General features: G+C 45.3%; 7 protein-coding genes and 2 long non-coding RNA genes across 24 annotated transcripts in view; 3 read left to right on the forward strand and 6 right to left on the reverse strand.

Moving 5' to 3' along the window:
• Positions 1-27,759, reverse strand: part of LOC102959516 (NXPE family member 3-like) — a 47,554-nt gene extending 19,795 nt beyond the window's left edge. Inside the window, exons 1-5 of one of the 3 annotated variants that reach the window (XM_042972073.1) lie at positions 27,719-27,759; positions 23,057-23,247; positions 10,741-10,898; positions 10,233-10,437; positions 3,846-3,960 (exon numbers count right to left, since the gene is read on the reverse strand). In XM_042972073.1, the coding sequence (XP_042828007.1) occupies positions 3,846-3,960; positions 10,233-10,237 (120 nt within the window). In that variant the 5' untranslated portion in view covers positions 10,238-10,437; positions 10,741-10,898; positions 23,057-23,247; positions 27,719-27,759. Of the gene's footprint in view, positions 1-3,845; positions 3,961-4,065; positions 4,113-10,232; positions 10,438-10,740; positions 10,899-23,056; positions 23,248-27,718 lie in introns of those variants that run through there. The other 2 variants (XM_007073955.3, XM_042972074.1) reach the window with 2 other exon arrangements.
• A 14,984-nt stretch (positions 27,760-42,743) lies between these two features.
• LAMTOR4 (late endosomal/lysosomal adaptor, MAPK and MTOR activator 4) lies at positions 42,744-45,937 on the forward strand. 2 transcript variants are annotated; one of them, XM_007073954.3, is made up of 4 exons: positions 42,748-42,853; positions 43,327-43,407; positions 45,115-45,232; positions 45,594-45,937. In XM_007073954.3, the coding sequence occupies exons 1-4, from the start codon at positions 42,851-42,853 to the stop codon at positions 45,689-45,691; spliced, it is 300 nt and encodes a 99-aa protein (XP_007074016.1). In that variant the 5' UTR covers positions 42,748-42,850; the 3' UTR covers positions 45,692-45,937. The 2 variants fall into 2 exon arrangements, with proteins under 2 accessions (XP_015393838.1, XP_007074016.1); XM_015538352.2 differs by lacking the exon at positions 43,327-43,407 and having other exon boundaries at positions 42,744-42,853.
• A 234-nt stretch (positions 45,938-46,171) lies between these two features.
• On the reverse strand, positions 46,172-50,588 carry TRAPPC14 (trafficking protein particle complex subunit 14). The gene is made up of 11 exons (XM_007074025.3): positions 49,959-50,588; positions 49,663-49,758; positions 49,427-49,556; positions 49,195-49,281; positions 48,911-49,031; positions 48,662-48,809; positions 48,449-48,531; positions 48,197-48,360; positions 47,523-47,677; positions 47,101-47,294; positions 46,172-46,967 (listed from the first exon to the last, which is right to left on the reverse strand). Exons 1-11 carry the CDS (start codon positions 50,367-50,369, stop codon positions 46,814-46,816), a joined length of 1,743 nt encoding a protein of 580 aa, XP_007074087.2. The 5' UTR covers positions 50,370-50,588; the 3' UTR covers positions 46,172-46,813.
• A 234-nt stretch (positions 50,589-50,822) lies between these two features.
• GAL3ST4 (galactose-3-O-sulfotransferase 4) lies at positions 50,823-55,558 on the reverse strand. The gene is made up of 3 exons (XM_007073953.2): positions 55,434-55,558; positions 54,950-55,253; positions 50,823-52,261 (listed from the first exon to the last, which is right to left on the reverse strand). The coding sequence occupies exons 1-3, from the start codon at positions 55,556-55,558 to the stop codon at positions 51,227-51,229; spliced, it is 1,464 nt and encodes a 487-aa protein (XP_007074015.2). The 3' UTR covers positions 50,823-51,226.
• Positions 55,559-57,547: 1,989 nt separating this feature from the next.
• GPC2 (glypican 2) lies at positions 57,548-66,634 on the reverse strand. 2 transcript variants are annotated; one of them, XM_042970805.1, is made up of 11 exons: positions 66,558-66,634; positions 63,980-64,178; positions 63,155-63,313; positions 62,517-62,839; positions 61,620-61,700; positions 60,676-60,838; positions 60,327-60,457; positions 59,954-60,121; positions 59,710-59,849; positions 59,442-59,614; positions 57,548-58,451 (listed from the first exon to the last, which is right to left on the reverse strand). In XM_042970805.1, exons 2-11 carry the CDS (start codon positions 64,143-64,145, stop codon positions 58,192-58,194), a joined length of 1,764 nt encoding a protein of 587 aa, XP_042826739.1. In that variant the 5' UTR covers positions 64,146-64,178; positions 66,558-66,634; the 3' UTR covers positions 57,548-58,191. The 2 variants fall into 2 exon arrangements, with proteins under 2 accessions (XP_042826739.1, XP_042826738.1); XM_042970804.1 differs by lacking the exon at positions 66,558-66,634 and adding an exon at positions 64,264-64,430.
• On the forward strand, positions 64,304-92,811 carry STAG3 (stromal antigen 3). Of its 8 annotated transcripts, none has more exons than XM_042970797.1 (34): positions 64,304-64,376; positions 64,831-65,034; positions 65,719-65,880; positions 67,241-67,343; positions 67,732-67,848; positions 71,423-71,519; positions 72,487-72,563; positions 72,862-73,066; positions 73,578-73,729; positions 76,955-77,028; positions 78,017-78,140; positions 78,862-78,960; positions 79,170-79,249; positions 79,879-79,986; positions 80,254-80,368; positions 80,531-80,636; positions 80,778-80,881; positions 81,151-81,243; positions 81,369-81,458; positions 81,718-81,918; positions 82,039-82,109; positions 82,214-82,301; positions 82,781-82,861; positions 82,944-83,036; positions 83,185-83,353; positions 83,478-83,614; positions 84,217-84,318; positions 85,054-85,202; positions 85,450-85,578; positions 85,671-85,828; positions 90,288-90,459; positions 90,706-90,810; positions 91,119-91,191; positions 92,068-92,391. In XM_042970797.1, exons 3-34 carry the CDS (start codon positions 65,729-65,731, stop codon positions 92,227-92,229), a joined length of 3,786 nt encoding a protein of 1,261 aa, XP_042826731.1. In that variant the 5' UTR covers positions 64,304-64,376; positions 64,831-65,034; positions 65,719-65,728; the 3' UTR covers positions 92,230-92,391. The 8 variants fall into 8 exon arrangements, with proteins under 8 accessions (XP_042826731.1, XP_042826736.1, XP_042826732.1 ...); XM_042970802.1 differs by lacking the exon at positions 64,304-64,376 and adding an exon at positions 92,398-92,811 and having other exon boundaries at positions 64,653-65,034; positions 82,929-83,036; positions 85,054-85,139; positions 92,068-92,127; XM_042970798.1 differs by lacking the exon at positions 64,304-64,376 and adding an exon at positions 92,398-92,811 and having other exon boundaries at positions 64,654-65,034; positions 82,929-83,036; positions 92,068-92,127.
• On the reverse strand, positions 66,665-95,596 carry LOC122234488. Of its 3 annotated transcripts, XR_006212249.1 has the most exons (4): positions 95,439-95,596; positions 79,293-79,359; positions 76,934-77,079; positions 67,819-67,891 (listed from the first exon to the last, which is right to left on the reverse strand). It is a non-coding gene; the product is annotated as an uncharacterized LOC122234488 (long non-coding RNA). The 3 variants fall into 3 exon arrangements; XR_006212250.1 differs by lacking the exons at positions 67,819-67,891; positions 79,293-79,359 and adding an exon at positions 66,665-66,742; XR_006212248.1 differs by lacking the exon at positions 79,293-79,359 and having other exon boundaries at positions 67,800-67,891.
• Positions 95,597-99,096: 3,500 nt separating this feature from the next.
• On the forward strand, positions 99,097-100,956 carry PVRIG (PVR related immunoglobulin domain containing). Of its 3 annotated transcripts, none has more exons than XM_015538685.2 (5): positions 99,097-99,264; positions 99,348-99,701; positions 99,790-99,913; positions 100,004-100,061; positions 100,163-100,956. In XM_015538685.2, the coding sequence occupies exons 1-5, from the start codon at positions 99,204-99,206 to the stop codon at positions 100,490-100,492; spliced, it is 927 nt and encodes a 308-aa protein (XP_015394171.2). In that variant the 5' UTR covers positions 99,097-99,203; the 3' UTR covers positions 100,493-100,956. The 3 variants fall into 3 exon arrangements, with proteins under 3 accessions (XP_015394171.2, XP_007074011.2, XP_042827583.1); XM_007073949.3 differs by having other exon boundaries at positions 100,166-100,956; XM_042971649.1 differs by having other exon boundaries at positions 99,510-99,701.
• A 2,923-nt stretch (positions 100,957-103,879) lies between these two features.
• Positions 103,880-113,158, reverse strand: LOC122234597. Its single transcript, XR_006212436.1, has 3 exons — positions 112,964-113,158; positions 104,146-104,403; positions 103,880-103,971 (listed from the first exon to the last, which is right to left on the reverse strand). It is a non-coding gene; the product is annotated as an uncharacterized LOC122234597 (long non-coding RNA).
• Positions 113,159-114,050: the final 892 nt, after the last annotated feature.

Raw genomic sequence — 114,050 nt, forward strand, 5'->3', positions numbered from 1 at the left:
AAGATTAGTTGACCATATAGTTGTAGGTCCATTCTGGGTTTTCTATTTTGTTCTATTGATCCCTGTGTCTGTTTTTGTGCCAGTAGTCTTGATGACTTGCTTTGTAGTCCAGAATCATGATGCCTCCAGCTTTGCTTTTCTTTTTCAGGATTGCTTTGACTATTTGGGATCTTTTGTGGTTCCATAAAAATTTTAGGATTGTTTATTCTAGCTCTGTGAAAAATGCTGGCAGTATTTTGATTGGGTTGAATTAAATGTGTAGATTGCTTTGGGTAGTATAGACATTTCAACAATGTTTGTTCTTCCAATCCATGAGCATGGAATGTTTTTCCATTTTTTTGTGTCTTCTTCAATTTCTTTCATAAGTGTTCTATAGTTTTCAGAGTACAGATATTTTTACCTCTTTGGTTAGGTTTATTCCTTTTGACCTTATGGTTTTTGGTGCAGTTGTAAATGAGACTGATTCCTTGATTTCTTTTTCTGCTGCTTCATTATCGGTGAATAGAAATGCAACAGACTTTTGTACATTGATTTTATATCCTGAAACATTGCTTAATTTGTATATTAGTTCTAGCAATATTTTGGTGGAGTCTTTTAAGTTTTCTACATGGAGTATCATGTTGTCTGCAAAGAGCAAAAGTTTGATTTCTTCCTTGCTGATCTGGATGCCTTTTATTTCTTTTTGTTGTCTGATTGCAGAGTCAAAGCTCTCAGTTTTTCCCCATTGAGGATAATATTAGCTGTGGGTCTTTCATATACGGCCTTTATGATGTTGAGGTATGTATATCTATCCCTACTTTCTGGAGGGTTTTTATCAAGAATGGTTGCTGTATTTTGTCAAATGCTTTTTCTGCATCTATTGAGAGGATCATATGGTTCTTATCCTTCTTTTTTATTTATTTTTTTCAAATTTTATTTAAATCCAAGCTAGTTAACATATATATCTTTCCTTTTATTAATGCTGTGTATCACATTGATTGACTTGCGAATATTGAACCACCCCTGCAGCCCAGGAATAAATTCCCACTTGATCATGGTGAATAATTCTTTTAATGTACTCTTGGTTTGATTTGCTAGTTTCTTGTTGAGGATTTTTGCATCTAGGTCATCAGGATATTGACTTTTTAGTAATTTTCCTTTTAGTAGGGTCTTTGTCTGGTTTTGGAATCAAGGTAATGCTGGCCTCATAAAACGAGTTTGGAAGTTTTCCTTCCATTTCTATCTTTGGAACAGTTTGAGAAGAAGTATTAATTCTTCTTTAAATGTCTGGTAGAATTCCCTTGGGAAGCCATCTGGCCTTGGACTTTTGTTTGTTGGGAGTTTTTTTTTTTTTTTTTTTTAATGTTTATTCATTTTTGAGAGGGGGTCGGAGCAGAGACAGAGGGAGACAGAGGATTCAAAGCAGGCTCTGTGCTGACAGCAGACAGCCTGAGGCAGGGCTCCAACTCAAAAATCCTGAGATCAGGACCTCAGCTGAAGTTAGACGCTCAATCATCTGAGCCACAGGCACCCCTGTTGGGAGATTTTTGATTACTAATTCAATTTCTTTGCTGGTTATGGGTCTGTTCAGATGATCTATTTCTTCCTGTTTCAGTTTTGGTAGTTTGTGTATTTCTAAGAATTTGTCTGAGATCTTACTTCTTTTCTGACAAAGGCATTTAGTGCTATAAATTTCCCTGTGCGTATCCTACAAAAATTAATAGGTCTGTTTTCATTTTCCATTTGTTCAAAATACTTTACAATTTCCTTTAAGATTTTCCTTTGACCCATGAACTATTTAGATGTTGCCTAGTTTCCAAATATTTGGGAGTTTTCTCGAAATCTTTCCATTATTGATTTCTAATGTATTTTCAATGTGATCTGAGAACACAATTTTGTATGATTTGAAACATTTTAAATTTATTTAGAGTTGTTTTATGATTCAGAATATAATCTATTTTGGTAAACATTCCATAAGCACTTGAAAAGAATGTGTATTCTTCTGTGTTGTGTGGAGTGTTCTATAAATGACATAATTGGGTCAAGTCAGTTGGTACTGTTGTTCACATCTTCGGTATGTTAACCTATTTTCTGTCAATTTATACTGTCAATTATAGATGAAGGGATATTGAAATCTCTAATTGTGAATTTGTCTATTTTTTATTTGAAGTCCTGTAAGTTTTTGCTTCATATATTTTGAAACTCTGTTATTAGATGCATAAACAGGTCTGTTATGTCCTCTTGACGGATTGCTGAATCAATCCTTTTAACGTTATGAAATATTTCCCTTTATAGCTTCAATTCCAGTCCAACACCTCAGGGTCTATTCCAGTCTTCCCTTTCCATATTTGTAAGTCCTTCAATAATGGAAACTGGTTTCTCATTATCCTGAATGCATTTACTTACTTGCCTGATTTCCCTGTATGAAACCAATTTCCCAACATTTCCCTGCTCTTGTCTAGCTGCCACCTTTCTTGACTGCCTTCCTCCATAATTCCCAAGGGCTTATCACTCTATAGTGGTATCAGGAAATGCCATCTATTTTTTTTTTTAATTTTTTTTTTAACGTTTATTTATTTTTGAGACAGAGAGAGACAGAGCATGAATGGGGGAGGGGCAGAGAGAGAGGGAGACACAGAATCGGAAGTGTGCTCCAGGCTCTGAGCCATCAGGCCAGAGCCCGACGCAGGGCTCGAACCCACGGACTGTGAGGTCGTGACCTGAGCTGAAGTCGGACGCTCAACCGACTGAGCCACCCAGGCGCCCCCGAAATGCCATCTCTTGAAGTAATCTTTTCCTCTGCTAGGATCATATCCCTAAGATACATACTCTATCCTGAGATAGCACTTTTCTACTAAATTCTCATTTCCTGTTCTCAGATAAAGAACTCAAAACAAGAAAATATGTTCAAGAAAAGATTCTCAGTTTCACCAGAACTAGTCAGAGCAACAGCAAAAATAAACTTATCTCAGGCTAAATGGCAAAAAGTTTGAACTAACGCCCAGAAAACGGAGCTATAGAAGCAACTCAGTTTGAAGACAACTGCTATTTAGCTTAACATAAATGATTTGTCCTTTGTACATACATAGATTTCTATCTTTAAGGTTTCTTTTATTTTTTCCCTTAAATTTTTTAAATGTTTTCTTTTGTTAAATTTTTTTAATGTTTACTTATTTTTGAGAGAGAGAGACAGAACACAGCAGGGAGGGGCAGAGAGAGAAAGAGAAAGGGAGAGACATAGAATCCGAAGCAGGCTCCAGGCTCTGAGCTGTCAGCACAGAGCCCAACGTGGGGTTTGAACTCACAAACCATGAGATCATGACCTGAGCTGAGTTGGACGCTTAACCAACTGAGCTACCCAGGCGCCCCTGTATATTCCCCCTTGAATGATACAAATATTCCTGATAGAGCTTCTTTTTGCATAGTTCAACTTTTTTTTTTTTCTTAGTGGAACCAAGGGGAAAAGGAAACTCTTACATATATGCAGAGGTAGAGAGGGACAGCAGGGTATCCTTAGAGACAGGTATGGGGGCTATCTCAATTTTAAGATCTAGAAAGGAGCCAGGTGGGCTGGAGCAGAAATATAGCACCTTGGGGGAAAGAAAGCATGGAGAGCTCAGGTTTCCTTCTTCCCCTCAGTTTTTCAGGCTAGTGTTTTGGACTCCCTTACAGTTACCCCTACCTGCTATAATTTGCTCATTCTTTTTCTAAGAGCTTGTCCCTCTTGGACACTTCTATTTCTGGATTAGAAACAGGAAAATGGAATGATGAAATGGAGAGCTTCCTTCAGCCTCCTTCTCCTGGATGGAAGCAATTGGTTCAAGCTCTATGGATAGAGAGAGACAAGTGGAAAGAAATATACTTACACAAATTGCAATGACTGATCCCACAATCACAATCATGTGCCACCTGAACGGTCTGATGAATAGGTCTGTGGAAGCCTGGAGTTGTTTACTAGACATCTGGTGTGTGATCAAGACCCTAAATAGATAAAAGTGTCAAATCAGAAGCAGTGTCATTATAAACATGGTGCAATATGAGTTTTCTACTGTCTCCCCCATAAAGAAGATGGATAATGACAATCACCATGGATGAGATGACTTTTGTAGAAGTTCAAGTGTCCAGTGGAGAAGTTTCAACACACCCTTGGAGCAATTATGATCCAGCAATTCTATTCATGTACACAAAAAACTTATATGAGAATGTTTTATTCATAGTATTCCCAAATTGAAAAAGAAAACACAAACATCCACCAATGGAAGAATAGATAAGCAAGTTTTGGTATGTTCATACAATTGAATAACAACTAGCAATAAAAAGAAAACAACTACAAATAAATGCAATAACATGAATGACTTTCAAAAAATATCAGGTTGAGTGAAAAAAGCAAAACCCAAAAGGTATATATTACATGATTCTTTTAATAAGAAATTCTAGAAGAGGCAAACTAATCTATGGTGATAGAAATCAGAATAACAGTTGGCTCTGGTAGAAGGGGTTGACTAAAAGGGGGCATGAAGGAACCTTATGGGGTTCTGGAAATGTCCTTTATCTTGAATTGGGTGATGTTTTTTATATATTATGTACATTTGTCCAAATTAGTTATAGACAGATCTGTGCATTTGACTATATGAAAACTATATCTCAATAAAGAGAAGAAAAGATAAGCATGTATACTTATATAATTCATAACTAAATTTTACACACTATCAGCATGGTGGAGATGGTGCATGGGGTAAGATTAAGGGATATGAGAGTACACTAAGTATTTGTATCATTCAAGGGGGAATATACAGATGATGATATACTTCTTTTTGATACTATTATGAAAATGTATTTTTTTTAAGTTTATTTATTTTGAGAGAGACAGAGAGAGACAGAGACAGAGAGAAAGGGGGGGAGAGAGACCCAAGCAGGCTCCACACTGTCAGTGCAAAGCTCAGTGCAGGGCTTGAACTCAGGAACTGTGACAGCATGACCTGACCAAAATCAAGAGTCAGATGCTTAACCAACTGAGCCACTTAGGTACCCCAAATGAAATTTTTTTATTTTTGGATTGTTCACTCACAGTGTTTAGGAATATAATTTTTTTTTTGGCATATTAATCCTCACAACCTTGCTGAACTTGTTTGTTAGCTCTAAAAGTTTTCAGCACATTCCGTAGAATTTTATTTTTATTATTTTTTTATTATTATTTTTTTAACGTTTATTTATTTTTGAGACAGAGAGAGACAGAGCATGAACGGGGGAGGGGCAGAGAGAGAGGGAGACACAGAATCAGAAGCAGGCTCCAGGCTCTGAGCCATCAGCCCAGAGCCCGACGTGGGGCTCGAACTCACAGACCGTGAGATCGTGACCTGAGCTGAAGTCAGACGCTTAACCGACTGAGCCACCCAGGCGCCCCCGTAAAATTTTATTTATACAAGATCATGTCATCTGGAAAATAGAGGGAATTTCACTTCTTCCTTTCAAATCTATATGCTTTTTTTTTTAACACTTTTTTAATGTTTTTATTTATTTTTGAGACAGAGAGAGACAGAGCATGAACGGGGGAGGGGCAGAGAGAGAAGGAGACACAGAATCCAAAGCAGGCTCCAGGCTCTGAGCAGTCAGCACAGAGCCCAACGTGGGGCTCGAACTCACAGACTGTGAGATTATGACCTGAGCTGAAGTCAGATGCTTAACCCACTGAGCCACCCAGGTGCCCCCAAATCTATATGCTTTTTATTTCATTTTCGTACTTGGTTTCTCTCACTACCTCTGGTACAATATTAAAATCAATAAGGGGTAAGTAAAATAAGAAATCAATAGAGGTGGGGCGCCTGGGTGGCTCAGTTGCTTAAGTGTGGGGCTTTGGCTCAGGTTATGATCTTGCAGTTCATGAGTTCAAGTCCCACGTTGGGCTCTGTGCTGACAGCTCAGAGTCTGGAGCCTGTTTCAGATTCTGTGTGTCTCTCTCTCTCTGTGTGTCCCTACCCCACTCATATCTTGTCTCTCTCTGTCTCTCAAAAATAAATAAAAACATTAAAAATTTAAAAAATAAAAAAAGTAATCAATAGAGGTAAGTAAACATAAGCACAAGTAACAAATATAAGACTAAAAATAGAATGTAAAATGTTTTAACCATCAGGAAAAATATTTGATTCATCCATTGAAAAGCAGGGAAGGACAGCGGCACCTGGGTGGCTCAGTCAGTTTAGCGGCTGACTTCAGTTCATGTCATGATCTTGTGGTTTGTGAGTTTGAGCCCCGCATAGGGCTCTGTGCTGACAGTTCAGAGCCTGGAACCTGCTTTGGGTTCTGTGTCCCCCTCTCTCTCTGCCCCTCCCCACTCGTGCTCTCTTTCTCTCAAAAATAAATATTTTTTTAAAAGGCTATTTCTTTAAAAAAAAAAAAGGAAAGTAGGGAAGGAGAAAAAAAGAAAGTACAATAAATGGGAAATTTGAAATACATTAGAAGAAACAAGTCGTAATTTATACAGTCATTGAAATAAATGTAAATAGGTTAAACTCACCAATTAAAAGACAGTGGAGTGCAATCAAGAACATATGCTCTTAGTAGATCTCTCACCACAAGAAAACACACAAAAAAAGGATATAGGCTTAACTACATTCCAACCTCTCCTCCCAAACTCACCAGATTCAATCTCTCTACCACAGAAAGGAAGTGAATGAAGAGTTGAAGAGCTGACAGAAACATTACATTAATGGCTGCCCCTGCTAGATGGAAACATCAGAAGTGAGGGATAAGTGTTTTCTCTACCACGACCTCTGTAATATACAAAGAACTCTTACCAATTGATTAGAAAAAGATAGTATCATGGACAAATGGGCAAATGTCACAAATAGTTAAGTTTGTCAAATAGCCAGTCTTAGGAATAGGTGCTCAAATTCACTAAAAGCCAGAAAACTATAAATGAAAACAACGAGATATAATTCCCTATTTCTGCCTAAAACGTGGAAGAAAAGAAAGGAGGAAAATAAATTATGCTCGTGAAACTTTGAAGTGTTTAAAGCTTTTTGTTGTTGTTGTTGTTGTTGTTTTAAGTTTATTTATTTACTATGAGAGAGAAAGAGAGCTGGGGAAGGGCAGAGAGAGGGAGACAGAGAATCTCAAACAGGCTCCACATTCACAGCGTGGAACCCACTGCAGGGCTTGAACTCACGAACTGTGAGATCATGACCTAAGCCAAACTTCAGAGTCAATGCTTAACTGACTGAGTCGTCCAGGCATCCCTGTTCAAGCCTTTTTGGAAGGCAATCTGGCCACATATATTAATATTTAAAATGCAAATACTCTTTAAACCAGCAATTCTGGCTCTTAGATAGCTATTCTAGAGAAATAAAAGGACCTATTTGAAAGGAATGGGATATTTATTGCAGCACTGCTCACAGTGGTCCAGACTGGAAACCAAGCATATGTATATTAATAGGGGAATTCTACCATGTTATGCAATGAAATGTTGATATGGGATAGAGTTATACCAGGTAACTTGGAAGTGTGAACATAAGGTATTACCAAATAAGAAAAGCAAGGTGATAAAAGTATGGATTGAAGTATATCACATTTCAAAACCAAGAAAAAAATCTATCTATTTGCTTATAAAGTATATGTATATTATATAAGCATAGATACACAGACATACACATATCTCTGTATGACAGTAATTGAGTATGGAGAAAAATATAGAAGGGTACACAGCAGATAGTAACATATGTAGGACAGAAATAGGGAGATAAGTGTTCATTTAGGAAGAAGAGATAGGAAGAAAGAAAAAATTCACGATTTTAAAATACACACACATACACACAGTATGTGTAATATCATCCCATTCATGTAAAACTATACACATGTGTGTCTGAATGCATAAAGGGGTTCTTGAAAGGATGGTCACCAAACTGTTATCTCAAGGTAATGAGATTTCAGGTGTCTTCTATTTTTCTCTTTATATTTCCATGTGTTATTCAAATTCAAATAAAAAGCAAGTGTTATTTATATGATCACACTTTAATTACGGAAATAAAAAGTGTACTTTTATGGAGGAATTCTCTTCCTCCTCCACTGAGGCTGGATTCCAAGAAAGGACAGGATTAGGTGGGGCAAAGACGGGCATATCCCTAAGTACTACTGCCTTGGTGGCCGATGACATATTTAAGTAGGAGAGGACCATGTTTAAGTAGGAGTCCAAAGGACTACTTATAAAGGGCACATGGGCATGGGGCCTCTTCCAAGTTGTCTAGAGCCAGAGAGAGAGATGCATCCACTGGAAACTTGGCCTGGAGCTTGAAAACCAGGCCTTCCACTATCCAGCGTGAATCCTGGGGCTGGCAAAGAGCTAATGCTGCCAGACTCAGTGGCAACCTGGTTCTTGGGTAGGATGGGGGACCATCAAGCTGAGGATAAACTGAGACTCCTCTTGACCTTCTGCATTACTTTCTGCCTGTTCTCTAACCCAGAGCAGCAAAGAGCCCTGGGCCAAGTGAGTGGTATCACCAATGTCATTATAATTTTCTGTATTATCGTCTCCAACAGTGCCCATGTGGAGACTGAGTGAATATAAAATATCCAAATGCAATTAAAATTATGAGGCCCCATTAAAAACATGAAGCAATTAGCAGTAACACAGCCACCTGGGCAGATTTTTAGCTTCTGCCCAAATGAAGATGGAAGGCAGAAGTGTATGAAAGAGATTCAGTCCCCCAGTAGCTATTAGCAAACTCCAGAAACATTCCCCTTCCATCTCTTTTCTTGAAATGTGAGGACTTGGCCCCCAATTCCACTCACCTAGTCACTTTTTCACTCTATCAAGCACCTAGAAACTCCACCCCTGCTTCTTTGTACTTGTAATATTGGACAGACTTCCTTAAAATCTAAAAGCTACTGGCACTGCTCTAATAAATCCAGTCATCTTACACTGTCAGGCATCTGCTTCCAGATTATTACCACATCAGGTTTATTCAACATCTTATCAAATCTAAGGCAAATACTAATAAGAGAATTTCACTTGGGATAGAGCCAGGGATCTCTTCCCTGACTTCATAAAGCAGCTGCAACCTATTCTTTAATTCCTCTCCCTCCAGCTCCTCCTTTAAGAGGGAGGGCTTATGTCTTCCTCTGCACTTCTTGTGGCTGTTGGAAGACCTGGGAATCCAGACCATCCTTCTTTAGAAATTCCAGACATCCTACCACTCAATTGCTCCTTTTCACTCCTGAGACAAGGTTGCAGGCTCCATATTCTCCCCAACACAGCTCTGAGACCTAGGCAGACACATTCAGCTAGGGCAGACCAAGAAGAGGAACCAATCTACCTAATTAGAAGTGCCACCCAGGGCAGAGTCAAGTTGACATCATAACTCAAACACTAGAGGGATGACAGCAAAACCATGTCAGAGAGGCTTGTTCAGCTAATGGATAAATCACTACTGTATATACACTTGAACATACTGTTGCAATTTGGGTGGCAATCAGCAGGTTCCCCAGCCAGCACTGTATTCAGGATCACCTAGACGACTGCTATGCATCAGGCAATGGTCAATAGGAGCAAAAAGGGAAGTAGGAACGAAGGAGACCCCTTTGCCACCACCCAATGCCACCTCCCTTTTCCTTTTCCTCCAGTTCCTGAGTGAGAATGAGCATGCAGGGAAACCATGAGGTAGGCTACAGAACCACAGGGTCAGCTATGGGCTTACTTGTGTAGCACCACACTCTAAAATACCTTGGTCATCATCCTTGGCTCTGCACAGTTGGATGCTGGCTTCTGCCTTGCAGGGGTGGACACCTAATATTCTAACCTAGAGATACTCCACATCTCACCCTCCTCCCAATCACGAACCTGCTCCCAGTTCTGCACAAGGTTGCCAGTGCTAACAAGGTTGCCATCTCTGAGGTCTTTTTCTCCATTAGCTTTCTCAAGTTCCCAGCAATATTTGACACTGTTGACCACTTTCTCCACCCTGAAGCTTTACCCAAGTCTCCTGTTTTCTTAATCACTTGGGCACTGCCTCATACCCCCTTCTGTGGACATTACCCAATGTTCTGTTTGTACACACCACTTTCTGAAAACCAGGTGCCATATCCTGTGCCCTTCTTTGTATTCCACACAACAATAAGGATAGTAATTTGCCCAGATGATGATTTTAATTCATGCTGGTTGCTTGACAAGTAGACCAAATACCCTGTTCCCTCAACCTGAGTCTGCCCATGTGTCCACTTTCTCTGCTCACATTTCCTTTCTGAAGCCTCAGCCTGCTTACCTCATCTCAGGATACCTCTCAGCTCTTCTTGTTCTTTCTGTCTTTCCTCTGTAAAGTCCCCAAAGTCTTGTTTCCTCTTTTCATAGCAACTCACAGGGTAACATCCTGCCAATGGCTCAAATATTGCCAAGTAAGGCATCTCCAAATGTGAGGATGATGTGGCCAGTCACCACCCAGAATGAAGTCAAATGTGGAGAGAAGGCACCTGTAGTAGGAAAGAGAGCCACGCTTCTTAGCAGAATAAAGTTAGAGGCTGAAAACACAACAGCAAAGAAGAAATGTCTTCTTATTCCTTATTCCTTCTTATTCCCTGCAGGGGAATAAGTCTGCAGGCAAGAGGAGCTTAATCACTGTAGAACACTATGGTCCAAACCCCCAAAGAATAACGACTTCCTCTTCCCACTCACCAGAAAGCCTTTTCTACTCATGTCTGTTGAACAAAGCAAATACTGGCGAGAGGGCCATGTACATCTCCGTTCTAAAAAGAAACTAGACTTGAAGCTAATACCTAGGAAGATGCAGGGAATGTGCAGGATGATGTCCTTGCTTGAAGACTGAGTGCTTTTTTCCTGAGTCAGAATTTTCATTGTCTTCTGTGTAGCATTCAAGCACTAAGAAGTGAAAAGGGACCCAAGTTGGGGGCCGGGAGGATTCCCAGTGTCATGGCTGTAGGAAATGCATGAGAGGTTAGGGGAAAAAGACAAACTTTGAAATCCGAGTTTACACAGGAAAACATTATTTTGATTCTATTTCCAAAATAGATAATACAAATTATTTGATCAGACAAAATAAGAAAGACTGATTTACAAAAAGGAAAACTCAGAAAGCAGAGAGGGAAGTATTCTGGCCAGAGTCTGGTAAGGAGACAGAAATCCCACTAGATTGAGCAGAGAGAATTTAATATCAAGAATTGTTAACCAGGTATAAAGAGCTGTGCATAGGTAACTGGAAAAGCAGAACACTATGTTGTTGGGTAGGTTCCAACTGCCAGAAGCAGCCACTACCCTTGGGACTGAGGGAGTCTAGCCAAGTTGTTAGAACGGTAAACACTTAGAAACGTAGGAGTCCATGGAGATAGTACTCAGACCTCTGCAGAGTGGCGCTGCCCAATTGGTTCTGAAAGTGTTGAAAAAACCACAAACTTGATCAGCTTCTGCTCCTGGAAGCAATAGGTGCCACCAGTGTGAGGAGGGTATCTGACTCGCTGGAAGGACACAAGCAGCAATCCCATAAGAAGCAGACAGGAATAGCAAATCCTGTCTCTTTGCAAGTCCTCTCTCTCCTGCAGCCTTGCCCTCCACTTCTGGCATCCTCTATTGGAAGAGCCTAACAGGCAACCAGCAGGTAGAGCCGCAATGTTTGCGGAGTCCCAGCCCCAGACTCACAAAGTAGAGCATAGAAGGGTAAGTTTGGAACTGAGAGACAATAGCATATCTAACAGCAGAGGCAGACAAAACAGTAATTAAACTTGTTGCCTAGAAGTTGTTCCATGTGAGAGGTGCCTGGGTGGCTCAGTCAGTTGAGCCTCTGACTTGATTTTGGCTCAGGTCATGAGCCCAGGGTCATGGGATAGAGCCCCCCATCAGGGTCCGGGCTGACTGTGGAGCCTGCTTAACATTCCCCCTCTCTCCCTCTGCCCCTCTCCCCTGCTCATGCACGCTCTCTCTAAAACAGAGGTAGTAATAATTAAAAAAAAAATAAGTTGTTCCACGTAAGCAATCAGCTTAGCTATAGGTTTTCTAGCAATAAGGCCAACACTAAGGTTTATAAAATGTTTTCTTTCCTAGTAAAGCAAGATACAGCTTTGGAGAAAAGCACTCTGTTAACTAAATTGTAGAAGACACAGTGGACCTGAGCTGAAGTCGGACGCTCAACTCACTGAGCCACCCAGGCGCCCCATGCCAAGGCCCTTTTAAAGAACAAAAATGTAGGTCTTGTCTACCAGAAATGCAGAATTATTATGGAACTTTAGTAATGAAGACTGGGTGGTACTGGCGCAGATATAGACAAATCGACTCACTGTACAGAATAGACAGCCCCAAACAAATCGATACATTGACACCTGATTTGCGATGGAAGATGTACTGCAGAGCTATGGGGGATGGATGGACTTCTCAGTCAACGTGTCAGGTCAATCAGGTGTCCAAACATCCAAAACTTTTTTTCTTTTTATGTTTATTTTTGAGGGAGAGAGAGAGAGAGACAGAGTACGAGCAAGGGAGGGGCAGAAAGAGAGGGAGACACAGAAACTGAAGCAGGCTCCAGGGTCTGAGCTGTCGGCACAGAGCCTGATGTGGGGCTTGAACTCATGAACCGTGAGATCATGACCTGAGCCGAAGTGGGACACTTAACCGACTGAGCCACCAGGCACCCCCAAAACTTTTTTTTTAAATGCTGTTTCATAAGTAATCCAGAGAAATTCAAATTAAAACCACATGAGTCACTACTACACACCCACAAGTTTTGTCAAACAGTTTTAAATGATAATATCAAATGCTGGCAAGAATGTGGAACAAGAAATGCTTGTGAAAGAGTAAACAGGTAAAACCACTTTTTAAATACTGGCAGAACCCAGTAAGTTGAAAGATAATCTACTCTCTGATCAGCAAAACCACCACCAGGTGACACCCTGAAGAAATGCCTGTTTATGCAGGCTGTAGAGTTACATGCACAAGAACACAGCAGCATTTTTCGTAATAGCCCATCAACAGTAGAATGTAAAAATATAGGGTAATATAATCATACAATGAAATATAAGTGAAAATGGATGAACTGCAATTATATGAAAGGATATGGATGAATCTTAAATACTTCATTGAGCAAAAGAAGCTAGACAAAACAGAATTCATACTGTATGTTGTCATTTATATGAAGTTGAAAATCAGGTTAAAATGCACATATATTGTTTGGGAATGCCTCATAAGTTGGTAAAACCATAAAGAAAGACCAGGGCAAAAATATTATAAAAGTTAGAATAATGAGTACATCTAGAATAATAGGAGAAAGGGAGGGATATAACTTGGGAGGGACATGGTATCAGGGGCTTCTGGAGTAAAGGTCTTTTTCTCTTATTTAGGGTGGGAGTTATATGAGTGATCATTTTATAACAATTTGTTGAACTGTTTCACGCATTTTCTGTTTTGTTTTATAATAAAATTTTAAGTAAAATTACATACATCCATTATATATATGCATGAATACATATACATTTAATATAGTGACTCAACAATTCCTTACATCACCTAGTGCTCATCACAACATCCCTCTGCAAATGCTTAAGTTAAATCTATCCAGTCTTTAACTCTAAATTTGTTTTTATAGGGAATACAAGAAATAGAGGACGAACTAAATGTCACCATCAGGGAGCAATCAGAAATGTCCAGAAGGTGGGACATTTATTTGACAGGACAACTGGCCCTGACTTTTCCATTAAAAAGGATAAGGGAAAGGAAGGGCTAGCCTGGAGTTAAAGAAATCAAGGAAGAAACCACCAGGTCCTGGAATGCATCTTGGCTTTGAGAAAACAGTTGCATGGATTTTTGAAGGACAATGGAGGAAATCTGATTATGAACCGGATATGAGATTTAAGGAATTATTACTCATTTTGTTCATAATAATCTTTTTTGGTTTTCTATACAAATATTGTTTTTAAAATATTTATACTGAATTATTTGGGGGTAGAATGTCATGATTCTGTAATTGCCTCAAACACTTAAAGCATATGAAAATAAAGTAAAAAGGGACAGGTATATGCCACCAGAATGTAATGGAAATAACACTGTTATTTAAGTTGCGATGTCCTTGAATAGGCAAGAGGGGATGAGAACCAGAGCTGAGTAGAAGGACCAGTGACAGATAAGAGCACGGAGTTTCCTTTACAAAAACAGGTGAGAAGATAGAAAATTCTAGTACAGATGCCAGAAGGTGAGGAAATATGGTAGTGGGAGTCTGTGCGATTTCACTTCCGGTTGCTTTGTTTGTTCAAGAAGGTATGTTAGGTCATCCGCCGAGGGTGAGGTTGAGGAGGGCTTCAGGAAAGAGGAGATGCTGGGAAGCAGTCACCCAGGAGCACCCAGTGGGACTAGGGCAGTGGCTCTTTGGCTTTGTGCACATCAGCAGCACCTACAAGGCTTGTTGAAACAAACACCGGGCTCCTCCCCAGAGTTAATGACTGGGTGGACCTGGGGCTGGGACTGAGAAGCTACATTTCTAACAAGCCCCCAGGTGAGGCAGCCCATCTGGGGACCACATTTTGACAGCCACTGAGATTACTGTGCAGCATTAGGGCCCCCTTAAGGTGTGCGGGCCAGTGTTTCAAGTGAGAATTGTCAGCATGGTTGAACGTTCCTCTCCAGGTGTGTTCTGCAGCATAGGTGTACTTGCAAAAGAGGCAGAGGGTTGAATGTACCAGAGCCAGAGATTATCACCAAGATCATCAAACAGCTGGTTCCTTCTTGTCATTCTGGACTCGGCTGAAATGCAAATGCTCAAAAGCACCGTCATTGACCTTTTAATCCAACCATCTTTTTCCTCTTCACCATCTCAAAACTTTCACGTTGTTTTCTCTCACAGAACTTTCCACTGTCTGGAGCTTTACCTATATTTGTTTTGCTCCTTGTTTCTGAGCCTTTCCACTAGAGTTTATGCACAAGAAAACAGTAATCTTGATTTCTTGTTTTGTTCACTGCTATGTTCCTAGAACCTGAAGAGTGCTTGGACATCAGAGGGGTCCAGAGGTCGGCTCAATAAATATTTATTGATGAAAAATAGAAAGAAAGAAAGAAAGAAAGAAAGAAAGAAAGAAAGAAAGAAAGAAAGAAAGAAAGAAAGAAAGAAAAAGAAAGGAAGGGAAGGGGGAGAGTGAGACAAGGAAAAACAAATTACTACACAAGACACTAAACCATAGTATTAGTTTTGAATATGAAGAAGGAAAAACTTACCTAATTACAAAAATATAAACACAGTTCATTGATATATCTAAAACTAATGCCAATCCACTGGGCAAATGGGAATCTAGCTAGTTGCTCACTACCCTATTTTCTTTCCCGAAGACTTTGTTTCCCAAATTCCCTGTTTGGGCCATGAGTGGGTTGTGGATGTTGGAATTTGGGCAGCTAAGATGTATACCACTTCCATGCCTGGACATAAAACACCCCATAGAATCCTCTATTCTCTCAATCTCTCAATCAATGGGCCAGATGCAGAGGATCCAGTAGTGACCCTGGGGAGGCCCTGAGGGACACTGGGGACTTAGGATAAAAGGGACCTTGATTCTAGAGTCAGAGCTTAAAGGACAGCAGTATGAAGGCTGTTCCCAATCGCTGACTGGACTTCAGGGGAGTTCAGAATAAACTTTGGTGTCAAGTCATTGAAATTCCAGGGCTGTTTTTATTTTGCAAAAGAAAAAGATGAAAGTAAAAAAATTTAAAAAAATTTTTAACATTTATTTATTTTTGAGAGACAGAGTGTGAGCAGAGGAGGGGCAGAGAGAGAGGGAGACACAGAATCCGAAGCAGGCCCCAGGCTCTGAGCTGTCAGCACAGAGCCCAACGCGGGGCTCAAACTCACGAACCGCAAGATCATGACCTGAGCTGAAGTCAGACGCTTAACTGACTGAGCCATCCAGGAGCCCCAGCTGCTGAGTGTTTTTAAAGAATATTTCCATTTGTAAGATATCCACTTGGTTCTTTGTAGTATGTAAAGAATTCAAAGTAACATATACATAGATTAAGATAAAATTGATTTCCAGGAGGGATCTGAGCTTCCACTCCCACCTGGAAGCAACATGACAGAACAAGGTGGGATGAAGAATGCTAGTTTGCACTGTGTCCACTGCCCCTGGTGTCAGTAAGGCAAAGTGTGGACCTGAACTTCCACCTTTGTCCAGTGGAAATGAGACAATGAGAGTTGGTGCTCCATTGTCACCAGGCTGGCATCAGCAGGCTCCCAAGAGAGCTGAACACACATCCCATCTGGACCTGCTTGCTACACCTAAACAAGGTGACTGCCTTCTAAAAAGAAGAAAGGTCAAGTAAGATGCACAGTCTCATGACATAACACCCAGAGCGTCCAGTAAACAATAGAAAATCATTAATCAATACCAACAACCAGGATAATCACAACTGGAATGAGAAAAGATCATCATCAGGTGCCAATATCAAGAGAACTCAGATATTGGGGTGCATGGGTCTGACTTTGGCTCAGGTCATGATCTGTCAGTTTGTGAGTTCGAGTCCTGCATCAGGCTCTGCATTGGCAGTGTGGAGCCTGCTTCAGATTCTCTCTCTCTCTCCCTCTCTCTCTGTCCCTCCCCCCTTGTGCTTTCTCTCTCTTTCTCTCTCTCAAAATAAATAAATAAACTTAAAAAAAAGAGTACTCAGATGTTGGAATTATCTGATAAGGATTTTTAAAACAGCCATCATAAAAAATGCTTGAATGGGCCATATGAACACTACATATCTATTAGTATAGATACAATTTAAAAGATTGACACTTCCAAGTGTTGACAAGGATATAGAGCAACTGGAATTCCTAACCAATGATGGTAGGAATACAAAATGGTACAACTAGTTTGGAGAACATTTTGGCAGTTTCTTAAAAAGTTAAGTCGCTCAGTCAATTGAGCGCCAACTTTAGTTCAGGTCACAATCTCGCGGTTTATGGGTCTGAGCCCCAAATCGGGTTTGCTGTTGTCAGCCTGTCAACATGGAGCCCACTTCAGATCCTCTGTCCCTGTCCTATCTGCCTCTCTCCCGCTTTCTCCCTCTCTCTCAAAAATAAATAAAACATTAAAAAAAAAAAGTTAAGCATATACCTACTATATGATCTAGCCATTGCACTTTAAGGTATTTATTCAAGAAAAATGAAAGCATATCCCCATACAAAGACTTGTGTGCAAATATCCATAGCAGCTTTATTCGTGATAGCTAAAAATTGGAAAGAACCCAAACGTCCACTGACAGATGAATGGATAGTCAAGTAATGGTATATCCATACAGTGGAAAACTACACAGCAGTAAATGGGGAATGAGCTATTGTCACACGCAGAAATGTCGATGAATGTCAAAATAATTATGTTGAGTGAAAGAAGCCACACAGAAAAAAGAGTATGTATTGTATGGCCACATTTGTGTAAAGTTCTAGCAAATGCAAACTAAGATAAAAAGACGGAAAGAAGATGTGTGGTTTCCTGGGGAGGGAGTGGGAGGTGGGCGTGGGAAGGATTAGGAAGGGCCATGAGGAAACTTTCCTGGGTGTTGAGGATGTTAATTATCTTCTTTGTGAAGATTGTTTTCCAGGTGTACATATATGTTATAACTTATGAAACTGCATACTTTAAATATGTGTTTATGGTTTGTCAATTACACCTCAATAAACTGTTTAAAAATAAAGGGAGCCTCGGGGAACCTGGTGGCTCAGTGGGCTAAGTGTCTGACTCTTGATTTCAGCTCAGGTCATGCTCTCACAGTTGTGAGTCTAGCCCCCCGTCAAGCTCTGTGCTGGGAGCCTACTTAAGATTCTCTCTCCCTTTCCTGCTGCCCTTCCTCCCCTCAAAAAAAGAAAAAATTAAAATTAAAATAAAGGGGAACCTCAAATTAGTCTAGTGACTGAGGGTGACGATATGGCAAATTTCTAAACTTTGCAGGAAGATAGGAACGTATCTGAGCTTCCCATTTGAGATCAGAGAGGATATGCTTAGATGAACATTCCTCAAAAACATGGTAAGCAAGAGCTACAATTAGCTTGTTGCTAACTTTACAATTGAGTTCACAGTGAGTGTGATGCATTGAACATATGGCTAGCTTTTCTATTCTACTTTCCTCCTCCCCAGAAGTCTTTGAGATTTGTAATATCTTTGCACAAGGCACTGTTTCTTGGGACATACTTTTATTCTATATAACCACTAGAGATGTTAAATGTTTTTCTTTTCTAAATGGAAGGTAACTCACAGGTCCTGTGACAGTTTTCTGTTTTCCATTAATCTTGACTATTAGAAACTGTCACACACGGAAGATATGGGGTTTGGATTAATTTAACTTTGGAGGGGCTGAGGAAACTACATGCATTGAGCAAGAAGTCATTCAGGATTTAGGTTCTAAAAGGACCACAGCCTACTCGCTGTTCAATAAGGGAAAGAAAAAAAAAAGAAAAGAAAAGAAAAGAAAAGAAAAGAAAAGAAAAGAAAAGAAAGCAAAATAAATTGAGGTGGAATGTGGGACAAAAGTTTGAATTTTATGTCATTTACAAGTTAATTTTACTTAAGAGAATAAATGGGGATTTTATTTATTAACTAATTGGGGGGTGCTTTTGTATATCAGAAACTGTATTATTTGAAAGGTGTTTTTTTTTTAATTCTGTCATTTGACTCATTACATAACATCTGGTTACCTAAACTGGAAAGGCAGCTCAATGGTACTAATTACATTCACGTAGCTCTGACTCTTTCACGTACATGCCCTTGGAAAAGTCCCAGCATCCTGCCCTACCTCTCTACTGAAAACACAGGAGTCTTGTTTCTCAAAGCCCTCTCCTTGTTCACCTTTTCCTTCATGAAGCTCCAAGTGTCCTGCTCTCTCCCCGCATAGACACTCACAGCACATGTTGTCTCTCAGGTACTCCCACCAATGCAGAAGTGTGGAGTCCCCATCATGTGGATATGGCCAGCCAGCAACCCAGGATGCTGTCAACAGTGGAGGAGTGGCCAGAGCAGGACAGGGACTGTCACACATCTCAGTGGTAGAAGCCAGAGGGGTTTGGGCCTGGAATCCCAGGGCAGAATGGGGGCTATGGGGACAGCGCTATAAGGAAAATGAAACACAGTACAGGGCTAACAGTTATAACAGAAAACGCCAGGCACTCTTTTATGTGCTTTATATATATATTACTTCATTTACTTCTTACAAAATCTATGAAGTACTATTCTTATCTCCATTACAAAAGGGACACTGAGGTACTATACATATATAAACGTAATACAAAATGGATAAAAGACTTAAATGTAAGACCTTAAATCATGAAACTACTAGAAGAAAATTTAGGGAAATAACTTTTTAACGTTGGTCTTGGCAATTATTTTTTTGGATATGACACCAAAAGCACAGGCAAAACCACAAATGGACATGTGTGACTGCATCAAACTAAAAAGTTTCTGTACAGCAAAGGAAACAATCAACAGAGTGAAAAGGCAACCTACAGAATGTCTGCAAACCATATAATTGATATGGACTTAAGCTCCAAAATATATAAGTCCAACAATTCATTAACAAAAAAACCTAATACCCAGTTATAAAATGGGCTAAGGACTTGAGCAGGCCTTTCTTCAAAGAAGACACACAAATGGCCAACAGGTATATGAAAAGATGCTCAACATCACTAATCATCAGGAGGATGGAAATCACAGTATCACCTCACACTTGTCAGGATGACTATTATCAAACAACAACAACAATAGCAACAACAAAATTGTCAAGGATGTGGGGCAATTGGAACCCTTGCACACTGTTGGTGAGAATGTAAAATGGTGCAGCTGCTATGGAATACAGAATGTATGTTCCCCCCTCCAAATTAAAAACAGGATCTAGCAATCCTACTTCTGAGTATTTATCCAAAAGAATTGAAATCAAGATCTTGAAGAGATGTTAACATTCCCATGATCATTGTAGCACTAGTCACGATAGCCAAGATGTGGAAACATCCATCAGCAGATGAAAAGACAAAGCATGGTATGCACATACAATGGAATGGAAGGAAATTCTGTAACAAGAGACAGCATGGATGAGCCTTGAAGATATTATGCTAGGTGTGAGAAACCAGTCACAGAAAGACAAATATTGCAGGATTCTGCTTATATGAAGTATCAAAAATAGTCAAATTTATAGACTTGAAAAGTGGAAATGTGTTTGCTAAGAGCTAGGGATGGGGGAAATGGGAGAGTTACTAATCAATGCGCATAAAGTTTTAGTTAAGCAAGATAAATAAGTTCTAAACATCTGCTGTACAACATTTTACCTATAATACCGTGTTGTATATTTTAAAAATTGTTAAGCAGGTAGATCTCAAACTGTGTTCTTATCACAAAATTTTGAAATAAAAAAATTATTCATTTTTGTCAAAAGACACAATTAGTGTGAAAGACAGTCATAACACAGGGCTGGAGAAGATATTTGTAACACACACACAACAAATGAAGGGGCTGTATCCGAAACCTATAAAGAATTCCTCCCAATTCATAGGAAAAAGACAGATGACCCAATTAGAAATGGACAGAAGATACCTTAACAGGCATTTCGCAGTAGAGGAAATTCAAATGACCAATAAATATATGAACAGATGCTCAACAGAATAAGTAAGAAAAGAACGAAAATGAAAACCACAATACATCCACATATTCAAAGGAAGGCTAAAACTAAGAAACAATACCAATGCTCGTGAGGATGTGAAGCGATTGAATCCCTCATATTGTTTTGGTGAGGGTATAAATTGGGAAAGCCACTTTGGAAAACTGGCAGTAAGTACCAAAGTTGAACATACGTATACCTTGGGACCAAGCAATTTAGCTTGTTGGTATATACCCAACAGAAAGGCATGCATGTGCACACTAAGAGACACGGGCAAGAAGATTTATAGTAGCAATACTTAAAATAGTCAAAAACTGAAACCAACCCAATTGTCTACCAACCACTGCAACGATAAATAAAGTGTTGTATTTTCATATACTGGAGTACCGTGAGATGAACATGAATAATAGCTTTACGCTACAATGTAGATGAATCTCACCAAAAATATTGAATGAAGACACATCTTCTTAATAATAAAAAAAGAAGACACAAAAAAGTACACAGTGTATGATTACACTTCTATAAAATGTAAAATCAGGCAAAAATAAACTATAATGTTTACACCTGGAAAGAAGAAAGGGTGGTAGTGATGGGAATGAAGGCATGAGAGAAAGTTCCTAAGGATACTAGTAATGTCTACTTGACTTGAATGATGATTCCACAGGTGTGTTATCTTTTATTTCATTGAGCACTTATGATTTATATATTTTCATGTATGTTACGGTTCAGCTTTTTTAAAAGGTGGAAAGTTTTAGCTCCAAGAAGTCTCACTCTTTCTCACAGTGAAAGGTTACTCTGGAAATGAAATCAACACTTTCCTTGGAACAGATTATTAAGGAATTAGGGTTTTCCTGCCAAACTCTTTCATACTTTTAGAATAAAGACCAATCTTGCCAGATCAACCACTTAAGTGAAACCAGAAATCCGTATTTTCATTTGAAAGCCCCTACTGTTTAACTATCAACAACCCATTCAGCATTGTTTAAACAGTCCAAACAAAATGTATCTGTAGCTATATTAAGCCCCAGATCTCCACTTTTGACTTGCGGACAAACAGAGAAATGCCTTCTCTAGGAGATATTCTTAGCTTCTTACCATACTCATATTTCCAAAAGACACAGCAAAAGTCACTCCAGCCAATTACCCACTCTCTTTTCAGAAAGGGATTCCCACCCACCCCCTGCCCCCACTGAATTCCTGGCTTCCCCCCCCCCCCCCCGCCCTGCTAAAAAGCAGAGACAACACCATAGATTTCCATCTCTTTCTCTTACAGTGGGATAGAAAGTAAACACTTTTTTTTGAAAAAATTTTTAACATTTAGTTATTTTTTGAGAGACAGAGAGAGGCTTAGCACGAGTTGGGGAGGGGCAGAGAGAGGGAGAGGGAGACACAGAATCTGAAGCAAGCTCCAGTCTCTGAGCTGTCAGCACAAAGCCCGACACGAGGCTTGAACTCACCAACTGCAAGATCATGACCTGAGCAGAAGTCAGCCAGTTAACCGACTGAGCCACACAGGTGCCCCCAAGAAAGGAAACACTTTTGAAGGGTGAGGAGAGCTAATAACCATGGGGAATTGCTTATTTTTGTTCTCCACAGGAATTTCCCTGAAATGATCTCTTCTGAAGGTTTGTGTTTTGGATTCCCTAATAGACCCTAACACCTAACCATTCACCCTCCTCCTAAGGATGATGTTTCACCCTGTAATGGCTGCCCCTGGAGTCACAGGAGGCACAGGTAAGGAGATGGACAGCTTCCCTCAGTTACACAGGAAGAAAACACAGGAGCCAGTGATGAGAGGCAGTGGAGGCAAGAGAGGTACTCCCCAGAGCCAGAAACACCAACCTGACAGTCAGAATCTTGCACTCCATGAATGGATCCATGACAGCCTAGACGTTTCTCTTAAATACTCAGCATGAACCATGGACCCAGGTACAGCATAAAACAATAAAAGTTTAATAGGCCTTTGCAGCATTAAAGAATGAGTTCACTCTGGTAACTTCCCGAGAGAAGGCATGGAAATTGTTATATGGCATATATGCATGTTCTGTCTGATACTGCCAATTCTTCCAAGCCCTGTGTCTCTTTTTTCTACCTTTCTAAGTCCTAGTTCCTCATCCACTCCCACCCCCCATCCCCTGAATCCTGGAGTCTCACTTTCTGTCCTTTGAAACCAATCCAACTTCCTGTAAACAGGCAGATTTCATTCTGGTGTGCCAAAAACCAATCCCCCACTCCCACTCTGGGTCTTTGCACAAAGCTTGGCTTACCCATCTGGGGAATTACCTTTTTTGCCACAGCTTTAGATAACAATTCATCATATCCAAAACAATCTCACCATCTGTGAGAGAATTTACATTTCGTCATTCATTTGTAAATTTTCACAAAATGTATTTGGTGTTCGTTGTAGTTGTTTTATTGATATATTGTGACTCCATAATGGGAGGACTTTGGCATGACAAATTCCCACTATAGGAAGAGGGTATCTACCTGAGAGAGTCAGAGTGGATTCTTCCCAAGAACAACGATTCGTAAGAATAGCAGAGATAAGAGGCAGCTACTGCTCCTAGGGCTGAGATCCAGATCTTTTGGAGATGACTCAAGTCACGGCCCACTGAATGGCAGAGAAGTCACTGTGGAGTCACAGCAGCAGAACTTGCTGTAAATCTACCCTCTGGAACCTGTTGGAAATAAATCAGTACTTTAGGGTGCTACTGAGAGACCTTCAGGGGGAACCCCACGTGAATGCAAAAAACTGCACCCAGCTCTGTAGGAAACCCACAGAGCACTCATCTAAAGCATTTGCCAGTTACCTCAGCAACCTGGATGTGTTAGGAGCCACACCCACCCAGATCTAGTGTTACACCTTGGACCAATTTTAGATTTCCTCCTTGGCCACTTCAAAACATTCTCAAGCTGGAACTTTTCCAGTGCCCACTTCCACAAGCAAATTTCTGGTTTTTTTTCAATATATAGGGCCATGTTTATTGTAGTGTGCTATGGTTTTATTACGTTCACATCTTTTTTTAATGTGTCATTGACAAAGTTTTTGAAGATTATATCCCTAATCCCATTTTCCCCCTAAACCCTGTGGTTTTCACTGTGTGATTTTAGTAATTTTTAGGAATGCTTATGTTGTGTTATTGCAGAATTGACTGCTTATACAACTCTAGGCTAAAACATTTTAAAATATTGATGAAATGGGTGATTTTCTAGGAAATTTTCAAAATTGATATAAGAAGTTAAAATCCTGAACTTATCACAAATCACAAATGAGATTTTTTTAAGGTTTACAACAATATACTTCCAAGAAAGATGTCAGATCTAATTGGCTTTGAGGGTAAATTCTTTCAAATGTTCTAGAAATAAATCATTTCTATACTGTAAAAACTGCTGCAGAACATTGGGGAAAGTGGAGTATTTCCCAAGTCATTTTATGAAGCTAACAGAAACCTGGACACCAACTCCTGGCTACACACACAACATAGAAAAAAATACAAAACCTTACATTAATCTCATTTAAAAGTATAGATATAATGATTATAAAAAAAATAAGCAAATCAGATTCAACATTTTAATGATACTGCGACCAATTTGGATTTATTATAGCATAGGACTAGCTAAACATTAGAAAATCTATTAATATAGTTTATTGTATAAAAAGGAGAAAGGACAATTCAGATGGATGCAAATCAGTATTCTGTGAAATTAAACAGACAACATTTATCTTAACAAACAAAAGCTCTAGAAAAATAGAAGCAAATACTTCTATATCATGAAAAAATATTTTAAATCTATCTCAAACCAACAACTAATATCAAAGATAAAGGATAAAACACCAAACATTTTTTTTAAGGTTTTTAAGTAATCTCTACACCCAACATGGGGCTCGAATTCACAATCCCAAAATCAAGAGTCACATGCTCTATCAACTGATGAGCCAGCCAGGTACCATCCCCCCCCCCTCCAATTTTTCTGTTAGAGAATATGGTATCATTATTATAATACTAAGATTATAAAATGCTTACTGTGTACCAGGCAATATTGCAAGAATTTTACATTTGGTAGTTAAATACTATGATGGAACTATGCCCAAGATTACACGGTAAGGCATAAACAAAATTTCTATTATTCATGTATGATATCATTACCTAAAAACCAAAGGAAGCACCTGAAAATTGTTAGAGTCAATTATAACTCAGTAACATGGCTAGTTATAAAATATTTAAACAAAAACTAATAGCTTTCCCTTATATTTTCCTGCATACTACCAATGATCAGTCACCAAAGTTTCAACAGAAACAACTTAATTTTCTAGAAATGAAGTGATAAGAGTATAATATGTATATAAATTAAACTTCAAAACTTTACTAAATGACATGGAAGAAGAGTTAAATAAATAGACATATGTTCTTGGACAGGAATACACAGTATTGTAAATATGTTCAACTTAAATGCAATTACGATTAAAATTCCAAAGGGGTATTTTTTTTAAGATTTTATTTTTAAGTAATATCTACACCCAACATGGGGCTCGAACTCACAACCCCAAGATCAAGAGTCGCACACTCCACCAACTGAGCCAGCCAGGTGCCCCCAAAGGGGTAGTTTTAATCTAACAAAATAATCATTGGGTTCATCTGGGAGAAAAATGTTAAAAAATCACCAAGAAAATGCTTAAATAATGAGGTACTCTGATATTAAAATGTGTACTAAACTAGAATGTGCTCTAAACTACAATAGATAAAAAAACATACTGAAAACAGACTAGAGAGGCTAATAATACTGCAAAATCCAATCACATGCTGGAGAGAAAGCCTGGCCTCAGACCATATGATAAAGGCAGCATTTCAAACCAGTGCAGAATAAAGACATTATTCAATAAATGGTATTGTGATAATTTGGGTAAAAATTTTTAATTAAAGAGTTAAAATTTTGATAATAAAACAAAAAACCTATTATTTTTGGAAGTAAAAATTTACTTGATCTTGCATTGGAAAGGACTTTTTATTGTAGTACAAAATACATAACATGAAGTTCATCATTTTAACATTTTAAAGTGTACAATTCAGTGACATTAAGTACATTCATAATATTGTGCAACCATTCCCACTACTTCCAGATCTTTTAATCACCCCAAAGAAAACCCCATATCCATTAAGCATTCACTCCCCATTCCCCCCTCCTTCCCTCTGGCAACCACTAACTTTCTGTCTGTATGGATTTGCCCATTCTACACACTTCATATAAATAGAAACATATGATAAGTAGCCTTTTGTTTTTGGCTTCTTTCATTTCCAAACTCATTCATGTTTCAGTGTGAATCAGGACTTCATCACTTTTAACAGCTGAATGATATTCCATTGTATATAGATATATTAGTTTTTGTTTGTCATTCATCAGTTGATGGACATTTGAGTTGTTTCCACCTTTCAGCTATTGTGAATAGTAGTGCTACAACCATTTGTGTACGTTTTTCTGTGGTGGACATATGTTTTCAATTCTCTTGATTTATGGATTTTAGGAGTGATTTCCCTTTCTGCAAAAAGGCCATTGGGATTTTTATAAGGATTGCACTGAACCTGTAGATCACTTTGCAGTATGATAGACAGTATGGCCATCTTAACCATATTAAGTCTTTTAACAACCCATGAATATGGATGTCTTTCCATTTATTTAGATCTTCTTTAATTTCTTTCAGCAATTTTTTTTTTTTTGTAATTTTCCTTATACAAGTCTCACACCTCCTTGGTTAACTTTATTTCTAAGTATATTATTCTTTTTATGTATTATAAATGGTATTGTTATTTAAATGTCCCTTTTAGATTAATTGCTAATGAATATAAAATTTTTTTTTTAACGTTTATTTATTTTTGAGACAGAGAGAGACAGAGCATGAACGGGGGAGGGGCAGAGAGAGAGGGAGACACGGAATCGGAAGCAGGCTCCAGGCTCGGAGCCATCAGCCCAGAGCCCGATGCGGGGCTCGAACTCACGGACCGCGAGATCATGACCTGAGCCGAAGTCGGACGCTCAACCGACTGAGCCACCCAGGCGCCCTGGTATTCATACTTCTTTAAATGTTTGGTAGAATTTTTCACTGGATAATACCAGTAAAGCCCTCTGGTCCTGGACTTTTCCTTTTGTGAAAGTCTTTGATTACTGATTCAATCTCCTAACTTGTTATAGGTCTATTCAGATTTTTTATTTCCTCTTGAATCAGTTTTGGTACATTGTTTCTAGGAATTTGTCCATTTCATCTAGATTATTTAATTTGTTGGCAACTATTCAGAATATTCTTACAATCTTTTTCTTTTTCCTGTAAGGTCAATAGTAATGTTATCTGAAACTCATTTCTGATTTTATTTATTTGAGTCTTCTTTGTTTCATAGTCAGTTGGGCTAAAAATTTGTTGATTTTGTTGATGTTTTTAAGGAACCAACTTTTGGTTTAATGGATTTTCCCTATTATTTTGAATTCTCTACTACTTTATTTTGTATTCTCTATCTCCACTCTAATGTTTATTATATCCTTCCTTCTGTTCTCTTTAGGTTTAGTTTGCTCTTTTTCTAGTGTGTGTGTGGGGGGGTGGTTGGGGGGGTACTTTCTAAGCCTGACACTGAAGGGCAAAATCATAAAAAACTTGACAGCTTAATTACAAGAAAAAAAACTTAACTTGTACATCAAAAAACACAGGAATTGGGGCGCCTGGGTGGCTCAGTCGGTTAAGTGTCCGACTTCAGCTCAGGTCATGATCTCGTGGTTTGTGAGTTCGAGCCCCACATCAGGCTCTGTGCTGATAGCTTGGAACCTGGAACCTGCTTCGGATTCTGTGTCTCCCTCTCTCTCTGCCCCTCCCCTGCTCATGCTCTGTCTCACTCTGTCTCTCAAAAATAAATAAATGTTTAAAAAATTTAAAAAAAAACACAGGAATAAAAGACAAAAAGCAAACTGAAAAAAACATTTGAAACCCGAGTCAGACAAAGGTTAACATTCTAACAGCTCCTACAAACAGTAAAATGAACATCTTAGCAGAAAAGTGAGCAATAGACAGGCTTAAGAAAAAGAGTAAAAGAAAAATCACCCTAATGGTTACTAAACATATAATTAAACCCTCAATCATAATTGTAAAAGAAATTAAAATAGGGGCACCTGAATCTCAATCAGTTAAGCGTTCAACTCCTGGTTTTGGTTCAGGTCACGATCTCACAGTTCATGGGATGGAGGCCCACATCAGGCTCTTTGGTGACAGCATGGAGTCTGCTTGGGATTCTCTCTCCTCTCTCTCTCTCTGCTCCTACCCCTACTCTGTCTCTGTCTCTGAAAATAAATAAACATTTAAAAAAATTTTAAAAGATATTAAAAAAAGACATAATATTTTTCTGTTTTTTTATTGAAGTGAAATTCACATAACACAAAATTAATCATTTTAAAGTGAGCAATTCAGTGGCATTTAGTACTTTCACAGTGTTATGTAACTACCACATCCATCTAGTTCCAAAACATTTTCTTCACCCCAAAAGGAAAGCTAGTACCCATTAAGCAGTTACTCCTCACCCCCCTCCTCCCAGCTGCTAGCACCACCAATATATATATTTTTCCACCAAAGAGAAAATAAAACAGTGATAACTCACATATCGGTATATCAGAATCACCTGGGGAGCCTCAAAAATTCCAATGCTGAAGGTCACATCCCAGACCAATTAAATCAGAATCTTTGGGAGTGGGACCAGGGTATCAGTATTTTTTAAGGTTCCCCACATGATTCCTATGTATAGGCAAAGTTGAGAATCACTAATTTAAAAGGAGGATAATATCTAACATTAATTCAAGTGAGAGTATATCATAGTATAGGGTGCTGTGTAATTTGCGCAACTTTTTGAAAGAGCTGTCTGGCAGTAATAATAGCTCACGTTTATTGAGCTCTTATCATGTTCCAGACACTAGGCTAAGTGTGTTATTAGTTCTTTCAATCCTCACAGCTGCCCATGAAGCAGTATGCTATCACCTTCATTTTATAGATGCAGAAAACAGAGTTACAGAGGGACTAAATGATGTAACTAAATTACAGAGCATATAAGTGTTTTTAATACATGCTTTTGCCACTACTCTACACTGTGGACTGCCATCCTTTAAAATGCTCCTTCTAGAAAGTTATCCTATCTAGAAAGTGCATATCCTGGATATGCACAAGAAATTTCAGTCCATGCTGTTTAAAAATGAAAATTGAAAACAATTTAAATAACCAGGTGTACAATAGGAAATTATTAAATTACATAAATTAAATGACTGAATATTAGGTAGTTTTATTTTTTTATTCTATTCTATTCTACTCTATTTTATTATTGTAGTAAGCTTCATGCTCAGCATGGAGCCCAAACTCATGACCCTGAGATCAAGAGTCAGACAGCCAACCAACTAAGCCACCCAGGTACCCCCTAGGTAGCTCTTTTAAATGGGTAGTTGAATATATGTGTGTACATAGTTGAATTTTCGGTAGGCCAAAAAATCAAATAGTATGCACAATCTCTCTCTCTCTCCCTCTGCCTCCCTCTCTCTCTCTCCCTCTCTCTCTCTCTCTATATATATGTATACGTATATATACGTGGAGCCTGCTTTGGATTCTCTCTCTCCCTCTGCCCCTCTCCCTGACTTGTTCTCTTTCTCTCTAAGAAATAAAATAAGTTTAAAGGGGGGGTCTCATCCCAAGCACTTCCCAACCCTCAGCTAGTCGCCCTTTGCTTCTCTCTTCCTTTCACCTCCCCCCCCCCCCCAGCTCTCCTCCTCTCCATTCCTTCTCCTTTGATCTCCTTTCCCTTCTACCCTTTACCACTCTGGGCCCTCAGTGCATTTGGAGGCAGAAAGTTCAAAGACAGCAGCAGGAATTGTGCAGGAGTGCATGGCTGCCTGCCTGGTGGGGGCAAAAAGGGGCATGGGAGGTGGTGAACGGGGCCCCCACCAAGAACAACTCTTGGCTGTTTGCACCACGTACACACTTGGTTGGGAGGAAATGAAATAAAGCACAAGGAAACAAAAATGAAAGCAACAGGCACAGAATTTGTGGCAGGGTTTTCCAAATAAAGAGGCAAGAGGGAATCTGTGTCCATGTTTACAATTTTTTTTTAAGTTTATTTAGAGAGGGGGAGAGAGAGAGAGAGAGAGAGAGAGAGAGAGAGAGAGAGAGAGAGAGATTGAGCATGAGCAGGGAAGGGGCAGAGAGAGAGGGAAAGAGAGAGAATCCTAAGCCGGTTCTGACAGGGTCTGACGGGGGTTAGATCCCATGACCCTGCAATCGTGACCTGAGTTGAAATCAAGAGTTGGACGCTTAACTGACTGAGCCACGCAGGCACCCCTCATGTTTATAAATTTTTTTTTTTTACTTAAAAAAATCCTTATTACAATAAAGTGACATTAGACATTTTATGATTTTTAGAAATATAGCCACAAATCTGTAAATGTAAATCTGTCCTTAAACCATCCGTGTCACTTTTTTTTTATAATTTAACTTTATTTTTTATTTTTTAAAATTTACTTCCAAATTAGTATATAGTGAAGCAGTGATTTCATGTTTATAATTTTTTAACTCAAGGAAACAAAGTGGGTCTGAGATATGGATTGTGAGAAAGTGGAAGTCTCCCTCCCTCCTGCCAGAGTCTTGAGCAGCCTGTCAGAGTAATTCAGGGCTATGCCCCCAACCAGCCCCAGGACCTCTCCCAGTCGTGACTGGCAGGACCAACTACAACATGTGGGGGCCCTGTACAAAATGAAAATGTGGGGCCCTTTGTTCAAAAATTATTACAAATTTCAAGATGGGGACAGCACAGCATTAAACCCAGCACAGGCCCTTCTGAGCACGGGACCCTGTGTGACTGTACAGTTTGAGCACCCATGAAGTCAGCTCTGATGAAAAGCAATAGTAATATGGACAGGACTGACAACACACAGGAACTGACCCAGGCAGTAGAGTAAATGACAGTCACAAAGGAAATTAGGCAGTCGGGGTCCCACAGTGGGGTCTGTGAACTATCTGAAGTATTTAAAATACTTAGTAGAAGGGACTTGGGTGGCTCAGTCGGTTAAGCAACTGATTTTGGCTCAGGTCATGATCTCACGGTTTGTGAGTTTGAGCCCCACATCAGGCTCTGTGCTGACAGCTCAGAGCGTGGAGCCTGCTTCAGATTCTGTGTCTACCTCTCTCTCTGCCCTCCCCTTTTGCACTCCGTCTCTCTTCTCTCTCTCTCTCTCTCTCTCTCTCTCTCTCAAAATAAATAAACATTAAAAAATTTTTTTAAATAAAATACTTAGTAGAAATGGATGTTGAAGGTATCCAATGATACTGGAAACAGAAATGAAAAATTTTAATAAATTTGAAACAAAAATGGGGGAAAGGTTACATCATATTATAATGTTGTAAAAAGAGACTAAAAATAGGGTGTCTCAGTCCTGGCTGCTGTACCAAAGTACCATAGCCTGGGTGGCTCATATACAACAGAAATTTAGTTCTGGAGCCTGGAAGTCCAAGATCAGAGTGCCAGGATGGTCAGGTTCTGGTGAAAGCCCTCTTTTGAGTTGAGACTGCTGACTTCTAGTTTTATCCTCATGTGGTAGAGAAAAGAGACAAGAAGGAAGCTCTCCCCAGTCTCTTCTTATTGTGGCCCTAATCCCACTCACAGGGCTCCACCCTCAGGACCCCATCACCTCCCAAAGGCTCTACCTACTACCATCACATTTGGAGTTAGGATTGCAACATATAAAAGGGGGTGAGGGGAGACATTTAGTCCATAACAAAGGGGGTCATTGGTGATGAAAACGTTAAAGAATCATGAAATAATATTAACTCATATCTTCATTACAATCTAATCAACTTGGGAAGAGTTTTCAAGGGAAAAGTCAGAATCAGAAAGGACTCTCTCCCATGTCCAACCCAGGAAAGTTCTCCTTGATGGGTCCAACCCCCTCTGTCCCTGAGACGATTTAGAACTTGGTTGAACCCCATGATCTAGCATACACCCCTCTGGGTTCATATTACCATCCCACCTCCATCTTAGCCCCTTTCTGGTCTCCCACCCTTCCTCTCTTTGGAGTATCTGCCAAGACTTGCCGAGGCCTTTATTCTTTCTGCAGTGGCTACATTGTCATTTATTTGAGGAGAGAAAAGAAAGGGTCATCAAATTTGGCTTCCTTACCTCTCATGGGTGGTTTTATGGTAAGGGAGGTGGGGATGATGGAGAGGGAGGGGTAATTGGGAAAGAGATGATACTGGATTTGTGGACCTGAATTTTATTTGATTTTGTTTTGCCCAATTTTGAGAAAATAAAGCCCCAGTTTATGAACATAATCTTAGTTTGCAAGGCAAGGGGCTAAATTCTAATGACAGCCCTGAGCTGAGGTTTGAGGGACTGAATAGAGAATGAGGATGAGCTGATATTTTCAAATACAAGTAATACAGGGCTGTAACTCCACAAATGCAAGAAATTGTTGTTTAACAAGTCCACAGTGGTGCCAACTGGACTCCCATCCATTCAGGCCCTATAGGATCATGTGCACCAGGAGCTCTGGGAATTTACACATCTCCATCTTTCCATCAGGATCGTTTAAATACAGATGCTTGCCCCAATCACACTCACCCTCTAATGAAGGCAGGAGAGCCCTTCCTTACTCTAGCTCCCAGTCGGCTTGGTCACTTGCTGCTGACTGGCTGGCCCTGAGCCTTGGCTTTCCAGCTCACTGTGCCACGCCTCTGAGGCCACATTTGCCCACCCTCACCTGCCACATTCCCAGCTCCACTGCCTTGACCTGGAAGGGACTCAAGCTCATAACTGCTCAGGGCCTTTCAGATCCTACCACAAGTTGCTCCTGTTATCTGCCAACAACCCTCCTCCCTCATTTCTAAACAATGTCAGCTCCTGGCTCAGTGTCACTCTCTCCAATTCCCTACTTGTCCTAACACTCAGCAATTTCAAAATCCATGTGGGTGAATCTTTCAACACCACAGCCTTTCACTTCCGTGAGCTGCTCTCCACTGATGATGCTGTCATCCACCTTCCTTAGTCACTCTTTCTGGGATGACCATTTCACACCTAGGCCTGTGTCCTCAAACTCCAAATACATCATCTCCCCCTCTCTCCTAGGCAATGGCTGTAGTCCCCAATTCTTTTTTTTTTTTTTTAATTTTTTTTCAACGTTTTTTATTTATTTTTGGGACAGAGAGAGACAGAGCATGAACGGGGGAGGGGCAGAGAGAGAGGGAGACACAGAATTGGAAACAGGCTCCAGGCTCCGAGCCATCAGCCCAGAGCCTGACGCGGGGCTCGAACTCACGGACCGCGAGATCGTGACCTGGCTGAAGTCGGACGCTTAACCGACTGCGCCACCCAGGCGCCCCATGTAGTCCTCAATTCTGAAAATATTTCACAGACTCCCCCACCCGCATTTCTATCCAGCTACTATCAGCATCTAACCAGCCTGCCTATCAGTTGCCATGAATGAACCGTCCATATTCTTATCTAAAGACCATCCTTCACTAGACCCCATCCTCCCTCAATTTCACAAGGCTATTGCCCCAGAAATTTTCTTTGCTCTCTCCTACATCACCACCCGCCCCCACCCCCCACTGCTTCTGAGTTATTCCTAACAGCATAGAACTCTGCTTTTATTCTCTCAATTTGACAAAACCTTCCCTTGACCCCGTTGATCACCAAGGTCTGTTCTGATCACTGATTAATCCAGTGATTAATCCACTGATTAATCCTCCTACCAGCTACTGCCCCTTTTCTTTGATTCCTTTGCAGTACAACTCTTAAAAGTATATGACTTTACTCAATGTAATTGATTTCTCCACTCCCATTCTCTTAATCTTATATCAGACTCTGTTCTGACCATTCCACTGAAACTGTCCTTCTTGAAATTATCAATGACCTTCATAGCACATAATCCAACAATCAATCACCTACTGATGGTTCTCAGCACCTATCAGCAGTGTCTGCACCAGCTGATCACTCACTCCCCCCTGATATATACTCTTCACTTGTTTTCCAGGACACCTCACTTTCCTGGTTTCCTCTAACCTAACAATTGGTAAATTGTTCCTTCCCAGACTCCTTCACTGATTCCTCCTCTTCTCACAATCTCTTGATGTTGACATGCCCCAGGGATCAGACTTTGATTCTCTTCTCTATTTACATTCACTCCCTTGTTTAGCTTATCCAATATCATGGCCATCTATTAACCAATAGCTCCCAAATTTATATTTCTAGCACAGAACTCCTTCCTGATTTCCAGACTCTTCTATCTGCCTACTCAAAATCTCCACTTGGATACACACCAGATAGATATGGGCAAAAATGAACTGATTCCACCACCAACTGCCCTCTAAATTAACTACTCTATCCTTATCTTTTCCCACTAAGTTGATAATGCCATCCTTACAGTGGCTCAGGCCAAACACCTTAAAATCATTCTTATTGCTTTATTTTTTCTCACATCCTACACTCAATGCTTCAGGAAATCCTATTGGTTTCACCTTCAAGATATATTTATAATCTGACTACCTCTCAATACCTCCACTAGTACTACCCTGGTCAACGTCACCATAATCTCTTACTTAATTGGTCTTCTTGCTTCCGCACTTACTTTCCTATAGCCTTTTCTCAACAGAATATCCAGAATGATCCTTTTAATAGTAAGATCATGTCATTCCTCTGTTTAAACTCCCTGGTGAGTCCCTATTTCACTCAGCATGCATTCTCGACAGGAACAATATCATCTCCAAGGGGATGAAAGTTGTTTTTTGGGGAGCAGGGGGTGAAAAAATCTTGGATATTATAATGGTTTCTAGCCCTCCAAAGGGCCACAGTACATAGATAAATAGAAGCTATATCTATGGTATTAAAATTTCATGAGAGGGTAGCAATTAGGAAAATAAAAATCTAAAAAGTCTCCTACGGGGCATAATAATGGGGGGGGGGGAGTTGACAACAAATCAGAAGAAAAACCAAATTCCTATATAGCTATACATGTTCTGGCCTCCATTACCTCCCTGAACTTGTCTCCTACTACTCCTACTACTCTCCACTTGATCATTTAGTTTCAACCATATTGGCTTCTTTGCTAATTCTCAAGTATATCAGATAAACGCATTCATATGCACACACACTGAGCCTTTGTATTCATTACCTCTTCCATAGATACTCTTTCCCATTTCCTCCAGGCTGACTCCCTCACCTCCTTCCAGTCTTTGCCGGAGTCTTCTCAATGTCTCCTCAGTGAAACCTACCAGGACCACCCTATTTAATAGAGCAGCAGGTCCCCTCTTACCTCCACACTCTGGATCCCATTTACCCTGATGATTTTTTTCCTATACCACTTATCATCTTCTAACACGCTACTTAATTTTCCTTTTATATGTATTGCTTATTTTCTGTCTCCATCTACTAGAGTAGATGACAATACTCCATGACGATAGACAGCTTTGTTCTACCCACAACCTCTAGAACAATGTCTAGTAGTAGCTCTGTAATGAATGAATTAATCCTTTCTAGCCTTAGGGGAAAAACTTACGTCCTAAAAGTAATTATAAATTCAGTTGAGGGTAAATCTATAACTGGAAAAAAAGTATGAAGCCAGGGCTGAGGATGTGACTCATGACCACATTATTAATTCTGTCTGGGACCCCCTCCTTAAGGCCATAAAAATAACAAGAAATTGAGGCATGTTAAAGCTGTATCGGGAGCCTAGCCCAGGCTGAGAGGGACTTTTTGCCTGGGCTTCACATTCATGAAAGCCTCAAATGTAGGTTTTGAACATTCCTTCTAAAGGGTGTTGGTTATATATTCAGTCAGAGACATGCCCACAAGAAAGGAAGGAGACTTTCAGATTACAACTTAACTGGTGTCTTATAGCACTCTGCTTCTCAGATTAACTTTGTAAACCTGGCAATTATTGCATGACTGTCAAAATCATAAAGCTTTGTAATATCTCTGTGTTAAAAGCATTCATTTCTCAAGTGCAACCATTTCAATCATAGCACAATTTTGGAACCCTGCTTTTGCTTCTTTTTGTTTTTTCACATACTACTAAATTTGAGAAACGAAGTGGCTTGAGCCTGGGTATTATTAGATGGGCTTTGTTGTCTCTTGGCCACAGAAAGCCAAGGAAGTGGACTCTCCAACTTTATATGGGCTCCCAGCACTCATAGGCTGTAGTGCTCCAGACATTCAAGTGTTTCCTCCCCTTCTGGCTCACCAGTGCTTCCTCAAGATATGTACTTACAAAGCACATTCCTTCCCCTTTGCTCAGTTATCCCATAAGACTCCTGGATGGAGACAAGGGAAAGCCAGTGGGAAAGGATTACCCACAACTGCAGTCCCAGGTATGAATGCTGCCACAGAGACCATCACAGCAAAGGGGCACCCACCCTCTTTGGCTTTTGTGGATGTGATGGTTCACTTTATGTGTCAACTTGCCTAGGCTATGGTACCCATTGGTTTGGTCAAACATCAGTCTAGATGTTGCTGTTGAAGGAAATTATAGTATGTCACCCCAAAATATGTCTCTGTGACATAAAAAATTATTATGAGCTAAAGGTACTTAAACAGCAGTTACAGGAAAGGCACTCTGACTCTCCTCCTTTTCTTCTTGAAAACAGATGGTAAGACCCTTAGATGTCCTCCCTGTATCAGAGGGCAAGTAACATTCTTAATTATCAAGGACAGGAAATTGTGACTAGAGAATTCTGTAAAACAGACCTTATTAAAATAATTCTTCTTATCTTCCTTTACCACCCACACACAGTTTAGTTTTCCACAACTGTCTTCCTTTGTTCAACCTAGTATAAAAGGTTTTGTCACTTCTTTCAGTCTCTGTTTCCTTATGAAGGCTTCCTAGTCATGTAAAACTTGCATTAAATAAATGTGTATACTTTTCTCCTGTCTTATGTTAATTTAATCATCAGACCCAGCCAAAGACCCTAGGAGGGCAAAGGTAAAAATCTGCCTCCCCTACACTGTGAAAGCATTTTTAAAGATATGATGAATATTTAATTTTGAACAAAACAGATTAAATGCCACCATGCGGGTGGGCCTTAGCCAATCAATTGAAGACCTTATAAGAAAAGATCAAGATTTTTCAGAAAAGAAGGAATTCTCCAGAATTCCTGTAATAACATAAAACCCCCGAGTTCTAGCCTTGTGTCCTGCAGGTTTCAGACTCAAGGTGCAACATCAACTCTTCCTGCTGGCCCACCCTACAGATTTCCTACTTGCCAGTGTGATTTGCTTGAGATTCCTTAAAATAAATCTCTCTCTCTACAGAGAGAAGGGGAAGGGATTTTAAGAAATAAAATATTTTAAAATATGTTATGTATTATATATAACCATCAACAGACTTCCAAACCCCAACTCTATTCTTCCTGGATCTTAACCCTGGCACATCCATTCAACCAGCACTTTTTAAAGACTGCAGGGTAATAGTCACATGCTTTGGGAATAACATGTTGAAAACATCAAAGACCTGACCCCATGCTGCTCAGCTTGTAAGTGAGCTAGGCAGGTAAACAAAGAGTAGCAGTGAAGTGTAGTAAGCATTAGACTAGAAATAGGAGCCACTTAGATCCTGGTGGGACAAAGTATGTGTGTTGGGAGGGGTCAAGTTGGGGGTAAATAAAGGAACATGTGGTTTCCAGGCAGAGAGAGGAAGGTCTGAGATTATTTGGAAACAGCTGGGTATAAACATTTTACATCTCAGGATTTGTTCCCTCCTTTCCAAAAGAAGAAAGTACCATGGAAGGGTACAGAGCAGAATTAAGAGACCATGAGGCCAAAAAAAAAAAAAAAAAAAAAAAAAAAGTCTCTAAAACCAGAAGGAAGTGGGGCGCCTGGGTGGCTCATTCAGTTAAGCATCCAACTTCAGCTCAGGTCATGATCTCACAGTTCGTGAGTTCAAGCCCCACATCAGGTTCTGTGCTGACAGCTTGGAGCCTGGAGCCTGCTTCAGATTCTGTGTCTCCCTCTCTCTCTCTACCCCTCCCCCGCTCATGCTCTGTCTCTGTCTCAAAAATAAATAAACATTAAAAAAAATAAAAAAATAATAATAAAACTAGAAGGAAGTGCTAGAAGTGACTAGGACAATATACCAAAAACAAATTATTCAATTTGCAGGTTAGCAATGTGGTAGGTGCTGAGGTAAACACTGGAATTTCAAAGGTATACCAGGTGCTTATCTTCAAAGAACTCAGTCTAAGACAAGCTAGATGAGCACTCACCAGAATATTCTACCCCCAGGTATGTAGATACCCACATGGTTCACTCCCTTGGGTTTCTGCTCAGTTTTCTCCTCATGAGAGGCCAGTCCTGCCCACCTGGTGTAAAACAGCACACCCATCACCACCCTGACCTTCTCTATCTTCTCACTCAACTTTGTTTTGTAATATTCAAACATATATACATGAAAAGTTCACATATCACAAGTGTACAGCTCACCAATTTTTCACAAACTGAACACACACAGGACACTAACATCCAGACCAAGAAATACTATTACCAAGTACTGGAAGCATCCCTCTTGTCCAGTCTCAACCCTTCCCCCATGGATAACTACCATCCTGATTTCTACAACATAGATTGCTTTGCCTGTTTTGGTACTTTACGTAAATGAAATCACACAGAATTTACTCTTTTGTGATTCGTTTATTTCACTAGATATCAAGTTTGTGCAATTCATTTATGTTGTTGTGTATGGTTTAGTTCATTCCTTCTCATTGATCAATAGTGCTCCATTATGTGAATGTGACACAATCTACTTCTGTCTTTGGGCAGATATATGCACACATTTTCTGTTGGGTATATACCTTGGGGTAAAATTGTGGGGTCATAAGACCTATTTTATTTATTTTTTTTATTTTTTAAAGTTTGTATCTTTATTTTGAGAGAGAAGGAGACAACACAAACGGGGAGAGGCAGACAGAGCATCTCAAGCAGGCTCTGTGCTGTCAGCATGGAGCCTCACGTGGGGCACGATCTCATGAATGGTGATCGTGACCTGAGCCAAAACCAAGAGTTGGACACTTACTTGACTGAGGCAAATCAGGTCAGGCGCCGTGACCTACTTTATTTTTTTACGATTTTTAAGACTATCAAATCTTTCATGTATTAAAAAGTGTGTATGGGGGCACCTGGGTGACTCAGTTGGTTGAGCGGCCAACTTTGGCTCAGGTCATGATCTTTTTTTTTTTTAATTTTTTTTTTAACGTTTATTTTTTGAGACAGAGAGAGACAGAGCATGAACAGGGCACGGGCAGAGAGAGAGGGAGACACAGAATCAGAAGCAGGCTCCAGGCTCTGAGCCATCAGACCAGAGCCTGACGCGGGGCTCAAACTCACGGACCGCGAGATCGTGACCTGGGCTGAAGTTGGATGCTTAACTGACTGAGCCACCCAGGCGCCCCGGCTCAGGTCATGATCTTATGGTTTGCAGGTTTGGGGCCCGGCATCGGGCTCTGTGCTAACAGCTCAGAGCCTGGAGTCCACTTTGGATTCTGTGTCTTCCTCTCTCTCTGCCCGTCCCCAACTTGTGCTGTCTCTCAAAAATAAATAAACATCAAAATTTTTTAAAAAGTGTGTATATATGTACACACACACACACACACACACACACACACACAGAGGACACAGAAACAGAGACTTAGAACCTAAGAAATAGAATATTACCGCCATAGTCCATTCTGGTTGCTATAGAGCTGAATATACAGAACTGGGTGGTTTATAAGCAACAACGTTTATTTCTCACAGTTCTAGAGACTAGGAATCCAAGATCAAGGCACTAGCAGATCCTACAGTCTGGTGGAGGCCTGCTTCCTGCTTCATAGACTGCCATCTGTGCTGTGTGCTCACATAGCAAAAGGGGGGAGAGGTCTCTGGGGTATATCTTAAAAGGGCATTAATCCCATTCAAGAGGGTACCACTCTCATGACATAAGCACTTCCCAATATCCCTACATCCAAATATCATCAAAATGGAATCAGAGTCAATATATTAATTTGGGGATCAATATATGAATTTGAAACCTTTTGTGTCTCTTTCTATCCCATCCCCTTCTCTATTCCAGAAGTAACCATTATTCCAGTTTTAAAAATCATTCCCTTGAGGGGTGCCTGAGTGGCTCAGTCGATTAAGCATCCGACTTTGGCTCAGGTCATGATCTCATGGTTCATGGGTTCAAGCCCCACATCAAGCTCTGTGCTAACAGCTCAGAACCTGGAGCCTGCTTCGTGGATTCTGTCTCCCTCCCTCTCTCTATCTGCCCCTTCCCTGCTCATACTCTATCTCTCTCTCTCAAAAATAAATAAAACATTAAAAACATTTTTTTAAATAAAAATAAAAATAAAAATCATTCCCTTGATCGTTATCATTTTGAGATAGGTAGCTAGATAATAGATAAATCCCTAAATAATACATTATTTTGTTTTTCATGTTTTTTGAACTGAATGGAAATGGAAGCCTGCTTTATTTTTCCTCATAGCACTTCTTGATAACTTAACATCTTCTTACTCATTATCTGGCTCACCCTCTCCCTCACTTTTCTTGACAACAATACAAAATGTCTTTTTAATTTAATTTTTTAATGTTTATTTATTTTTGAGAGAAAGACAGAGTACGAGCATAGGAGGGGTAGAGAAAGAGGGAGACACAGAATTTGAAACAGGCTCCATCCAGGCTTGGAGCTGTCAGCACACAGCCCAAGGTGGGGCTTGAAGCCACAAACTGTGAGATCATGACCTGAGCCGAAGTTGGATGCCTGAGCCACCCAGGCGTCCCAAAAAAATCGTTTTTGAATTCACTGCCGTATCTCCAATTCCAAGAAGAGTGTCTAGTACACAGAAGGTGCTCAATAAACATTGGTTGAATGAAAGAACGAGAAACTTTGCTCTCTACATGGGCACTATGATTTGTGAAAATGAAACAATTCTGATGATGGCTGATGAACATTGTTTTGCGAGGGGCTTCTCTGCATCAAGAAAAAGGAAAATAGGGAATTTCTGTGGTAAAGTTAAATGTAGCTTTAAAAAATAACAATAAACATAGTTGGCCAATGGAGTAATAGAAAAGCATCAGACTCAGTGTCAGCAAACTTAGACTGGAATCTGGCTCTGCCACTTGCCCACTTGGGTGCCTGTGAGCAGGGCTCAACCTCTCTTAAATTTGCACTTCCTCATCTGCAAAATAGAGACACTATTACGGGGTGGTTAATGAGAGAGAAGTAAGCGTATGGATGAAAATGCCCTGAACAGTAAGTTAAAGAAAATGACGCTACAAAGTATTGTCAATATCTAAGGCCAAGGGAAGCCTTTGCAAATTAAGCATCTCCACACAACTTTGTCTCTCTACACCCTCCTCCCAATTTAAATTTTGTTATACATACCTTATTTTATTTTATTTTATTTTATTTTATTTTATTTTATTTTATTTTATTTTTATTTTATTTTATTTTAGTGAGAGTAGGGGAGAGGGGCAGAGGGAGAATCTTAAGCAGGCTCCACATTCAGCACAGGGCTCAATTCCACAACCTTGGGATCCTGACCTGAGCTGAAATCAAGGGTTGGAAATTCAACTGAGCCACCAAGGCTCCTCTAAACATACCTCGTTTGAAATAAAATGCATTCATCTTCTCTAATTAACCTTCTCCTCAAGTAACAGTACTTAGTTTTATTTTATTGAGATGCAATTCACATACTCTAATATTCACCATTTTAAAGTGTACAAATTAGGGGCACCCGATCCGGCTCAGATCATGATCTCACAGTTCATGAGTTTGATCCCCACATCAGGCTCCGTGCTGACAGCGTGGATCCTGCTTGGGATTCTCTCTCTCTCTCTCTCTCTCTCTGTCCCTCCCCCACTTGCTCACTCTCTCAAAATAAATAAATATTTTTAAAAATAAAGTGCACAATTCAGTGGTTTTATTACATTCAGACTGCGGAACCACCATCACTCTATCATTCCAGAACATTTCCATCACCAAGTAGCAGTCACCCCCCCCCCCCCCATTTCTCTCTCCCCTCTGCCCCTGGCAACCTCTAATCTGCTTCTACGGATTTGCCTCGTCTAGACATTTCGCATAAACAGCAAAATACTCTATGTGGCCTCGTGTATCTGATTGCTTTCACTCAGGGTTCATGTTTCCAAAGTTTATCCATGCTGTAGGATTTACCAATACGCCATTCCTTTTTATGGCTGCATGAGAGTCCACTGCATGGATACGCCACATTTTATTTCTCTGTTGTTCAGTTTATGGATATTTGCGTGGTTTCCATCCTTAGGTTATTAAGAGTATTTGTGTGCAAGTTTTTGCGTGGACACGTTTTCAAGTCTCCTAGGTATCCATCTAGGAGTGGAACTGCTCATGGAACTAACTCTGTATTTGGCTTTTCCAGGAACCGTTGATGGGTTTTCCATAGAAGTGGCATCATTTCACGGCCCCCTCAGCAACGCACCGAGGGCGCCAATCCCCCCATCTTATCACCAAAAAGTACTTATTTCTAGAATCATCCTTCATTTTACTTCACCAGCACTTTCTCGGTCACATTGGTATTGCGGGCCCAGAAACTATTTATATTAAAACAAAAACTTTCGATGTGACACTCATGTATTAAAAAGTGACTTCAAAGTACTGTTGCTAATGTTTCCTGGCACAGACTAGACAAGACAGCACCACGACTGCTTTCCCTGAGGGGAGGAGGCGGGGGACTCGACTCACCATCACACCGTTCCTCACAGAATCCCAGGAGGAAAAGCCGCTTTGGGAACAAACCCCTGTCTTAAACAGAGAGCTGCCTGGAGTAGGTATAAAAACGGCATTTGAATAGCTCTTCACTCTGCATTTCACTTTATTCTCTCACTCGCTGTCACACTCTCAAGTGCAACCCCAGCTCATAGAAAACGCCAAGCCCTCTGCACGCAGGCGCACACCCTCAGCCCGCCCTCCTCCCTCCGGCCCCGCCCCACCCCCCACCAACACGCCCCCCCGTCCTCTAAATCTGCGGCTGAGGGGCTGGAAGATGGGTATTTAGGGCGGACCTGCGACCAATCCGCTTGCGTCTCTGGGAAGCGGCGCTCCTCACTGGCAGATTAAGGCTGATGATGTAGTCATGTTCCAATCCGCGCTTTGGGGGCGGAGCTAAAGTCCGGAGGCGCAAGGCTGGAGGGGACCGCCTGGAGAAGGCACGTGACCTGGGTCTGGAGCCGGAAGCTACCTATCTGAAAGGGAGCGCCCCCAGCACCTAAGGCTGCGATGGTGAGTGAGAACGCATGCGCGGGAGTACGCGCCAGGGGTTCCGCATCCCTGTTCCCCAATCTCTTTGGTTGCCCCCTTTTGGGCCTGCACTCAGCCCTTACCTCCTGTCCACCCCGGGACGCAGAGAGAATGGAGATGGGAGGGGAGGCGACGTAGAGGGCTGAGGAGGGATCTGTGGGAGGGTGTGCGGACGCTGGCGAGTAGTCTGCGGGGGAGGGGTGGACCACTAGGAGAATTGGAGATGGGGCGGGCTGATGGGGCTGCTGAGGCCAAGGGAGCCCAGGGTCAGAGGGTGAGGAAGATGGGAACCTCAGGCTCTGTGTTGAAGGCTCTGTAGAGGGGAGAGGGTCTGGAAGGACCCTGGCTGGGGAAAGGTCTGGGGGGCACTGTTACGAGAGACATGGGTTTGCAAATGAAGGGCATCGAGGGCCATCCTTGGCATGCTTCTCACCAATCGCAACTTTACCCACTAGACTTCTGCACTGACCCAGGGGCTGGAGAGAATCCCAGACCAGCTCGGCTACCTGGTTTTGAGTGAAGGCGCAGTGCTGGCGGTGCGTTGTGGGCAAGGGCGGGGGTCCCCCAAGGACACAGGGCCCAGTGATCCCTTTTAACATCGCCCAGTTTAGCCTAATTTGTCTCCACTCTCGCTGTTAGCTATCATGCCTGGCACGTAGTAAGCTTTTGGTAACTAATCAAATAAAATCTCTGGAATCATAGTCTGGGAACTTCTGAAGTAGAAGTTTACTATCTTTTCAGACAACTAGTTATAGGTTTGTTGATAACTGATATTACCCACGTTATTCTCGAATATGTTTTTATTTGGTATTTACTCAAGATCCTTTGTATTTTGTTTGTTCCGTAGTACAATACAGTGTTAGCTTTCTAGAAGTTTTTAATCTAGCTGGAGAGACAAGGCTTAAGGTTAAAAGCTGTTATAACTTACATTATGACAAGGAGACTTTCTTGGAGGAGGTGAGAATTCAGCTGGTCTTAAAGGATGGATGGTTGTGAACAGGCAGAAAAGGAGAGTACTCAGGGTAGGCGTGGTAGGTTCGTGTTGAAGAGATTTGGAAAGGTTTGGAAGAAGAGAATATGGTAAGGAAAGATCTGACTGTGGAGGACTTTCAAGGCTGGATTAGCACATTTATGTTAATCTTGAGGGTGATAGGAACCTTGAACAGAAACGTGAGCTGATGAAATAGTTAAGCAAGATTGTTCTATTAGGTGTGAAGATAGACGGGAAAGGGCCAGATTCAGAAGTGGTGAGGGCTGCTTTGAAAATCTAGGTCTGAGATGGGTCTGGTGGCAGTGAAGAGCAAGGAGAGAAGAAATTTTAAAGGAAGAATCAATATATCTTGGCAATGACTAGAGACGGGTAATGGAGATACTTTTCTGTCTAGTAAGACAGTGAACCCAAGTCTAGAATGATGGCACCATGGCAGATAGGAAATTAAGAAAGGAAGTTGATTGGGGAGGGGGTGAACTAAGGGTAATTTTGGTGACTCGACTTTAGACATTGGTTAGAAACAGAGTAAGAGCAGTTAGTATATACTGCTAGGAGCTGTTCTAAGCATCTCACCAGTGATACCTCAACATAATCTTCACCATGAGCCCATAAATAGGAACTTGTCCCAATTTACAGATGAGGATACTGAGGTACAGAATGTCACAGAGAGCAAAGGGCACTGAACTTAATCTAATTGGGAGGCCCATGTTGAGGACGTTAGGAGAGGAAGTTGAGACAAGCACCGGAAAAGAGGAAGCCTGGGCCGCTGTCACATCATTACCCAAGGGCTAGGTAGTAGGGCAGGCCTCAGGGACAAAGAGGATGTGTATGTTTCAGATTCTACAGACAGGGCAACCAGAGGAAAGACTGAGGAAAAGACAGAGCCTTGAACCAGTCAGTACTGGGCGGTCACAGATGTTTGAGAACGTGGATTTATCTAATAAGTGGGGACACAGGGAGAAATCAAGTTTCAGGGATTAGGAAAAAATGGTCAGTAAAGAAATGAATGAGAGTCCGTGCTCACTGGGGGAAGGCCCATGTTGTAAGAATGAGAAACAGGATGGCATCAAGAGGAGCAGCAATATCAGAGGAAAATTTCAGGTTTGTTTTTTTCCAAAAATGGGGGTATCCTTAGGAGTACCGTAAAGTTGAGAGGGAGAATTACAAGTGCGAGAGCCAAAGTGACTGTTCTTAGAATTCTTTCCCGGTTCTGTTCCCTAATTTCTGCCCTCCTTCCTCCATCTGCATGCAGTCATCTGGGGATCTAGAGAATGACGAGCAGGCAGCCAGTGCTATCTCTGAGCTGGTCAGCACGGCCTGTGGCTTCCGGTTGCACCACAGCACGAACATACCCTTCAAGCGCCTATCGGGTGAGCCTCAGCCCCTGCCCCTAATGGTGGTGATGGGAGGGGGTGGGGGTTGCTCCCAGAGGCTTCTTTTCTCGGGGAAAAAAAAATGTGTCTCCTGCCAATCTCTCACCATCTCTCTTTGAGATCCCTGGTTCTGGCCACTTTCTTCCATTTGGGATTCACTCCTGCAATCAGGAGAAACCAAGAGAAGGAAGGGGATTTAATGGAGCCCTCCTATCTTCAAATCTCTGAGCCTTGAACTATCACATGCCTTTGGCTTTTGATCCCACCGGTTTGCGTGACCGTGTAGAGGCCATTGTACCCCACTAACTCTGTGCTCCCTTCCCTCCCCCGGGTGGGGGAAGGTGTGTCTCCTCTCCAGTGGTCTTTGGAGAACACACGCTGCTGGTGACCGTGTCAGGACAGAGGGTATTTGTGGTGAAGAGGCAGAACCGAGGCCGGGAGCCTGTTGACGTCTGAGCCTGCCAGAGGGCAAGGGGCAGAGGTGGATTGGGTCCATGAGCCTCTGTGATGAGGAAGACGCAAACCTCCTCCACCTCTTTCTTGGCTTGCTGCTAGAACTAAGGCTTTCTGCTCACCCACTGCCCCACCCCTACCTGGAAGGGCAGAGGCTTGGGGACTTTGCACTGTGTCAAGGAGAGTGAGGGCAAGGGGATCTCCCTCTTCCCTCCCTCCCTCCTAATAAACATGAGTTTGATGCTCCCAGGCCTAGGGATGTGTGTACGATGGGGGGTGAGGGAGGTTACACCGTGAGTCAGTCTTCCATCTTCTAGGGAGACAGTCGTGTGTTGACGGGGCGGGGGCCAGGCACCTGGGCATATAAAACTGGCAGTCGGAGAATAGTACGATAGGAAGGGAGCTATTTGTGTGCCTACTGAAGGGAACCGTTCTGAGCCCCTGGGATCTCTGCTCCTGCCACCAACACACAAATGCAGGTCATTCTTCTCCCTCCTGAACAGGCATTTAATAGTCTTATTTCAGTTGGAAGCAGTAGTTGGAGAATAAGTTACAGGAACAGAGAGATAAAAAAAAAAAAAAAGAAACAAAGAAAGAAAAAACCCCCACACAACTTAAAGTGCTTCAGGCCACAAACGTAAACATGAGGGGCAGGAGGAGGCCACCTGGCTATCCCCCCTCACCCCTGAGACAGGAGGGCCATTGTCAGGGTCCCTTTGCCATCACCACCCTCTAATCTCAGCCCTGCGGGTGGGTGGGAGGGAGGGTGTCAGAGTCAGGAGAGACAACTTAATAGGAACAAGGAATACACTTTGTAAACTTAGAACCAGGGTACTGGGCGGGAGGGGGGCAAGGGAGCTCTCGGAGCCCTTGCCCCTGGCCTTGGGGTGGGGCCAGCCCCCCCCAGGGAGCCGGGGAAATACTGTTGGCTTAGTGCTGCAGCCATACCCGCCCATTTCACAGCTTCTTCCCTGTCCCTCATCAGCAGACACAGACAGGCGGCCCTCTTGGGCCTCCTCATCCATGGTGGGAGGCATCCCAGGGGAGGCACAGTCTGGAGCAAGGGCCCCCTCCAGGGGGCTTTCGGTTTCTGGGAGCGTAAGAGGGAGGAGAGCCGGCAGGGTGCTACTTGACAGGCTCCACCACCAGGACCTTGCACTCGCGCTTGGCAATCTTGTCCAGAGAAAGCACAGCCTTGTCCGGAGGCAGGTAGAGGGGGCGGCCCACGGGGGAGGCCACAGGAGGTGTGATGGCCCTGCGCTCCATCACGCTGCCTGACCTGGGGGGGAAGGCAGAGGCTGTGGGCTCTGGTTGGGCCCCAGGACCCTTTCCTGTTCCCCCTCCAACTCTGGCCTCTCCACAGTCCGGTGCCCACCCCCCACCCCCCCACCCCTCCCCCACCGCTTCCATACCTCATGAGGTGGCTCCGGGAGGGCTGTTGGTGAGAAAAGGACTGAGAGCGGCCTAAGCTAGCCTGGTGTCTCTCTACCAGGTCCCGGACAGCAGGGCTGCTGGGGCTGCTCTTTCGAGACAGGGGCCGGGCCTCGGGCGGAGGGTGGGACACACTGGCGGTGAACTGCAGCTTCAGTTTCATGTGCTGGCTCAGCTGGGGCGGGGAGACACAGGTCAGCATTCCAGCTCAGCTTCCAGGCCCCGAACCTCCTTTCAAATCAAGTTCCCCACTTGCCCGGCCAACGTTGGATGGAAGTTCCCCCTTCCCTCTGCCCGGCTGTTCAGTGCCATCCATGGTGTTTCCTCCACAGAGGCTGGAGGCCTGGACTCCTCCCACCCTGACATTCCCATAACCCATAAGCCCAGCCCCTCCCCAGCCCACCTCAAAGAGCCCTGTCCTCAGAGCCTGGAAGGCCACACTGAAGGTGAGCGCACTGCCCTTCCGGGAAAAGCCTAGATTGTTGAGGGGCGTGTGGCAGACAATGGAGTCCAGGGCTGCCTGCATGGCCCGGCGCTCCTCCTCACACAGCTGCTTTCCTGGGAGAGTCGGGGTGGGGGGGGCAGAAACAGCCACCAGTAAACACATCTATACAGCACTTCTCAGTTCGCAAAGGGCTTTTCATGAGCACAGTCTTTATATATTCTCTTTTGTTGAACTTTATAAATAACAATAGCAAATCCTTACTGTGTGCTGAAGTCTATTCTGACCACTTCACTTATGCTACACTATTAGATCACCATTAACAATCCTAAGAGATATTATTTCCCCCACTTTAGAGAAGAGGAATCTAAGTGAGGCTCGGAGATTAAGTAACCTACCTAAGGTCACACAGCTAGTGAATGGGAGAGATAGAAATCAAATATACAAGGGAGCTCAGATCCAGGGTCAGTGTCCTTAAAATCACTGCCCCACTGCTTCTCTGATCTCTCCGTTTGTAACACTGTGGAGACCACCTAGGTATAGAGCCAAAGGAGCCTGCCACAAGCCCCCACCTCTATAACTTCCTTTCCCCTCCTCTTTTGGGACAAGTCCCCAGAGCCTGACAGCCCACCTACCAGCCTGTGCATGCTCCGGGGTCCACACAAGCCTCACAGCAAGGAAGTCTTGGAGATTGTTGAGCAGTGTGTAGGTGACAGTGAACCGCTCATAAGTTCGAACGGGGGACTCACAAGAAGCAGTCATCACAAAGCATGGGCGGTCCAGGCGGATGCTGGGCAGGCTAGAAGCAGTGAGAGAGGGAAGAAGGGTGTGTGTTGCCAAACAAAGGTGAACAGGATGGCGTCCAGCGGGGAGTCCCACAAACTCACCGGTAGTGGGTGTAGATGCTCTGGGTGAAGGGCAGCTTTGGGGTGGACCACTGAACCACAGCAATCAGGGGAACTTCTAGGCCCTGTGGGAGAGACAAAGGGAAACATTGTGTGTACCTGAGGCTCCCCTCTCATCTTCTGTGGCCCACTGGCCTTTCCCTCCTACTGCTTTTTCTTAACCTTTTCCTTGAGCATCCAGTCCCCTATACTCACCTCCTTGGCTCCTTGAGGGGGTTGCTCTCCCCCTCTCAGCTGAAACAGGAAGTTGTGTTCCTCCAGGGCACTAAGCGGGCAGGGGAAGCAGCCAGAGGTACCAGGGAGCCGGCAGAAGGAGCCCATGGAGACTTCCCCAGATTGGTGACTAGTTCAGAAGAAAGCGACACAGCTTGATCTTTTCCTGCCAGAGCTCTTGGCCCTGCCCCCATCCCCACTTTACATCCCTGCCCCTCCTCAGGATCTCACCAGACATTATCCACCAGCAGCACAGAGCCATCAGGCATGACAGGTAGATAACTAGCATTGAAGTTTGGGAGAATCCGGATATCCCAGATGGAAATTTCCTCCTGGGAGGAGCTGTTCAGCACTGTTGGAGGTAACCAGGTCAGCTCAGTTGAGAGTACCGGGACACCTCAAACCCCAACTTTACCCCTCCCAAATGGACCGATCCCCACCAGTGTGCCCAGAGTAACTGCCACCTAGTCAATGCCCCTGCTGCTACCCAAGACCCAAGCCACAGATCTGCTCACCCTTGAGCACGGTCAAGTGTTTTCCAGCCACAGTGAACTGGCGGCATTTCAGAACCGGAGGGGGCAGCAGAGTCAGCAGGGTGCTCACTGCAGGAGGGCCGAGGCAAGAACTGATGAGCTGGGCAGAGACCTCATCCCCAACACAGTTCTAATCCAGCGCTTGCCAGTGTCACCCCTCCACTCTATCCCCTAAATTTCAGACTCGAGCATTTCCCCTCTACATTCTCCCCACCTTGGGCCTTGAAAGCGCTCTGCTCGCCCCGGAACGTCTCCCCAGGAGATCGGGTCTGCAACAAGCGCAAGTAGCCTTGATCTCTGACCTCTGGTGCCTCAACCTCCCGTTTCCACACAGTCACTACAATCTGAGAACAAGGGACACGGGGCCACAGTTAAGAGGAGAGCCAGCCAGCCCTGCCTTAGAAAGGGAGTCTGAATTAGGACAACAGTTCCACCCCTTGTCAATCTTACCTTGGCCTTAGGTGTCCCGGGGGGCAGTCTATCCAGTGAAACGGTGAGTGGGAAGATGACCTCATCTGTGGACACAATTGGTTCCTCCACAGGCAGCTGGTGTTTGCGAAAGGGGTAAAAGGGCGGGAGAGTCAAAGAGGCAGCCTGAAGCGTCCCCTTTTAAGATGTGCTGTACGCGGTTCTTCTTGGCTTCCTTCATCTGCCTCCTTCATGCCCCCAGTGTCCACCCCCCTCCTGTCTCTGGAGCCCAGCAAACCGCCCCTCCGCCCTGTGCCGTGTCACCCCAAGCTCCTCACCGTGGTCGCTCCCCCTGAGGTAGCAGGACCCGGGCCGTGGGTGAGGAGAGGGCTGCAGCCTCGAAACAACGGCCCACCTCCGGGATCCCCGCCCCCTGGGGGTTCGGGATCCTGGTCTCCGGACCCACCGCCCCCGGGCGCCCCGCCCCCGGCGCTGACCGACGCCAGGGCGGCCAAGGCCGTTGCCAGTTCTGCCCAGGCCCCTCGAGAGCCCAAGCCCGCGCCACCCCCGGCGCCGGACCCTGCGCCTCCCCGGCAGCGCAGCACCAGCAGGAAGCGGACAGTCTCCCCCAAGTAGAGATGGTTGCGCCGGGGCAGCGCCCGGTACCGGCCCGGGTCCCCCGCCAGCTCCGCGCGCGGCGGCAGCGGCACGGCCGGGAAGTACATGGAGTAGTCACACTGGGACTCCATGGGGCGGCGAGGACGGCGCGGGCCGGGGGCGAGGTGGGCCGGGCCGGCGGAGGGCGAGGGGGCCGTTGGGGTGGGGCTGGGGAGTCCCGACACCCGACGGGTGCTGTGCGCGGCCGGGCCGGCCCGGGAGACCGGCCGGGGCCGGGAACCGGGGCAACGAACCCGGAACCGAGACCCCGCAGGGCCGGAACCGGGCTGCTGGGCCGATTGACTGGAGAGAAACCGGAAGCGGAAAGGAAGGGGCGTGGCCTCCGGGGCCCCGGAATTTGTGGGTGACCGGACCGCTGGGGAGAGAGGCGGGGTCCGGCTGGGGTTAGGCTGCAGTAAGAAGGCTTTAGGGGAGACAAGACAGGTTTCTTAGAGAAGAAATATTAAAAGGACCCCCTGCAACTCCGCTTCTCCCGGGAAGATGGAACATCCCGCCCCCTTTCCACCCTACATAATGCAAGTCAAAGGTTCAAATTATTTATTCATTCACAAACATTTCACAGTTAAATGAGCATAGTCTGGAACCAAATAATTCATAGAGAAATGGACGCATTATTCCAACCCACAAGTTCCAAGTTATTTCTGGCTTACTCCATGATTTGCTCCTCCAGGGGACTTTTGAGAGTGCAATGGGGACCTGCCAGGGGTTTGGAAAGGGGAAGGGGCAAAGTTGGGGGGAGGGGTACTGCTGGAATTCCTCCACACAGGCTGGAGGACTTGGTGCCCACATCTGTGCAAAGTTCCACTCATCGTCTAGGGCACAAACATGCTTTCAGAGGGAAACAGAAACGGCATCTGGCTGCCCCATACTCAACATGTTTGCCCTTGTGGCTTAGCTGCTTTTAAGCTAAAACTTAGTAGTCTAATGGCTACGGGGAGAGTAGCCCTGAAGTCTTAAGGGGCAGAGAGACTGTTGAGGGAAATTGCTTGGCATCTAGCTTGTCCTTGTACTGTAGCTCAGGGGTAGCCAGGCGCTCACACTCCTCCTGGTCTGGGAGGCTCAGTCCACTCCGAAGTACATAGCCCAAAACCTTACCGGACCCAAACTGGAAAGGGCGGAATCGACGGTCAGTGATATATTTGGGGTCTAAAGCCTCACCCCCCACTAGACAATGTTTAGCCAGGGCCTCTCGGCGAGCCCGGAGCTCGGCCACAGCACTCTCCAGCCGGCTCTGGCCGTATTGATTGATCCGTGCCCACAGACTGTGGTTGAAATGAACGTAGAGAGCCCAGTCCAGGTGGTTCCAGGCTCGGGCCCGTGCAGTCAGCTGCCTGTCCTCAGCAGTCAGTCCACCACTGCTGACCACGCTTCTGCCCTGCTCACCTCCAGCCTGGGCATTGTGCATGAAGCCCACCACATCATCTAGACCCCAGCACAGGGCATCTGCCAGTAGAACCAGTGACTCATCAAAGTACTCGGCCACCAAGACCAGATCAAAGACAGAGTCCAGCCAGGCCAGACTCCACTGGATGAAGGATGAAGACCCCAAATCCAAAGAGGCATGGCTGGATGTCTGGCTGTGACCACCAGCAACCGTAGGAGCAGGATGGAGGAGAGCACTGGGATCCAGGGTATAGTGGGCTCTCAGGCCAGCGCCAGAAGGCAAAACATTCAGCTGTGAGGATTTGGGGTCTCTAGGGGGATGAGGATTCCCTCTCTTGGTCTTCATCTCTGGGGGGAAGGGGAGGCCAAAGTCAAACCAGAGTAAGTTGCGTGCATAGTGGTCCCCACGGGCTCCAGGCCGGTAGAAGGCTCGAGGATTGGCCAGGAAGGCAGCCAATGATGGTGCCTTGCGGAAGGCTGATGAGGTGGATTTATAGTAGGAGAAAGCAGAGCGGGCCAGAGCTGCTGGGTCTCGGACAATGGAAAAGAAGAAGCTGTCAGAGGGCATGACCTGGAGTACCTGTGGAGGAGAGAAAACAGGCATAGGGAGAAAGAAGTGGACCAGGAAGAAACTAAGAGCATGCCCATTGCTGGCTGATTCCCTAGACTCCTCAAATCACCTTCTTAAAGCTCTGCTGGGAACCCCTATCTTCCTTCACTAACTGACAAATCTTGGGCAAGTTACTTAACATTTCTAAGACTCAATTTGCTCATCTGCAAAATGGGGATAATCATACCTTACCAAATGATTATGGAGGTACAGGAGATAAGGATATGAAGGAACCTGGAACGCGGGAAGCTCCTTGAGAACATTAATTTCCTTGGGATTTTTTGTGTGGCTTTGGTCAGAACCAAATCTCTAAGAATCAAACTTCGTGTTCACTTCTCCAACAAAAACCTATTAAGTGCCTACCCTGGGACTCTTGGTCACAGTTCCAAGAAAGGAACTGGCCTCAGGCCTCTTCCCAGAGTGCCAGTGGGTCACTGGCAGCAAAAAGGGAGGAAAGGGGCCAACCATAATGCTGTCTCAAGTATAGGCATCAGGTGGGCAGGCCAACCCCAGGATGGCCGAAAGACAGGGTATTTCTGGGGCTCCTAGGCATCTAGGAAAGTAAAGGACACCCCTGGACTGGGCACTGGGGAGCTATGGACACTTGGTAGGCTGCTACCCTGAAGCCTGGGACATGTGATTCAACTTCTCAGCAAGAAGGGAGGTGAGACTTGGGCTGAGCCACTCCCTAGCATGGTCCTACAGGCACATACACATCAGAACCCAGCTCCTGGGTTCCCTGAAGGGTTTCTGCCTCTGAATGCAGCTTATCACTGAATCTAACACCCCTCACAACAACCTCCAATCTGCTCTGCTAATGTGGGTATGCCCGCAGAGCACCACCTGTGAACTGAGTGTCTCTTTGAAGGCAGAGGAGAGCAGTGCAAAGAACAGTCTGTGGCATCAGGTGAACCTGGAATAAACCCCAATTCAGCCATTTACCAGTTGTGTAACTTTAGGCAGGTATTGAGCTTCTCAGAGCCATCATTCCTGCATCTCAAATCTGGGTTAACCCTTACCTTGAATGTGGGAGCGCATGGTACTCGATGAATGGTAATGACAATGAAGGTCAAAAACCAGAGAAGCCTGCCTGAAAGCTCATTGTCATCATGTCACTCCCAGCAGTGACCACCCCCTCCCCCCCCACTGCCTTTTAGGTCCCACACATACTCCTCAGCTGCTTTCTCCAGCTCTGGCTTCATGGGAGCATCTGGGGTTCTGCCACCTACACACATTTCCCCTGTTACACACGTGCCACCAACACCACCACAGCTTTGCTGGTGTTCTGCTTCCTCTAAAATACCTGATATTCAAGGGGCACCTGGGTGGCTCAGTCAGTTAAGCGTCCGACTTTGGCTCAGGTATGATTTCGCAGTTCATGAGTTTGAGCCCTGCGTCGGGTTCTGTTCTGAAAGCTCAGAGCCTGGAGCTTGCTTTGGGTTCTGTGTCTCCCTCTCTCTCTCTCCGCCCCTCCCCTGCTCACACTCTGTCTCTCTCTCTCTCAAAAATGAATAAACTTAAAAAAAATTTTTTTTTTTAAATACCCGATATTCTTACTACAAAGTTCTGTCAAACCTTTCCTTAAAACTCACTTCAACAGAAAGCTCCACCTCTTTTGCTGAACCTTCTCCCCATAGTTCCAAATACAAACACACATATGCATGCACACATGCCAGGGAAGGCGCTTTGACTTTGGAGCAGACGGGCCCAAGTTCAGATCCTAGCTCTGCTGCTTTCTATGAAGGAGGCCAGTCACTTAGGCTCTCTGAAACTTGCCCTCTTCATCTGTGTAATGGGGACACTTATAATGCCTTTCTGGCAAGGTGATGGTGAGGTAAGAACCCAGCACTCAGTAAGTATTCAGTAAAAGTTCCTTCCCTGGGGCGCCTGGGTGGCTCAGTCGGTTGGGCGTCCGACTTCGGCTCGCGTCATGATCTCGCGGTCCGTGAGTTCGAGCCCCACGTCGGGCTCTGTGCTAACAGCTCAGAGCCTGGAGCCTGTTTCAGATTCTGTGTCTCCCTCTCTCTCTGACCTTCCCCCATTCATGCTCTGTCTCTCTCTGTCTCAAAAATGAATAAACGTTAAAAAAAAAATTAAAAAAAAAAAAGTTCCTTCCCTGTATGTTGTCATTTGCACATTGATTTTCTGTGTCTGAGAGCTCTCGGGTTCCTGTGTATGTATGGATGAGCTCGTGAGTGCACGCACGTACCTTCCCCTTTAGAACTGGGGAGGAGGGGGTCAGGACCGGGCTAGGGCTTGGCATGGAGCTGATTCTCAATATCTGGCAGAGGAAGGTAGTCAGAAGGCAGTGGCTGAGCAGGGGCCCTGGTAGTGTTAATAGAAAGGGCCAAGAAGAGCAAGAAGCCCCTGGAGGGAGAGTCTGGGGAGTCAGAGTTGTCAGGGCACTGATACCAGTGGGGTAAACTGGCCAAGGAAAGAGACCAGAAAGCTCCAGATGTGAGAAAGCAGGACTTTGGCTACCAGAAACTATTAGGCAAGAGACAGCTGAGGAGAGGAGAATAGGAATCACTGTGACCCCCATGCCCAACTTTTGAGTGAGGACCAACTTTTGCCTGGGGCCTCCTCCCCTGGTGGTCTTGACCACAGGCCTGAGACCATCTCTCTCCAGTCCCACCCACCCCCTTCTATGCCCCTCACCTCTTTCAGGTTGAACCTCATGTGATGACAGAGGATGTGGAAGGGGGACTTGGTGCCTCCACCCTGAGGGCGGTAGCCTTTGACCCGAGAGGCCTGGAAAAGCCTTGGGTAGCCGAACTGGTAGCGGGCAGGGAGGGCAAAGCGCAGCCCGTGTCGGTCCCCGTAGCGATGAAGCAGGTTCAGCACAGAGCTGCTCCCAGATTTGTGCGTCTTCAGGAACACAAGTCGCTGCCGGGGTGGGCAGGATGAAACAGCTGATCCCAGGGATGGGGCCAAGGGCTGTCGGAGTTGCAGGCCTGGTAGCCTGGGGAGAGATGGGAGGGGAATTTTCCTGTCCCTCACCAGCAGGTGAGTGGGCATCTTGTGGAGCAAAGACAGAGGACATGGAACCTCCTCTGAGTCACCAAGAGTCACAGCCCTAGGTGGCATGGGGAGGAGCAAATAGGGGGCATCTATCAGGCATTGGGACAAGATGGGAACTCACCTCTTCTGGAAGGGGCCCCCCCAGAGCTGGAGGGCAAATCCGATGGTCATGAAGACTCCCAGAGCCAACCCCAGGCTCCGAGGCCCCCAGAGGCGCATGGTCCTGGTAGGAGACAGAGGGCCCATGTGGCAGGTAAGGGTGATGCTATCGAGGGACAGGGCAAGGGCCAGGCACAGAGGCAGAGACAGCTTGAGACAGCCGTGCAGCCGTGGAAGGCGCTGGTTGGAGATCGGGGGGTCATTCCCCAGGCCTGCTCGCAGCCCTGGTTGAGTCTGCCCCCTGAGTTAGCAGATTTTTGCCTCTGTCAGCGTCTAGAAGGGAAATGAGGGGGAAAGGAGGGGAGTCTAAGGAGAGGGTAAAGCCTTCTCTCCTGCTGCTACAGCTCATACCAGGGGTGGGAGCCTGCGGGGAGGGGCATGTGCTCTCTACACCCAGATCTTCCAGGTGGCCCACAAGTACTCCTCTGACATCAGTCTCCAGTTTCCCCAGACCCCCACCTGCAGTTCTCCCTGAGCCTCAGGGATTCAGAGAGGAGGGGAGAAAGACCAATCTGCTCATGTGACAGTGAGATGGACATCAGCCGGACGCCCGGCTTCCTCGTGAGTTCCTCTGCCTGTGACAGATGGGGATGAAGAACCCCATTCTGAGGCCAAGAAGGCAGCCATAAGGAGGGAATGAGGGTCAGACAGGCACAGGGTGCTGAACCCAGGGAGGTCAAACTATAGGAGCAACTTTGTCACGAGTAGGAGTTAAAACTCGGGCATTTCTTTTCTCTTCTGAAACGTTCTCAGCATAAGGCAGACCCCAGTGTATGAAAAGCTGGGGGAGACGGGTGACTTATGAAGCTCAGATCCCCGGACCCCCCCCAACACCCCTGTGCCCGCTTTCCAATCCCCTCTGCACCTAGAGAAGATGGAGAGGGTGGAGCTGGAAAGAGAGAGAAAAAAACTCTGCGACATAAGGATACTGAAAGATACAAACATCGAGCTTCTGAGTTCCTCCCCGAAGGCCCCAGCTTCCTAATCAACTGGGAGTCTGGACCCACCCCTTCAGATTACAGCCACAACCAAGGGCCACAGCCCTTCCCGACAACCCCTTTCTGGGACAAGCTAGGAGTGACCCCAGGTAAGGAGAACCCACACTTGCTGCCTAGAGACCCGCCCCCTCTGGCATCACCCCCTAATTCCCTCCCCTAACACAGCCCCCAGGATCCAGCACCGCACCGGACTCCCTCCAGTGTCCTGATTTCTTCTATTCCTTCCATCCATCTCTGTCTCCTTCCATTACTCCCATTTCAGCCGTGTCCCCTCCAGCTTTGGTGACCGCTCAGTCAGTCGCCAGCCCTTTGTTGGCCCCCTCCGAGGTTCTCTCTGTGACCACCCCCCCCAGGTCTCCCCCCCATAAATTCGAGAGTCCCTCCACTGGCTGCGGCCTCGGCTTCACTTGCCCACTCACCAGGCCACCTGAAGAGCAGCAGGGAGATCGGGGTCTGGCCCTCCCGCACGCCCCAGCCACCGCCCGGCTCCGCGCTGTGCTCAACTTTCCCCACAAACTTGCTCCGCGCCCAGGCTCCTCCTCCTCCCTCCCTTTGTCCCGCCAGTCCCTGCAGCTGCTCGGTCTTTAATTGTGTCTCTGGCTCTCTCTCTCACGGCATCTTTCCTTCTCCGTCAGGGCACCCAGCCCGCCCTTGGAAGACAGCACTTCTACCCTCCTTTCACGCTTAGGAATCAATTCTACCTTTTCCTTTTTGCTTTCTTCAGAACAAAAGACTCATTCAGGCAACAGAAAGAAAGAAAGAAAAAGAAAATAACAGACGAGTTGAAAGCAGACATTGTCAAGGACATGACAAGGTAGCCCCAGGCTGACACAGAGAATAGGGGCCCCCACCCTGAAGGCAAGGGGCAGTCTTGTGATATTAATGATGCCTCAGGTTCAGAAAGAATTTTGCCAGTCCCTACAATTCTCCCCATTTTACAGATGAAGGTGCTCAGACCCAGAGGGCAGACAACTTGCCCAAAGTGAACGACAGGGGGCAGGTTCCAAGAGAGGCCAGAAGCCTCTGCCAGGAGCCTGGGCTCAGGGAGGGATGTTAGAAGTACAAGGCAAACACAGGGTCCAATAAATTAGCTGTTTATTTGCAGAATAAACACTGAATCAAACACTGAAACATGAAATGGTGAAGCTTGTGAAGGATGTGGATGGCAGAGGTCATGAGAACAGCCCTTTTTCAAAAAATTTTTGGTATTGTAGTTTAAGAAATTGATAACTGAGAAAACTCCATAGAAACCAGGCCCACAGATCCTGACATCCTATTCACACACCCCAGTCCCCTGCCCTGCACCCCACCAGCACCCAGCTTGGTCCCTTTGAGACAGAGTGCCCCACCCCTCCCCACTTCCAACTTCCTTCAAACCCCACCCCCAGCTGCAACTCTAAAACTCCTCCCCTTTTCTTTGTTGGGGCTGACAACTTGCCCAACATAGAGGTGTGCTTGGAAAGCACACACCTTCTTCCTAAATAAATACCCCCAGCCCCTCCTCCCCAGATTGTAAATGAAAAAATAAATATTATGAACACCCACCCACCCCCAACCCACCAATGGTAATCTCCTGGATTTGGGGCCCCAGCCATTCACCCAAAAAGTCCCTTTCTCTACCTCTCTGCATCCCCCTTCGACTCCTTCCCAGACCCAGCTGAGGGAGAGGGGGAGGAGGGGAAGGGCCATGAACCCTTCTGATGCTAGGGCACCCTTCCCCTGTTATCTTGGTCCAAGCAGGGCCAGGGCTGAGAGGAAGAGAATGAGGATGGGTTGGGTGTGAAAACCAACAGATGTCCCCCCAGTCCTGCTCCTGCCCTGGTTGTGGCGGACAAGGACACCTCCTCCTTTGCCCCCAGAAGTGTCCCTTCGAGGAGGGCGAGGCAGCCGGGCTGGGGGGGCCACAGCTGCTGCCCCAGCCATCCAGTCATCTGCATAGTGCTGTCCCTCTCCAGAACCGCTGGCGTCCTCCTCCTCCTCATCTGCAGGAGGGAGAGGATCAGAAACAGGGTTGGAAAAGACATAATGGGAGACAGAGGAGAGAGAGAGAGACGTGTAAATGGGGAGGAAGAGAATTTGAGATTAAAAAAAAGAAAAGGGGTGCCTGGGTGGCTTAGTCAGTTAGGCATCTGACTTTGGTTCAGGTCATGATCTTGCAGTTCATGAGTTCAAGCCCTGCATGGGGCTCTGCACTGACAGCTTAGAGCCTGGACCCTCCTTCAGATTCTGTGTCTCCCTCTCTCTTTGCCCCTCCCCTGCTCATGCTCTGTCTGTCTTTCAAAAACCAATAAACATTACCAACCCCCCCCCCCCCCCCCACACACACACAGAAAGGAGAGACAAGGAAGAGAGAGACACAGATAGATGGAAGTTGGGAGGTGAGAGAAAGTTAGTGACAGGAAGGCAAGGAGAGAGATCAGACAGACTTGGGAATGAGAGACAATGAGACAGACACAGAACAGAGAGATGGAGAGAAGATAAACAGAAAAGACAAAATAGACACGCACAGAAGCAGGTGGCAGACAGAAAGACGGGTGTTGGAAGAGAGAAAATGAAAGACAGAGACAAACAGTAGTAGAGAAAAAAATGAACGTCTGTCCGTGCGTTGCTTCTCTGGCAAACTCTACCTTGGGAGTCTGCTCAGTGGCTCCCCACCTGGCTTCCCTGCCCTCCCCAACAATCCACAGCCTTTTGCTTACTCTAAGAGGTTTCCCGCTATTCTGTAGGAATGCTTTGGTGTCTCCCCACTGGACCGTGAACTTAAGGATGGAGAGCCTGTCATCAGTCTTCTAACCCCTCACCTTTGAGGTAAGCGTTCAGTACACGCGTGTTCAAAGGAGTGAGAGAATGAGTAACTGAGTAGAGACTCGGTGGGGGCGGGGGGGGAGGGGTTCAGAAAGCAGTGGGCGGGGCCAGACCCGAGCGCTGAAAGCCTGGAGCTTCGAGGCTCTCGGGGAACCCGGGGCTCTCACCCCAGTCCTCCAGTTCCATGTCACGTCCCAGGGCGGCCGCCCTCATCCTGGTCGTGGCTAACCGGAGCTGCAGCCGCCGCCTGCGTGTCTGGACGTCAGATCTCAAGGATTCACGGTCCAGCTCTGGGTTTTCGAGCTGCTCCAGGGAACTTGCGACCACAGGCGACAAATACCTGCCGGCAGAGCAGCCCCGAAGGCTCCCAGGCTCCCGCCAAGCCCGCCCCGCCCCGGAGTCGCGTCCCACCCGCCAGCTGCCGCCCGGTCTCACCGGCCCCGCCCAGCTCCTGTCCAGCAGGGCGCCGCCTCCTGCGAGATGTCCGCCGCCATGCGGGGGTTCGCGCACACCGTCAGGGCCAGCCCGGCCCAGAAGCCCCTCACCCGGCCCAGCCGATCGCGGAGCTCCCACACCTGGGCCAGCAGAGAGAGCGGCTGGGCTGGAGCGCACGCCCCCCACTACCCACCCAGCCTGGCTGCCCCGTCCCTCCCCCGCCCCTCCTCCGCGCCCCACTCACCAGGCGGTTCAGGCTGGTGCCTGCGGCCGTCGTGGGCCTCTCCTCCTCCGTCCCCGCCGCCCCCGCCGCCGCCGCCGGGGTCCAGAGGCGGCTCACCTCCTCCCGGGGGGCTGGGGCTCGGCGGGCGCGGGACGGTGCCCTTTGGGGATTCCCGCATTCCCGAAACACCTACCGCCCAGGGAAAAGACCCCCTCCCAGTCATCCTGCGGTGAAAGCCATACAGTGTCCCCACTCCCAACACCCGCAGTATCCCTGATACCCCACACTGTCCCCCCACTCCAGGCCCTCACCTCCTGTATTCTAGCTGACACACCCACACTGTCTTCCCCCTGTCCTCAGGTTGACACTCCCACCTTTCTCACGGCCCCTGTACCTGGGCTGACACCACTGCACTGTTTTCCTGCAGATACACCAAACCCTCTGAGATCTTCACCCCAATGGACTGGGCTGCCAGTTCAAAAGAAAAAGGGCCCTGGAGCTTCTCGGCCAGGAACAGGAGACCATCTTGAAGGAGGGGAAGACAGAGAAAGGGTGCTATGAGGGACTAGATGTCCCTACAAATCCTCCCGACCTGGGTCTTGGAGGGAAGCAGCAAGGTGTTGGAGAGGGCAAACTTACATGAAAGTTTCTTCACTCAATAGGGTTTAAAACTCCCTCCCCAGTCCACCCGGAAAGCATCCAGAATACAAACAGCCCTCCCAGACCCTCCTGAATCCCCTCACCCAGATAGGCCCCCCAGTCAGGATCCAGTCCCTGGCTGCTGAGACAGCCATGGGCCACGTTGAGGCAGAAGCCCCGGCAGGGTGGCAGCGAGGGGACACCCCGACAAAGAGGACAGCCGGTCAGACGCATCACAGCCTGCCTACAGCCTTCGGACAACGGCATCTGAGGGCAGACAGCAGGACTATGTCATTCACAAACACAGTAGCTGTACTTACACAAGTTTGGTGTTGGACAGAGCGAAATCAAATACATACTCCACCCCACCTTCCCTAGGCTCTCTGTGGAGAGCTGGATGTGAATGTCTAGGGTTGCTGACCCCAGGTGGCAGCAGGTAAGACCTCAAAACTGCCAAAGATCTGATGAGAGAGGTTCCTAGGGGCCCAGGCCGTAGATACCGCTTCTTGAAGGGTATGGAATTAGAGAGACAGTGGGAAGAGGGGTCTGAGAAAAGGTTCAAAGAGAAGAGTGAGCCCATTGTGGCTGGGAAGAGGGGAGACTGGGGATGCAGGAGGTAAGGCTGGGAGGTCAGGGAGAGAATGGGTGGTGAAGAGAGGGCTTTAAAGGCCAAGGCAGGAATCTGGCCTTCAGTAGCAGGGGAATGGGGAGACACGGGGGGGGGGGGGGGGGTGGGGAGGGGAGTGGTAGAGGCACTACTTCAATCTCAGGCTGCTATGGAGATAAACAGACCACCAGAAGCTGACAGGGGTGGGATGGGGGGAGTCATCAGAGAGCAGAAGAGAGTCAGAGGAGATCATGGATCATGACACAAGGGAGACTTCACTCTGGCCTCCCCCCTCCTGATTTACCCTGGATCCCAGGGCCTTGGGGCTGATATGGGAAGGCCCCATACCTCTCCAGGTGTCACTTGACTCTTTCTCATAGGGCCTCTCTTACTTCTGCCTCTCCCTCTCTAGGCCCTGCCCACACTCAGGTCCCCTCTAACCTTAAGTGTTTCGCTGACCACATCTCTTCCGGTTTCCAGGCCCTGGATAAAGGCCCGGGCAGCCACCAGGGCCCGGGTTATCTGGGGTAGGGGAAAGAAGGTGAGAGAAACCACAGGGTCAGTCATGATTCAGGCAAGACAGGGACCAAGAGACTGAACCAAGGGCACAAGCACTGGGGGGCCAGGTTTGTGGAGTTACATTGGGGTAGTTAGGAGTGTCAGGTGGTACAGGGAAGCAGGTTCAAAGGAATTGCAGTCTAGAAGGATAAAGGGGAACTGGGCTTAGGAAAAGACAGAGAGATTGTGTTTTACAGGGCTTGGAAATAGAGAAACGATGTATCAGAGCAAACGATAAACTGAAAGCCAGAAGACCTGGGTATGAGACACAGCTCTACCACTGGCTCTGAGACCTTAACTTCTGGGAGGCTCAGTTTTCTTACCCATAAAATAGGGATAATACTTTCTACCTCCAAGGGTTATGACAATTAAATGAGATACTACAGATGAAAGTCTGTCTCAACTATTAAGTGCCTAATTCATGTTTAGTTGAACCAGAGAAAGTCAAGATATTAGGACTGGGGAGCAGTTGGCAGAAAGGTGGCTAGGGGCCAAGAGCAGGTGAAAGGGTCAGGGATTTGTGTGAAATTAGGGCACCGGATGAGAGTGAGGGAGTACCCAGTTAAAGGAGACCAGAGAGCATTGGGTCAGGCAGAGGGGACTGGGGCTCAAGCTAGGGGTCACCAGGTCAGAGACATCTGCCATGCAGGATGAGGAGATCACCAGGTCAGGGGTGACTGGAGCATGAGGGGGGTGGTCACTGGGCCGGAGGTGAGTGGTGCACAGCTCAGAGGTCACCAGGTCAGAGGTGGCTGAAGCTCAAGCCTCGGGGCCTCTCACCTGCAGGCGGAGGCGGCGGGGTGCCTCCCCAAAAGGCTTCAGAGAGTCATCAGGAGAGGAGGCGAGGCGAGTGAGGCAAAACAGGTAGTCGGGGGAGAAGATGTAGTGTGGATGCAGCAGGGGGAACATTTTCTCCAGGAGCTGTGCCCAGAAATCCACCAAAGCGTCCTCTAACCCCTCACCGGACCTCTCATAGTAGTCCCGCAGCCGAGAGAACAAGCCAGTGAATACAGGGGCGTGCTGGGAATACAGGTGGCCGTAGGAGCGGTGGAAGAGCAGGGCCAGAGAGTGCTCAGATGACGAGAGCATCTCCCGAAAAACCTCTGTGGCAAATGCAGAGAAAGGGATGTGAGTTGGGGTGAGGCCAGAGAAGGATGGAAAATTGGAAGGGCAGAGGCAGGAAGAGATGGGGATTGGAAGAAAAAAGACGAGTGAGTTAGAGCCTCAGGAACTCTCAAGAGACCTGGGCAGGCTGGGAAAGGGGTGGGGGACAGACCCTGGAGAGGAGGCTGAAGAGAGGCTAAGCCAGGGTTCGGATGCCTTAGGGATGAATTAGGGAGTGAAGACATGACGTTTGCTGGGGTCATGAGCACAGAGAGGAGGGGTGAGGCCAGGTGTGGGGACCACCAATTCCTCACCATCAAATTTTCTGTGCCGGGCAGCCAGTGTGTGAACCAGGAATGAGCCGCTCTCCTCCACCAGGCCTCTGAAGGTGGCCTCAGTCTCCCAAGTCAGCCTCTGCTCTATCTCACTGGAACAGCAGGTGTACTCCTGGGGACAGATCCGAAGGTGCTCACCTGGACAGAGAAGACATAGAAGAATGGGGTGGGGGAGAGTGCTAGCAAGAAATTCCTTCCTTCTTCCTCTGTCTGGGAGATTTTCCTTTCTCTTCTACCTGTCTGGTCTCTTTTCTATTGTCTATCCCCCAATCCCACCTATCCCCTCCTTATTGTCCCATCACCCATCCCAAGTCCACTGCCATTAGTCATGGGATCAAATAGTGATGGGCGAAATGAATGATCAGAGTGTCCTCAGGTGACCCTCCCCAACACTGCACACTTCAGGCCTCTAAGGACCTACAGAGACAGCATCGATGGAAGAATGGGATTTGGAGGGGTGGGGTTACTAGGTAAGCAAGAAAGTATTATCATAGAAGGGGCTCTTAGAAACACCGAAGGGAACAAATTGAGATGTGAAGAAAGAAACACGGGGGGGGGGGGGGTGCCAATTATTAGAAAGGTATTCCTAGTGTGAGGGTGGAGTAAGAAAGCTATTATGTGAACGAGAGGATAACTGTGATCCTAGTAAGTAAGTTCAGGAGAAGAGACATTATTGGCATGACAATGGCATGAAAAGATTATTATAACGGTCATTCTGAAAAGGAAGAGTTATTGTGAAGAGGGGGGAGCCGCCCCCGCCCCCTCCCTCGCCCCCAATTCTCTAGTCTTCCTCATTCTCCTCACCTGAGATCACTGCGGGAGGGAGTAGGCTTAAGCTATATCCCCGAGCCCCCAGCACCTGCCGGGTCTCAGTGCAACTCCGGGTGACCTTTGCCTCACTCCCGGGTCCAGGACCAGGACCGGGGCACAGAGACAGCAGCAAAAGCAGAAGAGATGGCAGAGCGAACATAGCTGCTGCAGCCCTGGTTCTGCAAAGTGTGTCCTAAGAAGGAAAGAAGAACAGCCCGAACTCGGGAATCCGGTTCTCTGCCGCGCGACCGCTCCCCCGGCCAGAAAAAGAGCGCGACCTCAGAAAACTGAACACCGAGCACGATAGCAGGACCAAGCGGCATCTGCGGAGACAATGGGAGCTGGGAGCCGGGCAGGGGGCGGGGTCCGAGGCGGGGTCCCGCCAATGATGGTAAGGAGCGGGCCTCAGGGGCGGGGTAGAGGGAGAAATTAAGCCAATGTAGTGGGGAAGCTCGTCGGGGGGGGGGGGGGGGGGGGGGGGGGGCGGGACTCGGCGGAACTAAGGAGGCTGGTGGGGGAGGGGCGTGGCCTTTCTTGGGGCGTGGCTACCCTATTCGAAAGGCGGGGCCTGGGTGGAACCCAGCCTATGGCAGTTGAGAAGCCAGAGTGAAGGGGCTACAAGTCTAGTGCGAAGCCCGACCAATGGAGGGGGAAATTGGGGGCAGCGGGGGCGGGACCGAGGTGGAGCAGGGCTAAAGCCAGGGATCAGCGCGCCTGAGTCCACGTGACGGGGCGGCACGCCAAAGAGCTCGAAGAGCTCGGGCCGCACGAGGCTGCTGGAGCAGCGTGACTGTAACGTGGTGAACACGAGCTCGCAGACGCCCAAGCCTCGCGACAATTTCCAGTCCTGGGACGTGCCGTTGAGCTCGCGCCTGCGCACAACGTGTCTCGCGCCTTCCCGCGTTTTTCTGGATTCTTCCACCACCGGAAGAGAAGCAGCCGGCCCCTGTTCTGGTGGCGGGGTGAAGAACGCAGAACCCCGAGGGAGCCAAGGCTGTGATCTTTCCTCATCCCTGACCAGCCAGACGTCGCTATTCCAGGCTCAGACAGTGAGGCTCCTCTTTGACCCAAGAATACGCCCTCTCTCCGCACTCCCGGCCCTGAGAGAGGAACCACCCTCCTCCAAGCCTCAATGGCTTCCTCCACAGAAGCTAGGAACCCCAAGCCCCAGGCCCCAAGAGACTGACAGTCACTCCCGTCAGCGATTAGGAAGCTCCTCAGTCCACTTGCCCCAGGGTCAGTCAGAGATACCATCTGCTGGAAAAGTGGAGAACGAGAGTTTTCCTTTACTCCCTCAGTGTTTCTGCTCCAGTTCTAATGGTGACTGCGCCCGTAAATCGTTAAGTGCTTCCCATTCCATTCTATGTGGAATCAGGTTCTAGCCTGAAAATGAAAGGCTGGGGTCTTTTTTTTTTCTTTTTTCTTTTTTCAATTTGTACCGCTTGAGCTGGTCTCCTTTGCACCAGGCAATCTACGTCTCCGACGCGTGCAGAGAGGGGTCTGCTTTAAGCGGCTCTGGTGTGCGCATCGTGGCGGCCTTGGAGAGGATTCCAAACGCGCGGCCGTGATGTCTCTAATCCCCAGATGCCTTAGGTCAAGACGGTCATTTTTTGTGCGCACCCACACCCCACCCCTGAGTTGCAGAGCACTTCCCTTAGAAAGGAAGGGGATGGTCAGAGCTGAGGCTGGAGACGCGGTGGGCTAGAGGCCCTTTCCTCTCCTTACTTCCGCAGCTCGACCATCATGCCTACGCTGCGGTCCTCCTCCTCCCCAAGCAGTGTGTCCTCCCCACTGCGGAGAGCGTCGGGAGGCAGACAAAGGGTCTTGTCTGCATCTTCTAGTTCGTCTGTCAATATGCCCTGTGGTGACAGGGACTCGGACCAGACTGCAGAGGGGTGAGTGGAGTCGATGAGAGCTTGTTGCATTGCCTGGCCTTCTCCCACAGTGGGGGCAGCTTTCAGCTCTGTCTGCCCCTCTGTGTAAACATTAAGAGATGCACTCTCAAAGCAGTGACTCTCTCCTGCTTTGCTAGCTAATTGGGTTTTTCTACCCCCCCTGCCGTACATGTTGTAGACATCAAAAATAATATATCCACTTCCAAACCTATCATCCATTTGTACAAACTTTTCTTGCATATATTTGTATGTTCAGCATGTACATCCTCTATTGGGAGTGGGGAGGTGGGGGAGGGAGAAGAGTTCTTTGTTTGCTCCTGACAAATAGTATATACTTGTTGGTTGGTGTGTGATCCTTTATTTGGGGATTTTATAAACAGGTTTGTCTATCCTCCTCTATTATTTACCAGCTTGTTTTGTGAAGGTTATAATAATATATCTTTTTTATCTTTCCAGGAATAAAATAACCTCATACAAGATCTGATTTATCTCCTGGTTATTTTTTTAATTGGCTTCCTCTGACTCATTTCTATCAGTGCCACTGTTGGAGAGAAGATTATATTATTGTTATAAACTTAACTCTAGTCAATACAACTTACAAGCTTTTTTCAAGGGATGAAATTTAACTCTAGGCACATATTAACATCCAAGTTATATATGAGTAATATGCGACTTACCAGGCCATGCTGATTTTTCGCCACAGCAGTGATCCCTCTGCCTGTTTAAGTGAATATCACTTGATTTTCTTATTCAGAGAGAATATTAGGAAAAGGTTGTCCTTCACCCATCTCAGTTTCTCATTTTTCATCTTCACTGCTCTCTTCAAGTGAAAGCTTTCTTTTAAGATTTTTGTCTCTACTCCCTGTAACAGTAAACACATCTCTTATTTAAAAAAAAAAAAAGACTTTATTTCACTTTGAGAGAAAGTACACATGTGCATGAGCAGAGGAGGGGCAGAGGGAGAGGGAGAGAGAGAATCTTAGCAGGCTCCACACCCAGCATGGAGCCTGATGCAGGGCTCGATCTCACAACTGTGAGATCATGACCTGAGCTGAAATGAAGAGTCAGTCACTTAACCGACTGAGCTACCCAGATGCCCGCTAAAGATTTTATTTTTAAGTAATCTCTACACCCAACAGGGCTTGAACCCACAACCTCAAGATCCAGAGCCACACATTCCACTGACTGTGGACACCCAGACACCCCAACAGCCAGACACCCCAACACATCTTAAGAAAATGTGAATATATTTTTCTCACAGAGAAAGGGCTACAGTCAGAGACAAAGAAATTCTAATTCATTTACCCTTGTATATAAAGACTGGGGTGTTGTATCTAAGGAGAACCACATTCCCTCATAGGGATAGTGATTCTTTGTCAGCTGATGAAGGCAGTGACTTTGAAGACAGCCTGAGACACAGTGTGAAGAAGAGAGCAGCAAAACGACCACTCAGGACAACCCCAGTGAGTCAGTCCGTTTTGTTTTGCTTTTGAATTTGGTCTGGGAAGCAGCAAAAGAAAACCTAGAAAAAGCCTCAGATGATATGTTTGATGAAAGGATAAAATTTAAAGAGCATTAAGGGACAAAAATAAGAATAGGGAAAATTTTGAAGAAAGATAAGAGAAAAGGGTAGTAAGGGCATAAAGAAATAGGAATGGGCCTAAGGGACTTTTTTAAAAGAGAAGAAAATAATAAAGTTCACAATATAAGAATTAGTTATTTCAGATCTCAGTAACTCAAACTCTGCTGTGAAATTGGCAGCTTAAGCCTACTTGTGTGACAATGATGAGACTAAGTGTTAATATCACTTCTACTTTTTAAGGATATTCATGATCTCTTTATACTTACTAGGTGGCCAAACATCCAAAGAAGGGGTCCCGAATGGTACGTGGTCATGGCCAGAAAGACTCAGAACCACCAACCAGTGATCTTTTTGATGCTGTGAAAGCTGCCAAAAGTGACATGCAGGTAAAACGGTGTCTCACCCTCTGTTTCTTGATACTATCTCACTCTTTGTAGGATAAAAAGAGAAGGACAAATGTTTACAAAATTGATTTAATGTGGACATGTTAGGGAATATAACCTATATCAGGAAAGAGAGATAAGACCATGGAGTGAATCCTTGGAATGATGTAAGGGAGACCTTGGATGAGAGAGAATGCTCCTTTCCTAAAAGTGTCACAGAACAAGGTGGATTTTGCTTTTATTGACTGATGGAGGAGGCAGGCAGAGGCATTGGATTGTCTAGAGAGGAAATGTTATGGGTGGCAACTTGTTCACCCTTGTGACTTTTTAGCTCCATTTTAACAGTTACACCTAATCCTTTTTTCTCTCTCCACATTTCTTTTTCCATAATTTTATTGTAATTCTATTATCATCTAAAAGTGTAGAAGGCTCATGTATAATTTAAAAATTTTGAATAATCACCCAGATCTCTAGTCCCACCTCAAGAAATGAAACATTAATAGGGCCACAGTAGATCTTCTCTCCACCTGGCTGGCCCCCACAGTCCCCTCACCACCCAGAGATAACCACTAGAGTAAATTTTATGTTAATCATTCCCTTGCCTTTCATTATACTTTTGTCACCAGAGAATGTGTTTTTTTTAAATAAGTGAGCAGTTCTTTATATGTATAGTCTTCTGTGACTTACTTCGATTGTTTGAGATTTAGTCATATTGATGTGTAGTATAGGTTTTTAGTTTCTAGAACAGTTTTAGATTTTCAAATATAGGAAGTTTTTCTATTTATATTTTTGTTACTGATTTCTAACTTTATTGCATTATAGTCAGAAAATGTGGTCTTTGAAACTTATGGAGACTAGCTTTATTACTTAGCATTTAACCCATTTCCAAAACTATTTCACCTGTGCTCACAGAAGATGTGTATTCTCCAGTTGTTGGGTAGAGCGTTCTCTAGGGTGAGATCAAAACTCCCAAATGGTACAAATGTGATACTGTTTTGATCTTTCTACTAGGTGTTAGGGTTTCCTTGTTTTTGGTCTGGTATGTCAATTACAGAGAGATGTATTAAAACCCACAAAGATGTTCTCTTTAGTTACTACTTTTGTGTTCATGCCTATCTTTGCCTTAAGCATTTTGAGCATTTGTTGCCTAGTAAATTGAACCTTTTATTGTTATTTACTGTCACTTTTTATATTTTAAGATAAACAGTTCTGTTTTTTTATTAACATAATCTATACTAGCTTTATTTTTAGTTACTATTTGTCTGATACCTTTTTTATCCTTTTACCTTCAATCTATGTATGTTTGGAGTGTGTCTCCTGCATATAGCGTATACCTAGATTATGTTATTCAATCCATTCTGCCAATCTTTCCTTTAACAAGAGAGTTTGATTCATTTATATTTATTGGCACTATTGATACATTTGAATTTGTTTCTCCCATTTTATGTGCTTCCATTTTGTCTTAGCTTTTCTGTTTCTTTTTCTCCTTTACTTCCTTGCTTTTGGATTCTGTCTTCTATAAGGACTTATGCACACTTTAATTCTAATTGCCCCTTCCAATTTACATGCTGTCTTGTAGTGTTTTATTTGTATCTATTTCCCTTGCCAACAAATTAGACATTGCTGTTTTATAAAGTGTTTGTTTGTATTTACCTGCATTTGTATCATTTTATTTATCATTCCTTCTCAAATCTTCTGTAAAAATTCATTCTCTTGCTGTTCAGAGTTTCTCCTTTAAAATTTGTTAGGTAGAGTTTATTAACTCTTTGTTGTTGTTGTTGCTTGTATGAAATGTCTTTTACCCTTGTTCTTGAAAGGTTATTTTCTGGGTGTAGAAGTCTAAGAGGACATTTTTCTGCTTCAGCACATTAGAAAGATTATTCCACTGCCTTCTAACTTCACTTATTGCTGGTGAAAGTCAGCTGTCAGTTTAAGTTAGCACTATCTACTACAATAATTTGTAATGATGGAAATGTTGCATATCATCATTTAGTATAGTATTCACTAGCCACATGTGGCTGTTGAGTACTTGAAATGTGACTGGTGTGACTGTGGAACCGGATTTTAATTTTCATTTGATTTAATTTTAATAGCCACATATGGCTAGGGGCTTATGGATTAGTTCAAATCTAATTTGTAAGTGGTTTTGTTTGTAAGTGTTATATGCAGATCCTTTGTAAGTGATCTCTTTTTGCCCTGTTTTTGAGATTTATTTTGCTTTTGTGTTCTGATGTTTTGTATAATGTTTATAGGTGTACATTTTCTTTTCCTCTGTTATGTTTGAAATCTATTGGCTTCCAGGCTCTAAAGATTGGGGTCTTTCAACAACTATGGAAAATTCTTTTCAAATACTGCCTCTTCGTCATTCCATTATCTTGTTCTGAAATTCAATTAGACATTAATTAGAACTTCTCACTCTATTCTCCATGTCTCTTAATAGCTCTGTCACTGTTTCTGTTAGTCTGTCCAGGCTGCATTTTGGATACTTTCTTTGATTTAATCTTCTAGTTCACTCAGCTTTTGTTTTTCTGTGTCCAATCTGCCTTTAAACCATTCATTAAAATGGGTTTTACTTTTTTTTTTTCATTTTTATAGATTTTTTGGGGGTCTTTTTTCAAAATTGATTGTTCTTTGCTTCTGGTTTAAAGCTTCACTTTTATTTTTTTATTCATAGCATAATTTATAATCTGTGATAACTTTAATGTTTGAAATCTATGAATATGATTCTGCTGTTTTTTCTGCTAATTCTTACTTTCAGTGCCTTATTTCTTTACTAAGTTTCACACTTTGAGCTGCTCATTGTCTCTTGGAGTTCTATACTTTGGACCCTATATTTTGGAGTTCTATATTTTGGAATTCTTTGGGGCCTGAATTAAAGGTGTGGTTTGTTGGTTTGTTTGTTTGTTTGTTTGTTTGTTTGTTTTTAAAGGTGTGTTTTTAAGAGAGGAACCTGCTTGGCTTGGCTGTAGTTGACTGGGGACCCTCCAGAATCACTTTGAATTAAATTCTCTAATTGAGAGTATTCTGATCGTATAGGGAGTGTGGATCTAGACTGCAAATCTAGACCTGAGAGCTGACTTACGGTTATGAATTTTCAAGGGCGAGTTCTTTTTTTTCCTTCCACCCCACGTTAACGTCCTAACAAGCTGGTGTTCATGCTGTCCCCTTCTGACCTGTGGGTTTATTTTTCATTCCTGTTTTCATGCTAACATGACTTTTTGCAGCACCTCGCTTTATCGCAGGAGCCTCCTTTTGGACCTCTCTTCTTGGAAAGCCCAAAAGCTCGATCTCCTATGCTCTGCATTCCATGCAGCTATCTGGACAGAAAGTCATGGTTCCTGGGGTTCCATAGAACCCTCAGGGCAAGAATCAGCTTCCTTATCTCCCAGGATTGCTACCCTCACTTCATTTTGGGCCTATACGGAATTCTACCTTTCATTCCAGTTCAGCAATACGTTTTAAAAGATGTTTTTAACATTTTAATCAGAAGTTTAGCTGTTTCAGTTGGTACAATCATACAGGATTTCCATTCTGTCATATTGCCAGAAATAGAAATCATCCACCTTTTTTTTCCTAGTCTTTGGTGGATGAGTGGCTGGATACCTACAAGCAAGACCAGGATGCAGGATTCCTGGAACTCGTTAACTTTTTCATCCGATCTTGTGGATGTAAAGGTAAGGAAACTCCTACCCCTTTCTAATCCCTAGCCCTTTGCTCCTATGTTATAGAACTTTTGCTACATTTAGATGAGTAGGACTAGGAATCGCCTAAATAAAGAGAGAAGGTTAAGCATATGAAAAGTTTCACTGATTTGACCACATTGTAGATTGGTAAGTAGGAAAGTGGTCCAGTTAGGGAACTATGTTGGTTTGGTTTGGAGATAAGACCCTTTGGGGAAAAGTAACTAATCACACTAATGTGAGGCCAATGATACTCACAAATTTGAAAATAGACCATTAGACATCTTTTAGTCTTCCTATCTTTAGATGAAATCATCCTTCATTATTCCCTATTTCTCAGATACTTCCTTCCATATTTCTCCACTGAAGCTGTGGATTCCCCAGATCCCCACAGGTCATGACCTAACTTATTGGGGTAAGATAATCTCAGGCAGGTTGTGTTATAAGAATCCAGAATTTGTGTGGTTTTTTTGCTTTATTTATTTTTTATTTGGGTTTAAAGAAAAAAATTGTAATGTTTATTTGTTTTTGAGAGAGAGAGAGAGAAACAGAGTGTGAGCAGGGGAGAGGCAAAGAGAGCCAGAGACACAGAATCCCAAGCAGGCTCCAGGCTCTGAGTTGTGAGCACAGAGCCCGACATGGGGCCCAAACTCATGAGCCATGAGATCATGACCTGAACCAAAGTTGGACACCCAACTGACTGAGCCACCCAGGTGCCCCAGGATTTTTTTTTTAAACTATTCTTTTCCATTGCTTGATTCCTTTGGGTTTTCTAGAAAGGTTGCTTTAACAGCAGATACACAGTTTGATGGCAGCAGGTTTAGGACTGGGATTTAGGTTTTCTGATTCCCCACCTATGCTCTTTTCAGTATATTTCCTAGCTCATCTTCAGGTGTATGTGCAAATGGTCACAGTGTCCTGTTATTTTTCTTGTAACTACTTCACCTCCTCCATTCCTCAGGCAATGTAACCTCCGAGATGTTCAAGAAGATGTCCAACTCAGAGATCATCCGGCACCTAACAGAACAGTTTAATGAGGTGGAGGAAGACCATCAGAATTCTCTTGCCACACTTATTTCAAAACACAAGGCCCATTATCCCCTTCTTTCTAACTGTGGGAAATAGGATAGCTTTTGGAAGAAGGAATTCAATCTCTTGGGGGCAAAAGGGACCCATAGATGTTATCTGAATATGCCTCTGAAGTTGAGAATAGCAGGAAATGAGGTATAACAGAGAAAGATTTTTACTATACTATTGGGTTTTGACATCCAAAGTCCCTATGGTTTCATAGACTTGGTAGTACTTTTTCTCATTCAGTTCATAAACCCTTCTATAGGATTCAGGAGAGTATCCCCTGACAGCACCGGGTCCATCCTGGAAGAAGTTCCAGGGCAGTTTCTGTGAATTTGTGAAAACATTGGTCTATCAGTGCCAGTATAGCCTCCTCTATGACGGCTTCCCTATGGACAACCTCATCTCCCTGCTCACTGGCCTCTCAGACTCCCAAGTCCGTGCCTTCCGTCACACTAGCACCCTGGCTGGTGAGCATTCATTTTTAGTCTATAAATGTTCTTTTGGGGATTTCCTGTGTTCTCTGGTCTCTGAATTCTTCTTAGCCTTTCAAGCCCTGGCTTCTTTTACCCTGAACTTCAACCAAGTTTCTCACTAGTAGTATTGCAAAAAAGGATAGATTACAGTGACAGTTTCCAGTCTTAACTTGTTTCTTATAGCTCAACAGCTGGGAACATGCTGAGGATTAAAAGAAGCCCAAAAGGGGGAGAAAAAAATGTCCAGAACAGTCTTAGGATTTTAGGGTCACCCGCTCTAGCTTTTCATTTTGAGTCCCCTTCCTTTTTCTTTCCTTCTTTTCTTTCTTTCTGTGGCAGAGGTGGCAGCAGCCATGGTGGGTTACCCCCAAGTGCCCCACTCCCTGCTTCCTCCTCTTCTTCCCACTGGAACCACAAGATGCTTTTTTTTCTTCCTTTTTAAAATCTGTCCTCCCTCCTCTGACCTAAGTAAAAATTCCCTTTTCTTGTTTTTCCTGGCTCAAAGCCATGAAGCTAATGACCTCCCTGGTAAGAGTTGCCCTCCAACTGAGTCTGCACAAAGACAATAATCAGCGGCAGTATGAGGCTGAACGAAATAAGGGACCAGGACAGAGAGCTCCTGAGCGACTGGAGAGCCTGTTGGAGAAACGCAAAGAGGTAAAAAGTGTTCCCTGCCTCTTCCCTCCCCCTCTCTCTCTCTCCCTCTCTCCCTCTCTCTCTCTCTCCCTCTCTCCCTCTCTCCCTCTCTCCCTCCCTCCCTCCCTCCCTCCCTCCCTCCCTCTCTCTCTCTCTCTCTCTCTCTCTCTCTCTCTCTCTCTCTCTCTCAGCTTCATCCACTGTTGCTGAAGCCCGTTTTACCCCTGCCCACACACTTCTCTCTTGTAAGGCACAGGCCCCTAAGCAACCTTTTGGGTCATGAACAGTGGAGTCTGACAGTAGTCTAATAGACCCATCCTGTCAGAGGTCATTGCATGCTTATCTTGTTTCTGGGATGTGATCTCAATGAATTAGTTCTAACTCAGAGTAAATTTTAGAGTTCTTTATAATCCCACTTTTGCTTAGTTTCCATTATCTACATTCATTACCAGGAATGTTTTTAAGTGCTGTGCTTGCATCTCATGCAAGGAGTTAATTTTTGACTTTCTGGTCAACTATATAGTCTGGAGATCACCAGAGTATTAAAGGCCAACCACTGATGAGGGAGGCCAACTGTTTGAGGACTGGAAAGTGACTGGCTTTTCAATCACTCCTGGACTGTTCCAATTAGCTACCAGTTCCATGGCCTTATATAACTTCCAAGCTTCCATTTCCTTTTCTTTAAAAAAGGGGATAATTCTACCTTTTTATGAAGATTAAATAGATGGTGAGTGAATAGTCTGGCACATAGTGGACACTTGGTTTATTTCCTTTTATACTTAAAGACAACTGGAGGACATAAGCCCTAACAAAATCTTTTACACTGATTAAACCCTCAAACAGCTGTGCCTGTCATGAGACACTGATTTTCCCCCTACTCTCTCTTAGTAATATCTCTTAGTATCTGAGACTCCTCCAGCATGAGGTTGGCAGGACTCCCCATGCCTAACCACAACAATTGACTGTCTTCTCACCCCTCACCAAGATTTCTTCCATGGTAAACCTTCTTTCCTTACTCTCTCTTACTATTTTCAATGTCAGTATGATCTTAAACCTTATGTGTATTAGGTCTGTCTCATATCCTATGTATAATACCGTGAATCTTTTTTTTTTTACTTGTCTAGGCTCTTGCTTTATCAGTCATTATTTCTCTTTTTGTTTTTAATCCCTCTCTCCCCACTGTTCTCTTCACTTAGAAATGTCTGTAGGCCTTTGAATCTTCCCTTTACTCTTCCTCTCTATGAACTACTCCATTTCTATCCTTTTTAGTATTTTCTTACTTCCTTAATATCCAACTGAATCCATTTTTTACTACCTAGCTTGTCTCCCCATTTTTCTTTGAAATTATTCTTTCCAAAACAGTGACTTTTTTTTTACTTTTTTTTTTAACGTTTATTTATTTTTGAGACAGAGAGAGACAGAGCATGAATGGGGGAGGGACAGAGAGAGAGGGAGACACAGAATCAGAAGCAGGCTCCAGGCTCTGAGTCATCAGCCCAGAGCCCGACACAGGGCTCAAACTCACGTGCCGCGAGATCGTGACCTGAGCTGAAGTCAGACGCTTAACCAACTGAGCCACCCAGGCGCCCCAAACACTGACTTTTTAATCCCTATAGTCAGTGGTCTTTTCTTAATTTCCTTTTTCCAAACTTCTGTAGAAATTGGTACTGATGACAACTTTTCCTCCTTCTGTCCCTCTCTCTCTTTTCTTTTCAATATGAAATTTCCCAAACATTCTGACAGAGAGAAACACTGGCAGAGTGAACATCATATACGAATTATCTAGATTTAACAACTAATATTTCATTATATTTGTTTCTTCTAATTTTTTGTTATTTAAATTTTTTTAAATGTTTATTTTTGAGAGAGAGAGCGAGCGAGAATGAGTGGGGGAGGAGCAGAGAGAGAGCGAGACACAGAATCCGAAGCAGGTTCCAGGCTCTGAGCTGTCAGCACACAGCCTGAAGCAGAGCTCAAACCCATGAACCGCAAGTTCATGACCTGAGCTGAAGTCAGACACTTAACTGACTGAGCCACCCAGGTGCCCCAATTATTTTTTTATTTTATAGTAAATTATATATATACTGGTATTTCCACCTAAAGACTTAAATATGTTCTCTGAAAATTATTTTAAAACTTATCATCCAAAAAAATTATTCCTGCATTAACTCAATACCATTTTCACATTCAAAAATATTAATTATTCCTTAATATTTTCTAATTCCAATTCATATTTAAATTTCCCTGTGTATCCCCAAAATGGCTTTTATATCTGATTAATTCCAACCAGGATCTAATTAAGGATTATGATGCATTGCATTTGTTGTATTTCTTAAGCCTCTTTTAACCTCTGCCTCTCCCATCCCCCCCCCCATATATTGATTTATTGAAGAGGTAGGGTCAGTTGTGTTCCTTTATAATTCTGCTTCCTTGATATCTATTCATCTAATCCAGGGTTTCTCAACAATGGCACTGTTGACCTGGGGCCTGTCTTGACATTGCAGAATGTTTAACAGCATCCCTGGACTCTATCCACTAGATGGCAGTAGTACGCCCTCCCATTAGTGACCACCAAAAATGTTTTCAGAAGTTGCTAAATGTGCCTTGAGGGGCCCTAGTTGAGGACCATTGGTCTAATCTCTTCCTTTTCTTCTTCTGCTAGGTTTTCTATTTCTATCAAATAAACTGCATTTATTTAAAAATTCATGTTCTCTGGGGCGCCTGGGTGGCGCAGTCGGTTAAGCGGCCGACTTCAGCCAGGTCACGATCTCGCGGTCCGTGAGTTCGAGCCCCGCGTCAGGCTCTGGGCTGATGGCTCGGAGCCTGGAGCCTGTTTCCGATTCTGTGTCTCCCTCTCTCTCTGCCCCTCCCCCGTTCATGCTCTGTCTCTCTCTGTCCCAAAAATAAATAAAAAACGTTAAAAAAAAAATTAAAAAAAAAAAAATAAATAAAATAAAAATTCATGTTCTCAATTGTAAGTCAAAAAATCTGTGTAACTACCAGCTAGTGCCTCTGAATAGCCAAAAATAACCAGACCCAGAGGTGATATTTTTTCCAAACACAAAGAATCCTCTGAGTCGGTGGTTGACTCTACAGCTTCTTCCAGAATTTAGAAGGTTGAAAAGAAACCTAGGATATCAGGGGTTCAGATTATGTCCTGTAATAAAAGGAAGTAAGTGGAAGTCATACTTTTCTATATACTTTTGGGGCACAAGAAAGATTGACCTGTTACTCCCTGTCTTCCAGCTCCAAGAACATCAAGAGGAGATTGAGGGGATGATGAATGCGCTCTTCAGGGGGGTCTTTGTGCATCGGTACAGGTGAGTGAATGCGCTCCTCTCGTTGAAACAGCTGGTCCTTGGTTATGGAATCTGTAAACGTAGCAAGGTGTCCCTCCATTATAACCCTGGTAATTTGGTTAGTCCTAGTGCAAATGCAGCTGGAGCAAAAACTTTGACAACAGATGTTTTAAATTAGTAAGGTTTAGTTCACCCCCAACTCCAGAGGCTCTTGTAAGCTCTTTTGGGAGAGAAAATAAGAGAATAAGGCACTGTTGAGTATTATTCTGCTCCAGCTTTGCCTAAGATCTTCCCTTCCCCATCTTCCTGGAGCTGGAGACCTGAGAAGACCACAGCAGAGAGACAAAAGGCAGGGCTTTTCTGAGCATTTGCAACTTGGCAGGCCTTTTCCTAGCGCAGCCTGCTGTTTCACTGGGCTAAAGGCAGGGGAGTTTTACACTGTTTAAAAGAACTGGTGGAATTAAGTTAAAAATAGCATCCATATTTTTTTTCTCACTGTTACCTAGATTTCAACCTCTGCCTTTCCAGAACTCTTCAGCTGATTTAATATTTTCTTCAAGTGGAAATTTGGCCAACAGTTAAACTGACTTCCAAAGTCAGTTTTAAAAGGGGCATGGAAAATAAGCTCAATTATTTTATGCAGTATTACAAAAAAAATGTTAATTTTTTATTTTTAAATATTTATTTGAGAGAGAGAGAGAGAGAGAGAATCCCAAGCAGGCTCTGTGCTGTCAGCACAGAGCCCATCATGGTGCTCAAACTCACGAATTATGAGATCATAATCTGAGCCAAAATCAAGAGTCAGATGCTCAACCAAGCAAGCCACCCAGGTGCCCCTAGAAAATATTTATTGTTTATATATTTACATTGGGAGGGAAAAATGAAAGGCTTGGAGCATGTTGTTCAGTCAAGAAAGTAGATTCTTCTATGGCAGGGAGATGTCTGGGTGGATGGAAAGTGAATTTAGAGAAAGATGGTGATAGGGGTCAGTTTATCTCTCTGTGCCTAGGGACATCCTTCCTGAGATCCGTGCTATCTGCATTGAAGAGATTGGGTCTTGGATGCAAAGCTACAGCACATCTTTCCTCACTGACAGCTATTTGAAATATATTGGCTGGACCTTGCATGATAAGGTCAGTGTTGAGTCAGCTTCTTTTCCTCTGTTACCCTCACCATCTTCCCTGTCTCAAGACACCACAGCTTTTCCTGGCCCTGCTGCTTAGGAGCTTCACTAGTGATCAGCCCATCAAGACAGTGAACCTCAAAACTCCGCAGTATTGGGGAGGGTAGGATGAGGTAGAAGAGAGAAAGATATATCCAGGAGATGAACACCTTAAAACCAGAGTAGAGAAAAACTTTCCCTAGAAAAAAGCAAGAAAGCTATTAATGGATTGGTGATACAGGTGCTAGGGTGATAGCCAAAAGATCCTTTTCTTTTTTTTAATGTTTATTTATTTTTGAGAGAGAGACAGAGGGTGTGAGTGGGGGAGGGGCAGAGAAGGAGGAGAGAAAGAGAATCCCAAGCAGGCTCCACAATGCCAGTGCACAGCTCAACGCAGGTCTCGATCCCATGAACCATGAGATTATGACCTTAGCTGAAATCAAGAGTTGGACACTGAACCAACTCAGCCACCCGGGTGCCCCAAAGATCCTTTTCATTATGATTGCTAAATTCTGCTGTGATCTTTTCATTTTTTTATATAAGAAGACAGCTGTCTGTTGTCTCTGAGTCACCCCAAAGTCCTCAGCATAGAGGACACCAAAGCCCAGAAAGAGTAATCTGAGAGAGGGGCATGGAAGCCCAGTGGGGGTTGAGTAGAGGAATAGTTAGTCATATTCCATTTTCCTCAATAGCATCGCGAAGTCCGTCTGAAGTGTCTCAAGGCTCTAAAAGGGCTGTATGGCAGCCGGGATTTGACTGCCCGTCTGGAGCTCTTTACCAGCCGCTTTAAGGTAAAATTGGGACAGTATTCCTGTGCTTGGCTCTTTCTTTGGTTCCTGTTTCCCTCACCCCATCTTTCCATTCCTATTGCTCTTATGTGTCTACAGCTATCCCAGCCTCTGCCTACTCATTCTCTTTAGGAATCTCTCAAATTCTAAGAGAGCGTAATGATTTGGGATGGATACAATGAAGTACTGAGCAACGTTCTCTCTCCTTATAGGACCGGATGGTTTCCATGGTCATGGACCGAGAGTATGATGTGGCGGTGGAAGCTGTCAAGTTACTAACACTCATCCTTAAGTGAGTCCTGGGGAATGGGGAGGCACGCATCTCAGACTTCTACCTTTCCAGCATTAGGCAGGCCCTTCCAGAGTCCTGTCCCTCCGCTTGTCACAGGTTGACTCTTCTTTCTGTAACAGGTTGAAAGACAGGTCATTCCTGAGTTGCAGGATCTCCAGGGGGGATATTTCTTATCTTCTCTAACTCTCCATACTTTTCTGTTTTCCACTCTTCATTTAAAAGTTCTTGGGCGCCTGGGTGGCTCTTTCGGTTAAGCGTCCGACTTCGGCTCAGGTCATGATCTCGCGGTTTGTGAGTTCGAGCCCCGCATCGGGCTCTGTGCTGACAGCTCAGAGCCTGGAGCCTGCTTTGGATTCTGTGTCTCCCCGTCTCTCAGCCCCTCCCCTGCTCATGCTCTGTCTCTCTCTGTCTCTCAGTAATAAATAAGTGTTAAAAAAATTAAATATTAAAAAAAAATAATAAAAATAATAATAAAAGTTCTTTGTCAGCTAATCCTCATTGATTTTTGTTGTTGTTGTTCCTCTTTTGGATTGTTCCAAATCCTTATTTGCCTCTCTGTGTTTCTAGCCCTAGTTGTGCTAGGGGACATCCTTCATATCCACCTGCTTTTTCTCCTTTTCTCTTGGCAGGAACATGGAAGGGGTGCTGACAGATGCAGACTGTGAGGGCATCTACCCAGTTGTATATGCCTCTAACCGAGCCCTGGCCTCTGCTGCAGGGGAGTTTCTCTACTGGAAGTGAGTAGGGTCCTCTCATTTGTTCCTTTAACACCCTCCTGTGTTGTTTTTTCTCCTGTGTCTGCTGCTGCTCTTCCCAATGACCACCCCACATACCTGTTAAAGTCTCTCTTTTGTTGCTTTCCCCCTCTTAACTCCTTGAGGCTTTCCTTGGCTCTGCACCTCTTTTCCTCACACGTCTCCTTGGACTCTTTCTTTCTTTCATGGAGATTATTCCACTCCTCATTTGCTCCCGGGTGTGCCCTTTCCCTGTGTTTGTTCTACCAGGCTCTTCTACCCTGAGTGTGAGACTAAAATGGTCAGTGGGAGAGAGCGACGCAGAAGTCCACGTGCCCAGAGAACTTTCTTCCACCTTCTGCTGTCCTTCTTTGTGGAAAGTGAGGTGACGTATGGGAAGGAACTATTTGGCTGTTGTGCATAAAGACCTGTGAGTAGAAAAGGATGGGACTGGCACTACAGGAAGGAGAGACATGGTTTGTCAGTAGCCACTTCCCAGAATTTTCTAACATAGCTTCAGTAACTTAACATGTACCTTCTTCCACAGCTCCATAACCATGCTGCTTATTTAGTAGACAGCCTGTGGGACTGTGCAGGGTCTCAGCTGAAGGACTGGGAGAGTCTGACAAGCCTGTTGCTGGAGAAGGACCAGAGTGCGTGCCACCTGGTAGCTGGAGGAGGGGTCATTTCCCCCATGAGGCATAGGTGTCCTGGGCAGTGGGGGAGTTGGGGTGACTTGGGAGATGGAGGGGGGCTAATTTGTTATTCTGGTTTTCATCCTCCTGCCAACCCAGACTTGGACGATGTGCAGGAGAGCACATTGATTGAGATCTTGGTGTCCAGTGTTCGGCAAGCTTCTGAAGGTCACCCACCTGTGGGGCGGATCACTGGGAGGAAGGTATGGTGTGAAGGGTGGGTGGGTTGGTTAGCAATAAAAGTCCAGACAGGTATGGTCTATCTTCACCCTCAAGCCTTGGGTTAGGGTGCCTCTTCTCTGCCCCTCAAAGAATTCTGTTTCTAGAAAAATAAATTTGAAGGAGGTGCCAAATGAATTATCTTTTCCTTCCTGGGCAGATGAGATTGTGGGGAGGAGGGATACACACGCACTCCCTATGGACCTAGTGTTTTTCCATATCTTTCCCTATACCCCCAAATGACTAATTCCAGGGCTTAACCCCGAAAGAACGTAAGATCCAAGCCGATGACAAGGTGAAGCTGACAGAGCACCTCATCCCCCTGCTACCCCAGCTCCTGGCCAAGGTAGAGCTGCCCTACCATTCAGTACCTGGGAATGAGAGGTGAAAGGAAATGGCCCCCAGTGAGGACTGGGAGTAAGACTTAGCATACATTAGCTAGTGATTAGGTCTCCCTCTCAACCCCTACAGTTCTCAGCTGATGCGGAGAAGGTTGCTCCCTTGCTCCAGCTTCTTAACTACTTTGACCTCAACATCTACTGCACGAGGCGCTTGGAGAAGGTGAGTAGAGAGGAAGGTAAAGTTCCTACACCTTGCTGCTTTCTTGGTAGGACCAAAGGTTCCACTGCCAGTATCTGGTTCTCAGGAACCCAGGTTCCAGAAAAATCAATAAGCCTTCCCTTCCATAGGCATCTTCCCCTTGAAAGTTAATGCTTTCAATCGTATTTCTCCTCTCCCCCAACCCCACTCCCCTCCAGAAGACTTGCCCCCTCTTTTCCTTGCCCAGAGCACTGTGTTCTCCCATCTCTTTTTCTGTCAGCACCTGGAGCTGTTCTTGCAGCAGCTCCAGGAGGTGGTGGTGAAGCACGCGGAACCCACGGTGCTTGAGGCAGGTGCTCATGCCCTCTATCTGCTCTGTAATCCTGAGTTCACGTTCTTCGGCCGGGTAGACTTTGCCCGCAGCCAGCTGGTGGATCTGCTGAGCGACCGCTTCCAGCAAGAACTTGAAGAGCTGCTGCAGGTAGGAACTGGGGCTGAAATATGGGAAGCCCCAAACTTGGGTCCGAGGGGCCGCTAGATGGGGAATGTGGATCTATGCGTTCTTGGGAAAATCCTGTTGTGGACCTTTTCTCTCCCTCAGTCGTCCTTCCTAGATGAGGATGAGGTGTACAGCCTGGCGGCCACTCTGAAGCGCCTGTCTGCCTTCTACAAGTGAGCAGCTCACCTCCCATTCCCTCTTCCTATTTCTACTGGTGTCTGTGGTGGTGATTCCTCTCATTCTGTTCCTGCATCATGTTTCCATCTCTTCCCCAAAGTGCTCACGACCTGACTCGCTGGGAGCTCTATGAGCCATGCTTCCGACTCCTCCGGAAGGCTGTGGACACAGGAGAAGTTCCTCACCAGGCAAGTAGATGAGTCGGAGATGTGGAGGCAGAGGGGAGTTTTTAAGGGCCCTGTGTCCCAGGTGGCCGACTATCCCAGGCAGTTCCAGTCCCAGGGGTGCAGAGGAGACACAAGAGGAAGAGCATGTGCATATCTTTCCTTCAGTTCCACTTTAGAAGGTGAACTGTACTTTCCAGTGCCTGAAAACAGCCATCCTCTCTGGTTCCCGGGGAGTCAAGGATAATGTTGAGGGATTCTAGGAGACATCAGATAAATAAAGAAGAGGTGGCATTCCTGTCCAAGACAGAATGCTCTGAAGATTGTACAGAATCAGATCTTTTTCCCCCAGAGAAGGAATCAGGTCTCTTCTAATCTCATTTTCTCTCTTCACTCCTTTGTGTGTGTTGCTTGTCTGTCTTTTCCTTTCTCTCTTCCTCCCTCTTTCCCTTTCTGCCCTTCACTCCTGACTCCCCCATTTTTGTAACATTTGGTTGTTACAGGTGATGCTGCCAGCCTTGACTCTTGTCTATTTTTCCATTCTGTGGACACTAACCCACCTTTCTGGATCAGGTGCTTCCCAGGTGAATATGGGTCTGAGTAGGGAGAGTGGGAATGGAGGAGCCTGTGTCTCCATTCCTCCTCCTCAAGCCACTGTCTCCACAGAAGCAGCTGTTGAGTTTGAAGGACAGGATGGTGGCATTCTGCGAACTCTGCCAGAGCTGCCTCTCAGATGTGGCTTCTGAGATCCAGGAGCAGGTTAGCATTTCCTCAAGTGGGACAAAGGAGGCATGTCACTTCTCATGGTCTGAGGAAGCCTTGTTCTAAGGAGAAATTAGCTGTGTAATTTCTGTCTTGTGAATATCCTGTCCTCTTCAAGCATTCTTTTTTCTCCCCCCCCCAACAGGCTTTTGTCTTATTAAGTGATCTACTTCTCATCTTCAGCCCTCAGATGATTGTAGGGGGTCGCGATTTTCTTAGACCCCTTGTCTTTTTTCCTGAAGCCACGCTCCAGTCTGAACTAGCCAGCTTCCTCATGGACCATGTCTTCATCCAGCCTGGAGAACTGGGCAGTGGTACAAGGACTCTATACCTGGGGCTCAGGAAGGGTCTGGGGCTTGGGCCTGCCTCAGGCATATAAGGGCAGGAGTCCTAGATCTGTGGTTCTGATCTTTCCATTCTGCTTTTGATGTGAGCCAGGTCATTCCCAGGAGGATCATTTACAGATAGAGCAGCTGCACCAGCGGCGCCGCCTCCTGGCTGGGTTCTGCAAGCTGCTGCTTTATGGGGTGCTGGAGATGGATGCAGCCTCAGATGTTTTCAAACACTACAACAAGGTACAGTGAGGCGTCAGGCTGAGCGAGCACAGCCACGACTTCAGATGCTGGAACACTGCAGGAAAGAACGTGGCAAGGATGACAGTACCAGGCTTGAAGAAAAGCAGGAGGAAAAAGGCAACAGGAGTTTAGAACAAGGGGACAAAGAGGAATTGGTAGTAAACAATTACAGAAAAAAAGCTGTTAGGAAATTAATTGGAGAGAAAGTAAGCTTATTCATCCTGTCCAGAATCTTTGTTTTTTTCTGTGAACCCAGTCTCCGTAAACTGGGGTAATATAAGAAGAAAAAAAAAAAAAAAAGAATGGAAGACGTGTACCTCAGTTGCCTTAACTCACCATTGTATTGATTTCTGTTTACTGTGAGCACTTCTTCCCAAGAAATGGGCTCTGAGCAGAATTTCTTCCCATATTTATTTGCCTAAACTCTGAGGTCTTCGGGCTTTGACCTATTGGTCTAGTCTGAGTTGTTTTATACTTAGATTCATGTTTCCTGACTTAACTCACTTTAGGAAGGAGACATGATGAGAAATGTAAAGGAAGAAACAACAGAACCGGTCTTGCCCTGTGGCCAAACGATATCTTCTTCATTTCCTGTCCCTCAGTTCTACGGTGACTATGGTGACATTATCAAGGAAACATTAACTAGAGCAAGGCAGATTGACCGAAGTCATTGTTCCCGAATCCTGCTGCTGAGCCTCAAGCAGGTACTCCCTTCTGCCTGGAATACCTCTGACCTGTGATATGCCTTCCCTGTAGCCCACAAACTCTCTGCTCACCCTCAGCCATTTAGAATGTGAGATCCTTAAGGAACTTTCTAGTTTATTTTGACTCTTAACTTTACTTGACTGTCTTCTTCATAACTAGTAAGTCTGTAGAAACTATTAGGTGATGGGCAGTTTCCCCAACTTCATAGAAATTGAACTATCGGGACATAGGAGCACCAACAATAAAGCGATAGGAAATACCTAATTTTTTTCTGCCCTGTTCTCTGTCAGTCTCTTCAGTTACTAGGGACATTTTTTTTTTAACATTTATTTATTTTTGAGACAGAGAGAGACAGAGCATGAACGGGGGAGGGGCAGAGAGAGAGGGAGACACAGAATCGGAAGCAGGCTCCAGGCTCTGAGCCATCAGCCCAGAGCCTGACGCGGGGCTCGAACTCACGGACCGCGAGATCGTGACCTGAGCCGAAGTCGGACGCTCAACCGACTGAGCCACCCAGGCGCCCCGGGACATTTTTATTGTTACAGAGCAAGGGTGAAGTTTCTTTCTGTAGGGGTTCAGGAATAGGAACAGTGTCCTGGGAGGAAAGAAAGAGTAAAGGTAGCAGGTGGCATCCCAAGTCCTTTAGAATTTCTACGCGGAGAAAGGAATGCTGTACTTCTCTATTTCCACTTTGTTCCTTCGTTTCCCAAATGTACCATGTCTCCTGGACACAGTTGTACACAGAACTGCTGCAAGAACAGGGGCCCCAGGGCCTGAATGAGCTTCCTGCCTTCAGTGAGATGAGGGACCTGGCCCGAAGGTTTGCCTTGAGCTTTGGGCCCCAGCAGCTACAGAACCGTGACCTTGTGGTCACGCTACACAAGTAAAGTACTGGTTAAAAGTCAGGGTACTTGATTGAAGAGGGGTGAGCCATAGGCTGTGTGCAGGGAGAGTGGGAGTGTGGTCTTGGAGGGAGGGATAAGCATGTTGAGGAGCAGCAGTCAGGTTGGCTGGTGGGTATTCTCTGGGAGACAGACTGGGAACAGGGGAAGGGTGCACTTGACAGGATGCTTCCCTGGGGAGGAAAGTGAGGAGGGGCCATCTTCCTAAAATAATTCTGTTTAACCAAGGGAAGGCATCAAATTCTCCTTGTCTGAGTCTCCTCCAACTGGTTCCTCCGGTCAGCCCCCAAACCTAGCATTCCTGGAGCTCCTTGCCGAGTTTTCCCCCCGACTCTTCCATCAGGACAAGCAGCTGCTGTAAGTTAGTGGGTAATGGATAAAGATGAGGATTAGGGAAGTAGTGAGGGCCTAGCAGACAAGTCAGCCTCTTCATCTCACCCCTTCCTTAGACTGTCCTACCTGGAAAAGTGTCTGCAGCGTGTCTCCCAGGCACCTGATTGTCCCTGGGGTCCAGTCACCACCTACTGCCACTCCCTCAGCCCTGGAGAGAACACAGTGGAGGCCAACCCTCAGGGCTATCCCCGCTCTAAGAAGAGGCGCACTGAAGGTAAGTGTGTGTGGATATCAGGGTAGTGAGCACTACTTCCTTCCTCCATAGCCAATACCTAGATGTAAGGTCTTTTGCCTTCTTCACACTTTTGTCTTTAGTCAAATAAAAAACATTTCACTGAGCATCTGCTATCAGTAAGGGGTACGCATTTTCTTCAAAGTTTGTCTAGGCAGCTAAAAATAGCAAACCTCTGTGAAAAATCAAATAGCGACTGATGATAAGACCAAAGATGAAAATAAGAAATCTGTACATTTAGGGGGCCCATCCTTGCATCTAGTATTCTATTATTTTCTAAATGTTAAAGATTTTCACACAATCTTTATGATTTTTTTTACTCTCAGATCATTACTTGTCTTCTAGTCTAACGCTTTTTCTTTAATCTTTTTTTTGATTCTTATTTATTATTTTTGTGAGAGTGTGCACACACACACATGTGAAGCGTGGGAGGGGCAGAGAGAGAGGCCAGTTGTCAGCGGAGAGCTCAGTGTGGGGCTTGAACTCACAAACCTCGAGATCATAACCTGAGCTGAAGTCGGATGCTTAGCTGACTGAGCCACCCAGGTGCCCTTCTTTAATTTTCTTTTTAAATATAATTTCATTTTAGGTGAAAAATATCCTAGAAATCACAAGCTTGATGTGTTCACACGTATGTGTTTTCTAGTGAACAATTGAAAATCTTGGTTCTCCCCACCCCACCCCCCAGGCAGTATCACTTATCTACTTTCTGTCTTTGGGTCTGCCTACTCTAGACATCCATATAAGTGAAATCATACCATATGTGGCCTTATGTGACTGCCTTTATTCACTTAGCATAATGTTTTTAAGGTTCATCCATGTTTTAGCATATATCAGTACCTCATACCTTTTTATGGCCAAATAATACTCTATCGTATGGCTGTGCCACATTTTATTTATCCCTGTACTAAGTTGATTGCCATCTGAGTGGTTTTCTTTTTTTTTTTAATTGAAGTATAGCTGACATACATTACATTAGTTTCGGGTGTACAATGTAGCTGATTCTATAACTCTGTATAACTTGATAGGTTATGTTGTGCTCCCCCTAAGTATAGCTGCCATCTGTCACCATACCACTGACTGTGTTCCCTGTGTTGTACCTTTCATCCCGTGACTTACTCATTTCATGACTGGAAAGCCTATGCCTCACTTGCCTTCATCCATTTTGCCCATCCTCCCACCCCTCTGCCAACCACCAGTTCTCTGTATTTATGGGTCTGTTTCCACTTTTTTAGTTCATTTGTTTTGTTTTTTAGATTTCACATATGAGTAAAATCATATCATATTTGTCTGATATTTCTTGGCATGATGCTGTCTAGGCCCATCCATTGTCCACAAAGCCCTTAAATGAGGGCTGAGTGATATTTCATTGTGTATGTCTACTGTATATTCTTTATCCATTATCTGTTGTGTGTCCTTTGAAACACAAAAGTTCCTAATTTTGATGAAATCCAGATTATTTGGTTTTTCTTTTGTTGTTTGTGCTTTGGTGTCATAGCTTGAGAAATCATTGTCTAATCCAAGATGATGAAGATTTTTTAGAAGATGGTTTTCTTCTAAAAGTTTTCTAGTCTTAGTTCTTTCTGCCATCCATTTGAGTTAATTTTTGTATACGGTGTGAGGTAGAATGTAACTCTTTAAAATGTCTCTAGGTATACTACTTAAAAGTATTTTTTTATACCACTAGGAAACTCTGTTTTAATCATTTAACTAATATCTGTTAAGGACCTATTGTGTGCAGGACACTGTGCTAGGTGTTTTAGAGGCTGTGAAGGATCCTCAAGCAGCTTACCATCTAATAGAGAAAATACATTTATAGAAAATCTAAATTATGAACCATCACCAGTAAATGATAACTTCCTGAGGGTTTTGAGAATTGACAGATTGAGGGGCTCCTGGGTGGCTCAGTTGGTTAGAGGTCTGACTCTTAGCTTCGGGTTAGATCATGATCTCACAGTTCATAAGATCAAGCCCTGCATTGGGCTGTGCACTGACAGCATGGAGCCTGCTTGGGATTTCTCTCTCCCTCTCTCTCTGCCCCTCCCCAGCTTGCTGTCTCTCTCTCTTTCTCAAAATAAATAAACATTAAAAAATTAAAAAAAAATTGACAGATTGAATGCTTTAGAATTCCAGGAAAGAAGGTATCACTTTGAGTTTAGTTGATCTAAAGCCTAGGAAGGCTTCACCAGGAAGATGGAGTTTAAGCTGGAGCTTGAAAAATGGAAAAGATTGATGTAAGCTAAACAGAGGAAGAATGAGTATCATGAGCTACCAGAGTAGCACAAACAAAACATAGGAAGGTATGTTTTAGCTGAGTATGCAGATGTTTAGGCTGGTTTGCCTAAAACAGAGGGTTTGTAAAGGTAGGAGAAAATTGAAAAGACTGGTTCCATTGTCCACTCAACAGATATTTACTGAGCACTATGTGCTGGGAATATAGCAGTGAACAAAAAAAGACAAGTCTCTTTTCTTTAGAGTGTGTGTGTGCTGTGGTGGAAAAGCAGGGGAGAGGACAGGGAAGCCTTGGTGAGGTGGGAATCGCAGTCTCTTCTCTTATTGCTGGGGGAAGGCTGGCAGAGCTTGTGAGTGTTGGGCCAGGATTGCAAGGAAGGAAGGGGTGCACAGTGTCTGTAGAAGAGCATACAAGAAGGGGCGCCAGTGCACAGGGCCATGATGGCATATGCCTGTCATGTTCTGGGAAGAGCCAAGAAGGCCAGATGGCCGAATGGAGAGTATGTAGGGTATAAGACCAAAGAGATTGGAGGAACCCAGAGCATATGAGGCAGAGTAAAGACTCTGGCTTTTACTCAACAGTGAAATGGGAAAACATTACAGCATTTGAACTGGAGAGTGACAGGATCTGCCTTGTTTTTAAAGGATCCCTCTGGCTGCTGTGTGAGAATGGACTGTAGAGGGGCAAGGGTAGAAGCAAAGGAACCAGTAAGGAGGCTGTTGAGTGGGTAGACTGGGGGAAGGGATGGAGGTGGTGAGAAGTGGACAGATCCTGGATATATTTCTAAGGTATCACCCATAGGATTTCTGACAAACTGGCTGTGGGATATAAGATGGGAATTGAGGGTGAATTTGGCCTAAAAAAAAAAAAAAGATTTTGGTCTAACAACTAGGTAGGATGGAGTTGATACCAACAGAAATGGGGAAGGTAGTGAATGAGTAGATTAGGGCTTGAGTATTAGCCATGTTGCTACAGGTGGAAGTGTGAAACAGACAGCCGGAGATAGGAGTCTGGAGTTAAGGGTAGAGGCAAAAGCTTGAGATACATTTGGGAGTTGGTATTTGAAATGTGAACTTGCGAGGCTAAGGAAGCCAGTGAAGATGATGGGCAGGAGATGCTGAAAGGCTGAGCCCTCGGGCATCACACTATGACTAGGTTGGGGAGTTGAGGAGGGGCCCGTCTGGTCCTACCCGAGGGCACAAAATCATGTGTGTGGCTCTCACTGGCTTTCTCTAGTTCTCTGCTTAGATCAGTAGCAGCTCACTTTCCAGTTCTGGAAACTTGGGGCTGTGAACATTTACAGTGGACGAGTATTAATATCCCTTTGAAAGTACTATCGCCTGGGTTTTCTGAGATAACCTTGGATTCTTTCTGGTCCTCTACCTTTCTCCGGTCTCTGCAGAAGAGACTTTAACATTGTGAGCCCGAGGTCCTCCATTTCTTCATGTCAGAAGCATGCTGACAATGCAGCCACCTCCTGTTTTCCTGGCCTTTAGAAAATCCAGTCTCCCATTTGTCTTTTCTTGCCAGCCCTCCTGCTTCCACCCTAGCAGCTTCAGAGCTCAGGAACTCTGTTACCATTTTAAGGTTTTTTGTTTTTGTTTTTGTTTTTTTTTCATACAAATGTTGAGGGGTGCCTGGGTGGCTCTGTAGGTTTAGTGTCTGACCCTTGATTTTGGCTCAGGTCTTGATCTCATGGTTGTGAGTTCAGGCCCCACAATGGGCTCCATGCTGGGTGTACCTACAATGAATGAGTGAATGAAGTGATTGAGTAAGTGAATGAGTAAGTGAATAAATAAGTTTAAAAAAAATCTTGAATGAATGAACAGGACCTCACACATCTTCATTGATTGAGACCTTGCAATCTTAAGGAATCTTATTCTCTCTCACATTCGTGTTCATGTTACTGGTTATCTGTGATTGATATATGTCTATCACATATCACATATATGTCTATTTTTTTTTCTATTTTCTGAGCTGTGTCGTTTTCCTTGAACAAGTCCTAGATACTGTTGTGTAAGCCTTTACTTTTTAGTATGTAGGGTTATGCTTAATTTTTAGTCATAACCTAATGAGGCCATATAAGTTTTTCCATTCTCTTCTTTCTTAACTTTCCTGAACCAAAATCTGGTCAGGTCTTGAAAATGTAGAAGATGGCCTATGGCAGTACCTGGTCTGCAGTGAATATGTGCCTCTGTTGCCTTGCAGGCCCCTCCAGGCAGCAGAGAGAGGATATCTCTTCATCCCAGGAGGAAAGCCTCCAGCTGAACAGCATCCCACCCACACCCACCCTCACCTCTACAGCCATCAAGAGGAGGCAGCCTCTGGGGGGGTTGGAAGAGATGGAAGAAGGCAGCCCAGAACCGGAGCTTGTCCAAAGGTAAGGGCTGAGGAGAGCAGTTGGGTGTCCGATCTTGGTGTTTGCCATCTTCCTCCTGCCATTTCTGTTCTCTTGTTCCATCCTGTGGCACTCCATCATCATTCTCGGGTTCTTCTCCAGGCCTTTACCCTTTTCTTAGCTGTAGATTTTCTTTCTCCCTATGAGCTTTTCTCCCCTGTAACATTGCCCACCTTACCCTTTTTACCCTTTACTTTATCCCCATTACTGATCCTGCTTTATTACCAGCAGCCAGCCCCTTTCAGGCAACCAGAGGTCAAGATTGTCGAGTCCACAGCATTTCCGGACTCTACTCAACCGTTCCGGTCCTGGTCTGGGCAACCGGCTGACCAGGTGAGCTGCTCCTTGCTTTTCATCCTCACTTCACATTAGGCACCTGCTGTGAGGGATTCTCCCCTAACCTGGTGTTTCTGTGCCCATACTTTTTGGGCTTGTTTACATCACAGACCACTTCCTTCCAGGGGTACGTGTGTCCTTAGCTCATAGAACTGATAGAAGTCAGCTGCTCTGTTTGAAGCAGCAGTGGGAGCCTGGAGCTCGCTCCACATCTGCCCATCCCACTCTCCTGGGTGCCTCCCAGATACTCTCAGGGGTCCTTAAATAGCAGTGTGAAAGCCTCTACTCTTTGCCACTGCCCTCAGACTCAGCCTTATGGAAGAGGATGAAGAAGAGATCCAGAGTGAGCTAAGTGAAGAATGGCAAGATACAGACAAGGTGAGTGGACCCAACATTCCCTTTTCCTGCTACAACCAGAAGGCTTTTTGAAAGTCCTCTAAGAATCACAGAGTAAAGAAGGGAGACCTGTAAGGTGCTTTGTACTTTTCCTGGACTTTTATTAAGGAGGGGAGGGAAAACAAATTCAAAATACCAAAAAGGGCTTGGATAACACTCTCCCTCCCAATGTCCAAATAAGTATTTTTCCTCTGAGTCTCAGGGTTGAAAGCAGTGCCAGAGCTGGAGAAGGAAGGCGGCTCATTCTCCCCAGTTCTCCCCTCACTCCCTTTCCTACCCCGGCCGCCAGGCCAGCAGGAGCACGTGGAAGCTGTGAGGTGATGTGGGTCCGCCGCACCACCACTCTGTCAAGTTAGCTCCTCTTAACCCCTCAGCCTCTTCATCTTTCAAATGGAGTTTTCCCTCAAACTACAAAGTGAAGGCACCTTATAAACTGAAAAGGGTTACGTGTCTGCTGCTGATATTCTCCTCCCTTCTCTGCTCTTTGCAGAGGGTGAAAGGGAGGAATAGTGCAAGGGAATGGAGGTTTTGTGCTCAGAAGGAAAAAAACAGACAATGACTTCTTCAACAGACTAGAAAACAAGGCCTCTATTAACATAGTATTTCCTAAAGTCCCCTCAGAAAAAAAATGCCATTCTCTGGTTCTAAACTGAACGAATTTAAGGGACTCAATTGGCAGCCAGGAGAGGCCTGGGACTCTGGGAACTTCCTAGGTCTGAACTTTCTGCCCACCATCCCTTTGCTAGTCTCCCCTCCCTGGCTGCTGCAGGCACCCACCTGGGAAAGGGACCTTGGTTATTGTTTGCTCATGTGACAGGGGTGAGAAGGGCTAGTCTGACTGTCACCTGCTCTCTCTAGCACTCTTCCTCTAGTGAGCACGGGCTGGATCTCTTAGATTCCACAGAGATGAACCTTGAGGTGAGTGTCCCCAAAAATACTGTGGACAGCAGGTTAAGAGGACTTTGTGTCCTTGGGAGGTGCTGGCAGGTAACCTGTGTGCTATGCAGTAGGTGGAAATAGAGGCAGTAGCCCAAGGCCTGGCCTCTCTGCTGCTTCTGGAACCTTAGGAGTAGCTGTGGGGGGAGGGCAGGAGGAGAAGTAAACTGTCATGGGGAGGACCTTGCAGTCATCTCATTGCCCTTTGGGCTGTTCTGTCTCTGTGTTTTCCTTTCATCTTTCCCGTTACAGGATCTCTGACATGACTCTGTGCCCCTCCCCGTCTCCACTCCCCATCTCAACTTGGAAAAGGCAAACAGGAGAACAGAGCAGAAGGAAGCACTACTCCCAGGCTCCACTCCGGTCTCTGAGGGGAAGGAGAGGTGGGCTGTGCCTTTCTAACCTGACCTTTCTCTGATGATGTTGCGATGGAGAAGCCTTAAGCCCCCAGTCCTTCTTACTGCTCCCTGGCTCTGTCCCTCTGTATTGAGAAGAGTGCCTTTTTCCTGCCACGTTTGGAGTGGGTGGGGGCTTCACCTCAGTATTGGAGAAGCACTGCCTCCCCGTGTTGAGTGGAAAGAGCCCAATAGTTTCCTGTATTTTTGGAGCGTCTTTCCCAGCCTCTTTTGTATCCTTGTGATTAGCTCAATAAACTTGTTTGAATCAGCTGGTTCCCAGGGTGTGGCTTGAGATTGTTAAACTGATGGAAGTCAGGTTCTTTGCTAGTGTCTCAAGCGGCTCTCCTTCCCCCTGTGGCCCAGCGTACAGACAGACACCAGCCCTGCACGCGCCCCCAGGTGCCTTTGTGTACTGGCTCTCAAGGATGTAATGCTTTGTAACTGGGAGACGTGGTAGGGCAGAGGAGCTAGGAAGCACTGGCTGCCTTTCAGTGGTTTATGTAGTGAGGACTATTCAGACTGAGGAGAGAGGGCAGAATCCTGATTGCCAGAGGGTGACCTATCTCACTACACTGAGAACAGGCCATACACCTTGGCAGCCTTCAGCCAAGGATTCTTTGCAGGGGGAGTTTCATGACTTCATCCCAGAGACACCTGTTATAATTTGAAATTGTGTAGACTCTCAGTTTCTGAGTTAGGAAGAAATTTAGAAGTTACTCTAAATGTCCAACCCTCAAATCCAAGATTTTGACTCTGTCTTCTCCTTTATCCTTGCCTTCCCCAGCTAGTTTTTAGCCAAATCCTCTCAAGTCATTCTGCAAAATATCTCTGATCTGTTTCCTCTCTCATTGCCACCGTCAGTTCTCACTTAGGCTGCCTCTGGACACCTGCTTCCTTGAAATTCTAACTTTTTGGTTCTTGTTCTGCTTCTTGGAAGAGCACAGCACCTCTGTTCTCTCTTTCCCCCTGACAAGCACCCAAATATGTGAAGACACTCTTGTCACTTTCTTCTTTGACTAAGTCCACCTCCTCCCTTCTCCAGCACCCTCTCTCCCAGATAGAAGCTAGAAATTGGGTTCAGGAGTCTCTGTTTGGAAAGGCAGCTGCCAGTGCCGGGTAGGGCAGCTGACCCATTCAGAGATGTTTAACCTGTATTCAGGGCGAACAGCTCCAGGGAGAGGAGCCTTTCCTATGGGATCTGGGAACAGAGTAGGAAAGCCAATGTGAAGACATGGAGGTCACTAAGAATCCAGGAGGGGAAATATTCCCAAGTTATTTAAATACCAGCCACGCTAAGGCTACTTCACAAGATCAAAAGACTTGGCAGTTCTGCAGATGTAGAGATCTGTACACATCCAGGTAGCCCAGCGTGGGCAGTTGAGCCCCAACCTCAGAACACATGTGAGTTTTCTATCCTGCTCCCCAAATTCTTTGACACTCTTTATTGAGAGGGTGGGTCTAGGTCCTCTCTCCTGGAATATGAGCTCTGTGATTGCTTGGTTAATAGAATATAGTGGAAATGATGTTGTGCCAGTTTCTGAACCCAAAATTAACTAGCAGCTCCCAACCTCCTGTTTCTTGACATGTTTGCTCTTGGAACCCAATTACCATGCTGTGAGACAGCCCCCAAGCAGCCACATGGAAAGGCCATGTTTTAGGTGTCCTGCCTAGCTGAAGTCCCAGCCTACATCCAGTATCAACCACCAGATGTGCTTCAGATGTGAATCAGATGATTGTAACACCCATCTTTTGAATCTTCCAGCTGAGGCCCCAGGCCTCATCTTTTCTCAGCCTTTTCCAAATTCCTCTCCCATAGAATCCATGGACACGATAAAATGTTTACACCAAGTTGGGGTGGTTTGTTACATAGCACTAGTAACTAAAACAGAACCTTAGAGTCCTAAGACTCCAAAAGTTAGGGCACATTTATCAGTTAAAAAATTATGTAAACATTTACCACTTGTTTTATTACACACTTTAGAAATGTATGGCATGGGGTGCCTGGGTGGCTCAGTCGGTTAAGCGTCTGACTTCAGCTCAGGTCACGATCTCCCGGTTTGTGGGTTCAAGCCCCATGTTGGGCTCTGTGCTGACAGCTCGGAGCCTGGAGCCTGCTTCAGATTCTGTATCTCCCTCTCTCTCTTTGCCCCTCCCCGACTCATGCTCTGTCTCTCTGTCTCTCTAATATAATAAATAAACATTAAAAAATAAATATTATAAAAATAAAAAAAATAAATAAACATTAAAAAATTTTTAGAAATGTATGGTGAGTTAATAACAAAATAAATGTTTTGAAATATTTTATTTAGCAGTACAAAATACCTTTTTGCTCTAAAAGCAAAGTAATTTTTTTTTTAGAGAGTGTAAGCTGGGAGGGGTACAGAGAGAGAGAGAGAGAGAGAGAGAGAGAGAGAGAATCTTAAGCAGGCTGCATGCTTAGCACAGAGCCCGATGCGGGGCTTGATCCCATGACCCTGGGATCATGACCTGAGCCAAAATCAAGAGTCGGATGCTCAACTGACACTGATGTAGCCACCCAGGCGCCCTGAGAAAAAAAATTTAAATGGTTTAATGTTTTCTGAGGTTCTTCTTGAAAGATCAGTTTATTTTGATAATTGTCTTTTATGGTCTACATAATTGAAAGGGGTACTTCTCAAAACCTTGTGAATCCAAATGGAATAGGTGCTGCTTTGCATTTACTACTTTTTTAAATAGATGAGCCAACACCCACTGAAAGTTTTCATTTGGAAGACTTATAAACAGGTTAGAAGATGCTTTCCAAGTACAATAACAGTGTTCTTAGAGAGGATACACATTGTTCAGGACCACAAAACCACGGCATCGTATAGCATGTAAATTACAGTCCAACATCAATTGTGGGTTTCCCACTCTTACCTTAGGATGATGATCTTCTTAAGAGATGAACCGTGACATTTGGATCCTGGCGAGAGGATACTTCATTGTATTTTGGGGCGCCTGTAGCTCAGTCTGTTAAGCATCTGACTTGATTTTGGCTCAGGTCATGGTTTCGAAGTTCATGAGATCAAGTCCTGCATCGGGCTCTGTGCTGACATCGCGGAGACTGCATGGGATTCTCTGTCTCTCCCTCTCAGCCCCTCACTGCTTGCATGCACACACGTGTGCTCTCTTGCTCTCACTCACAAACTTTAAACTATAATAAAATAAAATAATTAAAAAATTACTTCATTGTATTTTTATCTTTAAAAAAAATGAAAAATGTTAATCTTTTGTCCTGCATGACAGCAGTGGATATTTTGTGTAGTAGCTGAGGTGCAAACATGGCACCTTAAAAACCACAGCTTTGGAGGATGTCGTGCCAGTGAGCCCCTTGCCAACAGAAGTGGGGCTGTGGGCTTCAGAGCAGCAGCGCCAAGTGGTCAGGCCCTGGCCAGGTGGGAACCAGAGCTGAGGCCAGCTGGGGCAAGAGAGGTGGAGGTCTCTGCACAGGCTGACCTTACCTGGGTTGACAAGTGACACCAAACAGTGCTTTCCAGGGGACTGGCACTGCTGTGCATTGCCTGTTAGCTTAGCATTGAATAATTGCTTTTGAATTATTTTAAGTAACCTTCAATCAAGCCTCTTTCTTTTTAACTCTTGTCGTGGCCATAAGCTCTGCAAGAAGGTGAATTGTTTGGTGTTCTCTCCTAAATTGTGAAGAGATTTTTTCCAGGTTACTGAGAAGAGTCTTCAGCTAATAGGTAAGTCATTCTGTGTTCTGAATTCCAGGCACACTGGGATGTTACAAGAAAAAAGAGAGTCTGTGCTTGGAAGGCATGAGAGGATAAGGTGGCAGGATGGTGGAAGGTTTATTTTCACACACATTTTGAAGTCTTCCTTGAGCTCTGTAGTTCCTTCCCCGGGGTTGGGTGGATCACAGGATCTGGAAAGTCTCCCTTGAGCACAGATTCCCTGAGAGCCCTGGGTGTTGAGTTGGGATAGCCAGAGAAATAGCACAGAAGAGGGGGGAGTGTCAGGTAGGAACAGAGAACTAGAAGGGTGGCCAACCTGCCAGATGAAGCCCAGGACACTAGAGAAGCCATCTGGGTGGCAAAGGAGCCTAGAATCCTGGGTGAAACTTGAAGGAAAATATACCTAAGTTAATTCAGTAGGTGAGAGCAGCAAAGGAATCGAGTGGGGTAGCAGCAGCTGAAAAAGCCTCTCCTGTCGGCACTGAAGTGGCTCATGTCAGGGGGTGGGGGGCAGCCCAGCCTAGGAACTAAGCACAGGTTCTCTGCTGATGGGGCAGAGGACTGCTGGATTTTGACAAAAACCTTGTAATTTAAATTTTTAAAATGTGTGTGGGAGAGGCAGCTCAGCATGGTTGTTAATAGTGTGGGTTCTGAAGCTAAAATTTTTGTCAAATCCTGGCTTCAGAACCCACATATTAACAACTATGCTAAGCTGCTCTCCCACAGTGAGAGCCTTGTGACCCTGGGCAAGTTCCTTCCTCATAAGGTCATTGTAAGTATGGAGCTAAAATGTTTGACTTGTTCAGAACAAATTTAGCACAGAGTGTACACTCAGATATTACCTTTCATATTTATATTACTTTGATAGGGAAACAAAAATGGCCTTTTCACAACATTTAAAATATTTGTAAAATAAAATAAATGGATCAGGTATGAGTCTCAATCTACAAACTCAGGTGGGGAACTCATAAACTCATAAAAGGATGGTCACCAACATATGCTGAAGGCTTGAGCCAGGCACGAGCAGAGTGCTGCATGCCATGAAGCAGAGTATGATCCCTGTTGGGATGGTACTGTTTTGGGAGTTGAGGTTGCTTTGAGCTTGCAGAGCTATGAAATTGTGGCACCAGTTCAACCCTCATGGGCCTAATTCTAGAGACTGATGACAAGAGATCATCAGGACTTGAAGTGTGTGTGGCTGCAGGGATTTCACTAAGAAATGTCAGAGCTGGGGGTGCCTAGGTGGCTCAGTTGGTTAAGCATCTGACTGCAACTCAGGTCATGACTCCCGGTTTGTGGGTTTGAGCCCCACATTGGGCTCTGTGCTGACAGCTCGGAGCCTGGAGCCTGCTTCAGATTTTGTGTCTCCGTCTCTCTCTCTGCCCCTCCCCCACTTGTGCGCGCGCGCGCTCTCTCTCTCTCTCTCTCTCTCTCTCTCTCTCTCTCTCTCTCAAAATAAAATTAAAAAAAATTTTTTTAAATGTCAGAGCTGGAGGTAGCCATTACCTGTGTCATCTAATGTGTACCTCTGGGCCAGAAAGGGAAGAGGCCCAACAATGCAGGCTTGGTGCTGCAGAGCTTTTGGTTGGTAAATTCAATGACCTTTTGTGTCTCTGAAGCTGAAAATTCTGGAGACTGTTCAGGAGTAACCAAGAAAGTTCTGAGGGCAAGGGTCATCACATCAAAAGCATTCTAATAATTAGGACTGTGCAGTATTGAAACAGGAATAAGCAAATGAATCAACAGATTAGCAAAGAGAATCCAGAAGTAGATCATCTGTAAGAATTTATGATCAAGATGGCATTTCAAAACAGCAAGAGACCTTGAGGATGTTGGCTCTCCACCTAAAAGGTTATACTTTTTACACCATCCCCAAATTAAAATTCTTCAGGGGCAAAAAAGAAACTCTTCCATAGTGTTAGGGATAAAAACAAAATTTACAATGTTATTTTTATAATTTGATCTTCCTAAGCAATGTACAAAATCCAGAAATGATAAAATATTGACAGTCGTAACCTCATGAAGATTAAAATGGGGAAGGACATGGGAATAAGTGGGATAGTGAAAGACAACTTTGATGTTTTCCATTCAGTGTTGTTTTAATTATCTACAATGAGAACTTACCGAGGGGACCATGTGGCTTATGGAGAAGGTTGGTGAGTAGTTGTACCATTGCTTTTGTCCCATCAATCACCAAGTATCGAGCTCCCTGTCTGCTAAAAGCTATACCTTCTTCCAGGGCTCAGAGTCCATCTGTGAGCACTGGCCCAGGGAGAGCCACCACCCAGGCCCAGGCTCTGTGCAGCAGTTGTCCAAGAAGGAAATGTTCCCTTGGGGGCAGCCTCCTGGAGGCGGTGGGATTTGAGCAGGGCCTTGCAAAGTGGGGAGGATCTCGGTGGGAGAGGGGCTACCGGGCTAGGGAGGCTGAGGCTGGTATGTGCCCCCCTGCTCTGCACCCACACTGGGCTGGGTTACCACACCGGTCAGCTGTGCACAGGTCTCCTACCCTGTCGCGAACAGCAGCGGAGGAAGCGGCGAGAGCAGGTCTGAGTCAGGTGTGGAGCCAGAGAGGAGGTCAAAGGGTCCAGAGGATGCTCACTGGGCTGAGAGCGGTGAAGTGATTGGCCTGGAGGCCCTGCTTCTCTCAGTGTGGTGGGATGACAGTTTGCCCAAGGGACCAACTGGTTTTTGGCTTGCTGTCCTGCTTGAGTGAAGCACAGCCATGGGTACAGGGAAAACCTTATTGCTGTTGCTTTAAGTCTCCCAAGGCAGAGGGTGCATTGCCCTGCATTCACCAAGCTGAGGCAGACAGAGAAGGAAATGGGGCAGGGCTGCAGAGCCCAGCTGCTCCCCGGGCTTGTTCACACATGAAAACTTCCTGTGATGAGAACGGAAACACAGGTGCTGTCCCTACCACAGCAGCTCCCATAGCTGGGGCCGGAGGGGAGCCATGGATAGGCCCCGGGCCCTGGTCCTGCTCTTGGCGCTGCTGACACTCTGCATCACTGCTGGTGAGTGGGGGACTGGAGAGAAGCAGAAGATGGGGCAGGGTGGAGACCCAGCCCTGGGGCCCTCCTATGCCTGTATCCCACAGGGACCCCTGAAGTGTGGGTGCAAGTTCAGATGGAGGCCACCAAGTCCCCGTCCTTCACTGTCCGCTGTGGATTCCTGGGATCTGGTTCTGTCTCCCTGGTGACTGTGAGCTCTGGGGGGCCCGACGGTGCCGGAGGGACTAGACTGGCTGTTTTGCACCCAGAATTTGGCATCCAGCATTGGCCCCCCGCCTGCCAGGTCCACTGGGAAACCAAAACCAGCATCTCCCTCACCCTGGAAGAAGGGTCTGAGGGGATAAGCCCCAATCCCAACACCACCTTCTGCTGCAAATTTGTTTCCTTTCCTGAAGGCTCCCAGGAGGCCTGTGGGAACCTCTTCCTCAGCACAGACCAAGGTGGGGCCAATGAGAGGGGCCAGGGAGGGCAGGGAGGGACCCCAGGGCACTGGCTGCCCATCTGGTACACCTCTCTCTCTATACACAGGGCTCCCTGCCCCTACTCCATCCCCCATACTGCGGGCTGACCTGGCTGGGATCTTGGGGGTCTCAGGGGTCCTCATCTTTGGCTGTGTCTACCTTCTCTACCTGCTGCATCGGCAGAGGCACTGGTGAGACCCAACCCCTGCTGGGCCCAGTCCAAACTCCCACACCAGCGGGCTAGCCACATGCTTTGCTTCTAACCCTCCTCACTTTCCCAGGTCTGTCATGAAGCTTCAGCCACCCTTCACCAGCCCCCAGACACAGATGCGAGCAAGGGTGAGGACTGGGGGATTGTTTGCGAGTGGGGAACAGACTGGGCTGGTACTGGGGGGCTATGAGGTAGGGCCTAACTCAGGCCTCCTTCCCCATCGTCCCAGCAGGTGGCCAGCCAAGCCTCCCTGGCCTCTCTCCACATCCCGTACACTACTGTCAACACCAACCGTTACCGCCTCGCCACTCTAGACACGGTTCTTCAGCCCCGGCCACTGTCCCCATGGGCAGTGTTCCCCGCCCACACGGCGTGCCAACCTCGGCCTCCTGCCCCCTGGGTGCCCCTGCCAGCCTCTGCACGCAGCAGTTTCATCTCCATTGAGAATGGACTTTATGCTCAGGCGGGAGAGCGGCCTCTCCCAGTTGGCCCCAACTTTGTCCATTTCCCTGACCCTGTGGGGCACAGAACCACGGAGGAGCACTTAGGAGTTCGATGAGAGGGACCCCAAGTCCGCTTGGGCTCCCTCTCTTCTCAGGCCTCTGGGATCCCCTTCTGTTGTGCACCTGTGTCCTGGGTACCCATTGTCTTTGCACATCTTATCTTATTCTCCAGCCTGCATAAGTGTCTCTAACATAAAGCTGGTCAAGGCCCACTCGCCACGGATGTGGTCAGCACGTGTGCACGTGTGGGTACGTGTGGGCACACATGTATCTATGCGAGGTGACAAAATTCCATCCCAGGTTGTTTCCTGTTTTCAAGTCCCCAGCCGTCACAGGTGATGTTGATAACTAAGTCAAAAAAAAAAAGTGGTTTCTGACTGGGGCCTTGGCTGGACCTTTTCTTCTTTAGGGGTTAAGAGGTTAGAGGCAGTTTCAACCCCTGGGAGGCAGGAGCCAGGTTAGACTTGGACAGGGATGGGGCCTCAGCATAGGAGACCTCTCCCCTGCTCACCCTCCACTCTGGACCAGGGGGGGTTCCTGGCCCTGTAGACCTTGCTGAGTGGCACCAGGGGCTGGGAAGGTGAGATTGGGGGGTCTATACTCCCATCTTGCCATGTCCTAGGACAGCAGCAAGGGCTTCTGGGGCTTCAACCCAAGAAAAGCCTGGCCTGTAGCCTGGCCCAGCATGCCTATGTCGGGCTCCCTGAGATGTTCTGGGGGAGGAGGTCCTGATGCCTTCCTTCCACGGAATTCCACAATATCCACAATTCCACAGAATTGATATTCAGAGGCAGGAGGATCACCTCAGATCTGCCCACAGTAGCTTCCTCTGGCTCCTCTCTTATTACTAGGGCACCAGCACTACTCCCCACTGGGTACTCAGGGGGCAGGTAGAGGCGGGTCAACACAGGGACTGAGCACACACTCCCCTACCCACTCATCTTCCCATCCGGGAATCAGCCTCCCGCGGTAAACAGGCCCAGCCACCTGGGCCTCATCACACCTTTGCCATGTGAGAACACGGAAGAGCTCTACAAGCTGCAAGGCTCTACAGGAGCGTGAAAGATTCTGGGTGGCAGCGACAGGATGGTCCTGGAGCCAGGCTCAGGCCGCACCCCCAACCAGGATGGATACTAGCCTGGGAGAGGAGACACCTGCCACTAGGTCCTTTACTTGGTTCTGCTTGTGGGAAGTCCCAGGCAGCGCTACCTGCCAAGCCAGGAACCACCCCCTCTGCCTGGTTCAGGAAGAGCCTGCCCAGAGCCTGTGTCCAACCACAGAACCTTCCAGAAACCCAGTTTACTATTCTAGGTATGCTCTGGTGTGGCTTTGCCAGGACCCAGCCCCACCCAGCCACCACCTCTATGAAGCATTGGGGAGAGAGTGGGGCAGGTAGGGTGAGGGGGTAGTTAAGGGGTCATAGGGCCTGCCTTCCTCAGCCTGTGATCATCTTCCTCCTCTGAGGAGACCTCAGCATTGGCCTAAACAGCTCAGTGGTCCCTGCAGGGCTGGGGGCTCAAGGGAGAGGAGAGGGTGCCACAGAGGTCCCGGAGGCCGCTCAGGGAGATGTTAGGGAGGGAGTAGATCTGGGCCCAGCTGCCTTAGGACCATGTCAGGGGCAGGGGTGTGGGGGCAATGGGACTTGCAGGGTCTCAGAGGAGGTGTTGGGGTCTCCCCGGGAAGCCTCGCTTCTCTAGGAAGGGAATGTTTGTGGGACAAGGGAGGGAGCTCTGAGGGACCCCGGGGCCTGAACCTGGCTGCCTGCCCAGGCCACTTACACATTATGGAGTCAGGGAGAGCTCCCCCAACTGGAGCCTGTCTTCTACAAGCTCAGACAGCCACAGCCAGCCTGGTCCCCATGGTATGTGAAACCCAAAACTTCAGGAGCCAGGAAGTCTCCACAGCTGGCCTGCTCCCAGCAGTCCAGCCCCATGTCCCAGAACCAGCAGCGCTGAAGGGACCAGCTGGGTGAGTGCAGTTGTTGGGGCTGCCAGACCCACTCAGCCCCAGAGATTCCAGGGACAGACCCCTTCTCAGACCCCAGCCTGGGAGCTCATGCTCTACTATTTGCTCATTCAGTGCACGTGGTAATCAACACCAGAGAGAGAAAGAGGTGCATTGCCCAAGAGGACAGAACTGAACTAGCCCCTTTACTTCCATGTCCAGGACATGCCTTCTGCCATAATGTGAGATAAGGTTTGGGCTTTGGACCCTCTTGACTTGGAGTTCCAGGGGCCACTTCCTGACTGTGAAACCTCCAGCAGCTTAACCTCTCTCTGAGGTTCACTTTGCTCATCGAGTACATAATAAGAGTCATAAGGCCTGAGGGGAGGGTGAAGATTGTAAACCGGGACCAAGTACTAAGCAACTTTGCACGGAATATGTTACTTAGGACTTACAACTCGAAGAGGTAGGTGTTTTCAGTAAGTCCATTTAACAGATGTGGAGCCTGAGACTGGAAGGCGGAGGTACTTTCAGCAGGGAGCAAAGGAGGCACAGCGACAGCAACGAGGTCTGGATGTCTCCGTGACTGTGCTTGGCTGGGGCAGCAGGGGAGGCCGCGGGCAGGCGGCGACCTTCGGGAGCCGGGAGCAGAACGAGGCCTGGGCCTGGGGCGGGAGGCCGGGCGTGCAGGAACCACCAGGTGGCGCCGCTGACGCCTGCCTCGGAGCTGCCGGCGAGCGGGCTCCGGAGGTCGCTCCACAGGAGACACCAGTGCCGCCCGAGAGAAGAGCATCTTCCGAGGTGCCGCCGGGGTGTCGGGGAAAGGATAAGAGTTGTGACTCACCCGTATCTGCGACCCTCACCCCTCCGTACCGGCTCCCTCAGCCCAGCCCTCGCCCACCGCAGCTGGACCGACAGCCCCGGACAGCTCTCCCCTCCGCAAACGGCCCTCGGGACGCCCCCACCCCGTGGCCGACTTCACTGGCGGTCAGTAGCTCCTTCTCCCCCCAGCAGCCCAGCGGTGGTCCCCGGGAACCCGCTCCCCGACCCCTCCCCCACCCTCGCTCGGGCTGCCCCTGGGGACCCCGGAGCGCTCCTTCCGCAGGCCTGCTCCCACCCACCCTCGCGCTCGCCCACCCGATTTGGCTCCGGAGATCGTTGCCGGGCCCCTGCCAGCGTGAGCCCTTCTCCCCACCCGGATTCCGCCACCTGTTCCCGGGACCTTTCCTAGCCCTTTCCCCCGCGGCTCTTCCTAGCGATGGGAGAAAAAGAACAAAGACCAGACTTTGCTGCGACTCCTGAGGCAGCAAAGGTTACAGATTGTAACACTCCTCTATTCCTTCAGGGACTTCCTTTAATGTTTTACCGCTGTAGCTTCATCACTGTGGTCAGTGTAACTTCCCTCTGATAACTGCACACCTCCTCCTGCCCAGGATATATGTTAACAGTCTTCTTTCAACATATGGCCGCTGATACACATCTCTCTCTCAAATACACATCTGAGTCTCAGGACTGTTCTACTAGACAATGAAATAACCGTACCCTAACAACAGGATAACTGCAGCTCTTTCTGCCCACGGTCCGACCCGTGCTGTAATACAAACACCTGTTTGGCACCCAAAACATCTCGAGAATTCTTTTTTGACTCTTTGCTCTGCAGCCCCATATCACTAGTACCCCCACCCTCCTTGTGGTCCACTGCCCGTATAGACCATCCCTGCTTCTCTCCACTCAGGACTTTCAGCAGCCACCACTCTGTACTGACCCCTAGGCCGTGGGTTCAAGGCACCTGGCAGCTGCTTCCCCATGCAGGCACCCTCTGGGGATCAGAGGGAGTGCCGGGATTTGGACAGCTTGACCTCCTGCTGGCTGGGTGACTTCTGCACCTGTAGGCCAGGAAGACTCCAACCCTTGCTGGGTTCACTGCCGGACACTGGATGATGTGATGACCTCACCCCTGGCCATTGTCAGGTGCTCATCCTGCTCATGCTGACCTCTACAGTGAATGGCAGGGGCCTGGGACCTAGAAAGAAATAGGACAGAGGCTCAGCCGGTGGACATGGGTAAAAGGCCACGTCCAGGATGAGCTGGGGGCTAAAAAGGGCTAGGGTTGAACTAGGAGAGCCTCCTGCCTCCCTCCTGTTTTCTGGGCCTCTCTCAGATCCTATGGCGGGGTAACTCCCCCACGAGAAACTCCAGGCTGTGCCCCCACTGCAACACAGGGACACACATATGCATAAGATACCAGGTGTGTTGGCCCAGCCATGGGCAGGGGGAAGCTTTCCAACTTCAGATTCCAGGCAAACCTTGCTGAGGGGGACCGGTGACATCTGGAATCTCAACAACTGCTCTTCAAAAAATATTGTTAAGAAAATAAAAAACCAGGGGCGCCTGGGTGGCGCAGTCGGTTAAGCGTCCGACTTCAGCCAGGTCACGATCTCGCGGTCCGTGAGTTCGAGCCCCGCGTCAGGCTCTGGGCTGATGGCTCGGAGCCTGTTTCCGATTCTGTGTCTCCCTCTCTCTCTGCCCCTCCCCCGTTCATGCTCTGTCTCTCTCTGTCCCAACAATAAATAAAAAAAAAAAAAAAAAAAAAAAAAAAAAGAAAATAAAAAACCAAACCACAGGAGTGCCTGGGTAGCTCAGTCGGTTAAGCATCTGACTCTTGATTTCGTCTCAGGTCACGATCTCAAGGTTCGTGGGATTGATCCCCTCATCAGGCTCTGTGCTGATAGCACAGAGCCTGCTTGGGATTCTCTCTCTCTCTCTCTCTCTCTCTCTCTCTCTGCCCCTCCCCCCACTCATGCACTCTCTCTCAAAATAAATAAATAAACATTTTTTAAAAAAACTACAGACTGGGAAATACACTTGCAAAGCATGCATCTGATAAAGGACTTGTCACCACAATCTATAAAGAACTCTCAATACTCAATAACAAAAATCCCAATTTTTAAAAATCGGACAAAAGATTTGAAGCAATACTTCATCAAAGAAGAGATACACATGACAAATAATTGCATGAAATGAATTTCAAAATCACTAGTTATTCAGAAAATGCAGATTAAAACCACAAGATACAATACCAAGAGCTAGTGAGAATGCAGAGCAACTGAAACTCTCACACTTTGCTGATGGGGATTCAAAATAGTATAATCATTAATTGGAGCAAGAACATTCCAGAGGTCATCAGGCCCTGGGTGCTGAATGATATGGACCAAACAACAATAACAAAAGGTACAATCACTTTGAAAAACACTTTGGCGGGGGTGGGGGGGGTGGGGGGGGGGCACCTCAGTGACTCAGTTGGTTAGCCTTCCAACTTTGGCTCAGGTCATGATCTCATGTTTGGTGAGTTCAAGCCCCGAGTCAAGCTCTGTGCTGACAGCTTGGAGCCTGGAGCCTGATTCGGGTTCTGTGTCTCCCTCTCTATCTGTCCCCCACCCCCTCACACTCTGTCTCTCTCTGTCTCTCTGTCTCTCTGTCTCTCTCTCTCTCTCTCTCAAAAGTAAATAAACATTAAGAATTAAAAGAAAAATATTTTGGCAGATTCTTCTAAATATAAATATGTATGAACCATATGACCAAACCTCCCACTTCTAGGTATCTACCCCACAGAAAGGAAAACATGTTGTCACACAAATCTGTATGTTAATGTTCATAGCAGTTTTATTCATAATCACCCAAAACTGTGGGGAAAAAAACAATTGTCCATCACCTGATCAACTGGTGACTGGATATATGAGTAGTGAGACATCCATACAATGCAATATTACCAGTAGTAAAAAGGAATCAACTACCAATACACATAATAATGTGAATAAATCTCAAAATTACTTTGTTAAGTGAAAGAAGCCAAACCCAAAAGGCTATGCTTCCATTTATATGACTGTGGAAAATTAATAAAGGAAATTTCACTAAAACCAAGTCGGGAGGTTAGGAAGATGTGTTCTCAAGCTTTGCTAGTAGTCATCAATTGCAAATGCAACAGAAAGAACTGAGCCTTTCAGGTGGATACTACTTTATTACCCTAACAAGAGGAAGAAAGGTTTTCATCCCCCACCCCCGCCCCCACAACAGCCCAGCCAATGAGAGACATACTCAGCCAATGAGAAGCCACTGTAGTTGAACTTCCCCAGGTCAGTCCGATGGACTTGCTTATAACAGACTTCCCAGCTTCCCCCTTTCTTCTGTTAAAATACATTTCTCTTGGGGCGCCTGGGTGGCGCAGTCGGTTAAGCGTCCGACTTCAGCCAGGTCACGATCTCGCGGTCCGTGAGTTCGAGCCCCGCGTCAGGCTCTGGGCTGACGGCTCGGAGCCTGGAGCCTGTTTCCGATTCTGTGTCTCCCTCTCTCTCTGCCCCTCCCCCGTTCATGCTCTGTCTCTCTCTGTCCCAAAAATAAAATAAACGTTGAAAAAAAAATAAAATAAAATAAAATAAAATACATTTCTCTTTGGGAGGCAGGCGGGAGGGGGGAAAATGGGTGATGGGCATTGAGGAGGGCAGTTGTTGGTATGAGGACTGGGTATTGTATGTAAGCGATGAATCATGGGAATCTACCCCAAAACCAAGAGCACACTGTACACACTCTATGTTAGCAAACTTGACAATAAATTATATTAAAAAAAAAAACAAAAACATTTCTCTCCTTTATGTGGCAGACATGCCTCTGATTTTGCCATAGCTGGTTTGTTCCATATTGTAATCCTCTGCTGTTCCTGAACAAACCCATTTTTGCTGGTGAAATAACCAGCAGTATTATTTTTAAGATGAACACAACATTCTAGAAAAGGTAAAATTATAGGGACAGAATTCAGAGCAGTGACTGCCAGGGACTAGAGCCGGGGAGGGAGGATTGATTACAAAGGGGCATGAAGGAGTTCTTGGGGTAATGGAAAAATTCTCTATTTTGATGGCCACTGCATGACCTTATACCTTTAAAAACCTCACTGAACTACAATACCTGAAAAGGAAAAATATTGTAGGTAAATTATACCTCCATAGACCAGATTTAGTTTAAAAAGATACAATTATCTAAAACAGCAAACAATGAGGTAATAGGAATAAAATGAATAAATCTAACAAAACATGTAAGATCTTTTTGGAAACAATTAACTATAGAATCAGGCCATCAAAGACTGCTGATATTAGAATTATCTGACACATCATAAAATAAATTATCTAAAGGAAGAAAAGAAGATATTGGAAACATGATGAAACAAGAAAATGCAAAAGCAACCAGGTAAATTTTGGGGGGAAAAACACAAATAGAAACTCTAGAAATAGAGGCGCCCCGGGGGCTGTCAGTTAAGTGGCCAACTCTTGATTTCAGCTCAGGTCATGATCCCAGGGTCATGGGATCATGCCCCCCATCAGGCTCCATGCTGAGCTTAAAGCCTGCTTAAGACTCTCTCTCCCTCTGCCCCTCCCCCAATCTTGCTCATGCACATGCACGCTCTCTCTCTCTCTCTGTGTCTCAGAAATAAATAAACATAAAAAAAAAAAAAAGAAAAGAAACTCTAGAAATATAAATTATAAAAATTAGGGGTGCCTGGGTGGCTCAGTCAGTTAAGCATCCGCCTTCAGCTCAGGTCATGATCTCGCAGTTTGTGGGTTCGAGCTCCACATCAGGCTCTGTGCTGACAGCTCCCTCTCTCTCTGCCCCTCCCCCACTCATGCTCTGTCTCTCAAAAAAATATATATATATATATCTATATATATACACAAATTTAAAAAGTAAGTGGATAAATTAAACAGCAAATTAGATACAGCTAGAGATAAAATTACTGGACAGGCTTGAGACAGATCCAGAGATATTGTCAAAATGCAGCATGGAAATACAGAGATGAAAAATATGAAGAAAAAAATCAAACATAAAAGACAGAGTAAGAAAGTTGGCTGCATCTAATAATATTAATTTCAGAAACAGACTGAAAAACTGGGAAGTAAGCATTGTCTCTTTGAAGAGACAATGGTTAAAACTTTTCCAGTATTGATTCAGGAAGCCCAATAAATTCCAAGAATAATAAATATAAAAAAGTCCATAACCAGAAACATTCCAGTAAAACTACAAAATGCCAAAAACAAAGAGAGGATGTTAATAGACAAAATGATTTTAAAAAGTCACAAAAAACAATATCTATAGCATGGCCACAAGTATACAGCTAACTTCTCAATGGAACCCAAAAGGTAGTGCAATGTTATCTTTGAATTGTGAAGAAAAAGTAGTGTCCACCTAGAATTATACACTAGAATAAATTATTTTTTTAACGTTTATTTTTGAGAGAGAGAGAGCAGGGAACGGGCAGAGAGAGGGGGACAGAGGATCTGAAGCAGGCTCTGCACTGACAGCAGAGAGCTCGATGTGGGGTCGAACACATGAACCGTGACATCATGACCTGAGTCAAAGTCAGTTGCTCAAATGACTGAACCACTTAGGCACTCCTAGGATAAATTATTTTTAAGAACACTGGAAAAATACATTTTCAGTCAAAAGTAACAGAAAGAAGTAAATTCTGAGATACAAAAGGGGATGGGGAGAAGAAAGAAGCATGTAGATAAATCAAAACAAATTGAGCCTGACAAACAATACCAGCAATGCCTAGTTTGTGGGATTCAAAGTATCAAGGTAGGAGTCCCAGCACTGGTTACGGTGGAATAAATAATACCCCACCCCATGTCTTCCACCCATTACAACTAAAACCTTGGACAGAGTCCACAAAGCAAATAATAGAGGACTGCAAAGTAGGTAATAACAGACTGGAGAGAGAAATCAGAACTCAGGGAAATAGGGGCACCTGGATGGCTCAGTTGGTTAAGCGTCCGACTTTTGCTCAGGTCATGATCTCCCATTTCGTGAGTTCAAGCCCCATATGGGGCTCTGTGCTGACAGCTCTGAGCCTGGAGCCTGCTTCAGATTCTGTGTCTCCCTCTCTCTGCCCCTCCCCTGCTTGTGCTCTGTCTCTCTCTCTCAAAAATAATAAACATTAAAAAATTAAAAAAAAAAAAACTCAGGGAAATATATGGCAGTGAGTTTATGGTTTTCTTTGGTTTTTCATCATCCCAAGTCTCCAGTTCACACTCAGAACATCCTGGATCCCAGAACTGCACAGCGGGCACAGGAAGAAAGAGCTCCAAGAGAAACTCTCTTGTTCTGGTCAGAAGACTAAGAGGGAGAGGGTAAGGGGAAACCCTGCTTTTATTTTTATTTTATTTTTTTAACATTTATTCATTTTTGAGAGATACAGTGTGAATGGGGGAGGGGCAGAGAGAGAGGGAGGCACAGAATCCCATGCCGGCTCCAGGCTCTGAGCTGTCAGCACAGAGCCCAACACAGGGCTTGAACTCAGGAACCAGGAGATCATGACCTGAGCCAAAGTCAGACGCTTAACCGACTGAGCCACCCAGGCGCCTTCCTGCTTTATTTTTAATCCCACCCAAGCCTGCCCTGAGGCACTCTCATGGCAGTAATGGTGACATAGCAGCAGCAGACACGCCCACAATAACAGAGAAACCAGGAGACAGAGGGGGAAAAAACCCCAAAAACATTTGCCTGATAGAAACTAGCAAAGGGAAAGAGTGTGGGGGGAATCCCCCTGTTTTTTTTCTCTCTTCCTTTCCTCTAACTGCTTCCCCTAAGAGGTAGATGACCTCACAGGAAGTGCATGACAAGAAGTGCAAGGGGAAACTAAAATCTTGGCCTTCTTATCTTTATGAGGAGGAAGCTTGAAAAAGGAATTCCATAAGCTGTATATGAAGCCCCAAGCCTATCTCCAAGATACACACACATGGAATGGATCACTGAAAGCATACCACAGGCTTTGAGAACCAAACTGTGGTGTAGATCCCCACCCTGGTCTCAGAATGGCCCATGGACAGTGGAGGGTGGGTGGAGGGGAACAGGGGGTGTGGGATGCACACACAGGACAGATCCAAACACCACAGCCAAGTTTTTAAATGGCACTGAAACCACAGCCCACAGAAGGTGTGTTGGGACTTGCGGTCTGAACGTAGCTCAACTGTGTGCCAAAACAGAGATGTCAACATTCTCCGTAGAACTTTAACAGGACCCAGCATCTCATAGCATAATAATACTTAAAATGTCCAGGATAATCCAAAATTACTTGGCATGCAAGGAAACAGGAAAACTCAACAGCCCACAAGGTAAAAGACATGAATCCCAAGATGTTGGAATGATCAGACAAAGACTTTCGTGTAGCTGTTTTATCACTATGCCCCCATGAAATAAATGTAAACAGTCTTGAAATGAATGGAAAGATAGACCTTCTCAGCAGAAAATAAAAGCCATAAAAAAAAGTCAAATGGAAAATTTAAAGCTGACAAATATGATAACTGAAACAAAAAGTTAATTGGAAGTCTTCAGTAGCAGAATGGAGATGAGACAGGAAAGAATCAGGAGACTTAAAAACAGATCAAAAGAAATTATCCAACCTGAACAGCCAGGAAAAATAAGATTTTAAAAAATGAACAGAGCCTTAAAGACCCATGGGACAATATAAAAAGATCGAACACATATGTCATTGGAATTCTGGAGGAAGAGGAACTTGAGACCAATGAAGAAAGGAATATTTAAACAAACACTGGCTAAAAACCTCTCAAATACAGTGAAAGACATAAAATTAAAGATTTAAGATCAGTGAGGGGCGTCTGGCTGGCTCAGTCGGTTGAATGTCTGACTTTGGCTCAGGTCATGATCTCACAGTTTGGTTCATGGGTTCAAGCCCTGCATCGGGCTCTGTGCTGACAGCTCAGAGCCTGGAGCCTGCTTCGGATTCTGTGTCCTGCTGTCTCTCTCTCTGCCCACCCCCTCTCAAAAATAAATAAAAATTTTAAAATTTTTGAAAAGAAAGCAAAACAAAACAAAACAAAACAAAACAAAAACAAGTATTGTTTAAAAAAAAAAAGATCAGTGAACGGATCAACTCAAAGATAATCATGTTCAGACACATCATAATTAAACTAGTGAAAACCAAAGATAAAGAAATAAATCATCAGAGCAGCCAGAGAATAACAAAGCATTGCATTCAATCATTCAAACTACTACAGATTCCTCATCAGAAACCATGGAGGCCAGAAGAGAGAAAAACCATGCTTCAAGCACCCAAAGAAAGAGCCATCAACCCAGAATCCTCTATCCAGCAAAAATATCCTGTAGCAATGAAGGAGAAAGAAAGATATTCCCCAATATGGAAAAGTTCACAGCCAACACACCACCTGCTAAAGGAAATTTCATAGGGAAGAGAAATAGCATCACAGGGAAGCTTCAAACTTCTATAATGTAGGATAAACAACAGAAATGATGATTATCCAAGAGAATATGACAGATTATTTTTCTCCTCTTAAATTCTTTAAAGTAACATGATTACTGAAAGCAAAAAATTATAACATTATCTGGTGAGGATTTTTCATGATTTTAGATTTAACACGTATGAAAATGACAACAAAAAGGACCTCTATGGTTTACCATTTCACTTGAAATGGTAAAATATTAATTTTAACTAGACTGTGAAAAGTTCAGTGTATCTGTTGTAATCCCTATAGTGACTACGAAAACACTACTTCATTAAATGGTGCTGGGACAACTGGATATCTAGACACAACAGAAGGAAGTTTTTGTTTGGAATAATGGCAAAGTTTTATAAATAGAGACTGGTGATGATTGTACAACATTGTACAATATTGTGAGTATAAGTGATGTCACTGAATTCCACCTTAAAAATGTTTAAAATGGAAAATGTTATGTATATTTTACCACAAGTTTTAGGAATTAATAATGTCATATACCAAAAACAAAAACCACTGAACTGTATGCTTTAAATGAGTGAATTGTATGGTGTGTGAATCATGGCTCAGGAGAGCTTTCCTTTTTAAATGGGACAAACAGTCTTAACTACATGTGCTTGGAAATGAAGAGACACACTCTTAAATAACTCTTGGACCAAAAATAAGTTAAAAGAAACTCCTACTTGGCAACAAGAAGGAAAACACTGTCATAACAACACCTTTGGACATAATGAAAGCCGTATGCAGAGAAAAGTGTCCTGTCTTAAAGGCATTTGATATAAAAAAGAAAAATGAGGGGCGCCTGGGTGGCTCAGTTGGTTAAGAGTCCAACTCGATTTCGGCTCAGGTCATGATCTCATGGTTGGGGAATTTGAGCCCTGCCTCAGGCTCTGCTCTGACAGCATGAAGCCTGCTTAAGATTCGCTCTCTCCCTCTCTCTCTGTTTCTCTGTCTCTCTCTCTCAAAATAAATAAATACGCTTATTAAAAATTAAAATAAATTAGTTAATAAGAAGAAAAATGAAATGAATAAAAAATAAAGTTTGGGGATTGAGACTGTTGAATGTTTCTCAAAACTTAGATCCCTTTCCTTCAGGAAACACAAAAATGTGGGCCCCTACACACGTTTCCTGTGTATTTTAGTGGTTAATTCTTAACAGAACATTAAAGAGGTTAAAAAATATATTTACACATTAAAAAGTGGTCTATTAAAACTCTCAAAACTATTCTAAGTTTAAATATTTTTAATTACACCCCAAACAGAATTTGTTGTAATTTTACCTACCTGGGTTTACTGGAAGCAAACTCATCCATTAAACTTTTAAAATCTACTAAATTTTTTTGGAGTCCTCTTATGGCTCTGATCTGAGGCCAGTGCCTCCCCAGCCTCACCCCGATTCTAGTCCCACATCTAAATACATTTCCTCTCTCACAGACAGGTGGGGGTTGGACAACTGATTTCTGGCCAGTGCAGTGTGGGAAGAAGGATGTATATTGCCTCCAGAGGAAGTGATCTAAAACTCTTTATGCAATCTTCCACGTGCTCTGTTTCCCCATCTGCCAGGCACGTGGAGAGGAGCCTCCAGAACTACAGGAGGTGAAACTGCAAGATGGAAGGAGCCTGGGTCCCTGAGTTCCTGAGTGCAGGAGAGACCAAGAAGATGCCCAGGAGAGCCTCAAACCAGGAACATCCACACTGGAATGCTACACAATCCAGTACTGACTTTCCTTGTGTTAAACCACAAGCATTTGGGGATTGCTTGTCACATAGTGGTCGGATTTACCTTATCCCATGTAGCTCCGGCCCAAGAACGAAAAAAAATTATTTCTGTCTACATTTTCCAACCTACATTGTGGCTCTCCTCCCTCCAAAAGCAGAAGTTTTCTGCAATAAATAGAACAGAGAGCCGCCGAGCACTTCACCCTTTGTATCTACCACACATTTGCCGACAATGAATTCACACTCTGCAAGCCTTTGTCCAGGCGTAAAGCGGGGCATATCCTGGCTGGAAACAGATGGCTCTCAGATGAAGGCAATTGCAAGAGAGCTTAAAGGAATCTTTACAGAGGATGAAATGGGCAGGGCGTAGGAACGCTATGGAAACAGAGTGGTGGCCCACAGACACTGCAGCAAGTCTGAGGTTGTATCTCCAGGCCCCAGAGAGTAGTTACCAGAATTCAGAGGGAGGCAGGGAGAGCTGTGTGGAAAGGGCTGCCTACCAGGCTGTGACGGGCACCGTACCTGGAGTTGGGCAACAGGGATCCCACCCTGGCCCACCCTAGAAAGTCTTGAACATAAAAACATACAAGTGGAGGGCACCTGGGTGGCTCAGTCAGTTAAGCATCCAACTTCGGCTCAGGTCATGATCCTA

This window comes from Panthera tigris, chromosome E3 (genome assembly GCF_018350195.1).
Source record: "Panthera tigris isolate Pti1 chromosome E3, P.tigris_Pti1_mat1.1, whole genome shotgun sequence".
Taxonomy (NCBI): domain Eukaryota; kingdom Metazoa; phylum Chordata; class Mammalia; order Carnivora; family Felidae; genus Panthera; species Panthera tigris.

Excerpts from the sequence above, each read along its gene's own strand:
- TRAPPC14 (XM_007074025.3), bottom strand. The coding sequence starts at position 50,369 with ATGGAGTCCCAGTGTGACTACTCCATGTACTTCCCGGCCGTGCCGCTG. Across the intron at positions 49,759-49,958 it reads CCTCAGGGGGAGCGACCACG|CTGCCTGTGGAGGAACCAAT; the intron begins GTGAGGAGCTTG and ends CGCAAACACCAG. Across the intron at positions 49,557-49,662 it reads CCGGGACACCTAAGGCCAAG|ATTGTAGTGACTGTGTGGAA; the intron begins GTAAGATTGACA and ends CCTTGTTCTCAG.
- LAMTOR4 (XM_007073954.3), top strand. Across the intron at positions 43,408-45,114 it reads GTGAAGGCGCAGTGCTGGCG|TCATCTGGGGATCTAGAGAA; the intron begins GTGCGTTGTGGG and ends ATCTGCATGCAG. Across the intron at positions 45,233-45,593 it reads ACCCTTCAAGCGCCTATCGG|TGGTCTTTGGAGAACACACG; the intron begins GTGAGCCTCAGC and ends TCTCCTCTCCAG.
- PVRIG (XM_015538685.2), top strand. The coding sequence starts at position 99,204 with ATGGATAGGCCCCGGGCCCTGGTCCTGCTCTTGGCGCTGCTGACACTC. Across the intron at positions 99,702-99,789 it reads CTTCCTCAGCACAGACCAAG|GGCTCCCTGCCCCTACTCCA; the intron begins GTGGGGCCAATG and ends CTCTATACACAG. Across the intron at positions 100,062-100,162 it reads AGACACAGATGCGAGCAAGG|CAGGTGGCCAGCCAAGCCTC; the intron begins GTGAGGACTGGG and ends CCATCGTCCCAG.
- STAG3 (XM_042970797.1), top strand. The coding sequence starts at position 65,729 with ATGCCTACGCTGCGGTCCTCCTCCTCCCCAAGCAGTGTGTCCTCCCCA. Across the intron at positions 65,881-67,240 it reads TCGGACCAGACTGCAGAGGG|GGATAGTGATTCTTTGTCAG; the intron begins GTGAGTGGAGTC and ends ATTCCCTCATAG. Across the intron at positions 85,829-90,287 it reads TAAGAAGAGGCGCACTGAAG|GCCCCTCCAGGCAGCAGAGA; the intron begins GTAAGTGTGTGT and ends GTTGCCTTGCAG.
- GAL3ST4 (XM_007073953.2), bottom strand. The coding sequence starts at position 55,558 with ATGGGCCCTCTGTCTCCTACCAGGACCATGCGCCTCTGGGGGCCTCGG. Across the intron at positions 55,254-55,433 it reads GGGGGCCCCTTCCAGAAGAG|GCTACCAGGCCTGCAACTCC; the intron begins GTGAGTTCCCAT and ends ATCTCTCCCCAG. Across the intron at positions 52,262-54,949 it reads TGAGGTTCAACCTGAAAGAG|GTACTCCAGGTCATGCCCTC; the intron begins GTGAGGGGCATA and ends TCTCCTCCACAG.
- GPC2 (XM_042970804.1), bottom strand. The coding sequence starts at position 64,308 with ATGCCGCTTGGTCCTGCTATCGTGCTCGGTGTTCAGTTTTCTGAG. Across the intron at positions 63,314-63,979 it reads CCCTCCCGCAGTGATCTCAG|GTGAGCACCTTCGGATCTGT; the intron begins GTGAGGAGAATG and ends TTCTCTGTCCAG. Across the intron at positions 60,839-61,619 it reads TGGTCAGCGAAACACTTAAG|ATGCCGTTGTCCGAAGGCTG; the intron begins GTTAGAGGGGAC and ends GTCTGCCCTCAG.